The following is a 142,076-nucleotide window of genomic DNA, read 5'->3' as shown; positions in this document are numbered from 1 at the left end:
TATGGCATCATCAGTGTGTGTGTACACATCTGCATGCTTACTAACAAAGACTCCTTCTGCAATACATGCTTACACTCACAGATATCCACACACACATGCTACTCATGGACACAAAGTACTTCCCACACAGGATCACCCAAACACACACACACACTCTCTCTCTCTCTCTCTCTCTCTCTCTGTGGCTGTGTGTCCCTCAGTGTGCAGCTTGCTGACATGTGTGGAGCCTCCTGTGTGCGGGGCCAGGGCTGCATGCCACTGTCTCAGCTCAGTAATGGATGTCCCGTTTGTTGCGCACACACACACACACACACACACACACACACACAGACAGACAGACAGTGGCAGGGCTCAGAGCGGCCGTCCTGTCCACGCAAGGATGAGTTCCTCCTCTGTTTAGGGAAAAGGATGTGATCTCACTCGTTAAAAATCCAACCTATGTCGCTTGCCACTCATGACTTAATCCAGGCTTCTCCTTTGTGCAGAGCCTCCCCTTCCCCGCTTCTCCTCTTACTTTCTCTTACTTGCTTTCTCTGTCTCTTCCTATCTCTCCTCTCCTTGTCTAGCTGGATGCGTCATTTACAGTGTGCAAGATTACTGTTAGTACTGTAGGTAGATTCATCACTCTGTGTCCCCACAAGTGTAGAAAACCTACGCATGCAGCCCTAGGGGCAATAAACTAATCAAAAGACTGTGCGATGTACAGAACACATCATATGGGCAGATATTGTGATTGCGATATGTGATTTTAATTTTTTTTGTTGACCTTTATTCATCCACGTAATCACAGTGAGATACAGAGTTTCATTCTCAAGAAAGATCTGTTGCGTTTTCAGGTGTCGTCATTTTTACTTTTCAATCATCTTTGTTGGGTCTTGCACCAAACAATCATGTTCCCTCTCATCTTGAGACTTTGTTGTTTAGGGCGTTTCTGTAGCAACACAACACTTGTGGTGCAAACAATGCACAAAAAAACTTGTGACACATCTTACCTTTATCAAAAAATGGCAGCCGCTGCGATTTGGATATTGCACGTGGTTTGATTACATTGCAAAAAAAATGTGCAGCCCTACAAAAAAAACACATTTCAATGAAATGAATGTCAGACTAGCTAAATTTGAAACTGGCCACCAGTTTGAGTGTGTAATCCTGTCTTCACATGATCTCCAGCAGAATTTATTGGCGATGGTTACACTGCAGGGATTTTAAGCATAAATTGAAGTTATTAGAAATTAAGGTTTGTGAATAACAAGCCATTTAAGATGTAAGCTGCAACACAAAGGAAGTGTCTGGGTTTCTAGTGAAATAGTTTTCTTTCCACTTGAATCTCAGCTTTATTTGAATATTATGATGAGGTGACGGCGCTGAAGTAAGCACTGACTCAGCAGGCAGGGTTTAACAACCACACACAGACACACTACCTGTTTCTGTTGTGTTGGTCTGTCCTACCCTGGAGCCGATCATCAACACACAGTCAGGTAGCCCAAGTATTTCTACAAACAAGATCTAGAAGGAAGCATTTATTTGGTGTTTACGTGTCAATTCATCCACATACAGTATATATTCAAACACAATAAACAGCTCCCGCCAAATTTAACAACAGATTGTGCATCTGTTGCTGTTTTTGAGTCATTTGACTGTATGTGGGACTGTTGTTTCCAGTACATATGTTGATCCAGCTTCTCTTCAAAACCCACACTTATTAGTGGGCTTATGTATACGTACATCCAGTGAAACTCCACTCAGTATTGTCATGATTCTTTTCATTAGATCCATGAGAATGGCTGTAGTTAGGAGAACTGAACCAAATACAATGTGCTGAATCTGACAGGCACTGTTATACAGTTGTCTGTACAGAATGTACAGAACCAGACAACAGCTTGTTGAGGTTTTTGTTTCTTTTTTATGTCAGGACCAGCTGTGTGCCAGTATATTTGTCACCATTTTGTGTGTATGAGTCTGTCTGTGCGTGGTTTTTTTTAATGTTTTATTGGCACTGCACCATACTGGCGAGTGATCCCTATCTTCCTCCAGCAGGTCTGGCAGCTCATGCTCATAGTTTGTATATAAAGATCGACATATCCCCTGTGATATCACCCATAGGTGTCTAAGGAGTGGGTTTTGTAGCTCATTGTCGGCTGCTCTGCCGCGCCATCTTGGACTCTGCATCACCTAATCCAAAAATGGACAAAGAGGTGGGGCTAAGACTTTGGTGCATGCCAGTTAAATAACTATGGCAAGCATACACTCCTTTTACCATTGTTAGCACAGCTCAGTGTGTGGATGTCTTGCTTGGAGGCTAATCCCAGTACTAGGGACTGACTCACTTTGGAAATGTGCCTCAAGTGGTCATTAGAGGAACTGCAGTTTCTGGCATTTCCATTGTAGCTTCATTTTTCATTCCTAGAGGTTGCTGCTTGCTCTCACTGCATACACTGTCTTACTTGTCACGGTTTGCCAGGGCAGCTGTCTGCGTGGAGCAAGTGATTGTGGCACCTCATAACTCAAGCTACAGGGAGAGAATGAGAGAGAGGAACTTGATATACTTCATGCAAACAAAGCTTGCTGGTCTGAGCTGGCTGGGAGAGAATTTCTTATTCAAAACTTCTTAAACCACTTTGTTTCAATTTCAAACTTCAATCACTTTCCGGTTAATATGCAGTTTATTTTTCATTCATTTTCTACACCTGCTTAATACTTTGTGGTCGGAGCAGGCTAGGGCATGCACTGGATTTCAGACAACATATACAGTATGTCCATGTCTTTTGTCTTATTTGAAATTTTACACCAATCACTTCATGATATTAAAACATGGCCTCCTCTTCAATATTAGATGTTGATACAGAAGGTCTAGAAGTATATAGATCCCATAGAGGCTGTTGGGAATCATGGAAGCCTACGGGATGAAAGAAAGGCTCTGACAAGATGAGGTGCAAGATAAGATAGGATCCCGGACAGGTGTCATCAGGAGCAGTGAGCGATAGGGAAAAGACGAGACTGCTCAGGTCCTCAGAAGGAGCTTCTGAGACATGAAACTCACATATATTACCCAACTAATTTGCATTGCTGCAGGATATACTGGCAGTTCCAACTTTCTCAAGTAGAAAGCCTAAGGAAACAAACTGTCAGGAAGTTCACTGAGAGCCAAGTATCATTTATGAGTTTTAAAGTGACCAGAGAAACTGGACCAACCTGAAACTGAAACGCGGGTTGCACACATCCTACTGTTTCCAGTACCCTCTGGGTGATCGTATACAGTGCAGCATTTACATGATTATCACTGTTCTATCTGAAACGGGTAACTGAACATATATTTACTGCTGCACAAGAGTTTAGTCTTGTCAAAGTCTCGGATGACAGAAGTGCACTATTTGCTTTCAATATTTGTATAGTGTTTGCCATAGGTTCACTGGTTCCTATCCAGAGCATTTGGACCTGAGCAAACAGTTAAAGGAATCATGTCTATAAGTCTTCACATATTTTATTTTATTTTATTTTAGAGCATTTTGCAATAAAATAAATTGAGTCTAATTGATGCAAATATATATTTTTTTAAAGTATAAATAAATATAAATATCTGGCACATGGAAGTTTGCTGCTTTATCCCCCTCATGGCAAGTATAACACATGCATTTACGTAATCATACAGTAGAGAAACATAACTATCGTCTCTTAAAAATCTTAAAAATGCATCAATATTGTATTTTCTCCTACACTAATAGTGATTTTGTTGATTAAGTCCCTTTATCAATGTACAGATTCGTGGACCACAGATCATTACTTATGCCGACTGTAGTAGCAGTGGGACAGTAGCACTGTGAGGTTTGTTGTTGCGTACCTGTGTGGCATTTTACTGCGAACTCTGTGGGGACGTGGATTTCTGGTATCAGTTGTGCCGAGCACTGTTGACCACACAACGTGCCCTCATCGGCACACACACATTCAGCTGAGGAATGTCTCTCACAATCAACCTTATCAGGTGTTTTGTCTGTTTTGTCTGAGGGGCATCCGAAGAGGGCTTAGCGTTACTGCTGATAGGCTTTTTGGAATACACACCTCTCTCCTCTTCCCTCACACATCCCCCTCTCATCCTGCATCATTCCCTCCTTTCCGTCTAGCAGCCTCTCTTCCTTTCTCCCATATCCCTCATTTGTTCACATTTTTCTGAACTTCACCCATTAAAGCCCCCTCTCTCTCTCCCTCCCCCTTTCTTCAAGTTAATTGGAGGAGTAATACCCAAAGTGCCTCACTGGTCTTTTCATGCAGCGCCTGTCAAGAGTTCAGGTAGAGCTTTAAAACGTTTTCTCGATACTTTGATTGGCACAAGGTCTTTTTTCTTTCAGAAACACTCCATAGCTGAGCCCTCCTCCACGCAGGAAAGATGTCGTTACCTTGTTCCCAGGCCTACCTCCTGCAGCACCCGTACCCCTGACCCGTAACATCCAATTGATTTATCCCTGATTGTTAGGAGGCCTCTGGAGCTGCCTCTCGATTGGCTCCATATGAGAACAGTGCCAAGAGGTCATCTATAACAATCATTTTCAGTGGCTCATTATTCCCAGGCCAAACAACCAAAAGACCCAATTTCCTACGGCACTGTTCATAAAAGTGACAGATGGCCAAAACCTGGAAAAGCTTTCCTATAATCGTTAGCCTGCCGAAGTGCTACATACAATGCTCTTTAGTATACAGCAGTTTGGACTGTTCTCTCTCTCTCTCTCTCTCTCACCCACTCCTTCCACCTTCTCTATCCTGTTCATTTTTTCCAAGGTGAAGAATGTGAAGGAGGAGAACGCAGAGTGTTTAATAGCTTTAGGCCATATTCCACCCAGTTCAGCTTTCCTCCTCTTCATATGGCCCACAATGTGAATCCAGCATACAAATATTTGCCAGGTAGTTTGTGTCTCTCTGAAGACTCGCTTTACCTAAGCTTGGGACAGCACTTAAAGTCACATGGACAGACAAAGGCCAAGACAAGGTCTCCTTTCATCCCACAGACCTGCCACTCTCTGGTATTCAGGGTCATCTAGTCACTTGAGTAAGTCTGCACCCCTCCATTGCTGCCTGTGAGGGTCTTTTCTTGCTGGGGAAGTGCCTGTGTGATAAATGTGTGGCTTGGAACAACAGCTGAGAGTAAGACTTGGCTCAGTCTTCCCACTGCCTGTTTCAGACACAAGTGTGGTTTCCTCATATCTTGGCTCTTTGTCATGAATGACCTCTTTCATTTTTCCCCACCTCCAATAATAACCAAACTCCTCTACTCAGCATTTAAGAAAAAAAAATCCTTCCATTTTTCTCTGAGGACTTTTTTTTTCTCATATTTGTTTCCACTCCTGTCTTTTTGGCAGAGTGAAATGCTAGGTCATTGCAGTAACTGTATCCACTGCCTGGTGGCTTGCAGGATTGTGTGCGGTGGTGGGTGGGCAGATGGCTGGTTTAAAGGATGTTCAAAACATACATTCTCTTGCCAGAGAGGTTTTTCATTCACCGAAAAACATTGTCTCACTCCCACTCTCTTTTTTTGGCTTGTGCGTGTGGGTTTGTTTTTCCTCTTCCACTGGGACGGCGTGGCCACTGGGCTCAGAAATGTCACAAAACTGTGATATGATACATGTTACAAAATCACCTCCCACATAAGCCGAGTCTGCCAATGGCTTGTGCAATTTCCAGATCTTTTATGTTAAATAAATCATCCACCCAAATCCAGTCTGCTCACTTGAGTCACTTGCAGATTTTACCTTCAGCCAGTTCATTCATCGTGGTGTCACTTCAACCACTGATTCATCTTATAAAAATAGGGGGCCTAACCCCCATCTCCCTCAACCATCTTTCATCCTGGTTTTGTGGCCCTCCCATATGTGCCTCTAATCTCTCCCTTGTGTCTCTGAAATGTCAGTGTGGAGGAGCGAGCATGTACTTGCTCGCTATGGATTTCTCATGGAATGCGCCATTTTCGGTCCTCCCTACGCACGTTGCCTGTTTTGATAGTTGGTGATTATGGAGTATTTATTTTCCTGTTGGGTGTGGGAACCCAACCTGTTGGTACACTACCATTGTGAGGTGGGTTGCAGTTTTCTTCTGACGCCGTGACTCACATGTTGGCACACGCAAATACAAACACGCATTGTCAATTAGATTGGATAAGATTAGATCCCATCAGAGATGTAAAATAACATTCATGTCCAAGATAACAGTCACCTCGTGGTGTTTTGTTGACAAGGGTGGGATAAAAGAAAGTGAAGTGAACCATCAGAAAAAAACATTAAATCACAAAACCTGTTTGTGTTTCTGAGGAGGGATGAGCATCAAAGCAGATGCAGGATACAGTACTCAGACTGTGGAGCATTGCCCAGAAACTTACAAGGACTTTTTTTTCATCATGGTTTTGTGTTTTGTTTATTGTCTTCAGGATGCTAACATGTCATGCTAACATCAGATTTTTATATGCATGCTCTATTTGCATGCAAGAGTGCACATATATACGTTGATGCATGTGTGTACGTGAGGGAGTCGGGGTGTGCATGCCTTTTCCTGTTTGTTTGTGTTCAAGAGAAGAGAGCCCCAGCAAGTCACAGAGGTTAAGCCCCAGCTATCTGACTCATTGGTGAACGGTGGAGGTCTGGGATCGGGGCTTAGTGGAGGAGGGGTCGAAACGACGAAGAGAGTGAATGATAGAGGGAGGGAGAGAGGGAGGCCCCTGCAAGACAATTCCCCTGACGTTGGGTCATTCACAGACACAGGAAATGCTTGACCTCACACCCTGAGAAATGTCCACAGCGGCTCACTTGTGTTAAAGGTGTAATTGGGCATAATTAGGAGCTGGCAGAGAGAGAAATGGAGACGGGCTTGCGTGCCCCACATGCCTTCCTTCCCCATGCCTGCCTCTGTCTGGCAGCCTGCGACACACCGGAGCCAAGCTCTCACTGCACAGATTTACAGCAAATACCATCTCTAAACAAGCAAGGGAAACTTCACAACAACAAGGATCCTTTCAGCTCAGCTGCTTATTTTCAGGTTATAGCAGGAAAGGTCTCAACTCGCAGACTTTCTGAAACCTTTGCTCTGTGTCGTTGTGTAATGAAGACACGTCTTAATTTGCGCACCGTGCTCTTGAACAGGAAATGAAATTGTCCATGAGATGGCTTTGACACAGACATGTGAAACACATTTGAGATAAAGGAGTCTAAATCATCACAGCAGATATTAGCTCTGCATTCTGACCCTTCACCTCCACATCAGCTTCAATTCCTCTTTTGTCCCCGGTCTGCAGTTCTCTGCACATCATCCTCCTGGGCCCCATTTCATCTTGTTGATGTTTTTCTTGTTCGTGTTTTTCTTCTGCTTCCTCTTACCTTTACTTTCAATCACATGTTTAATCTTATTCTCCTGCGTTGAACGTGGATATAAAACACCGATGTCTCACATGAAGCCGGCGGCTTTGTCTCAGAGCTGAGAAGGAATGCACTTTCTTTTCGGGCCGTTCATTCATAAGAAATAAACCATCGACCCGCATGCAGGAGTCTTAGTGAGAGTAAGGGCTGTCAGCCAGTGATGTGATGGGGGGCAGGGAGGGTCGGGGATGGATTGGTCAGTGGGTGGGATAAAGCTCAGGAATGGGCGCATAATGTATGGAGCATGGTGCAGATCTCTCGGCAGAAACATGAGACTAATGAAACAAGTTCCAACTGATCAACGTCAATTTGGCTCTTTAAGGGCCCGTTCTCTGCAGAGCAGGAGTTGTCTTTGTCTTGTCAAAGGTAAAACAACAGGGGGAGTGAAAAAAAGAAAAGGAAAAAACAAGGCAATGCTTAAAAAAAATGGAAAGAGAAGAACTGATGATTTAAGAGTGCCATTGAAATAGTGGCAAAAGGAAATCCAAGAGGAATAGAGTGGAGGAAAGTAACCGTGGTGCAGGAATCAGGCGGTGGGGGGGTGGGAGAGCAGGGAGGGGGTTAGCAGAGAAGTCGGAGCAGTCAGTGATCACTCAGGAGGTCTGGAACTCTGACCTCTGACCCCATAGTGGAGCGGATGCCACCATGGTGAAAATGTGAGAGGTGAAGTATGTGAGCCCCCGTGCCTCGGCGGAAACCATTCCCCCCCATGATGAATGGGATGTTAGCATTGACACAAATTGGCCCATAATAATGACACAAGGCCACTAAGCACACAAGACGCAGAGAGTGACAGAGTGGGAACTACAGACTGGAAGACCAGTCAGACAGATAGGGAAGCAGGAGAGGAAGAAGAAGAAGCGAAAGATGGAGAAGAGATGAAAAAAAAAGTCTTACAGGAAAGAATTACCTTACCCAGTGGGACAGACAGAGAGGGGGGAGAGGTAGATTTATGACTGTGGGTGTCTTTGGTGTTTTCTCTCCACTCTCCTGAACGGTGGGATTGCAGAAAGGCCTGGAGTTCAGAGGGCCCCTGACACACACAAACACACACACACACATACACAGAAGCAGACCATGAGGCTGATGGAGACATACGCTCAGAGTCTGAGCGATAGTTAGCTTTATTTACCTGTTGCAAGCATCCTTTCTTTTTAAATTCTCCTCTTCTTTGTGATCTGAATCAGACAAAGTGTTTATATCCCTTCCAGCCACCTCGTCTCAGTTATACGTCCTGCTAAAAATAGCTGCTGACGTCCCGGCCCGGGGCTGAATCAGAAGAAAAACTGAGGAATCCCTTTTTATAGCTTTGGCATGACACTGCATGTTGATGCATGTTTCTTTTTTTCTGACCTCCTCCCCAAAAACAAGGCATCCCTCTGTCTTTTCGGAAACACATGTATTAGATTAGGCATGTTGGGAGGCAAGGGTCACACTCCTGTCAGTAATTGAAATGCGATTATGTATGAGCTAACATGATTACAGGGGTGAGGGCGATGGAAGGAGGCGGTGGGGGGTTGAGGGGGGTGATTGAAAGGTGAATGCCAGCCTGTGATGTGCGGCTGCTCCTTTATTCCACAGTAGACATTCCAGAGGTAATGGAACATGAATTAGCCCGCCGCCCTCATGCCACTGGAGAAAGACCAAACGCCGGGTTTTCCCAGTGACCCAACCTGTGACCAGAGGCTCTCACTGATGAAGTGAAGCATGCATGGCTCACTGTGCTGCTGTTGCACTGCTGTTGCTGGTCTCGTCTCTGTGATTACAGGTTGGATCCAAGCGGACATGTTGTCAACTCGATATTCATTTCAGAATAAAACACAAAGCATGGCAAGAGTGTGAATTATGAGCATCATATGTTGTTCTTTTTATATTTGGTTGCACATATCATAAATTCTGAAACGTTTTTTGTAACATGTGAGCGTTTTCTGACGTGATACCATGACGGTTACGGATTAGGGTAACACTTTATAATAAGTACACACTATTAAAGGGATAGTAACATTTTTTTAAAGTGGGGTTGTATGATCTACAAATAGCCCCTAAGTACTTTAATTGCAGTAGAAGACTCTCTGCATTCCTCCCGTTAGCAACGCCAGCCCATAGCCCTGCCCAGAGATGAATAAATACTGATTTTTTCATTTAGAACACATGAATACTCATTAGTATGTAGTTTATGAACACAGTTAGTGCTTATCAATGATGAGTAAAACATTTTAACTGTGTTTATAAACTACATACTAATGAGTATTCATGTGTTATAAATGAAGAATTCGGTATTTATTAATGCTTAACTAATGCTTAATAGTGTGTACTTATTGTAAAGTGTTACTCGGATTAGTTTATCCTCCTTTGTTTGTGACTGGTATAGTAATATTCCTACAGCAGCTAGAGGTCCCTTCAACATAAACAGATGGCATTTAATGAAACATGATGAAACAAGATTTAGTTACCCTTTGATCTGTCTGGGTCAGATCTAGTTGTCCCGAGGTCACTGAGTGTTTTTTCAGGTCTTTTGACCGTAAATGCTGAAATCTGGTTAGAAGGACTGAGCAAATTCAGCCATTTTGGAAATCCTTTTCCCGGGGGTTATAAGTTAAGAAGCCTGGAGGTGGTGGGGGTGACTGGGTGATGACACAGCTTGCAATACAATTAGGGTAAAGGAAGGTCAATTCAATATCCCTCTCTGAGATTCATCATTGGCTGAAAGGAAAAACTCTGAACCATGAGACCACAGGACAAACACAAAACTGCTGAGAAGCATATTGTTTGGTTGTGGTGTAAAAGTCGTCCAGAGCAACTTCTTAACTGTGATTAGTTAATCCTTCATTTGTTATCTGCTGTCTTATCGATACACACTTAAATTCCGTTCGCACAGGACGCGACTCTGTCTTCTGCAGAAGGCATGAAGGCAGTGGCGTGGAAAGCACCATAAAAAGAGAACGCAGAGCCAATTAAAGAGTAGAAGGAAAAAAAAGACCACATTTTTAGATTTAAACTGCAGATTTCAAAACATACAAAAAACACACACAAGCTGGCTTTGCAACAGCTCATCATGCCAAATGTATGAAATACATTCAACATGTTTCTTAGCCCTTAAAGACACACACACATGCACTCACAATGTGTTTTGATGGCAAGTGTGTAAACAATTCTGTGTTTGTTTACAATGAAAACAACTGCTGCATAGCATTAACTGCAGTCAGAGAGAGAAAGGGAAGGAAAAAGGAAAAAACACGTTAAGCATGAAGTAGTCAGCGGCCTATTAGACCAATAAGGGCTGATTACTGCTAAAAGCATGGCTGTGTTTGTCCTCGGTGAAGGGAGGAGAAGGAGATTTGGGGATATCCCAGCGCTCATAGAGATGAAAGAGAAGAAGGACTTCACCTTACTGACGCAGGGTCAAAGGAAGATTTGAATTTTGAAAGATGTTATGACTGATTATGACCGAATACAAACAACGCAACAACTTTTTTGCTTGTTTGTTTACTTTCGGTTTTAGAGGTGAATGATGTTTGAAGTTTAAAGATTTGCTGAGTCTCTTTAACTCACCTCATCAGTCTATTAATTAATAATAAACACTGATTCTGATTGGTGAAGCTGCTCTTCAGTGATGTCTGTGCCTGCGGGCTAGAAGGCTGGTGTGACTATATAGGTGGCAGGTTGTGTGAACGTTGAGCTATTTTTGCCACAGTGCATGTGCGCCCTTTGCATATGGATGTTTATGGTTATGCACAACAAGCATCAGCAGTCAAAGAGCAATTTGATGATGCCTTACAGTTGTGCAGCAGCACAGGAGTTGCACCTGATTAAAGTGATGGCACACGCCCCATCACCACGCTCAGGTTACACTGCTCTAGATGTGGCTCAGAGTGCATCTTTGCTCATATCCGGTGCTGTCAGAATCAGTTCAGTCGTAGCTGGTTTCTCTAATTGGGTATGAACAAATGTCACACTTTCAAACCCAGACAGAAAGAAAGAGAGAGAGAGAGAGAGAGAGAGAGAGAGAGAGAGAGAGAGAGAGCATGTCTGCAGAGGCTCTGCAGGGCAGATATTTTGATAAGAATATACTCATCAAAAGCTGGCACAAACAAACAGGTGCAATGAACAAACACAGGAACTGATAGTTTCTTGAATTACCCTGTGACGAATTTGCCTCCTCCAGCTGTCGTCGGTGTTTTGATTAGTCAATATTAGTGTTTCAACTAAATTCTCGAATCTTGTTCATTGGAGATAATGCGTCATTTCAGCAGAAACCCCTCAATGACAGATACAAAGAACAAAAATCCCCAGTATTTTCAATAGATGTATCACTATTTGAATCATGCTTATTAATTGGTTTTGAATATTTTAAATAGCTCAAATTTTATAGGTATTGGTTTAGGTAAGATATAAGTATTCATCTTAAGTATGATGAGTATGTGTGTGCATATATATATATTGTTTTGTATGTATTTATTAATGTGAATCTATATGTTGATTATCAAGGACCAAAAGAAAACTGAAAGAAATCTTAATTAATGCTGTTTTTGTGGCCTATTTGTCTTGTGTTTTCTTTAAGATCAACCCCAGGAATTGTTAAATCTCTGGAGCTTTACTGGCACTGATGCAGAGTAAAGATACAGTAAATGTTGAATTTGAGTCGGTGTTACTCACAGCATCGTTCCCCTTTTTAGAAGTGGGGATTTCCGCTCCAAATCAACACAGACCCGACTTTTGTTTTGTTATCAAAACAGAGAAAAGAAAACCAAATAAACATTAATTTCTTTTCTTTCTTTTTTTTTTTACTGCGCACAGATTGTCAATCGGCCTCCTGTCTAATAGATTGTTGTGGTATTTTACAGCCATATCAGGAAGCACGAGTTTAGCTTTATTTGGATAGAGTCTATATATAAAAACAGTGGCAGAAAGCTAGAAGGCAGGGTTGTTTGGCTCCTGTGCCAACACAAACTTTATCCCTTGATTGTTGTGTCTGAGACAGAGGCAACAGTCACATCAACCGCCCACTGCTACTGTTCATATGACTTTATTTAGACCTGTGATTGTCTTTATTTCACAAACAAACCCAGTGTTACAGAGCAGAATTTAATTTAATCTGATTATTTTTCATTATATTTTTGAAAGAATTGTTTGGTTTCTCAATATATTCATGGAGTCAGATTTTTTTAGAAGATAGAAATATGTGATTTTAATTAAATATCGATTTACAAATTATTAGAAAAATAATCTATTTAAATTTTAAAAGGAGAAATTTGTGTTTAATTAAAACATAGAAAAATTAACTTAAATTCTCAACATAACGTCAAGAAATAATAGTTAATAGTAAATTCTATATTTTTTTAATCAATAGAAGTTTTTTATGTCAAAGATATCTATGTATTGTGTTTAAAAGATAGCTACTGAAGTTTCCATGCTAACCAGCGAGCCCTGGGCCGTCGGGCCGTACCACTTTGTGCCTCTGGAGGCGACAGTGAGTCTTTAGCGTCCAGTCTGTCAGTCCAACACCAGAGGATGGAGAAGTGGGATGTTTGCAAAAATCTTACATATAGCTGCATTAATAAAGTAAGGTGAATATAATCTATATTTATATTGATCCCTGACAGCCTGAAGCCCGACTGTGTTCTACTGACTTACTGTTTCTTTATTGTCTACATTTATTAATAGTAAAGAACGTTCAATAAAACATGAGTAGAGTAGGTTAGTGTCAACCATAACAGGAATGTGTTCACTGGAATGATTTGCCGATAACTGGGGTTGGATTTTAGCCAACAATAGAAAATTAATAATTTTTGTTAATAATTTGAAGGATAAAAATGAGCAATATTTATGAATATCAGTAGCCTAAATAAAGTAGAAAGTAAGAGTCACTCTCTACACAACAAGGTTCAGGTTTGTGAAGTGAAACTTATTCAAAGCCTCTTTTTATTGTAGATGATCCACCATCACATTTTAGCCCTACATGCTTTTACCAGAGCATCAAAGCATGACTCTCTGGCCAAGGCAAGTAGGTCAACAAGCATCTAAATAAACTCTTTGAAATGCTTTCCCATCTCAGATCTTATTTGTTTGCAGAGCGTTGATGTGGCTTTAAGCTTTTTTCTTTTGGATAAAAGCTGATTGCAATTTGCGCAAATTCTCAAGTGACTTCAGTTTGAGCCTCCTTGAATTTGTTTTATCCTCTCACCTCAAAAGAGTGCATCAAAGTTGCTTCGTGAACATGATGTGTCTGAAATCCACATTCAACATGACACTAGCGTTGTCACCTCACTTTTCCACAATATTTTGTCAACATCATACAGCTCCACATGCAGCTGCTCCTCCTAGATTTCCCCAGAAGAGCCTCTCGGTGCGAAATCTGCCTTCACCCCAGTGAGTGGTACCCCACCTACCAGTTGTCCAGCGCTATCATAGGATGTACATTAGATAGAGATACTCTGACCCCTACCACTGACTGTAGACTGGAGATTACTGGAGGTGGGCCTCTTTCCTGCTACCATTTATCTTTCTTTCACCTCCCTACACCCCCCCCCCTCCTCCACTCCCCTCCCTCCTTCTCCCTCTGTAATGTCTCAGCTGTTCCCTGCAGGCAAGGCTCTCTGACTGAGTGCCTGCTCTGTTATGGGTTCATTGGGCTGGTATGCAGCAGGAATCTTTGGATCAAGGTAATTTCACACTGTTCAACTTTTTCCCAGGCTGTTAAGCTTCCCTTTACCTTTGTGCCACTCAGAGAGCGAGATAGGGAGCGACACATGTAGCCATTAAACACACACAGTGGCTCAGGGGCTGACGCCACCAGCGGAGCCGAGGGAAAGACTTGAAAGATACGGCCTATAAATTACAGTCCAACACCTCAGTTTCCCAAAAGGATCAGATTATTGCAGCCTGATCCAGAGTGGTGGGGAGGATGGTGCACATTCATGTGTGGTGCTGTAATAAAGCTACACGCCTGCCAGGGGAGCCACTGTGGTGGGCCCCCCCTCATTTGTCTCTATCACTGATCACTGAGAAGATCACATACTCTGTGGGTGTCTGTGTTTGGCTTGTTGCGCATTCTGTTTTCTTTGCTTTTCTATTTTAGCGCGTATCATTTTTTGGATGTGCATTCCTGATCAGGTGTTTGTGTTTGGTGCCGCTGCACGTGCATCCTCCCCTCCCTCTGACACATATGTGTGATTCCTCACCCCAAAGCAGAGCACTTTATGTTATTATTAGTGACATGGAGATATGTGAGCACCTGATGCAGCAGGGAAACCCTCTATGACTGTAGCAGTAATCTTGCTCTCATCTCTGCTCTATAGCTGATACATCCCACTGTACCATCTGTTACCATCTGCAGGATACAGAAACAAGGGCAACAGTATCACCACTTGCTACATGTGTGAGAGTCTGTATATGTTCAGGTGTTCGATATGTTTGGTTTGTAAGGTTTATTTTTGGTGGCTCGGGTTATTTTGGGAGCTGTATGGTTAACTTTTTTATGTTTGCATATCTCTCTGTTATTCTTTTGTTCATTATTGGGAGCAGCAGCATGTGAATCATTGATTTGGATTCATATTTAAGGCTCGACTTGTTGGTTTGTTCTATGGAAACAGGCAACGACTCTGTATGCTGTGTGTTGTGCAGCTATGTTTCTCATATGCTCTGCTATCCCTCTGCATGGCTGTAACGACTGTGTATAATAAGTTGTGTGTGATGAGATTAGTTCATTTCTCCGATTAGAGTCTCTATTCCAATGCCAGTGAGCTTCATTGATAAGCTGTGAGATCTATTTGACCTCAAGTCCCTTGTGTTTTTGTCTGAGCTTGTTGTGATCCCTCGTGGACATCCTCAGGATGTTGATCCTCCCCGAGCACCGACAGACGCAATTTTCAAACAAGGTTTCTTCAGGGAAAAATTGTAGTTATTGTCTCGACTCCCTCGTGCAGTCCTTGTGTTCTGCACCAAGGACTCGGCTGGATTAACATTGTCTTTGTTCTTGGTGTATGTGGTGAAAGTAGGGAGTGCAATAGGCTGGAACTGTGGTGTGGTATCAGCAAGCAGCTGTTGCATGAGTGACAAAGTCAAGGGCTAGTGATATGAACATGGGAAAATCCTGGAGGAGCTGGAGGGGAAGAGACAGCAGCAGCAGCTGAGCCAGTCTGCAGAGCTGTGAGTGGACCGAGGCAGCCTTCACTGTTGCTTTTATGTGAAGGGGGGGGAGAAAAGTGAGAAACAGAAAAGAAAGCAGTTTATTCTCTATCAGGGCAGGGAAATATTGACCTTATTTAGCAGAGCCCACCTCTCTATCGAGCTCATTTGGCCCCAGATTTGATGACCGCGTGAAAGGTTGTTGGAGTTCAAAAGACAGGGTCAAGCATGTGAGAGAGGGTCGGGATGGAAGCAGGGATGCAGGAATGGGGCGGTGGGGGTAGCAGAAAGGTAAATGAATACCAGACGGTGTGTTTCTTGTGTTAACCGAAGGTTTGGCCAGAGCTACCAGACCCCTATTGTTGGAGTGGCACACCTTCCACGACACACACTCAGCGGAGAAGCTCATCTGCCTCTCAACAAGCTGTCACACAGCCTCGGTGATGGATGGAGACGCGGTCCAAGGCTGCTTTTAGTTATTAATGATGCTTTCACTCTGCGTGCCCGGCTCTCCTGAAAGGACGATTGTGTGAAAAGTTCGACATTGTCTTCGTCGGGAGCACGGGCTGAAAAATGTTACTATAGCCAGAGGTTTGGACCTTTTTGTTGTGGCAACCGAGAGCGAAGCGCAGAAATGATTCAAATCTATTTTCCCATAGGCACTTGCAACACAGCAACGACACCTAGATACACAATCATGTTATTTAAGGTAATTTGCTGTTACTTTGTCTCAGAGCTTTAGAAAAGGGAGGAAAAAGATGAAGGCAGCCACATGGGATGAGAGTATCACTTATTCAAATCCTCAGATGAGGGAGGTTTAAGCAGGAGGAGGGAGAAGAAAGAATTTCCCTCAACAACTGTTGTCAGAAAACCTTTCAGCAAGCCGCTGACATCTCTCACATCTCATCCACCGGCTGCTGCAGCCGCATTTATTTATCTATTTACGGTCAGTGCAGTGTTGTCTCTGTCCACAGACAACATATGATGGGATGCAGCAGGAAGCCGACAGTGTTTACCTGATAATCTGTGAGTTATAACCAGACAAGACACAAGGAGCCATTCCCTATGGAACGGAAGTAACAACAGACAAGAAATATAAAAACACAGCTGATATTCGACCATTACTTCTTCTTTTTCTATTAATTAAAGGAGGAGACCATGTCGAGAAATGCTGCTGTGTGTTTCTATCTGTTTGAAATGCTTCTTCTCTGCCTCAGAAGCTGCAGGTGTAACTTTAACTTGATGTCTGCTGAACAACACACTGAATCAAAGCTGGGGTCTTCATTGTCTTTTGTCTGGAGTGAACTCAGCGGGTGCATCTTCATGGAAGTTAGTAAACTGCACAAACGCATCCTGAAACTGCTGTTCTGTCAGTGCAATGTTGTGAATGACGGTGTTTTGTTGGTTAGATGAATGCGTTTTGATCTCACACACACATTTACAATAGAGTTCTTGTTGTTGGCTGACAGCAGTTGAATTGCACCACCACCACCACATCTCAGCAGATGCAGTTTGACCAGAGGCTCTGACAGGTATCTCACCGGCAGGTCCATGTCTGCTTTTCAACAGAGAGGGGCTTTCACCTCTCCCACCGCATCACGCAATCAACATCTTGTCCCGAGGACGTCAAAAAAACAACAATTAAGACTTTGTTCTTCGCGTTTTTCTTTTTGTTGCTCCCCCCCTTGTTTCTTTCTTTTCTCAGTTAATGAGATAAGGGCATGTCTCAAAGAATTTGGGAGGACATGTTTGCATAAAGAATTTCTAAGGGAGTCTGAGGGAAGTCTGCAGGGCAAGAGCTCAATGCCAAAGCTGCATCGTTGTAACATCAGTCATGGAGGGGAGAAATCCCACAGGTGGTTAGCGGAGATGTCAGGGACGAGTTTCACCAAACCATTGGAAACACTCACATTGAAAAATGGCAGGTAGAAATGAAAGGTTCCTGCTTGGTGATTTGGGGAGTGATTGCTGCTCAGATAATGATGTTCAGGTGGGAGATTGTGTATCTGACAACTGGGTTTCTTGTGTTTTTTTTCCCCAGTTTAACACACAGAAGTTGCACAAAAAAAGTGAGTCTGTGCTGAGATGTTTGTCTGAGCTGCTTGGTGCTCGCAGCTATCCTGCAGGTAATTGGGTTAAGCCTCGTCCACGATGCCTGGTCATGTAGATTTTTAGATTAAATCATTTCAAATTTTAGGTTCGGAAAAGTGTAGCTCTCGGGTATGGATCAGGGAGATGCAGCAGCAGCGACTGAAGGATCACAGTTCTGTTCATAAGACTGAATGCTACACTTTTACCAATGAGCTGTTTGTGAGGTGTCAGGCTGTTCGGTTGGAGCCGAGGTTTTTCCTGTGATGTTTTGCATGAAGTCTGCTGTTTGGTTTTTGTTTTCTTTTTCTTTTTTCGTCATTTCTTTTTCCCATGGATGAGTAAGTTTTCTCTGTGTTGTTGTTTGTCTGTCTCACACATCTGCAGTTATTCAACCACAGCAAAAAAAATACAGCAAAAATGGGGAAACGCGAGCGTGATAAACAAATGATGCATATGTAGGAGAGATGTTTTGATGTGAATTAAATAGTTGATTCATCAAGTGGCACATCGCAGAGGGTCTCACGCGATCAAACTGGAAGCGTGGCCAACATCTGAAAATGATTTTTCTCATTGGTGAATTTAGATTTTTGTTACTTTTGGGCTTTGTTATAAAGCCATGATTAGAGAGAGTGTGTGTGTGTGTGTGTGTGTGTCTGTGTGTATGCTCCTGCAGATGAATGTTGCTCCCTTCTTGTGTCTTTTCTGCTGTTTTGGTCTGGCAGGAAGTGAGTGGAGAGGGTTAGTGAGCGGGCACAGGGAGGAAGGAGGCAGCTGGATGCTTGTTTCACCTGCTGCTCCACTGTTACTTCCTTGTGAAACTTCTTTTCCTTCTTCCAATGAAAACAGCTCTGATCTGATTGCACACACAAAGACATATTTTTGAAGTGAATCCTTCACTGATTAATGCATCGAATCTGCTTTTCCTCCAACGATTTCCACCTTCCTGAGCTCTGCTCCACGCCTGCTCTTATTTTTAATTCAACAGTAATTCATGTTATATGTCAATAGAACCTAAATAGAAAATATATCCAACAGGTTTGTCATCCAGAAAATTAAGAAACTTGCACATTTGAATTTTAAGAGTTAAATGTTTCATTTTATTCGTGTTATTTTCTTTAAAATAATTAAATTTGTGAATTAATTTCACTAGATCAGTCACTTCTGCAGCCATTCAACAATAATCTGTAATAGTTGGACTGTTAATAATGTCATCAAAAATCTTGCAAAAATTATTCTTAATGTCAGTTATGATAAAAATGAAGATAATATATATAAATGCTTTAAACACAGGTTTACAAACAATATAAAAAACTAAACAGACTGGTGAAATTTCTGCTAAATCCACCAAAGTTTCTTTGTTCTATCAAATATCTTGTATTATTTCTGTTTCTTTGAACATCTAAAAGAAACATTTTTGATGAATGAGGACACATTTATAATAACACACAAGTAACCTTTTAATTTAATGCTGTTTTGTTTCATTTAATTTGTCTGTGAAAAGGAGGTGAACTCTCCTCCTGGCAGCTGCTGACCTGCTGCTGCAGGTGTGTGTGTTGTCTTTTTAGATTGTGTTTGAGGTATTTTCTCTTCACATAGCTGTGGAGATCTTATCAATTTAAACTAGTTTAGCTACAGTATGGAAAAGCTTTGTTTAAAAAAAAAAAAGAAGAAAAAAATCCACATTGTTCTGCTTCATTTTAGTTTCACTTTTAGGTTGATGAATGTGAAGCTACAAGGATAAAAATGTGAAAATCTACTTTCCATGACAACTGCTCTTTCAATCCAAACATTTTAAGATTGAACATTTATAAAATTGTCATTTAAAATATATATTTTTATGGATTAATTTTAGTAATGAAATGGTGAATGGGGGATCTACAAGATGTCTGGCAAATTCTTAGAAAAATACACCTCACAGGTTTGATGTGAGAGTCTGAGCTGTTCAACTAGTTTAACTCCAGAGTGTCAAACTCCCTCTGACCTCGAGCTCCTGTCATTTCTGGACTGTTTCTGCCTCATCAGGGGGTCTGACGAATTCCCCTCCGACACTTCTCAGTCTCATGTGGGACATAGTTTTTTTTTTCTTTTTTTTTAATCCCATGTCGGTGTCGGTAAAAGCAGAGAGAGGCTGTCCCCATCAGCAGGGTGTGTCCCGCCCCTCTCTGCTGCTTCTAACGGTGATTTAAACTGTTAAAGGTGCGGTGGGGATGATGATGAGTCACTGCTGCTCGGTCCTCGCTGCAAAAAGTGACCACCCCTCTCACACTATGTAACACATTCGGCTCTTTTTTATTTTTTTATTCTTAAAAAAAAAAAAAGCGGAAAAAATCCGCTTTTTCTACTAAATATGTTTAAAATTTGTGTTTCCTATACCACTGCTTCTAGTTCGGGATTTTAAGTTTTTTCTGGAATAATCTGCCTCTAAAATAATGTGTAATAAAGGCAAAGACCTCCACTCCCTCTAAGAAAACAGCAGCATTTGAGAAGCTGCAAACATGTGCACTTGCCCCATGTCCTCTGCCTTATTTCCTCAACTTCTACTATCAAAAAAAATCACATTTTAAGAAGTTGAAACTGTATAAAATCATAAGTAGTTCGGATATTTCTTGCAGTGTGCAGAGCCGGAATTTCAGTAAAACCTTTCAAAACTTCGGCACTGACCGCTCCCCTCTCACTACTCCACCTTTGACTGTGCTGGGCTGCGACTTGTAAAAGGTTTCTAACCCGTGGGGTGTGTTCCGTTTTTATTCTGATATGGTAATTGAATGCTTCCGGGGACAAATTCGCCGCTGCTGCTGCTGCTGCTGCTTCAGCCTCTGATCACAGAGGAGCCGCTGGCGTCACTGTTCCGCTGCAGAAGAAAAAAAAAAAAAAAAAAGAAGCTCCTAACAAGTGCGTTAATGCAGCAGTGAGTCCTGGAAACTTGTTTTATTAAGATGTGTAAACATGTGCTGCCATCTGTGGATAGTCCCTGCCCAAGATCACACTTGATTAAATAAATAAAATAAAGTAAAATAAAACACTTACAAACTCATGTTGACTTTCCACCTGTCGCTCCTTCTTATGCTTAAAGACAGTTTATATCTCCATGAGGGGATATTTGCAGTGTAAGCTGATGATGTTGCAGCACAGAGCTCTTTCTTAAGTTTTTGTTTTTTGTTTTTTTGTTTTTTTTTTTACTTTAAATGCTTCCTGACAGGAGCTCCTGCTGAAAGCTCTGTGCCTCGCTGTTGCTCCTCTGGGATGCGTAATTGCGCATCTTGGAGCAGGAGGCACCTGATGCTGGTGACTGTGGAGGCTTCACAGCACCTGTCTCTCTCTCCTCTGCTTGAGCCACATGTGAGTCTGTCTGACTGCATCCATCCAACTCTGTCAGGTGTTTCAGCATTTTAAAGAGAAACAACAAAACTGTAGATAACTTCAGTTTCATTTTTTTTGTTTCTGAATTTGATCATTTAAAGGGAAAAGACCATTAAGACACGTTTCGCTGCCTTAATTGGATGAACCAATCTATTGAGTTTTCAGCTGAGTTGACTGCTTTGTGTAGAAATGAAGTTTCCAGCGGACAGAAGTTGCAATTAAGATTGAATCATTTCTGCTGTTGTTTTTCCTTTCATGAATGCACAGTTTGATGTATTTGCTGGTAAAGACTAATCTTGAATCTTCTGGGGGGTTGATCTCATTTCAACTCACTGACACTTGTTTCTAAATAAAGTGACTAGGCAGCAGTGAGGAGCGCGGCGGGGAAACGTCGCTCCAAGACGCAAAAAAAGTTTCTCTAAAGTTTTGAGTCGCAGCTTGATGAAAGTTCAGTCCGACGTGTCGTGATGCCACTCAGGACTCTGATGTGAGAGTCAGGTCGGCTGGTTGAGCTGCAGCGACAGCCATTAGGAAGAGAGAGACTGTAAGTGACCAGAGAGAGAGAGAGAGAGGAAGGTATAGAAGAAGTCTGCCCAGTAACAATAGCACGAGCGCTGGGGAACTATTGGCTATGCGAATAGAGACACAGGGAGGAGGAAACAACTTTAAAGAGACATTTCCCCCACTTTTCTCACAAGCATTGCTATATAGCAAATAAGCTTCGGGGTGGAAATTAACAGCTCTAAAGCTGTGAGGACTTTACAGTCCCCAGTCCTTCCCCTGATGCACTCGAGTCCTGTTTCATTCAAAGTTGAGTCTTTGAAGTTGACTAAGAATAGGGGAGGGATTAGCATATTTACCCATGCAGATTCTCTTTGTGACTGTATGTGAAGCTAAATCATTTGGCAGTCATTTTTTAATTATCTGCTCATTGACTTACACTCTCAGCTCCGTTTCCACCTGCTTGTTTTTCCATGTAAATTATTACAGAAGTCTAATTAAAATAAGTGGTGGTTTCTAGCAGGAATGGGTGAATTGGTTGATATTAGTTGGTCTGAACAAAGCCAAGGATTCATCTGTGTGTTATCTTTAAGACAAGATTATGCATATTAAAAAAAAAAAAAAAAAAAAAAATTTCAACACTGCTTCGAATTTCCTAGAAAGCTATCTCTTAAACCACAAGTAGATTGTGGCTGCAAAAAAAAAAAAATGTTCGTAAGATCATGTGTGTCCGTGTGTGTGCGCGTGTGGGAGGGAGTGAGGGAGGGTGGGTGGGTGGTTCTGTCATGTGCGCGTGTCCGTGCGCGGGCACAAGCCTCTGTGAGTTAACAGTGTTTATGGCCACATACAGTATCTACATGCGTCATCCTCAGCGCAGGTTCACCGAGTCCATTTGAAAAAACTGACAGACAAGTTGGTTGAAGCACAAATCAATACGAATTAGAGGCTTTCTTCACTTCTGTCCTTCTCCCTGATCCAAATTAATATTCAGATGACTCTCACAAGGGGGCACTTCATGCTGCACTTTGGAAAGTAAAGTTGACTTGTTGAAGTCTTTTAATCATGCATGAGCTAATGATGTCTAATAATGCAGCAAAGATGCAAGATTGAAGATGTTAAGTGGCAATGACACTTTATCATCATCTTGAGGCAATAAGGAACCAACATAAAGAAGAATATCCACATCTACAAAAACACAGAGAAGCGGTTTTATTCACCTGACAACAACTTGCTCTCCTTTCACTCCTATAGTTTGATCAATCTTAACAAAAAAGCAACAACATCCTTCATAAAATAAGTTTATTCGGACTTAAGGCACCCATTAAATGTGTAAAAAAAAAAAAAAATGCGACTTATAATGAATCTATTCTGCACTTTCCCCTCCATGTGTTGTGAATCTACTTTAGAGAAAGTGTCAGCTTGTTAAAATCGTTAAATGCAGTTTACAGAAAGTTGTGTAGCATTGCCAGAGTAGAAGAAAGAGCGACAGCAGTGCAGCATGTTGCGTCTGGTCTATACAGAATAGGCTAATGAAGTGAATTGCGTCAGTGGCGTGTAGGGCAGGCTGATCTGGCCAGGCGGATGAAAGTAGAGGCGCACTGTGGGGAGAGAGGAAAAAGTTCTCAACAAGGAGAGGCAGGACTACTCTTACGGAGCCCCTGCAGTCTCACTTTTTATGCCTCTAACAGACTTTCGCTGCCATCCTTTTGCCTTTTTTCTCCGCAACACTGCTTTGACGGTTCCGAGAGAGGAATCCTACTTTTTGACTTAAGTGAAAGCACCAGCACCATGGAGCTGCTCTGCCTCGAAATGGACACCATCATACGAGCTCGTCCTGATCCGAACCTCTTGTGCGATGACAGAGTCCTGCAGAGCTTGTTGACTATAGAGGAGAGATTTCTACCCCAGTATTCCTATTTCAAAGGCGTCCAGAAAGATATTCAGCCGTTTATGAGGAGGATGGTCGCGACTTGGATGTTGGAGGTATATCGAAACACCGAGTGCTGCTGAGTCTTTATTATTTCCGTGCTCGACTTTAAAGCCTCCTGATTTGTTTCATTGCTGCTTTGTTGAGCTCTGTTTGCAATTTACGGACAGTAGATCAGACCGCCGGCTCTCATTTCCCACTGCTTATCCCTCATATTAACCTAATGTGTCGTTTTCTCTAATTTTCTTCCCATTTTTAAAGTCCGCTCGTGAAGACTGCGTTTGTTGAAACTGCGAGCTTTGATACGTGTGACACCGGAGAATTCCTTCCCTATGCCTCGCATGGTGCCTGTACAAAGCTGCCTGTTGATTCTTTAATGTTATTATTTTAGATAGCCTGAATATTTCCATGCACACGTATGCACTCCCCAATGCAATGCTGCCCTGTGCTGTTCTATCGCCATGTTGGTTTTTTACAGGAGCGCCTGTGCTTTAAAGAGGACTTTACAGTGTCATAAACGCAATAACAGCGGTTAAAGCCCATCGGCATTGACAGAGGAGGCTCTCTGGTGTCCGTGTAATATAGAAATGATGACAAAAAGTGTTGCGAATATTTGAGGTATCTATTTTAAATGTCGGAAGGGGCGAGGGCCTTATCTGTCCCTTCTGTCTTCCCCCCGTCGTCCTGCCTCACTCTGGAATTATGTTCGATTTTCGTCCCTCAGTTCAATATTTCTGATCAACATCCACATGTAAACAAACCTGAGGCTTTCAGCTTTATTTTCATGTCAATATTGTCAGGCTCCGATCCACTGGAGATTTTTAATTAATTTTTGAAATAAACATATCGGGTCGGCGGTGACGCACATCAGACCAACCTCTTGCTACTTGGCTTTTATTTTGACATTTTATTCATATTTATCGCGTATGGATTTGGATCCGAATTGTCGGGTATGATGTGGAAGGCCCCCCGGAACATTATGAGGCGAAAAAAATCGGTCTAGCTAATTTATTTATATTTTTAATCATTTTATGAAAATATGACGAATGAAAAAAAGTGTTTCCGTGTGCAGCGCTGTCGGGGTGTTTTTTGGCTCGGCTGATTGTGACTTGAATTCATTTCTTAGTCAATGAACTCCAGGAATGTGACTCTATTGACAGTATGTGTCCGAGACTTATTTCAATCTTTGTAAAATACTCTATTTCGAATTAATTTATGATGTCGCAACCGATTAGGGCTGGGCGCAAACTCTTGGCCGGGCCCCAACTATGTGTGTCATTGAATTTATATGTGCTCTTTATGTCATTAGACTTTTGTTTCGTTATCTCATAAAAGTTTTATATACATTTCAAGTGCTGGAAAACAAGTCAGGTCACTGCAGACTGGGTTACTGGTTCCAAATGCTGAACATTGCTGCATTGTCTGCTGTCTCTTTATTCAGGTTTGTGAGGAGCAGAAGTGCGAGGAAGAAGTTTTTCCCTTGGCCATGAACTACTTAGACAGATTTTTAGCCGTGGTACCCACCAAAAAGTGTAACCTGCAGCTGCTGGGAGCAGTCTGCATGTTTCTTGCATCCAAGCTGAAAGAGACGCGTCCATTAACTGCAGAGAAGCTTTGCATCTATACAGATAACTCCATCAGACCACAAGAGCTGCTGGTAAGCAACATTTGCTTCAACACATTTTTGCAAAATTCACAGTGATACCTCTGGTGCTGTCATCACCAGCTGGTTAAAGACAAACACAGTTTCATGACACATTTCTGGGCTTTTTTTTTCTACATCATGTCAACTTCTGGTTTATTTATTGCATTGGTTTACAAACATGTTCATTTTAGACCATTGAGCTCCAACCATCACACACTAAAACATCAGAGCTGCTCTCATTTCACTGAATCTGTTGTCCAGGCTCCACTTTGGACTGTGCCGTCATCAAAGGTCCATGAAAAGCCAAAAGCTCTACAGTGAATTGTTCCACAAGGGCTCACTTTACTGTACAAGACCCTCTGGGCTTTACAGTATTTATTCACCAGTCTGTGTAATGGTCTCCATCGCCATCTAGTGGCAGATATTTGCACAGAGCAACGGGGTCAGCTTGAACTCCAGCCAAAGTTCTGACTCTGTTCCTGTCAGCTAGAGAGGGAGAGACACAGAGAAATTCAAGTTTGCCTTTTACAGTTCAGCTTTCATCCAAAAATAACCATGGATGCACACATTTCTGATATTATGTCATGCTGCTCTATTTCTGTTTCTCTCACACTTGTTAATGCTCCAATGTAGCACATGGTAGAAATGTTACGTCTGTCTACTCTGCATGTATGTGTACGTGTTTATATGTATGTACATATCTATATCTGCTGATGGCGGGTGGATTCTGTGTCTTATAGAGCAACAAAAATGTCAGTCCTCTGTGTCCTATTTATTTGATAAGGCCACTTTGGCCTGATAACACCAGCTGCTTTCACCAGCGCAAACCAATTAATTAACTCAGTTTCGCATCAGATAAGTATTTCCCCACTGCTCTGTGGTGCTACATAAACATTCCTTAGTAAACAACAGCCAATCCCACCCATGTTGTGAAAGAGGCCACATATTATGATTCAGACGTGGCTGATGTTTGTAGGCCTGCCTCGCTGCCTGACTGGCGGCTCTACCCGCTGGGTGATTGCTGCACTTTATCCAGGTTCCTGACGAGCTGCTGTTGGTTTTGTTGGCTTCTGATAATTTTCTGGAATGTATTTCAGCTTGAGGATGTTGTGTCAGATTTGATTTCCCCCCTCTCTCTCCTTCTTCTCTCTCTCTTTTCTGCAAAGGTTTCAAGTTGTGAGCGTGTTATAGACGTAGGTTTGGCTATGAAACACAATGAGGATTTTAAAGCAAAAAAAAAAAAGACAAAGTACTGTAGCACCGTCAGTGTGAGGTGGAGTCATGTAAAACAGTAAACTGAGTCCGTCCTACCTTTATGTTCAGTTAGTTTGAAGACAAAAGCCCTCAGCACTTGAACTGAGGCCTCCTCTCAGTGTTTCTGTATAAGGCAGTATTTTGGCTGACATGCAGATACAGGAAACAGAGATCAGCTGCTCGGGCATGTGATCGTTTTTTTGTCCTCATCTTTGGTAACAATTTCTTGTAAAAAGAACCGCAATGTTACAAAGAAGGTGTGACCAGAGGAAGGCAGCATAGCAGAAGGAAGTGGGTGCCTGCCTGCCACTATGTTAGCATACAGCCTGTGTTGCAAGGCCCTTGCTGCAGGCTTGAATCTTTGCTTTGCTGGTACTGATGGCAGCCATGTTGCGTCCTACAGTCAGACACTATCAACAAACCCCTGCAGGGGCATTATGATTTACATATGATCAAATAATTGAATCTCTGAGATACCGGTTATACCGCCTCCAACAGTGTTGTATCTTTGATGAAGATGTCTTCCACCTTCGATGCAAAAAAAGGGCTTTTATTTTGATATTTACTCTCATGTGCGTAATTGTGGATATTAGGAACAAAATACTTGAATCAGGCCTTTGGTTTTCATCCACATACCTGACATCAAGCAGATCAGACAACATTCCAAGGCTGAAAAAGAAAAAAGGTCACTTTGATTAGAAAATTGTGAGCTGGAAGCGGGGTCAGTGGCAGCCATGTTGCATTGTCTCATGACTGGGTCCATGTGGTCTGTCTGTGTCTCTCTCTCTCTCTCTCTGGCTCTTTCTCGCTCTTTCTCTGAAGGGGAAAATGAAGAGCATCCATAGTCCTAGTCACAAGGCTGCAAGTCCGGAACCAAACCACAAAATTTTTTCCCAAATTAGTCACCAACTCTTCCGTTAATCACCTCCTCTAGGAAGTGAAAGTAACAATACACTCTAAGAGAAGAGAACACCACACCTAGTGATCCACCCACATTTCACAGACTCATCTAGGCTTGCATGTGTCATCACATTTTCCCAAGACATCCACCTTAAAATGATTTGTGAAGATGAGAGCGGCTCATTCTAGCAAATCTGATCTCACAGTGTTTGATTTAAAGCTTTTTCACCTCAAGTGGTCGTGTTTCTTCTGAGTCATAAATATGCAGGACATGATTTAGAGTAAGGTCTTTTACCTATATTTGGCACTCGACATTGTTTATGTAAAAGCTTAACGTGGACTTTAGAGGCTGAATTTATTCTTACGCGCTGAACGGCGCTAACAGAACTGGCAGCAATAAAGAAAATAATCACATTTTTGACATAACATACAATGAAGGGTTTTGATAAGTTAAATGAAAGATGGATTGAGATAAGAGATGAAATACTGTTTAACTTTTGTAAGATAACACAGAGTTATTGCTGATCCTGCTCAGCAAGAACAGCCTTCCTATCCATTTTCACTACACACACACACACACACACAGTAGAACCTCTGGTGGGCCTCTTTAGGAAAGTCCCCAGATGCCAGACAGACAGACGGGGAGGGAGACAGTGTTGTGAGGTCACCTGGGTTGGTGGCGCTGCTGGTGTTTCTCTGTCCCAGGCTCAGCCAAGCAGAGACTAATGTAATAACAATAATGCTTAACCTCCACACACTCGCCACTGTACGGGGCCAGGGGCCCACAGAGTCACATTCACACACTTTGGGGCTGCAACTGGCTGAACAACTGTGGTGAAGTAAGCTGAGAGCAAAGTGCTACAGTGTATTTGTGTCACTGAAACCTGCTCAGGCTTTCTCATTTTCGGTCATCTCTCTCTCTCTCTCTCTCTCTCTCTCTCTGCTCTCCGTCCCCGCTCTCTTTCTTTCTCTCTCTCTCTCTCTCTCTCTCTCCAGGAATGGGAACTGGTGGTGTTGGGGAAGTTGAAGTGGAACTTGGCAGCAGTGACGCCGAACGACTTCATTGAGCACATTGTGAGGAGGCTGCCGCTGCCCGAGGATAAGCTGGCACTTATACGCAAACATGTCCAGACCTTCATCGCCCTCTGTGCCACAGGTAGGACACAATGGAAGCCGACATCGCACACACACACATTACATGTCCTGTATTATGAACCCATATTTGTCCCAACAAATCCTGGTGTTTGATTGGAAGAACAAATCCAAAAGATGAGCGTACAGAGCGCAACGTCACATCGATATCTTCATCTTCTGTTTTTTCTTTTTTCTTTTTTTTTCTCATTGGTGTTGCAAGTGACACTGATCATGGATAAGCTGCCAAGTCAAGGCAAGCGATAATGGCTTGCATCAACATACTTTCTCATGTTGCAAAATATCTTTATCTGCACATTCTTCTTTCAGCACTGTATCAAAGCGCTCGCTCAATAACATGCGGCAACAGCTCTGTGCAGAGGTGTGCTGTGGGCCAGTCACGGCCCGCAGTAACCTCTGGGAGACGCATAACATCCAGTGGGAAAATATTTTTGCCTAAGAAAAGCATGTGTCACGGAAGACACTTCAGAATGAGAGTCTTATAGGTTTGATGTCCCATCACCTGTCTTCTCCCAGGGCTGGTATGCGACCGCGTTTTAGAGACGTATCGGTGGCTTCCAGAGCATCCAGTGACACTTCAAAGCCGGGTTTTCCTGGTTGAGGGGCATTCCCATGTCGCACAGGGTCGAGAAGAGGAATGGACAGGGGTGGAGGCAGGCAGGCCATTGTCTCTCTGCTCTTGAGGTTGAATTGTTCCCTCAAGATCAAACATCCAGTGAGTTGTGTGGGAGGGACGGGGAGCCCTTAACATGATCTGAAGAGACGGCCGGGGTCGAGGCGGAGGAGAAGCAGGAAAAGAGCTGGGGAGTCAGTCAAACGCCAGAGGAGTGTATTGTTTTTGTGCTGCCAATGCGAAAGGCATGTAATGTTTTCATATCTGTTTCTCCTGATGCCCCCCCCCCCTCCAACCCCCCCCACCTGCTCCGCCCTACAGCTGGAGGACATGATAGCTTTCCCATGTTGAGATTCTCTGTAGGGAGAGGGCAGGTTTCTCCTGTTTGCGTCACCTCCAACACCTCGTTCAGAGCTGCAATACAAGTCGGGGGGGAGGGAGAGGGAGAGGGAGGGTGATAGGAAACTAGCACCTCAAGCAGCCTTTAACACCCTTAAGTATTTACCTTAACATAAATGAGGGAAAATTACACACTTCACCCACTGTAAGGTTTTTTTGGGTTATATCTTATGTCTCTTACTCATGGCGCCCGTCACCACCTCCATCACCAGCAGCAGCAGCTTCCTTCTCTGCAGGGCTCAAACTGAAACAGCTCCTTGTGCTTGCATCATTCAGAGGAGAGAGTGTGTGTGTGTGTGTGTGTGTGTGTGTGTGTGTGTGTGTGAGTGACAGGTATTTACAACATAAAGTGATTGAATCCCTTGCGCTGATTTTGCAATCGATTTGAAAAGTTTGCAGCAGAAGTCGATGCTTGCAGAATTTTTCGAAGAATCGCCTCTTTCCTCTTTTTCTTTGTCTCACTTTTCTTCTATCTCTCTCACTATCTCTCACTCTCTTCCTGCGTCTCTCACCCCACATTTTGTGCCAGCGGATTAATGTGTGGAATGACAGCGTGTCAGTGATCGGATCTATTCCCAAAGCAACATTGTGAAAGCCTGCACTTTGTCCTTAATTGCTTCAATGAGGCAGTGGAAATAAATTTACGAGCCTCCTGGAGTCGTCCTCCTCACATTGTGCCTTAGAATAGGGAATTTCTGGAGATAGCTCTGGATTAGCAACAGGCCATTTATCTGTGTATGCTCTCCACAGACTTGTATCCAGGCAAACAGAGAGCGAGGGCAAGACAGAGAAAGAGAGAGCGTGAGTGAGTCAACAATTTGGTGCATCTGAAGATCTCTGGGAATTCGAAACCTCATTTGTGGAACGTTCCCAGCCGTAAATCTTCGGGTTATCTGGTGAGAATCCTCCTTGAGACATCCTCCGAGAGAAGCGGAGAAGGTAAAGACACAGCAGAAGGAGGGAGGAGGTCTCTCAGGAGGATTTACATTTGCAAGACAGTTGACGACGGGTCACCTGTGGCCTTCCTATTTCATACAGTCCATTCAGCCCCGGCAGCCACCACTACTCCCACTGCCGCTGCCCCTATACTGAAAAAGAAAACATGCATAAAACCATGGCTCTCTGTTTTCAAGGGAACAAGAGAGAGAAGAGGAGAAGTGGAGAATAAGGCCTCTCATTCCTAATGGCTCCTCTCTTTTGATGAAACAGTTCCGTTCGAGCCACTCGGTGGGATTTTGTCAGGTGGCGCAGGCTGGCTCTGTATTAATTAATAACATTGGCTGGTCCATTCACGACTATGCAAATGGCTCAGGGGCTCAGCTAGAGGCTGAGAGAAAGGAGACAAAAGGCTTGGCCCTTACATTTCATATGCAGAGCCATGCGAGGGTCAGCGCTGCGGGGCCACTTGATAGGAAACACCAGCGCTTCCCTCAGGCAGGCCGCCGGATAATAGCCCAGAAACAAGCTCATTAAGGGAGATTATGAACCTCCATTCCTACACACAGACACCAAGCACTCCGAGCTTCCTCTTCTATTATTATTCAATTGAGGTAAAGTGGGAGAATGGACGGGGTGCATGGGGCAGACAGATGCACCCCAACCTGTCTGCTGCAGTTATTGAGCTCCGTCTTCTTGCCATATTGCCAGGGATTATGCTCTACTTTACTTTTTTTTTTCTTCCTTAAACCAACTCCAATAGCCCTCGCTGTAATGGTATGCATGGAATGGTGACAATAGTCATAGAAGTTGATCAAAAGAAAATTCTGGATGGGGGCCAGCAGTGCTGTCTAAGAGAGCGTCAATTGTCCCGGGAGACACAATGATGATTTTGCTACAAGTTGGGATGTAAGTAACAAGTGAGTGAAGTAACCGAGCGTTTGTTCTTTTTCTCCGTGAACAGTGTTTGATTCAGTTTTTCTGGAATGTGGAAGTGTCTTTGGATTGTGTGAGGTTAGTTTCTCTTGAGACAAACTAATGATTCACTAGCTAACAACCACGAGGGGAGTCAAGCTTCGCCGCTCGGCCTCGCTCTCCCCCTTGTAACAGATTTGCCATGGAATAAGCTATTAGTTCTTCTTATGTAGTTGAGCTTTCGTTTCAGATGTTATTCACCACTTCTAAACTTTGACACAGTTGTGCCTGGACTCCGTGTACAGTCTGTTCCACTGTTAAACAGCTTCTAAAGCCCAAAGAAAGTTGGATCACATGCTTTGATTTCACAAATAATGAAGAAATGCAGAGTTTCTGTGAGGCTGTCCAACTTTAGATTTTGTCTTCTCAGTTTTTTTTGTTGTTTTTTTTCCCTGCATCCCACACAGCTTTCCGAGTCATATTCTACAACAAATTCAGGAGTCAAACATGCCCATGTCCACGCACCATTGACCACTCACATATTCTGAGGTGACTCATAGTACATCTCAATGGTCCAGAGGCAGGAATGCTCCGTGTAGCTTCCTCTCCAAGTGGCTGCTGCACGGAGAATCCCCTCCAGGCTCGGGCTCGGCATTTCTAGAGATGAATGATTCATCTCAGATGTGGTCAATGAAAAGGTCTTTACTGGTGTTTGTTTACATAAAACCCCCTTCATGTTTGATGAGTCAGAACCTCAACAAATTAGCCACTCGGTCCAACAAATTATCATCCCTCTCCACACACGCTCCACTGATGTGAGGAATCACGTCCGGTCTGGCTGCAGCGTCAACACAGATGAAGCAGCGAGAAGCTTCCTGACAGTATGCGCCCAAAAATGTGACACGCAGAGTGAATCATCGAGTGGCATGTCCTGAGTTCTCCCCCTCCCTTTTCACCTCACTGGTGTAATCAGCACCACACTATAAATACTGCGGCCAGCTGAGTCACACCAGAAACACAAAGAGAGAAGGTTTATCTTTGGATGCTGCAATTATCCTACCAAAAAGGTCTAGGAATCAAAGCCTCTTTAAACTGCTGTGTTTACCTTGGAGGTCACGTTAACCACAAAGACCAATATTTGTTATTTGAAGTAAATGTTAGTGTCAGTTGGGTTGACGTGAACGCTTTTTGTCATGACACCAGAGTGTCTCCTTGTCTCTGTCCTTCTCCGTGAACTCTTTGTAATTACTTCTGCGAGCTCCCAGTTGTCCAAATTATCTCCAAAGTTAGACAGACGGGAAGAGGAGGAGCCATGTTTGACCTCTGACACACGCTTTTTGCTCTTCCGCTGAACTCTCCCGCCCTCGACCTGCACCACATCTGTACGCTCCTCATCGCTGACATTACCAGCGCCTCAAGGCTGCAGCTGGGACAGTGGAGGATGATGGTGCAAGACTCAGAGAGCTGTCACAGGATGCTACAATTAAGGAGGAATGCTGCTCTCTGGCAAATGAGTCGGAGTCACAGTTTGAGCAGGGTGCATGACTCAGACTCTCCTAAGTTTTGTTTTGTATCGGTCTCCGGAGTGACAGTCTTGGAGCAGGAACTGATGGAATATGACAGATGGCGGAATCAGGTTAATGTTTTTTAATCGGTGATTTCTCCCTTCGTTACATGTGGACAAACTCCTCAAACCCGGTCGTCGGGAGGTAGTCGTTGTTGTTGTTTGTGCGACTGGAGGAGCTGCACTCGGTGGACCGTCTGAGCCGGCCGCTACCGCTCGCCACAGACTTGTTTTGACTACCAGGCTGAGTTGCGTTAATGGTGAAACATACTGTCATGCCAATCCCAAAATGATGTTTGTTTTTGGCCTTAAGCAGTCAACAGGCCCCGGGTCCTCGTAACGCTGCTCCCTTAATAAACAAGGTCAATAAGAGCTACATGTATAGAATACAAGACCCTGATTTATAGCGCTGGAAAGAGAGGAGAGGGTGAAAAGGAGAGCCTTTTTTTTTTTCTTCTTCTTCTTTTGGCTGTTGTTCAACTTTCCAACTTTAATTAATTTACAAGTTTAATGTGCATACTGTGCATTGCAGCCACCCAGGAGGAGTGGGCCATGTAGGGCAGCAGACTGTGTGACCAGAGGCCTGAGGATGAAGTTTCAGGGGGTAGGAGGAACACGGAGGAATGGAGACGAGGGGGCACAGGGAGGAGAAAGGGCCATTGAAGGGGGTGAGAGGCGTGCAGGCCAGGCCAGCCAGCCGCTGCTCACAGGGAGCTTTCCATCGCAGGCGTCCCCACTCAGCTACATACACTGTTTATCCTCAACATGAATATCAATGAGGGCCTCCTAAAATACAGCCATTCTTCCCCCCACATGCAGCAGCCACCAGGCCGGAGTGTCAGCCCGCATCGGCTGCACGCGCGCGTCCTTGTTCTGCTACAGACCTGTCTTGTCTTGAGTGCGAAAAATCAGCTTGCTGCCCACTGCCCGCCACTCAGCTCTCCCACAAACCTACATCTGTGCTGTGCGTGTGTGTATGTGTGTGTGTGTGTGTCTCTGCATCTTAAAGCATGCAGGAATTGGAGCATTGTTTCTTGCCTGTGTCTCTGAGGTGTCTGCCTCCTCGCCTGTCAGTCTACACTCACTGCACACGTACAGTAAATCCACGTATGCCTTTGTCCTCGTACCCCTCTATAGAAAGTTGTGCTCTTACAGCAGTGATGTAATGCTGAGGGGCTTTGTGTGCTCTTTCCTCTTGGCTCGAGGTAGCCTTTAATAAATCGCCCCTTGGCAGAGGCCCAGCAGCCAACACAGGGGTGTATAATAAGTTCATTTATTTGTCAACACTGAGCCCACAAGATGAGAAAGCGCCTGGCTGTGCATGTTAAAAAGGCAGTGAGGGGCTGCCTTTACAGCTATCAAAGGGCCTACCTCTTTGATTCCAGATAAAAAAAAAAAAAAGAAGGAAGAAAAATCTCCTTCAGAGCCATCGCACGCAGTTTGCTTTGCAATTGAATATGGCAATATGTTAATGTGCAGGCTGTTTCTATGCCCCCACTGCCTGCTCCTCCAGCCCATAGGTGGCCCAGGAACAGAGGCATACTTGTGGGGGCGGGTGGGGGGGAGGAGGAGGAGGAGGATGGGAGGCAGGAGGCGAGGGTCGCTGGAGGGCGACTCTTTTCTTCTTCCAAAAACCTCACAAGAGTCTGGACACAGACTTGAGAGTGATGTGCAGCAGAGTTGTCTACACCCTCTCCTCTCCCACCACGCCCACCACCACCTTCCCCTCTTCTCTCCTTGTCGCCTTGTCGCCATACCGTCCATCCCTCCTTCTTCATCCCACTCCACCCCGCTGACCCCCCTCTTGCCCCCTTCCTCCCCTCCCCTCGTCCAGCCGCGGCCTTTGTCCGGCCCGTCTCGCTGAATTGGTATCAGCAGAGAGGGGATGGATGCTGTGTCTCTCAATTGGGTGAAATGAGGTGATGACTCTGGACAATGGAGTCACACTCTTCTGCCTTCCCTCTCGCAGGTCTGCCACTCTATTAATATGCTAAAAGATAGGAGGGCCGCCAATGCAAACCACTGCCTGTTGTAGCAACAAAGACTGGGGCATGTGTGCCATTCACTGCCCCCATCTAAGCAGGCCATGTGTTGTCCAGAAAGAAAGGTAGAAGTTGAGCAAGATATAAAGAGAGAATAGAGAAAGGAGTGTGTGTGTGTGTTGTGTGTGTTTATGTGCGCGTGTGTGTGTGTGTGAAGAGAAAAACTCTCTCCCTGTCTGTCTGTCCCTCTTGCTCTCACTCTCCCCCTGTATGCCAGTTGCCTTGCCTTTTCGGGCTTCTGGCCCGTTCACAAGCTGTCTCATTTGCATTATGAATGACAGTGAGGGGAGCTAACAAGGTTATTGGTCTTTGAGACGCACGCCTGTGACCACACGTGGAAAAAGGACCTACAGCAGTGAGCATTGGCAGAGGCACTGAGCCTCTTTATTCCTCCCTTTCCAAGCGCTATGGGGCTTTTTTCAGTGAGCACACGATTTACTCAGGAGATGGAAGAAAAGGGGCCGGGCTGGGGAAAGGGGGACCGGGGTGGGGAGCTGGTGAGGGTGGTTGCTTTTCAGCTCCTTTACAAGCCAAGTGAACCCTCATTATCCAGGCCCCTGGTCATTAGTGAGCGCTGCGTTCAGACCTGGTACAATAGACGGATTATTTATTAGCTGACTGCTAGATTACCAAATCATATTGTCTCTGGGAGGGATGTGTCTGTACTCTTTTTGTGGAGTGTATGAATCGAAAAGAGTAATTTAGAAACCCGCACCAGGTGAACAACAACAATAAATACAGCTTTGTGTCATTTTCACTAACTCATATCACTGAAAAACACATTTAACTCAACTAGGATCTCTTCCTCCGACAGATTTCAGATTCGCCATGTACCCTCCCTCCATGATCGCCACAGGAAGTGTGGGGGCAGCGATCTGCGGCCTCCAGCTGGATTCAGCTGACCAGTCACAGTGGGGCGACAGTCTGACAGACCTGCTGGCCAAAATTACAAACACAGAAGTGGTGAGTTTTTATTTCATGCTCTCTTCTTTGCAGCCTGGTGAGGTCTGACATAGACTGAAACACAGAATCCCAGTGTGGTCTTGTAAGAGCTTGATACGGCTGTCTGGAAAGTCTGCGGGGATGTTTCTGAGTAATACTTAAACAAGGAGGAGGAGTGAATGTTTGTGTTTCTACAGGCGATATTTAAGTGTTCAGTGGTATTTATCTGCGTTCGTGTATTACTGTAACTCTGTGGTTCAAAGCTGAATTAGCTTCTGCTGCTGTGAAGATTTTCATCTCCTCTATCCGTTTATATCTGCAGTTAAATGCCACAAGTAACTCATCTAGTTACCGCGCGCTGTTGTGCAATCTATTACTTTTAACAAGCAAATTCTGCTGAAGAATGACTGCTTCTTCGAGGGAAACTATCCCTGTTATTTATGTCAAAAGTCAAGAAACCCCTCATGTTTGTTGGGATTGCGTGTTTGCAACAGACAGTAGCTTAGATGTTGAAATGTCACACTCAGATTTGGCTTCTTCACTGGGATCTGGCTTCCCGCAAAACCCATTTTTGAGGGTTTTTTTCTGCCAATATTGGTCGGGAGAAAGAAAGATGAAAAGAAACCATCAACACGCTACAACTGCTTCTGTGATCTCCGCCGTCGTCGAACACTTGACGGGGCTTTAAAAGCATTTGGCGGGTTTTGTTTCTTCCCCATCGGTCCAGTCCGGTTTCCCCCCTCGTATAAAGAATCCTCCAAATCGAGCCAGGTTGAGAGCATGTACAGTATGCTCTGTCACTGACAGGAATGCTGGCCAGGCCGTTGTGTGGCTGTCTGGGTACAGTGAATGTTGCGGCGCTGGGCGAGTCGAGTCCAAACACAGGCAGGGCCTCTACTGACTCGACCGATGCCTGGCTTTCATCACGCAGATGGGAGAGGGCTTCAGCTCGCTAAAGTTCACTGCAAGGGTGAATAGGTGGGCAGAACCGCAAAGGGTTAGGAGAGCGGGACTGTGAGATGATAAGTGATTAAGTTGTTCTTTATTAGCCTCTGTGGGGAGATTAGTCTTCTGCCTTTGACCCATCCTGACTGGTGAGACGTGGAGGGAAGCCACAGAGCTGCGCACTGGGACCAGCTCCGGTTCTGAGGCCACTGCCTTGGCACGAGAACTCCTAATACCAAACATGATGAAGAAGGCTTTTGGTTAGTAATAGCCAACCTAATATAAACACGAACATTTGAGCTCTTGTGTGCACACTGCACAGGGAGCATATCAAAGGCCGTGACACTGATCCCAAACCTCAGCCCCGGTATGTTAAATTCTGTCCCAAAAGGAGGTGGAAGAAAGTTGTTAAAGTGTGAAAAGGACACTGAGGGGGTGTTGTGCCTCCCTCGCAACAATCAGCCCTCTCTCATCTCCTCCTATGGTCCATAATGCATCACTGCTGGAAAGCATGGCTCCCTCTGGTGCGAGCTGTGTGAAGTCTCGCTCAGCAGCTGAGGAAAAACAAATAGCTGGCCTCAGCAGTACAGGGCCTCAGTGTGTTTAGGCTGCACGGTCTTAGACTTGAGGGAATTAAGTCGCTCTGTGTCTCTATGATCAACTCCTCACATTCCTGGATTCAGACAAGCCATGGCTCGCAGTAAACACAGGAGGCAAAGCAGAGGGCACCCCTCCTAGTTCAACATATATGAAGAGCTTTAAAGAGCTTTGAGTCTCCTAAAGTGACTTTCATCAGACCTTTGCACCACTTGTGAGATTACCGAAAACACATGACAAATGCTCGGAAGAAGCTGTCAGCATTACTACGTGTCTTCGGTGCTATTTACACATTTTGTCACTGTTTGAGAATTTCGTCTTTCACACACTAAAAAGAGGAAACAGTCATCGTTGACCGTGTCATTTTAACACTTGCCCTACCTTCTTTTCCCCAAAGCTCAACCACTTTATACGTCAATGCAGCATCCAAGGGCCACCTCAACCTCATTCTTGATGACAGTCGTCAGGGTGGTGGTATGAACCTGAGTCTAAATGTGTACACACATTATACTGCGCTTGGCTTTGGCCGGCAGTGCAGAGGGTCGACGAGATGGTAGAGTAGCGCCTCGTAGCGAGCCGGCCAAAGAGCCAGGCAAAATATGAAGGCAAAGCAAGTTTCGCCAACCTCTGCAGCTGCTGCTGCCAAAAGCATCATGGCCAACGCCACCCCCCTGGCACCCTGCTGGCATCTGTGGTATCCAGAAGCTGTGGTTTTCCAGTGGAAATGTGATAGGGCCAAGTCACCATCTTGGGCTGCTGGAAAAATGTGAGTAGCCTCACATACACCTGGTGTGGCCAAAGGGGGGGGGGGGGGGGGGCTTCTTGTTTGGGACAGCAGAGGAGGCTGAGAGCCTGAGAACCCAGACATGAAGAGCAGAGAGGAGACATGGAGTTTGTGTGTTGAGTTTGAAGCCACAGATCAAACTGAATTCTCCTACACAGGTAAACATTAGTGTTAGCGAGAGGCTGGACACAACATTTACTCTCCTGGTTAGGACACGAAGGCCAAGTGTTTAGAGACGCCCTTTAGACTTGAATGATTAAAACTGGAAATAGAGGTTAGAGAAGTTTAAGACCATCACTTCCTAGATTTTATCGTTTTGACACTCATTTTCTCTCATTCATCTTTTTTTTCTCAGTCAGGGTCACTAAGACACCGGAAGCACATTTTCCCGTTTCTCCCTTTCTTCCTGTTTTCATTCCTCTTTTTTAATCACTGTGGTTTCCACTCTGGCCTAACTATCACTGAGGCGGTTTCATATAAGTTGCACAAGGCCTGGATGTCATATCTAAATGTGATTTTTTTTTTTTTAAGAGCCAAAATGGTTGCAGCAAAGATGCATTTATTATGAAAGATAACTTCTATGAACAGAGTCTGTGGCGTCACCACATGTGGTGTTTCAGCACGCAGGCTAAAAGAGAGAGAAAGGTCACATTTTCTGTGACTTGTGAAAATTCAAGTCATGTGGTGACTCTTTATTTCCAGTGTCAGCCCCGGGATTTTGTGTTTAAAGACTCTCTGAAATCTGTAGTGTGTGTTGTGTTGTGTGCGTATGTGTGTGTGTGTGGTGTTGTGTGTTTGTTTCAGCTGTCTGACCACCAAGTCCTCCCAGAGTAGCTCACACTGTCTTGTGTGGTACAGTCAGCAGTTAAAACACATTCCATGGCTTCACACATTTCTTCCTTTTGGTTTTGTCTGTCTGCACGACTTCCCCCCCTATCACCAGTGTGACAAAGGCCGCCCAGGGATACTGTGCATGCCTAGATTTGTCAGAGGGACACTTTGTTACAGTGTGATGTTTGTCTGAGACGGGACAGAGGGAGGACCGCGGGACGATGGTGGTCGCGCAGGCGGCAAAATCAGATGCTTCGGCACAGCTACCGCTACCTCCCATGGCCGACTTATGCTGAATGCAAGTACCTAGAGTTTCTCTGAAAACAGTATTGGTGTTTCCAGTAGTCACACATTGAAGTCATTAAAGTTTCTCGAATAAAGCCCATGGGTCTTGGCATGGGATCCGAACTGCCGCTCTAAAGAGCAGCAGAGACGGGGGGAGAATATCTTTTAAGAAGTGAAGGCGTGCATTCTTGCGGTAAGACACAGGCAGTTTCTTTACATGTTACTGCGCTTTACTTAATTTTCTCACAGGAATTGGGGATTTTATGACCAATGGGGCACATGTTGTTGGTGGGAAGGAGGAGACTGGTCGGGTTTCCTCCACGTCAGAGCCGTTGCCGGGGGACACGTCCTCCCCGAGGCTCCTGGGCGGCACACATCAGTCCAACCTCCTCAACATCAAATCAGCCTTCATGGATTGTGACCAAAGAAACTCCTTATGAACTAATCATATCAAGATATCAGCAATAACAAGATCCCACAGAGCCTGAGTGACTGTGTCAGTGGTCGTGTAACTTCATAGATTTTTAGTTGTCTTTTAAAGACGGCCTACTTGTAAAGAGATCCTCCATAACGGTGTCCATGTGTACGGGGTTTGAACAAGTTACCAGTTTAGAAGAGTTTGCCTGCTTTGACAACACAATGCCTGACTCACCCTGTGACGTGTCATGCTGTTTGACCTTTGACACCGTGACCTTTTGCGAGTGAAGTCTCAAGTGTCATTTGACCGAGGTCCAACGGCACCAGAGGCCATAACACAGACTCAAACTGTGGCCCATCAGGTCTAAATTAGCTGTGCATTTCTGAAGAATGATTCCCAAAGCTCCGCAAGCGCTGGTACACTTTCACCCCTCGTCCCTGCGGCCATGAGGCGCTCTCAGTCATGTTATACACGTGTTTGTGCTTGTGTGTGTGTGTGTGTGTGTGTGTGTGTGTGTGTGTAGCACTGAGGGCTCCAGTTGTGTTACAGTGTTTGACCAGCAGAGGGCAGTGTTGGCTCTCTCTACGCTCTGACAGCAGCAGTCACATCAGTCTGTCTTCAGTCAGTCACTGTCAGCTCTGACTTTAATGACCGTCGCCGTTGTTCCTCACCCTGCCACCGTCTGACCTTTCTCTTTAGGCTCCCGCTAACAACCCATTCAGCACTCCTAACCCACCCAGCCGCCCTCCCCTCCCCTCCCCTCCCCTCCCGCACCTCTCCCCCTCCCCGGCGAGTTGCTCTCTGTTCCTGTGCTGCCCTGTCCCCTCTGTCAACCCTCCATCAGGGAAGGATATGAGGGCTCAGCACTGCTGAGAGGCTCCTCTCCCAGGTGGATTCTCAGATTGCTGCCGCGGCCTTTGATGGTGAAAGGCGAGCCGGCCGGGTCTCAGATGGATCCCCTGCAGGCAGGCAGGCACACAGACTGGCTCTCGTTAAAAAAGCACCACCTTTGTGTTCCCACAGGAGGTGGATGTAATTAACATAGCTTTAGTACTACCTGTGTTTTCAGCCGCTGTTGTCAAGGCTACTTCTGTTTGGTTTTTGTGTGTGTGTGTGTGAGTTTGGGAATGGCAGGGTTGATGGGATAGCTGGGTGGTGGGGGGCGACGGAGGCAGTGGTCTGCATGCACAGATGTGAGCGTGTGTGTGTGTGTGTGTGTGTGTGCATATCCATATGTGTGTGCTTGCACATGTGCTCTATAGGGCTGGTGTTCGGTGCACAACCCTGGTCGGACTGATGTAATGCTTGGGTCTGGTCCGTGTCTGGGCTCAGCCTTGGCAGAAGCTGGAGCTGCTAAAAAGACTCTTTGGTCATTTAAAACCGCTTGCCTGCACTGCCCAGGGGCCCCTCTGCTGCCACACTAGGGGCCCCTGCTTCTCAAGCATTGACTACAGTTTTCAGATTTCTCTTGTGAACTGTCGATGATAGTTATAGAAATCGATATCCACTCAGAGCAGCATCAGTAAACACTGAGCAAACAAGTAACGGTTGACAAAACAAATGAAACTATGTGCTTAGATTCTTATTCTGCCAAATAACTGAAATCAATTTATATGATTTATAAATTATATTTTTCCCTATGTCTAACACCAAAATACACTGAAATCCTGCTTTGCTGTCCCTCTCTCTCTTGTGGATCCATTATCACAGCTTGTTCTCCGTCTCTTTGCTGTGTTGCAGGACGTCCTCAAAGAGTGTCAGGAGCAGATCGAGCGCGTGTTGGTGAGCAGTCTGCGTGAGGGCCGGCAGCAGCAGCAGCAGCAGCAGCAGACACAGAGAGGCCCCAGCGGTAAAGGTCTGGACGAGCTGGATCAATCCTCCACCCCAACAGACGTCCGTGATGTCAACTTGTGAACCACCAGAGGGCGACGTCGCACCGGATTTACAAAAAACAACAAAAAAAAAAGCATAATGAAAAAAACCTCAATTTTCTTAAAAGCAGAAAAAAAGAACAAAAGAACAAAAAATGTTAAAAACACAAGCCCTTTAAAAGAAAAAGAACAATGCTTGCTAGTTTTTTTGTAGATTTTCTGTTCTTCGAGTCAAAAACTGCCCACAAAATAGATTTTCTATGATGTTTTAGTCTAAAAGCAACAAATTTGATTCAAGATGAAGCTCTGTGGTGCCTTGGATATTCAGAAGGGAAGCCAATCATATTTGCATTCTGCCTTTGATTGTATAGTATGATCTTTAAGTTATATTTTAACCATAGCTTGATAATGAGGCTGTAATGGTAAAAGTTGTGGAAACCATTCAGAAATTGCATACATGGGATCACAGTGGGGCTTACGTTTTTTTTTCTCTGTTTTGGTTTATATGAGTATTATAACTATTACATTTGTGGCTAGTGTGAGAGAGGACACGTGTTCGAGCCTCTCGACCAGCAGAAGGTCCACATGTGTGTGGAGGACGAGGCAGACAGAGGAAGCCGTGAGAACATTATGCTAAAAACGTTGGTGGGTCCCAATTCCAGGGAAGAGACGAGATTGTAATAAATATTAGTAGTATTAGTAATTATTATTATTATTAATATTATTATTGGACATATTTTGGAACCGAGTCGTAGAAATCAATAAGCTCCTTTTTTCAGGCTGCTTGTGTGTGTCAGTTTGTAGGTGCAGTGTGCAACCATGTGTGTGTGTTTGTACGTGAGTTTGCAGGCCTGTGCGTGTGCGTGTGTGTGTACACGTCGGTGTGTGTGGTGTGAATGCTACATGTGATCCTGTATCTATATTAGCAGTGTGCATCCTACGGCGTGAGGCACTTAAGCAAAGTCGAGTCGTAGACTTCCAGTTCTATCTTAAAAGACTATGGAGCAAGCTGAGGCTACACGTACTTTGTCCATCAGTATAACAGGGCATCTATGCTATATCACTGCCTTCATGCATTAACAGTGTATCATGGTTCATTGTTGGCCAACAATAAACTCATGTGCATGGACTATAAGAGAGACTATAAAACAGAAAACGATTTCGTGAAGGAGGATATGGGCGAAGGGACCTTGACTTAGAGCCCCTTATCTTTCTGATATTTCCTGAGGTGTCTCGCCTCAGGCTCAGAGGTCACACGAGGTGTTTGTTTATTACTGCCATTCTGTCAATGAAATATTACAGTCAATGAAATATCACAGTCAATGAAATATTACAGAGACTTCAATCTTTTCACTTTGTTACAATATGGTGTTTCCTTAGTTGTGAAAGGCTGCTTTGAGTCTTGAGTCATGACCTCTTTCATGTGCAGCATGTACGGCACATGTGAAAAATAAGGGGAGAGGACGAGTAACGCTTTTTTTTTAAAAGTGTGGAGGACATTCGACCTCTCTGTGTTGAATAGCAGGGAGGGAAAAAGGGCACGGAGAGAGTGGAGAGAATTAGAAAGACAGGGACAGTTTGCAACTAAGACGTCACTGTGGAGCTGTGGAGGGGCACACGAGTGCACGGCACAGGACGGCAGAGCAGGAAGGGTGGTGACGGTGCACCAGCATGCTGCTGTGTGGATGATGGACAAAAACACAAGACACCCAAAGGCCTCAGCAGACAACTTTTTAAAAAATGTGCATATTTGGGTGGCGCCAACATTGATTTCTCTTTAATTGACGTCCACAGCGACACAGCTACGTCAACAGATATGCTCTAGGTTTCCTTTTACACAGAAAATAAGTGAGGAACTAAGGCTGTACACTGCCAGATTGTGAGTATGAACTTTTCTTGGGGGGGAGGGGGGGTGGGGGTTGTCAGAGGAGAACAGGATGATAAAATACTGTCAATGCATCTAGAGTCCCACGTAGGATTGATTTCAATGGCAAAGCACTTTGAGAACATGCTCCCCAGGAGATACGTAAAATGAAATGTGTTGGGTGGTGATTGGAGGTGAATGGATGTTTTCTTTTTTTTTTTCTTTTTTTTTCTTGTTAGCCTTTTCTTTGGTTTACTTTGTAGGGCTGGTTTCCCAATCGTCAGACATACCCTTTTGTCAAGCAAGAGTCAGAGTAACATGGCTGTCCACGTGTTACGACCAGAGGACATTCCTATCAAACAAAAAAAAAAAAGAAAAAACATTCCTACCCAAGTCGAGTGAAAGTCGATGGGGGAGTCTGACCGTTGCAGAGAATTTGAACAAATACAAAATGCCAGCATGAATTGGAAAATGCCTTCACACATGAGTTCACTGATCCATGGGTTCTGTTTGATTTTTCTTTTACTTTTTTGTCAAGAAATGAAATATTTGTTTTTACTTGAATTTTTCTTTTTTATTTATCTGCATCACAGCCACAGATCGTCACACAGGGCCGCAATGAGCTACAGGGCAGGGTGGTTGTAACATCCAATATTTGCACATGTTCTTCTGAGGGCAAAGAGGTTTGCATTTTTTAAGATGGAGCACGGCCTTTGCTCTAAACCACCTTAACTGATGTGTGTTGCAGTGGTTGGTCAGTTTTGTTTTGTTTTTTTAATGGTGCTGGCCTTTGTAGTTCAGGCTGATTTGTCTGTCCATGAACACATCAGTCCCCTTGTGAGCTTTGCTGCTTCAAATCATTGGCAAGGGGGGGTTCATCAGCCAGACAAGAGACAGATTTTATTTTTTGTTTCGTTTTAATGAGACACACGGCTTTGCCACAGCAATGTGTCTTTGACTTAATGCTTGAGTTTTTTTTTTTTCTGTTTGTTTTTTTTGTTTTGTTTTGTTTTTTTTCATGACAGTATGTGACGTTGCTGAGTGTATGTTTGTCAGACTGAAGAAAAATGTGGGGGTCTAATGTTTTAGTGATGTTTTTCAGTAAAACTGGGCAATCTGATGATATATTTGCCAAAACATCCCTGGTTGAATATTTGATATGTCCCCTTCATTTTGCCTCTGTTTGCCTGATGTAAGCTCTCTCCCAAACGCAATGGTTGTGATTTTTCTTTCCTGCAATTTATTATTGCATGTTATATATTGAGACCACCTTTACAATTTGTGTTTGATATATGTTATGGGGTGACCAGACCCACAAAAGGGGTTTTCTAAGATTTAGAGATACTGTATTCCAAAGTGAAGAGAGGACAGGAGGAGGAGGTGTGAAGACATCAAGAAAAAAGTGTCAATATTTTTATTGAGTTATTGTTGTCTTTTTGCGCTGCTAAAAGCTATGAATTTGTTTCATTTATACAAAAAAATAACATTACCTAGTTGTGATGTGTCACTTGAGTGTGCTGCTATTTTATAAACATTTGTATTATAATATAATTATTTTACTGCTTAAGAGATACATTCAGAAAAAAACGAAGTAGATGGTAATAGAAGAACATGAAATGAGTACTCGACTGGAAATGTTCTTTGTACAGTTTGACAGTTTGCTTAGATAGCATGTGTCCTTTTTCCCCCTTTTCTTTTTTTTTATCTATTTTGCTCTCCTTCTTCAGTCACATTCTGCATCAGTGGTATTTCCTATACCTCAGGATTACTGGACAAAAATCAAACACACAAATCCATCACCTATACCTCTGCAGTTTAGGGAGCCTGGAAACGGCGGAGAAAGAAAAAAGACAGTGGGGGTGGAAAAAGAAAAAGGCAACGACATTTTTGTGGATGAATCCCACTGTTTTAGTGGGGGAAATAATTTGCTCAGTACGATGGGAAACAGGAAATATGCAAGGCTTCCACTTGGACTAAACCTATATTGGAGGGGGGGCACGACAACAGTGCAACATTTTCTCGAGGGTTTTTTTTTCAATACCGTAAAATAGTTCAAGCATGTTCATTTGTGTTCATGTTGGTGCTACATCTGATTTGTTGTGTGCACGAGAGGGAAGAAAAACATCATTCCTATGATGGCCAAAGTACAGTTCTTGCTTTATACAACCACAATCACTCTGAATGTCAGTAAATATGGATTCCGTATGTGAGAAAGAGATGTTTTTTGGTCTGAAATACTGTGTGTGTGCACCATTGTAACTGCCACAAAAATAATGGGTTGAGCTACACCTGTCAGGTCCAACCATAAATATCCTTATATCTGGAAGTTTCAATGGTGCAGATTTCCCTTTGAGTTGCCTCCCCTCCACTATAACTCATATCATGTACCTCAAATGTCTGTTGCACAACCTCTGTTCAATAAACTTCTGCTTTAAAGGGTGTGACACCACATCAGCTCACTATTTCCCACGCCTGTGTTCCTTTCCGACGTGTGCTTTCAATTGTTGTGTGGTCAATAGGTTAGTACGTGTTTGTTTGTGTGTGTGTGGGTGTGTGTATGCATGTACGTGGGTGTGTGTGAGAGAGAGAGTCGGCAATGAATCTGACAAAGTTCAGCTTAATCACTGGTGATGACAGACAAAAGACAATATGTGGTTTTCTGACCAGAATCCAAGGAAGAGTAGTTATAAACATGAGAAATAATTTAATTGATTGATATTTTAGGTCACTTTAATAAATCTGAAATGAAAAGCAATGGATTTATAGTGATCACAATAAAGACTCAACTACTGACATCTCTCTTAAATCTGCTGTGTGATTGGGAACTTACTATAAACGAAACAAATCGACTTCCTGCCTATTTAAAGCGAAAACAAAAACAACCTCACCGTCGTTTATCAGTTGCAATCATGGTTTTGGTGTTATTGATGATGACACACATTATGGTGTGCATGATGGCGAAATAGTCACGAGTTGAGTTTGGAGGACACTGACTGAAATGTTTCAGATAAAATAAAAAGCGTCAACCTCTGCCATCTAGTGGCTACACCGTAAAAGTGCGAGGTCAATTATTTTGATCAATGATTAAAACAGAAAATGAGTTCAGTTCAATGCAGCAGAATACAATTCCCGGAGGATTTTAATGTCTCTTGTTTGTTTAAAGTATTTTATTTAGGTGCTGACTCAGCTTTATTATCATTATTGTGCAACATAAAACATTTTTTTAATGAAATATGCTATAACCTACTTTAAAAGTCATTCTGTAGGTAAATAGTGGTTAATCGAGGTGATAGATGATTTGAATTTAATCCATTAATTGATCACAGGTGTGTTGGGTGTTTTCAGCCAATCAGAGGAGAGGGTGAAGTCTCCTCTTGTCTTTATTTCCGTGGGTGCTTAACGTTCAGCCTGATTTTCAGAGGAATAATGAACTTTACGATAGCCTACCTTTTAGCCTACAACCGTGGGCCGCTTGACTTGACGTCTGTACGTGGTCTCGGTGTCCTCGCGAGGCGTCAGTCCGTGACCGTGCGTGGGTCTCGGGCCAGTTTTCCTTTGAGAGTACCGGTCGGTCGATGCGGTGTCGCTCCGTCGTGAACTCCCAGAGCATGAAGGTGCTGCGGTTTGGTCTGACTCTTGTTCGACAGTAAGTTCATCAACACTGACACACACTGGTTTTAATGGTAAATGATCATTTTACACCTGGTGTTTCCCACTGAGCCCCGCGTGGCGCTGCTGCTGCTGCTGCTCGCTCCCATTGACCATGTTTGGACCAGACTAAGTTTGGGTAAAGCAATAAAACATTGATTTATTAACACATGGGGATAGTTGGTGTATATGTGCATATGGAAAGTTGATAGCAAGCCCATTAAGCTGCTGCTTTAGACCAGACCCAGCATGACTGAAGTGTGTCGACTGTGGTGAGTGCAGGTGGCAGCTCTGCCAGTTTACTTCAGAGGCAACCCGTACTTTAAAGAGCAGCCCAGCCTCCTGTCTGTGGACCCTGCAGTGCCCCATAATGACCACCAGAGGGAGGAATAAGCCAATGAAATTGTATTTATATAATTAGTAAGCTTGTGATGGTCATTGTTGGCACCATAATTAACTTTTTTTTCTTTTACAAACTGATCCACATCAGTTCAAAGGTAAATTCTACAACTAAAATGACAGTTTATAAGATGTCACAGGCACTGGATTGAGGCAGTCGACAGAAAAATCTATCATCATAATTAAGCATCTGCAATAGTTTTGATTAGTTGTCAAGAAAAAATGCTTCTCTTCATAAATGTACATACTTTTAAACAAAAGTCTTTGTGCTCTGGACAGACAAAAACAAGCAAGTAGAGCATATTGCTGTGGACTGTAGGAAAGTGTGACGTTTTATTGGCTAAAGGAGCAACCAGTTAATAAAAAATGATTATTGTTAGACATGTAGGCTATAGGGTTATATGAGTTGTCAGGTATAAGATCAGAAACATGACCCCTCAGACCAACATTAACCGTGACCATAGTCTCCAATAGGTCTGAACTAATGCCCCGCTTAAAATTCACCAAGCAGTGTGTATACATCCTTGCACATATTATTATAATAAAAATAATAAGCATGATATCATGTATGTCTGATAGCTGAACCATTGACTCTTTGAGCTACTTTAATGACATAAGCTCTTGTGTTTTGACATTGATACATACTATATTTCTTCTAGTGGGGAGACGCAGTACAACAAACAAGGACTCCTGCAAGGTGGGTTATGAATTCATAATGTCTGTACTAACAGACTATGTCAATAACTGCATGACTTCTTCTTTCTTTCTTTAGTTTTCTCTGCACCTTTAGCTTCATCTTCCCCTCTTCTCCCTCCTCCCAGGCCAGGCTATAGATTCAGCTCTGTCTGAGACGGGGCTGCAGCAGGCCCAGGCTGCAGGCCGCTACCTGAAAGATGTCGTCTTCAGCAACGCGTTTTCCAGTGACATGATGCGAGCTCGGCAGGTAACGTGTGGTAGTTTGGCAAAAATAGCTAACTTTGAGATAGAAAATGAATCAACACTGTGTAGGATATATTATTCTCTGTATTACTGCACATAATGAGAAAATGCTACAGAGTTTTTTATTTATTAAACCACTATCTTCACATCAAATATCTCACACCTGAGAAATACAGAACCTTTTTCTAAGTTTGTGGTGATTGTGTTTTTTTGTTTTTTCTTCCAGACTGCTGAGGAAATAATGAAACTCAACAGCAGTTGTTCTGGTCTGCAAATGTCCTGTGACCCTTTACTGAAAGAGATAGTGAGTGGCACCTCCTCTGTGTGATGATGGTATAACTTCATAGCTAAATATTTTCTCATTAAAACATTTTCTAAATTTATTTTTTCCTGATGAATAAATAACCTGAAGTTAATCTGTTGTTTTTCAGAGTTTTGGAGCAGCAGAGGGAGGACGGCTGCAGGATGTGAAGGACATGGCCAAGGCAGCCGGCCAGTCATTTCCAGGCTTCACGCCACCAGGGGGGGAAACTCAGGAGCAGGTGAGAAGCTCAGAGAGGAAGGAGTGGTTGTTACTGATGAATACTGATTTTTACTAACCCTTTTCATGAAATATTACGGGATACTATAAGTCTATTACATAGGCTGCGATGATTCTCACTATAAATTCAGACCACACTACAAAACACTGAGCTCTCTACATAGTGGACCACAGTAGGCTGTAAAGGGAGCAGTGAGTGGTTTCAGTCCTGGGCACCGATGCAGTGTTCACGCAGCACCACTAGGTGGCAGGAAACACCCATGTCCTCAGTGAAGCGCTCTGTCAGTGAGGATGTAACATGCCATGTCATGGCCTCTTTGCATCTACATGATTGTGTTTCTTATGCATCAGCCAGAACACTTGGTCTGGGTGTTGGGGGTCAAAGTACATGCCCTTCCACCGTCAAACAACTGCAGAGTGTTCGTCACTGCCCCGATTAAAAAGTCACAGCTTAGCTTTGTGTTATTTGTGTTAGAGGCTGAGTGGGAGGACTGGTGGGGGTGGGGGAGGGGGATCTATTTCAAAGATAAGTCGTCAGGCTTCATCTATTGGATCTTGGCTTGGACGTTAACTCTGTTCCAACCCTGTACGTGACCAGCACATGATGATGATGATGATGATGGTGGTGGTGGTGGTGATGATGATGCACATATACAAAGATAGATTTGACGTAAGCGCAGCGCGCCCCAATCAGTGCCAGCGAGAGACCTCCCTCCCCAACAAGTTACAGGTTGTTGTGTCAGGGTGAAACTGGAGTTGGTGTGTGTGGTTTTGATGGTAATACTTCTGACGTTGTTTTGAATACAAAACCCTTGAACTTGCCTGCTTCACTGCTGCATGTCACGTTTCTTCAACGCACATTATTTCAAAGTTGGCGTGAAAAGAAAACAAAGAGCAGTTTTATAACAGACTGTTGCTCCGTTCAGGTGAGGAAACGGGTCAAAGAGTTTATGGAGAAAATGCTTCAGCGAATTGGGGACGAACACTGGGATCGCAGCGGGGACGATGAAGCCTCCGCCTCGTCTTCCCCACCTGATGCGTCTCCTGTGGAGGGGAAGCCGGACGACGGGGTCAGAGGGGTCCCGGTCCACGCTCTGGTCGTCACCCACGGCGCCTACATGTGTGTGGCCGTGCGCTACTTTGTGGAGGAGCTGCACTGCTCTTTGCCTCAGGGCTCAGACAAAGCTCACATGTTCTCCCTCAGTCCCAACACGGGACTGTGTCGGTTCATACTCACTCTGAGACGAGAGGACGACAGGTTCAGGTTGTCAGAGATGAGCTGTGTGTTCGTCCACAGGGGCGACCACAACAGACAGTAGGAGCAGAGAGGGTGAGCTGACAGGAAGGAAAAACAACTACTGAGACTTAACACTGAAAGTTTACTGCGTAGATTTTTATTTATTTATTCTTTTCATTCGCACTTCACAATATGGTTCATTAAAATTCAGTCCTAGTTCAGTATAAACATATTTTGAAACCCAAATTATTAAAGAAAGCAACTATTTTTTTACTTTACCAGTGGCAGTTCTTTAACCAGATATTGTGTTACAAAACAAAAAGATACATCCAGTTTAAAATGACCTTCATGTAAGGCATATACTATATATATGTAATGCATTTTCATCCTTGTACTGTATACAAAGCCTTAAAAATATATACATATATGTAGTATAATCAGGGTTTTAGTGCAGTTTCAGTTATTTAGGTGTGTTCTGGTGTGAAATTATTAAACAAAATATGGTAATAACTTTATATAAATATTGTTTTTTAAAACAATAAAGGAAATCAAATTCCAGTTTAAAATATACTTGATATGAAGTACATAATAAACGTGTTGTCATCCTTCTATACAGTGGCCTTCAAAATATCTGTATTTTAGAGCCGTTTCACGGTCTGAGCACCTTCATCTAACCTCAGAGAGTTTGTGTCATCATCACTTTGTTACTGTTGGGTTGTTCATTACTGTACATGTGGGCAGTTTTGTGCTCTAATGAGTCTGAGTTTCTAAATTTATCCTGCGGGAGTTGATAGATTTTGACGGAGGAACACAGAGCGCCACTGCAGCCGTGTTGACTTTGGTGGAAATCAGTGACTTCTTCATTGTTGTGAAGTAACACTTTGCTCAACAAGGACAAACACATGTGTTGTACTTTAGCGTCCAACTGTTTCTTCATTTATTTTGTCTCTGTGCTCTTACTGTAAAACAAAGTTATTTATAGAGCAGTCTCACGCTGAAACTCTGCTGCTGTTGTCAGTGGATGATTGTGAATGAAAACACGACATAATGTAGGAAAACTGTGAGACTTGAGCAAACTTTCTTGAATAAGAAGGTGGCTTTTGCATGTTTCTGTGTCATAGTCTAATTTCTTGCAACAGAAAGACATAAAACCCCTAAAAACACACACACACTTAGTCTGCATTGATTTCCATTTGGGAAAGTTTCTTCATTTACATTAGTGCACTTTGTTGTTGCTACGTATACACACTCCCTAATATAGACGTTATTGTCCAGGCGTAATATTTACCACTTACATAGCAATAGGTTGTGTGTGTGTATGTAATTTTTAGTGATATTTCCTTGGAAAGTAATTGGATGTTGGGCAAAAAAGTTTCGGGCTGTTCTCATTTTTGTCGTCTGGAACATTTTAAAGGTTGAAGTAAATCTTGATTGCCAATTATAATAGTGATGAACTTTATTTATATGGCACTTTTCTTAAGAGTTACAAAAGTAGTAAAAACTAGGTAAGAGAAAAGAAGAACTCAAATGAGCATCGGCAAAGGACCAGGACCAGGACCCCCTTGCAAAAGAGATTATTCCTGGTTAAATAAAGGTTAAAAAAAAGGCATATAAAAACCTCTCAGACCATCTTTCAGCAATAGAAGATGGTAGAAACAACATAAAAAACACTAAATAACAATAAAATAAAACACCTCAGACATTACCAAAGGCTAAGATGGAGAAAATGTGTTTAAAATGGTCAAAGTGTCTGATTTGGGATGATAACAAACAGAAATGACTCCAGACTTTAACGTCAGAGGAGAGGAAGAGACATAAGACCCAGATTCATTCCCACTTCACTTCCACCAGTAGCCAATGTAATGATTTGCTAGACAGGAAATGACTGTTATTGGTGATACATAAGTGATTGTGTAAACAAGGACGACAGGAGGAGCTGATGCTGAGCGGAGGGACAGTGAGTCTGTGTCGGAGGTCAGATATCAGATATCAGAGCAGGTTTCAAATGCGTCTTTATTGGACTCGAATACAAAAAGAGAAATAGACGGAGAATCCACGTAAAAGTTACCATTTATTTTTCCACATCAGAAACAACACAACATGAAATATATATAAATAATAACACAGTAGACTAGGCAGCAATTCATTTTCACACATTTCAATAAATAAATATCTTCTTGTTGCTGTGACTATTGGTGTCCGGCACCTGACATAATTTGATTTTGTTTCTGAATGCCTGCAAAGGTTTTGTTTTCAGTAACATCATGATGCACTGGTTCATTCCTGTTGTTGTTTTTTTTCTTGAACAGATATATGTATTAAATATTCATAATTACTCACAGATTACACATTTTTACATATGCAAAACAAACATTTCCACATCTGTCCCCGTCCGTAAGGTTTAAAATTTAACTGACAGAAGAGGTTCAAGGACTGCAGGACGCCACAGGACCAAACTTGCCTCATGATTCTGCTCGTATGTTGCCAAACTTATCCTTCATCTGCTGTTCAAACAGAGGATCTGCACAAGCCGCCGCTGTGATGTAACAAGGTTTATTATGAGCACATTACGTACGTACGGTCATCGTTCCACTGAAACTAAATCTGAAAAATAGGATTCAAATTTTGTTTATAAAACTATCTCTCTTTTCTCAGAAGCTGTAAAATATTTGTTCCCTTCACGTGACCTCATGCTGACCTCTAATGTCAGCCCGACTCTGTGGCCTGCACTGATACTGCAGCCCACAGGTGCATGACAAGGTATCTACATGTACCTACTCGAATCATGCAGTCAAACATTAAGTGAGCTTTCAAAACAAACGAAAAGACTTGCACCCCCTCTTCACTTTTTTCATCGAATTAACCCGAGATCAGAATCTTTAGTCTTGTTGTGCCCGGTCTGCAATGTTGGTCTTGACAGGACTGACCTGCCCGTTGGACTGTAAGACCCTCAGGGGGTCGTCGCAGGAGGTGATGGTCTCTTTGGACACGGCGCCGGCCTGGTCCTGCTCAGGCTGCCCCCGAGCCGTGTCCTTGTGATCATTGGCAGAATGTGAAGGATGTGAGTGTGATCTCAGTGGATCGGAGGGGTTCACCTCGTCGCTCCTCCTCTGTCTCTTCACCAGGGGGCTCAGGAGCCTCTGCAGCAGAGCGGAGGACGGTCCGGGCGGCTCCCAGTGAACGGCCCGCAGCTCAGCTCCCTCCAGTCTGAGCAGCCGGCCCCCAGCAGCAGAGAAAAGTGTGTCGTGGTGGTTTTCCAGATCTAACCAAACGTGCCAGAAGAGGCAGTCTTCTTTGTCCTTATGCCTCTGTTCAGTGGAGGGAAAAAAAGCAGACAAAATAATCAAACACACTTTTCCGGCGTGCAGTCATTTCCTAATTTCATTCAAACTAAAGTAGAAATACTCACAGAGACGTAGAGCTCTCCATTTGAGTCCATACAGAGGAAACGTTTTCTTCTCAAATCAAATATTGACACAACGTTCCTTTTATCTCTTCTTACCGGCAACACAACTGGAAGAAAACAGGTTCAAGCAGAGAAGATTTTAATATCAATACATATATTTTAAGTGAAGATTCAGCATGAGCATGTCTATCTTTTAGAAATCGTGTTTGTTTGTATAGATGACATGCAGAATAAGCTTTGGACACATCAATTGCAACATGTATTTGTCAATGAACATTTTGTCTCCATTAGTTTCATCTTGTGAAACTCAATCAGTGTTACAGTAAATAGTTTTTCTTTACCATCTGTAATGAAACTGTTTGTATAGAGGCAAACTTACCTAGAGAGTCTCTGTGAGCGCCTCTCTGCACTGATCCACTCAGCTCCAAGTAGAGACGACCTGGACCAGCAGGTGTATCTGCACCGTGTGCTCCCCTGTCCGCGCTGCTCTGCTGCTGCTGTGGTTGTCGCTCTGGGTGGTGAAGCCGCGGCCTACACTCCACCAGTACACACACATGTACGGCCGTCAGGAGGAGAGAGAAGAAGGCTGGTTGCATGATCAGTGGGGATACCGTGCGGTCTTCTTGACTCTCTCGGTGTGAGTGCTCAGGATGGTGTGAGGGCAGCTAATGGAGGAGGAGAAAGTCCAACAGGTCTATTTAAACAGAGGGTCGATAAACCGGCTAACTCATTTACCAAAATGACTCAAAGCTGGCCTGTTTTTCCATGGCAAATTCCTGTGGAAGTTCTTGTGAGCTCTAACAGGCATAATACTATCTCATCAGTATGGTACCATAGTTTTATTCTGAATGAATGAATAGGATTAGCAGTTTTTTTCCGCTGTTTGTTTGTCAAACCCTAAAAAAAATCTAAATATGTTCTGCCAGCAGCTGAAGAAAAGGAGAGATGATGAAGAGATGGCAGAAAACTTCAAGAGATGATGGAGATTCAAGAAAAAGAAGTGAGGTAAGAAAACCAGATTTCTGAGATGTTTTTTTTAAAATTCATTTAGTTGTTCTCAGGCCCAGATCAGTCATGTGCATCTTTTACATTTTAAGTGTGAATCACTGGTGCGTAATGAGGATTTTGACTCTGTTGTGTCACAGGGTGTTGACTGACATCCAAGGTGAATGACTTGTAGTTTGCTTATTAATTAACTGTACACACTTCCGCAGCCTCTCACTTCCACTCCCACGGGTGTCACCGGAAAACTTAGTCACCTTACAGACAGGACAATTCCCTGAGACCTCAACATTTATAGATCAAAGATTTTTACACCACGGGTACAAACAATTGTTAAATCATGTATTTCATAAGAAGTAAGAGGCTGTCGTTTTTATGTCTAAATTGTAAACTCTGATATATATTCTGAGGAACTGTGAAAAAGTAAAACACTACACAGCTTAAGTCCAGAAAATATTAATATTTATCGGCCTAATTAATGACCTAATGAGGACACCAAATAGTAACTGAAGAATAGGTTACTACTTTATTTTACAAGTTTTCAAATGCTGTTGTGAAACTATCCTGGAAAGAAAAATGTGATTCAGTTTTATTAAATAATCACTGAAGCTTAGTTGGTTGTGTTGAGGTGAAGAAGCAAGAATGTCAATTAAAAAAAACAGCTTCAAGCAAATACTAATTAATCCTGTATTTACTAGAAATGTTATTCTTCAAACATTGTCATTAAGTTTAATACTTTCATTTAAAACTATTATAACCTGGAGTGTCGAATAGCTCACTGGGTGGAGCAGACACCCCCCATATACAGAGGCTACAGTCCTCACTGCAGCGGCCCAGCGGCCCCTCTAAAAAAACAAAAAAAAACGTTCTAAACTATTTTAAGTTATGCAACTTTAGCATTAAAACTTATCACCTGGAGTTGCACCAGTTAAACACTGTGTCTGTTCATGTTACATAAGATCTGTGCAGGAATTAGATTCAGTTTTAGTTTATTTTCAGCTTTGTCAAGTGTTGTCTGTGTGTGTTGTCAGGCTTCACCAGGAGAGGGCGCCACGCACCAGCTAATGGTGACGCTGAGCTGGTGAGTTTTTCTGATGTTCTGACACCAAACCTGTGTCATTCAGGGTCAAGAGGAATGAAGTAAGTGCAGATATTCAATCACAGCAGGTTTTTACAAAACGTCTTTTATTATCATCTCAGGAATACAGTTGACTGCTGTGCACAGCACATACGTACAAAAATAAAAGGAAAACCATTTGTAATATAGTATTTTACTTACTCGTCATCATATTTTTCAGAAACAAATGATTGGAGAAGTCTGTTGTTTCAAACTAATTTACAATCATTTCAATAATCGGAACTAAGGCAGAAGGTGAGGTATATGTTAAAAAAGAGGAGGGGGACTTGGAGGAAGCACTCTCCCCTCAGTGCAGGAATAGAAAACTGAGAGAGAAACACAAAGGCTGCCGGCACACAGGGACACACACACACAAGTCTGATCCCTGATCCTCCCACAGACCTCCTCCCGCTCCCTGTGAACCAACACATTTTAAAACCAGCTGAACAGGTATGAGAAGCACAATGGCAAAATCCAGACACTGGATCCTTAATCAAAGGGGAGGGGGGACACATACCTAGTCCGCTCACAACTCTATATGCATAATGGGGAATTCAGGAAGTATAAGGGTTAATGTTGAAACATAATGTTTTTCTTAACCATTAACTACCTTCTCTCAGTTACTGCTATATCATACAACCTTTTCTGCCTCAAAATAACTTCATGCAAAAGTTGTAGAACGTATTTTTGTTTTTCAATTTTCTGTTCTCAAGCTCTGACGCCTGACGTCGCACCGAGCTGAGTCGCTTTAGGTGTAAACAACATCAAGTTCATTTCCCACAGTATCAGCTTATCACACGTCTCCTCCAGCCCGAGGAGCCGCTGTAACGTCACAGTTCCCGTTATTAACCAGCACTCAGACTCTGCCCGTTGTGCTGACAGCGTCCTCTGAAACATATCGTCATAGATCAAAAATAAACAGACAGTGTTGACACAACGTTGTCATCAAAAACAAGTGCTTTTGATCTTGCATGTTCGCTTGTTTTGATGAAAGCATAGCGAGGGAAATCAGCAACTTCCCCCCTCTGCTCAGTAAATTGCACTCCATTAAAAAAAAGGAAAAAAAACGAAAGATAAAAGAAAAATTGCACCTTTTTGTATATTTTGACACATTTGCCAAAATACGTCTCCAGCCAACTCCTCACTGCCATGAGATCAGCCCCGAGAAAAAGCTACAAATGATCATTTTTTGATCATTGTGATGTCACAGATTAGCTGATTAGTCAAAATGAAAGATAAGATGCTCAAGGCAAAATAGAAAAAAAATGTAAAAAAAAATCCCTCAAACACAGTTATCAATTAAAAAACAATATGAGTCATGACATCGTGGTAGTGTGGAGTTGCTCTCTTGGATCACAGTATTCAGTCTGACAGTGTCCCTCTCCTGGAAGCATTAGATTCATTTATTACGTGGCCTTTTGCTACATTCACCACCACCACCACCTCACTCGCTGCTCTCTCTTTCTCTCTGACACTCGTCCCTTTAGTTGCCTCTGTGTTACTTTTCTCATCGCTCTCTCTCTCTCTCATCTTCATCCTCTCCTGTGAGGAGAGCACAGTACATCAGCTTGCACAGTCAGACAATGCCCTGTTATTCCTGACTCAAGGTAAATTGATCTGATACCATCTCTACAGTCGCTTTGGCAGAAACAGAATATGACAGGAGCATGCTCAGTCACACACACACACACACACACACACACACAGACACGCACACACACATATACAGTACATACGCACTCATTTCTGACCAGATACTGGACATTCGTCTCTGCTACGTGACAGGAGCTGGAGCTTAAAGGGCATGTAAACCGTTGCTCACAGACATTTTGTCAGTGCGTTACAGTAATGTTAGAGAGGGCATGAGGTAAAATATGATAATAAGATATATCTGTAAGAGCTTCACTACCGTCTGTAATTCATATTCCACCAAGCCTGGCCTGGACTGGACTGGTATAGTTTGCTACTTACAGAGTATTGCAGGTCAAGTACCAAAATTCAAAAGTTGAGATCAAGTTGCACCTCATTTCAACATTTAAAAGACTCTGACAAGTTGTCCTGATCGAGGAACGGCCTCACAGGTGCAGAGCTCCATGAACTGATCAGGTTAAAGTCATTGAAATGGACAGGAAAACACACAGAGGACATCCTCCAACCTTGGGCCCCACGTTCACTGTCCAAACTGACATCAACAGACGAGGGGCCCAGCCAGCCAGCGGTGCTTCTTGCTCAGGTGTTTCAACCCGACGATGTTCCACCACATCCATGCCAAGTTACACAAACAACCAGAGCCACATGCAGAAGAGCCATCGTGGTCTCCACAGTGTAAAACTACAGTATCTGACAGAGAAGCGCGAGCAGTTGTTGAATTCAAGTAGGGTTTGCTGCACAGTGCACACACGAAGCCTGAACGAGCGAGCGTCTCTATAAAACCCTTTGGTTCACTGGTTTTTGCAACACTTCTGCGAGTATTTCCAGAAGCCAAACTGTGACTCAATGATTAATGTGAATTAATCAAGAAGCAAAATCCACATCATCTCCTCAAGCAGTGTCCACAAATCCCAGATCTCTAAAACAAACTGGATCGTTCACACTAATTCAATTTAACGCTGTCATCGACCATCATGTTCACAGACTAATCAATGACATCCACCGCAAACTACCTTCATTTCTGCATAAGCACATTGTCTTAAGTGCCAAATATTAAATCATCAAAACCAGTGTGAAAGTCAAAAAGCTCCTGTCATCACTTCTGCGATAAAGCCAACATTTTCAAAAACAAATGAAATAAATAAGTGTCAACTATCAACAATAAGAACAACAACAATAACATATCTACAGATCAGAAGCACCAACTCAATTTAAACAGGAGGGGGAAAAAAACACAACACAACACAAAGCGGCAGACAGGACTGCAGGACATTTTGCTTCATAGTGTCAGGTCTATGATATTCAGCTACAGAGACGCCCCCCCTTTCACCACCCACAATCAAAATTAAGCAGCTCTCAAACTGAGCAATTCCACATACATACTAAAAATAAAAGCATGCTCACACACATTCGACACACACACTTACACACACACTCACACACTCACTCCGGCCTCGTGATCCAGCTACAAAATTTGTGAAAGTAAAACCTGGGATTGTCAAAGCTCCCTTGGACATGATGGGGTGGGGGTGGGGGTGGGGGGTTGAGTGCTGACTCTAAATCTAGCTTTCCATATTAACAAGAGGCTCCACTGGGTGCTGTGCAGCATAGAGTCTCAATTACTTAATTGATCTAATTATGGAAGGAAAATAAAGTGGAGAAACCTCTGGCCCTCTAGGAATTGGGCTGGTGGTGTCTGAGGGAGTGATGACTTGCGTTTCATTCCTATTTCTGACTCGAGCACCACGTTTCTCGCATGCAAGGGGTAAGGGGGCCGCAAGTCGGAATTTCAAGGCACCGCCACCTCATGACAAAGCAAGAAAAACCCACCGCCATATTTGCAAGTGCTCTAGTTGCCCTGACAGACAGACAGACACAATCAAACATAACCAATGGTAAATGTCCAAGTTCTTGTTGGATGACGACAAAAAAATCTGTAGAAATTTCATGCGCACATTTCTCTTTTTCGTCTTCTTCTCCTTCTCCTCAGGATATGGTGCTTTGAGGTAATAATGTATCCGTCTCGTTTCCAAAAAGGGATGAACCATCATCCACTGACAGGGCAAAAGGACTCAGCCAATTCCAGCAAGCACCCATAAAAACTGAGGGGACAAGTGACGCTTCTCCATCCCCGTCATATCACAAAATGATGAAAATCATAAAAGCAGCAAAGAATGGCATTTCCATAATTTTCTAATACAAAGTAAGCTACCCAAATATACATATAAAGTTTGAATAAATACTATCAGATATAGTTGTATTTCTTTCTTTTACAGTCCATGTCGTCTTTTGTGTTTGTACGTACGTATACGGTATTTATGTTACCTGGGAAATAATCCACATGTGCAAATAAGTTTGTTATTGCCAGTTTTTGCTCGTCATATTCGGGGTAGGAAGTGCGTTACAGTCATGGCAGTGGTGGCCTTGTTGCCCCTCTTCACACGGCCATGCTTGCTGAGTGCTATGTAGGAGCCTCTGTACACCAGAGACTCGTAGGCGTTGTAGTTGTTTGCGAGCAAGCTCTCCTTGAACTTGCACTCGTCATGGAAGACTGTCTGCAGAGGACAAAGACAGACAGACAGACAGTGCAGTTTAATAAACGGCTTCAGAAGATGACAGTTTGTGGTTTGAAGCTTTGATGACCAAACATTAAAAAGCTCTTTAAACAGTTTCTGAGCCATGCACAAAAATATACAGATAAATATAGATTAGACGCAGCAGTGGGAGCAACAAATGGACATTTTGACAGCGTAGAGTCCTTTGTTCGGTCTCCCAGCAGCACTTTCTGCTCTGTTAAAATACATCAACAGTCTGCCTTGATAAGACAAATAATCTATTACATTAGCTGACATTTAGAAAAACAAGGATTTTTATGGAGTGATGTTCTATTCACAGAAAAAAAAACATTATCAGAAAAGTATAGAAATCCGCTTATTTGCTTTCAAAGACTGAACAAGTCTATAAGCGAAATATGAAGCTACAGCAGGTGGACAGTTGGCTCAGTTTACTTTAAAGACAGGAAGTAGAAGGAAACAGTAGCCCGGCTGTGGCCAAAGGTTCAAAATCTGGTTCCCAGCACCTCCCAAATCTCACTAATTCACACCTTATATCATGTCTGATTAATTAACAGTCCATGTTAAACTACAACCTCAGTTTTTTCACTTCTGTTTTTAATAAGTCTAAACACACATAACTTGTGAGTTTGTGGCTCTGGAGAAGCTGGTATCTTTGAACCTGTCATCGTGCTAAGCTACGCGAACTGTTTCTTGGCTCCAGCTTCATATTTAGCAGACAGATATAAAACTTCTCATCTAACTCATACCTGCACGAAAGAACATAAATACACCTCCCAAATGTCAAACTGTTCCTTTAAACGAACCATTTAAAACTAAAATATTTTATTATTCAATGAAGCTCTAAATGAAACTACGTCTATGTTTAGACTTGAGTTACAACACTAACACTGGTAACTATTTCCCTCATAAAAAACCTTGATGTAAGAATAAGCTCTATATATCTGCCACTGTAAAGATTGACTGGCCTGCTATGCTGAGCTGTCAGTGCATGACTCATACAGTGCACAGCGGCAGATTCTGTCCGTCAGGGAGCATGTGGCCTAATTCAATCTCTTATCAGACCATCGGGCCGTTCACGAGCTGACGCTTCGTCACTCACAGCCAGATAACCCGGCGCTCATTCTGTCTGTCAAACGTGTCGGTCACAGCCAGCAAACCAGCAGCTGATTGTCAGCGAGGCCCCACTACACACAACCGTCCCTCTTCCCACCACCACCACCACCACCAGTGGGAACATCTATGTGTTCATGTCTTTCATTACTCTGGAATAAAGCTGATAACAGCCTCTAAAAGTTATTATCCCCACTCCCTCTATAAATCAAACAGTCACCTCTGTGATGAGGACGAGAAATCCAAGTTTCAACAACAAAAATGTACAATTGAGAGTGTGTGTCTTACAAGATATAAATATGTAAAGAAAAAAAAAAGTGGGTAGGCCTACACCTAGATTACCTAATTTGATGACGCTCATCTATGAAAAAAGGTGAGTTTCCTATATGTGTGTACCCATATTCAAAGTGTTTCCATGTATTAAGTGAGGCTGAGAGGTGAATTTAGGTTTTTCCTCTTTCCTATTTAATTTATTGTCACATAATTCCACACTTAAACATTTAGCTTAGTGCTTAAAACTAGGCCTACCTACAGTGATGGAGTAAATAATAAAACCAAGGCCTCTGGAAGCTTCAGTTCACATGTCAATAAACATCGTTGATAAAATACACTGAATTTCTAGTTGAATTTTTAATGAAATTGGAAGCATTTTAACAATTTTGGGTAACTGTATTTCATTTTGTCTTTAACAATGGTGGGGAATACTAGATCAACACATTTAAGTCTAATCTTTAGCGGTTGTTGTTAAATCCTTTATCTGAGATCCACATTAGTTGGCTATAAAGACAGTATCTTATTAGGTTAGATACAGAAAGCTTTTCCAGCTTGAGATCTACAGACTCACAACTACACTGATCAAACACTAACAAACTCACTTAGCTGCACCATTCACAAAGAGTATGAAGCATCCAGGAGATGCTGCAGGTTCATGTGAGCACATGTAAATCCTTGAGGAATTATGTACCTACTGTCTTGCTAAAAGTCACAATAATCACCTGTACACCTCAAGTTTCTGGTGGTTACACTGTGAGAGGCTCCTGCTGCTGGTGTGTGTGTTTGTGTGCGTGTGTGTGCAGATGTGCACTGACTGCACTGCACTGCGAAATAAGCGCTTTGCCATCAAAATCGATTCCCAACTCTGCTGACGGCTTTCTGTGCGTCAGGGGGGTTTTCCCTGCTCCTCACACACACACACATGACCGCACCACAGGCGTGTGGACTGATCCCTGCATCTGTTAACCTCATCATTATTTACCCATCGGCCACCAGGCCCGAGCGCACTTGCTTTAAATAGCTAGAGCTTTATAAATTCCAGATGAAATTAAAATATATGGATTTCGCAACACACATAAAAGCAGACAGAGCAGGAGACTGACTTCAAAGTATGACAAGCTAATCAAACATGACAAAAAATAATTATTATAATAATAAAAGGCTGGTCAAGCTGCAGCAGCGTGCTATTCCTCCAGGATCCCGCGTTAACTAACATTGCTGGACAATAAATGAAATACTGTGCATACCTACCGTTCCGTATAACCTCCCACGGCTGTTCATTGCGACAAACATCTCACTCCTCATCCCATACAGGCTCACCACTCCTCTCTCCACCGTGGAGATCTCTATTAGACCTGATCGGGACAAAGAAGAGGCCCATCACATGACAAGTCAACATAACGATAAAATAGCAGCCGGTGATCGTGGCTGATTCACTGTTATATCATGCTGACTGGATCATTGTGCTCTCTCTCTGTCTCTCTCTCCCTCTCTGCGTCTGTATGGGTGTAACCTTGCAGATTGCTGCGCAGCATGCCGGAGCCTTTGTTCTGCATCTTTCAGCCCCATCTCTCTCCCATTTGCATCCCAGGCGCGTGTAGTCAATTAAGCGCATTCTGTGTTATTGCGATAATTGCAGTAATTGGCATTGACGTGCACGGCCACCGGTTTTCCGGACCGCCCTCACAGGGCTGCGTAAAAATAAGTTGTGTCTAAAAGCGTCCATACATTCATGTCATGGTTGAGCTTAGAGGGGGAGAAGGGGGGAGGACAGTGGGGGTGGTGGTGGTGGTGGTGGTGTTCAGTACTGATGGATACTTGTTTTAATAGATTTGTATTTGCCGTGGAGGAAATCCAATGCTCCCAATGAGCATTGATGACATATGATCATGCAAATGAATAGAGGGGATAGACTACAACCTGCTCATCACAGATCCATGCTTATTGACTCTGCCTCTCTTTCATGTCTATTGCATTACATTGGTGGAGGTAAAACTCACTGTACTGGTTTTCATTATGTACACCGTTTATCCTGCCGTCGGGGAGGATCTGAAGGTGAAACCCGATGCCCACGTTGCAGTAGAGCCTCCGCACTCTTTTGATGCCCAGCAGATAGTCACTCTCCCAGTTCAGCTCCGGTTTCTCCCCGGAGATCCCCAGCACAGAGCGGGAGAAGAGGGTCTCCCATCGTTTCTCCAGTAAAGTTGCATTCGTCCTGCTGCTCGGTAAAGGGTACGCTGACACGATCCCCAGCAGAAAGCCCAGGAGAACCAAGGCGGTCAGCGTCCAGTGCGGCGTGCCGGCCTCGCAGGACATACTGACGAGGAACCTTTGCGCAACGGCCATCCGGTTTACCTTCGGACCACGTGGTCGAAATTAATGACCCTAAAAATACCGCTCTTCTTGTTTTGCTTCCTTCGGCATGCTGGCTGAGGGATATTTTGGGAGCGCAGATCAGGGCTTTGGGCATGAAACGCAAGCCCCGGTGCAGAGGAGGAGAGGAGACGGGAGAGTGCGCGGCAGAGCTGGAGGTGATGGTGATGATGATGGTGATGTTGGTGGTGGTGATTACCATGTTTTGCAGCTCCTCCGCGCCTCTCTCTCTCTCTCACACACACACACACACACACACACACACACACTCTCTTTCTTTCTTTCTCTCTCTCTTCCCCACTCTCTGTCTCCCTCTTGGTTGGAGTTCAGAATAAAATCCTCAACCCACTCACCAAAAACCCCTGTTTCAACCTTGCCAGGGATATCGCATCCCTGGATGACATCATGCTGACTTCACCGCTGGGATAATACAAGGGTAGAGAGAGGGGTGCTGACAGCAGGAAAAAATACCAAGTCTGTGGAGAGTTGAGGGGAATGGCCCACTGTCACTGCTGGCTGGGCTCGGAGGGGGAGAGAGAGAGCTTATTGGTGGCGTTCAGCGGCCGTGGGACGCGATGGGGCTCTCGGGCTGCTCCCAAATTGGGTCGGTGGTCATATGTCTGTCAGGCCGCTTCCTTATTTAGAAGGAAGGTGTAAAAACAGGCCCACTTGTCACCGGAGACAAGTGGGCCGCCGCCGCCGTTCTTCTGCTGCGCCGTTCAAGAACTTTCCCCCGGAAATCTGTGGTTTTCTTTCTGGCCCTTAGAAAGAAAACCACAGATCACCTGAGCAGCAGCAGCAGCAGCAGCAGCAGCAGCAGCGACGTCCAAGGCCTCAGAGCCGCAAAGATCAGGGTTCAAGACCTCGGTGTCGGTCGACGACTTCCGCCCTGCTGACGTGTCCTTGAGCAAGACACAGAGTCCCCCCACCCTCCCCCCATTTCTGAACTCGAGCTACTTCTTGCACGACTGGGTGACTGACGGAGGCCCCGGAGTGGCATTTAAAGAAAGAAGAAAAAAAAAAAAAAAGTATCATATTTTTATAGGTGCACTGTAACTCGTGCATTTCCTATGGTGGATTCGTGAGAACTGCGCGGAACAAACTGGAGAGGCCCGTCATGAAATGGCACACATTGTCGGCATGCCATTCCCTGCAACATGAAAGCCTATCGTCTTTTCCATGTAATAGATAATGCCACCAGCAGCATGCCCCATGCGTCAGTGGAGCCACTTGCCCCCCCTCGGCAGTCTCTCCTGCACACACGTCAGTTCCTCGACTTCTCCAGAGGATGGCGCCATTTCCAAGTTATTATTCCTCAGACAGACACTCACTCTGCCACTGCTGAAGAGTCTGACAACCAACATGGACATTTAAAGTTCAACAACACTTAGTTAGATACGGATGAAAGTAACAATTATTGACACACAATACATTGATCCTTATTATTTAATATTCAGTTTGAAAGTTAAGACACTGTATTAAGTAATGACCACTTCTGGAAATTGTTAAAGGCGTTTTACAGAATTACTCAGGGACCACGTCTCATTGACAATGCAGTTCTTTTATTTTGTATAAAATCTATTTGGTAACTGCATATTTATACACAATCTAATGGATGTATAATGAGAATCAAATACAACTTTTTGTTATGGCTGAATGCATTTATGACAGTGACACAAGTGAGTGAAACCTTGTGGCAAAAGCACATGATTAAAAACAAAAAAAAACAACAACCTGATTAATCACATTAAAACATGACGGCTTCTGACCATTGGCACCTTTTGTGTCTGAACTCAAAACAGGACATTTGGTTTTAGAGCAACAGGGACTGAAAAAGACAACCCCATCTATCCAGTGAGTTTTTATCTGCTGACATATAGAAACAAGTGGTTATACAGTATAAAGACCCAGATAAAGCAGTATTGACAAAAAAGACGAGGTTTCTTGTTTGCACCGACTGCACCATAGAAAAACAAATCTGAGCCGTGTGATAGGAATAAAAACGTCCAGCTATACGAATGAAGACCACAGGTGGAAACTTAACGTATTCTCATCTGCAGCTGATTTGACACAAACTGACAGCAGACATCAGCAACAGGCTCCGGGGATATTACCAAAGGCTACAGGATAAAATGGGTAATGTTAAATTAAATTATAGCTTTTGAGGATGCTTCTATACCACATCTATACAAATAATTTATCTCTTTCACAGAAACAGCCTTCACCCTCGCACCTATGAAAGATGCCAAAGAGGCCAATAGTTTAATACGTGCTATTTTGTAATAAAAGCATAATAAATAAATACATATGTACAAAAAAATGTCTGAAAAATGTACAGGCACTTGTAAAAACAACCATTTTCTGACACTTCAGGTGCTGCTTGGCAATATTTTCCTGTGCATTTATGGGAGAAAAGGATTTATTTATTTATTTTAAGCATTTGACTCAGCAGTAGTGTCAACATGACAAACAAATCCTCATGCGTTTCTTCCTACTTCTCCCGTGCTGAGCGCACCTCAGGCAAAAAGATACTTCAGGACTATTTGTAACCGCTGATCCTAATTCATCATCACCCCCCTCTCCCTGCGTAGGATCAAACAACCCGGACACAAAACACTCAAATGAAGCCGCTCACCAGTGGCGACACATCCGTGGTGTTTACATCCATGGGCCAATTTAAAAAGCCCAACTGCAGGCCACTGTACACCGGAGCATACAGCATCTAATGGGCAAAAGCCGATAGAGGTTATTCCAAACAATGTAACAATGTAAAAAAAAAAAAAAACTGCACACGCACCAGTTTACATCGCTTTTCATTGGCCTCACACTTAAATATCCCCTTACTATCTGTCTTCCATGATATACACACATATCCACACTCACACAGACGAACACACACACACACACACACACACACACACACACACACACACACACACACACACACACACACACACACACACACACACACACACACACACACACACACACACACACACACACACACACACACACACACACCACACACACACACACACACCTCAGTTAATCTTATCTTGGCCTCAGCCCATCAATATACAGTGCCTACCTCGTCATTTTCAGTAACCAAATATTTTGCATTTACTGCATGAATTCTTTTTTGTTTTGTTTTTGGTCTTTTCGGGAATGGGTGCTGCAAATTTGGGGCTTGGATCAGACATCATCACCCCCCCCGTACATGTTGACTGTTACACAACGTTACACAACACGCCCATCTGGATGCCCTTTAGATTGTCATTTGAGAATACAGTAAATCATGAGTGTTGAGGCAGCAGGGAAAGCGTTTGAACAGTGGCATGAGGACAGGAGGAGACACTAAAACAAGGTACTAACCTGAGACAACTGTCCTGATCAGTAGCATTGTTAGACAGGATGAGCAGTCCCACTACTACAGAAGACCACTCTTGATTATCTAGACAGAGGACGTTTGATGCAGTTTTCCAGTTCCAGTAAACAAATTCATTCTTAATCCACCACAGTCGATATAACGTCACCTCAACAGGTTGCATAACTAAATTCCCATAGGGATATACAGTAAATTTGTATACAAAATATTTTCAGTAAAACTGTTCATAAAGTAATAGATTACACTAGGAGAGGGGGGGGGCTATTCCACCAATTTTACACACAACAGTCAGTTTACTTGTCACGGAGAGCGCTTCTTAGCCAGTAGGCTTGTTGTATGTCATTTTCTGAGCTGAGAAAATAACCCCTATGATGTCATCATGATGTCAGCAGGGTTATCGCATTCGCAACGTCAAATATTTGACATAAAACAAACTGGGGGAACGAAGCTTCAACGATGATGTGAATGTGTAACTAACATGTGGAGGATTATTATATTATATTATATTATAAATTGAATGATGGGAAATGTATGTAGGATCCAGTGTTTTGGGAGCTTGACCTGGTGTAGACTAAAAAGACTAAAAGATGAGCATCTTTGACCACTGGAGTACCCTTTAAGTGCGGTTTTCACCCTTTTTCAACACACGGCCTGACTCATTAAGAAGATGACCAGTCTCCAGACTTTGTTTACTGATGCTGCAGACGAGTCCACACAAGCCAACGATGTGTTTGATCTGTAGTTTTTTGAGCACTAAACAGACTGTAGATTTAATTAAAAACTGTGGACAGAGCCATAAAAAAAAAAACATTTAAAAAAAAAGGTTAGTAGCTGTGTATCTAAAGTTGATGAGCTCTACAGTAAATCTGTTTGGTGGTACCTGAGGAAAAAGGACAATGGACAAAAAAATATATACCGCGGCAAAATGTTTTTAGAGAGACTTCTACGGAATTCAATAGCATTCAGTACAGAGTGCCACATCTGTCCTGTGCACACACCTGGGTGTTAACTCTTCAGGTGGCAGGTAACAATACGTAACAATACCCATAACCTCTCTGCCACAGACTGACAAACACACACACACACACTTCCTCGATGCAGAGCTTTGACAAAAGCGAGCACAAGGTCGTAGAGCAAGGCATTCTGGGAACAGTTAGTGCACTGCTGAGTTCAACCCATGAAACCTGAATGATTGATTGATTGATTGACTGATTAGTTACGATTCCATCGCTCCCACATCTTTTCCGACTAAAATCTCAGACTTGGAGGTCCTTTGGTCAAAGACAATGTGACTGGCCAGGTAGATGGCGACAGCACCGAAGATGGCAGAGCAGGCGATGTAGGCAGTGACAGTCTGTGCGAACTGAACAATCATGCCCATGAAGAGGGTGGGGAAAACCTGAGAGAGGAGGAAGGTGCTGTCTAAGATGGCAAAGTCCAAACCCACGCCACGTTTCTCATACCCCAGCTCTGCCTCCTGTTCAGTGCCACTGCTGCTGTGAGATGAGCCGTTCTGGTTGTGTGGGTTGGGGTAGTACTCATAACTGTCCTGGCTGAGGAAGGCATGCCCATAGGCATCCCCGCTTTTGTGGTTTAGTCCACCCTCCTCTTCCACTGGAGTCAGAAACACGGAGTCTCGCTTGGGTGTAATCCCATTTTTATGTATGCTTTTGGTTTTCCTTTTTGGCATATAGAGCTGAAATGAAACACAGAAAGAAACAAGTTATCAATGAAACAGTTTCTCAACACTTTAAATTGTTGTACCATTTAAGAAGTTACTAGGTCTGTATTTACCTCTTTCTCCTTGTGATAATGGCAGGTGAGTGTGTAAGGCAGAGTCTGCAGCGTGGCATACGCGTAGCCAGTGAGAGCCGCCATTACAGTGACCAAGACCACACTCTTGGACAGGCAGATGACCAGAGCAGAGAGCGTGAAGCTCACCATACTGCTCATGTAGACCCATCGTGAGCCAAAGTGGTGGACCAGATGACTCATGACCAGGGAGAAGAAGGTTGAGGTAGCACACTGCAGGAACAGGCCCAGACTGCCCATACGGATGCCTGAAAGAAGAATGACATTTGTTTTACAGCCACTGTTACACACAAAACAAATCGTTCTATGGTTACAGAGAAGCCTGCATGGCATGGTCAACTACAGGTATCTTTGGTGAGCTACACATCCTGCTAAATTTCATTTATACTGTCTCCTGCATGTCATCAAAAGGCTTCAAATGACCAAATTGACACATTAACACTGATATTTGTGACATATTGTAAATCTAGTCATTCATCATGTCTTGTACTTGATTAAAAAAAACTTTAAACCTAACTCTACAACACGAGTTTCTGAGCTAAAAAGAAATGAAACGATATGAAACAGTCGCTGCCACAAGAAGTAAAAACAACATTCTTATGGCAGCTGTGCAAGTAAGTAAGTTTTTGAGTTTTAGTACTAATCCCTGGATGTGTGGAGTGTTACTTATGTCAGCGAGCTATCAGCCTGATCTCTGCGCTTGCTCTCGTGAACGTTGTGGGTCAGAAGTTCAGCAGCAGAGCACACAATCACTTGTGTGAAAGGACTACATGGATCATATTACTCCTGTAAACCAAAGCTGCTGTGCCCACTTTACAGACACTACAGAAGCTAATGAGGACTGAAATTCAAGCCCACAGAGATATGGGAGTGAGCCAGTCTATTACTGAATTTGTGCACAGGAGACCTGCTGCGGGGTGGTAAAAAGTCGCTGTTTGTAGACTATGAACTTGACAGATAAATACTTTGAATTGCAATCCCTCCCCATAGGAATGCTGATCAGAAAAAAGATAACATTTTGCTGTTTAAAATTGGAGTTAAGAATGAAACAGTGAAGCTATGAAACTTGAGACAAAGCTGATTACCTTCTGCAGAGGAACATCTGCAGCCTGAATGATGTGGTTTAATAACATCCGCTGTGTTGCAAATTAAACAAACGCAACTCAGACAGACCTCAAAATTGTGTGTTTTGGCCGTCTACCTGGCTTGAATGAACATGTTCTTTGTGTGCCGATTCCTTGACATTAATTCTTTGTGAGTGTGACATTCCTCATGGTCCAGCAGGCAAAGGGAGCAGAGACAGAGGGAAAAAGCAAAAAGCAAACAAAGTAGGGAGAAAGAAAGAGGGAGGGAGAGAAGAATGTGGATGGATAGATGGATGAAAATGTGAAAGAAAGTGGGTGAAAGGAAAGATTAAGAGCAACAATGAGGAGTGAGAAAACAGGTGGATGATAGAAGGATTGATAAAATTAGAAGGGAAGCTGGAGGTACTTAGTAAAGTAAAGGAAAAGGGTAAAAGCCAAAAGTCAAGAGGGAAAAAGGATGTAAGATAAGAAGTCTGGCTGAACAGGAAACAAAGGGAGACTTAAAACACTTGACTCACACATGGCCTGCTGTATTAAATCTGCAACTACTCAACATGGGGGCAAGATGATGTGCCTCACATCTGTCTTCTTCAGCTTCACTTACTGTTCTTTCTCAGGCCCGTCTAATAAAAATACACCAGGAAAAGATGTTTTCCTCTCCTGCTTGGCCCCTTTTACACCACTGACACAACACATTAGTTAAGGTCTATCTTCCTTTAGACTGTCCATTTAGTCTAAAGGTTATATATAGGCAAAATGTGACAACCCAGCATTTTCTTGGGATAAACCCATACAACTGTTTATCAGGATTAGAGACAACTCTGATTTACCGAGCAGGAAAGGATAACAACCTTGTGTATTTGTTTACCACATCAAGTGCCGGGTTAGACGGTAAATCCTTAAATACCTTAGATTGGTTTGACATTGGCTTAAGCATAATTGCCCAAAGGATTTGTTAGCTCTCTTCCGAGGCATTACTGCACAAAATGTTCATCACCTCATTTTAAAGTGTTGAATCAGAGTCTGTGTTAATGGCTGGTGGTTCTTGGTGTGTATGTGTCCTATAAAACCTGACAAGGGGCCAATATGAGAGCAGCAGGAAGGCATGTACTGTAGGCATGCAGGAACACAGGCTCTGTCTCCGTCGTCCACCTGTGCCCAAGGAATGCAAGTGCATCCTGCCCAGCTGTGACGAGGCCAGGATGGACCTGAAGCCAGCTATGTGGACAGGTGGTGGAGGTGAAGACGTGTTGATAAAACGTTGGACATGACTCACACTAGCTCAATGGAGGTTTGCTTCATGACATCCTACAAGTTAATAAAGATGTTCTTGCTGATTTTAATAGACAGAACTGGAGGAAATTTTAATATAAAGTTCGGTGGAGAGACTAAAGGAATAGTTCACCAAAAAATGAAATTCAGTCATTACTCACTCACCCTCATGCTGATGAATATTCAGGAGTAGTTTTTTATTCCTCAAAGTTCATCTGGAGACCTGGGAGGCCGGTTCGTAGTCCAGCGAAATCCTTATATGAGAGTCAATAGCGCCCGACACAAAAACCATAAAACTACACAAAAACCATTTAATATTCCTCCATACTGCTCGTCCGCTGCGATCCAAGTGTCCTGAAGGGATATAGTCCAGAGTTTATTTGAAATGACGTCATTTAGGACATTTTTACAGCCTAAACAGTCCTGTATTGAATTTGCCTGGGGCGTGTGAAAGTCAGAGCACAATACAGGACTGTTTAGTCTGTAAAAATGTCCAAAATGACGTTGTTTCAAGTAAACTCTGGACTACATCCCTTCAGGACACTTGGATTGCAGCGGACGAGCAGTATGGAGGAATATTACAAGGTTTTTGTGTAGTTTTATGGACTTTTTGTGTTGGGTCCTATTACTCTCATATAAAGTTTTCATTGGACTACGAAACCCCCTCCTGGGTCTCCAGATGCACTTTGAGGAATAAAAAACTACTCCTGAATATTCATCAGCATGAGAGTGAGTCAATAATGACTGAATTTCATTTTTTGGTGAACTATTCCTTTCCTCCTGAAGGCACCAACACACAATATCTACCACAAAGAGCTGCCTGCACATTTAAAAAGATATTAGCTGAAGATGAGAAATAAGACAACATAGCAGAAATCTTCAATTCAGTGTATATAGAGGGGGAGTCTGACCGTCATCGTATCTCTGCCTGGACGCACTTCCCGGTAACGCACTGGGCACGCCCTCGTACAGGCCTTCCCCCACAAAGTCTGTGTAGAAAAGCATGAAGGACATGACAGCCATCCAGCTGCAGAGCTGAGCCACACACAGCTGTCTCATCACTCGCGGGACGTGGCAGTAGCTCCTGTAGATGGCCGGCGTCATGGACCAACATGTCCTCAACAAGCACAGCAGGGGACCGGACTTCAGCAGCCTCAGCTTGCACTTCAGGAAGTAGCAGCACGAGCGAGGCATGCCGCACCTGCCGGCCTCCATCGAAGCAGCCCCGGACTCCAGCAGCGATCCGGACCCCGCCAAGCTACTGCCGGCGAACGAAGGCTCCTCGGACACCTTCATGGTGATGAGCACGCTGGAGATAAAGATGAGGATGAGGAGGGAGAAGAGGCACTCGGCCTGGCCTCCAAGGTAAACAGAGAGTATGCCTCGACTCCAGTCCAGCGCGGGTAGCAGATAACCCACGCATCCTCCCAAGCTGACCATGAAGGAGAACATGGCGAAGGCTTGGCTGCAGTCTTCCTCGCTCCGGTACAGGTCAGACAAAAGAGCCTCCAGTGGCGTGAAGCACACTTGTCCACAAAAGTCAAGCAGTCCCACACCGAGGATAAGAAAGCCCACCTACCAAAAAAAAAGCAGAACCATAACAGTAAGTTATTTTGTTGTGTGCTCTGTAGCTAGAATTCAACAAAAACCCACAATCAACACAAAAACAAGCGGGCTACCTGCAGGGTCCGCCCACCCCAGGTGAGACGGGCAGCCAGGACGTCAGCGTGGGGAATGATGAAAAGTGCCAGAAGAACTCCTGAAGACAGCAGCCAGATGAAAGGCCGCCTTCTGCCATAACTGCTGTTGCATGTGTCACTAGCTGAGCCAATCAGAGGGATAAACAGGAGGCCGAGCACTGGACCGATACCTGTGAACGGAAGCAGGGAAACACACAGAGAAAGTAAATTTAAAAAAACTACAGAATCTGTACAGAAGAAAGACCGAAGACACTAAAGTAACAAGTGTGAAAATATAAGTTCATAAACAGAAACAGCAGGGGGGAAAAAAATCTTCAGTTACACCATTTGCACAAAACCTTAAATCTCTCATTATTTTTTCAAATAAACGTACGTATGGGACGATTTTTACACCAAAAACCCACATGCCTAGCGTCTGACATCTCTGCTGAGCTTCAGTGGCTTCCAGCAGCTTCCATGATGAGTATTTGTCACTTTGCCTTTCACCAGTCCCGTCTTGTTGCTGTCCTACCAGGGGGTGTAGTACTGTATGTGCCCCTCTGAATCATTACTGGCTGCTGGGGATGATTCCTACAGATGGCCTGCTGCCTCAAGGCAACCCATCATCACCTCAACCCCCCCTCCACCCTCCCCACATGGCAAGGTCTGGCTAATTGGAGCACACCATGGCACAATGGCTGTTCTGAAATGACCAGATCTTGAGGCTAGAGTTTGACATTTAAAAAAAGCACCCTGTTGTGTTTCCATTACCGATAAGCACCCTTGTTTTCATTCAGCATTTCTCATTAAAATGTCCTCGGCGAAAGGCTGCATTGTGAATTCATGCCTGTACCTCATGCTTATGCCCATGGACGTAAAATACAAATAATGTGAGGATCGACCTGCTCATCAACACACTGCTGTAACTAGGGGTCAAAACATTTGCAGTGAAGAAGCAAGGCTGGAGGTACTTAGCCAGGATCCATTTGTGCTCTGTCTACAGTCTGAAACCCACAGGGAGACAACAATTAAGCCTAAACTGTGGCACAAAAGAGAAAACAGACAGAAAATCCGGCCAGGTATACTGGGAGACAGCCAGACCCAGACAGGGAGTCGGGCAGGATATCTGAGAAAGCCAGACATGTCAGACAGACAGTCATCCCCTCCACCACATTTCTTCCCTCTGCAGCTGTGGGGGCCCATCATTACAATCCTCACCGTCTACAGCTGTAAGACTGACTGTCTCACACCAACACCCTCCTCAATCAGTACTCCTTATTGTATCTCACACACACAGCAAAGCATGCTCTCCAGCTCTTATTGACAGAAACATATACATAAATAAGTCTGCTGCCAAACCTAAACCTCACATGATCCTACCCCCAATATAAAGCGTGTCACATTCCACAATGTGTTTGGTTATTTAAATGTAAAGCTAAATATATTTTTAGGGAAAAAAAAACATGTAGTAATGGACACCTTGGTGCTAAAAAGCACTAAATATCTTCTCCAGTAACAGAGAGGAAACCAGAGAAAGAAAGTAACAACTGGAGGATGAAGTAACCAACAAATGGCCGTTAGATAAAGTAGAAAGCAGCCGTCTGAGAACCTGACACTGCTGCTCGGGGAAATTAGCTTTAAGCCTCCCAAGACACAATATCTATCTTCATTCAAATAACACTCAGGCACTCCATTATAATACAGCGAGATGAGAATTAGGTTGAGTGCCATTTCCAGATTGGCTTACAGTGCAGGGCAGGCTGTTTGGGAGGAACTCTACAATGAAATCATTTATCTTCATATCACCAGCAGCTGTTAGAGACACACAAGAGCAGAAGTGTATATTGTTTAATCCTTATACTTGAATAGTCACTTCTTGTCATCCACACAGAGCTTTTTCCGTTTGGTAGGATTGTATCTGTTCAGTCACAAGACAATGTCTCAAAGAGGCGCCTTTAGTGAAGACCATGTGAATGCCATTTGGTCTGACAGGATGCAACTATTCACATCACTTACAAGTAAACTCAGTTACAGTGTTCAAATATATACCATATGGGTGAGGCTAATTGCACGTATGTACACATGCCACTCATTTGTGAGCCAAGCGTTGTCAAAATAGAAACATGTCTGTCTTCATGTTTCATTAAGACTTTAAAATAGCTTTGCTAAGTTCTGATGAAAAATGTTTCTTTGACAGGTCGAGGGCAAGTAAAGCCACAAATAAAAATCAACATGAGAGACTCCAGATTGTTGTTTATCTGCAATGAGTTAAAAAAGTCTTTTCATGTAAGATCTGTATGTTAAAAGTAAGTGGATCACTATATCTATCTCACACAAATGTAGTATTAGGGCAAAGTGAAGTTTCACTGTTGCCCCACCTGTATCTGTAACCAACAGGTGTTTCACTAAAACTACACTTCTAAAAGACAGTTGAAAATTGTTTTAACTTCAAACCTTAACCCTTTTCCCGTCAAAGGACACAACAGAAGATGTAAAACAAAGATTTAAACACATGTTGCGTAACAAATCTCCTTTAAACTGCTGTTTTGCAGTTGACTCACTGTTTAGACTCCAGCTGAATTGTCTACACCTTAAAATAGTTTCAGACAGATATAATAATGTTTGGTATTTAACAGCTGATTGTTTCTCTGAGCTTTTCAGCGGCTCTAATGAGCAACACTCCCTGATGTCAGAGGAACACAGACATCTTTTTTCTTTTTTCAAAAAGAATTATTGTTTTTCCCAGATCTTCAATACCTCTGAAGTGCCGCTGTAATGAAAACCACGTTTGAATTTCTATATTTGTTTGTCCTTTTCCTGTTATAGCCTATATTTTTCTGCAAGTTTCAGACAGACACTTGTTTCAGAGTGGGTATTATGTGAAACATACAATACAACAAAACACCATACAAAAGAAGGAAGAGGATTTCATGAAGACCAGTAGAAAGATATGTAAAGCACAATGTAAAGCAACCAGCAAGGAGGATACATTTAATTGATTATAGTTACTTTGGGTGATCTAGACAGCTTTAAGTTCAGGTATGAATGCACATTCAGTGATGGGAATAACGGCGTTTCGGACGGCACTACTTCTTTCAGTAACGAGTAATCAAAAACGTTACTGTTTCTCCCATTACAACGCCATGTGCCGTTATCAGCATTATTTGACTCAAGAAGTACCATCAGATAATAATACACCTGTTTAGAGAGGAACTAGTATGTAAGTCTGGTGGCTTTTCCTCTGTGTTGCTAACCCTCTGCCTGGTCATGTGCATTTGTTTACAAAGCGGGTTAAAATCAGTACATGGCGCGGTGGATGACGTAACTGTCATAAACAAAAGATTGCGGGTTACGGAGCGCGTTTGTGTCGCGGTGCCGCAGGGACGAGAGCTGGGACACCGGGGCGGCGGGCCAAGCACGACACTGATGTCGCAAGGTTGGTTTTCAGCCATGAGACGTCAGGTGGAAGGCAGAGAGCCTCCGTTCTCACTCGTAACAAGTCACAAGTCATGTAGTTAACTATCACAATTAGTCCGAAGCTTTTTAATTAAGGTAAAAAATGTAGCATAGCCACGGGAATAATCCTGCTTAGCTAGTTCCTCTTTAAGTGTACGTTATATACGGTACCTACACATTATTTTCAGTTCATCAACTGGTCGGAAAAAAGACGTTTATCACCCCACCTCTTTCACACGCCACTGATCCAAACAGCTGATATAGGTGGAGTGATAAAGCATGACGCGGAGCCTGTCTGTGTGTGAGTACTGATCAAGTTGGTTAATTACAGATAAACGGGGTTAGGGAGAGAAGTCTTAGTAGACATATTTGAGCATTTAAAAAAAAAAAAGCAACGCAATAGTTACTTTTCCTGGTAATTAATTACTTTTATCATGTAGTAACTCAGTTTCTAACTCAGTTACTTTTTGTGGAAAGTAACTTTAACTAATTACTTTTAAAAAGTAACGTGCCCAACACTGCATACCGAAGATTAATTTAGTCTGGGCCTCAAGACCACATCGAAGGGCCACTTATTCAACCGATGTCCTCCGCCACAGTCTGATCATTCCCACCACTGTTTCATACTTTACCTAAGAAATGTATCACTTCAAATGGCTTTACAACATCAGACGGCAGCACACTGATTTGCAAAAGTCACTATCTTTCTCTCTCTCTTTAATGCATTGACAAACGTCTACAGAGCTGATCTCTAAAGGACACAAGTGAGACACATATGGAGACACGCTGTAATGCCAGGTGTGAACTGATGAGCTTAGAGCTGACAACTTGTGATTGGATCAGCACAGACGCAGGTTAATACAGTCTGAACAAGGTCCAAGTGTCAGTGTGGAAGATCGCGGCTTCACCTCCACCTTCACACCCCCCCCCCACCCTCCCTCCCTCCCTCCCTTCTTGGCAGTTTGCTCTCCTGCTGCCTTTCAATTAGCGGCCGATTACCACCTCAACAAAACAACAGGTGATTTGGCCACTGATTAGTGTAACGACCTCAATTATGTCTTTATGACCTGAAAAAGAAAGAAGACTGGAGCCCTGAGGCATAGTGTAACCCTCCACCCCCCACAACCACAAAAACATGGCTACCTGTGGACAAACTCCCATCATTTATATATAAGAAAATTTGCACACACACACAAAAAAACATGTACTCTTCAGAGGGCCCAGTCTGCTCTGGTTCATACTATTTTTGGTGAATTTAATAGCAAAAAAAAAAAAGAAATTATTTCCCATTTGTATTATGGCTGCAGTGTAGCCGCAGCAAACAAAGCATTCAGCAGAAGTAAAATTAAATATAATTTCTTTTCTGCCCTCGAAAACACACAATGCAAGGTGAATATGTGGCACTCAAGGACTCTAAAAATGTATAATTTGAAACACTCAGACGAGAAACAATATCTCAAGTGGTCTGTAAACAAGGCATAGAGGAGATAGTTGAATCCTAACAGTTCCACAGTCTATCCTTGGGTGTGCAAATATGTGTGTGCATACAGGGTTTATACAGGAATCTTTAAGTTAATTTTAATACCTTTTTAAGACTTTTTCAAGACCTTCTCAATATTTTTCAATACGTCACCGCCGCTTCAAGCTGTAACCATTTATATCAGTGACACTTTTAACTTAACATCAACAACAGGATAATAAATAAAAGGCTAAGTTTATCAAAAACAACATTGCTCCACTCTCAAAAAACAAAAACAACAATCTTCTTTTCTTTTTTATGTACCGGTCCATCTTTGTTTTTTAATAAAATGAATAAATTCACACACTTTTACAATGTTTTTTAGGACTCAAACTCTTGGACAGCTGATTCAAAAAAAATACTTTCGGAATTTAAGACTTTATAAAGTTGTGAAAAGACTTTTTAATACTTTTTAAGGGTCTTAATTTTCCCAAAATTGATTTATCACTTTTTAATACTTTTCAAGACCCCGCGGATACCCTGGTATATGTGAACAAGACCACCTTTGCCTGTCAAGTTTAATGAATACCCTGTCAGAAAGGGACAGAGGGAGGGAGGAATGATGACAGAGCATGCATTTGTGTGAAAGAGAATGAGATAGAAGCACAAACATGTCCACTTGCACACACACACACACACACACAGACACTCACGCTATGAGGAAGCAAAGAGGTCTGGTAATCTGATCCCCCTATTTCGGTCTTCACCCTCCCACCCACCCAAGCCAGCCAGCCAGCCAGCCAGCCAGCCTCTCTTACCTAGCACCATGGTCATGTAGCGCTCCTCCACTCCAGCCTCCAGCAGCAGTGGGGGAACGTATGTGATCCCAGCTGCCACACAGATCTCCAGGCCACAGGTCAGGGAGTTCAGCAGGACGAGACGCCACTGAGACCTCCATCCAGGCATATTTACAGGGGCTGGCTCGCCTTTCCTCCCTTCTGGGATGGCCACTACTACTGGGGGCAGGGGAGGGGGGAGCGTGGGGAGGCAGATGGCGCCCCGGTGGGACGAGAGGGCTGTCGGGGAGGGACAGCGGCGAAGACACGTGGATGTCTCAGATGACCTGGAAGATTCATCCTCTTCTCAGCATTCCTGATCTGAAGGGGAGAGCAAAGGAGGAGGAGAAGAGCAGTGAGAAATGGAAATGAGGAGATTTTGCAACTTGAAAAGGTAAAGAAAAGGAAAAAAAAAAAAAAAAAAAGAAACACCTAAACATGACACACAGCTGCAAACAGCCTCTACATGGCTGTATATCTTATATAGTCTATAATTTGTTGCTGTTCCAGACAAGGCATGCCTCATTAGACAGGTCATTCCCAGGTTACTACACCTGGCTGTCAGAGGCCATGTTGTGCATTGGGGGGGGGGGGGGGGGGGGGGGGGATATCATATCAACGTGACAGCTTTCTCACAACAGAATCCACAATCTTTGCGTCTTCCGGTGTATTCTCCAGAAACACAAAAAAAAAAATGGCAGTGACAGTCGCAGCATAGATATGAAACTGATGTATTTTGAGATTTCTTCACCAGTAGCTTCAGGACAGCAGGAATAACAACAGGCAGACAGAGGAGAGATGAGTCAGCTGGAGCGACGTGGCAAACACACCAAACCATTTGCCAAGAGAATTCTTTCTCCCTCTGCTGTTCTGCTCAGATTTTTTTCTTTTTTTTTTTAACATTTCAAAATATGCATGCTGGAGGTTTTCGAAGAAATCAAAATCAAACTTTCAAAAGGAATCTAATTTCCCATCTCTCTTTCCCTTCTTTTTCTCCCTTTCACTGAGGATAATAACTCTAGTATTAGAGGGAGGATCTAAAATTCCAGCCTTCCCTTGCCCGACCCTGTCATTATCTGTATTATTAAGGTCTGATTGCAGCTATAGAAGGACGTGCGAGTCCTCCCTCTAGAAATTTTCAGCACGTTACTACAATTGTTGAACCGACTGCACGTGACATAGTCTTTAGCACCTGAAAGGAAATCACAGTGTAGAGAGAGAGAGATGATAAGGCAGGAAGCAGGAAGCATGTTTTACCAGGCTAGGTTTGAATACGTTAATGTCGTGCCAGATAAAGGGGGGAAAAAAAGTCATTCACTGGGTCGAGCTGCATCCATGTGCACATGACTGTAAGTTTTGTGTGTCAAGACACTCACACAACAACAACAATTACAACCTTGAACACACTGTCCTACATGGACACATGAGTCAACCACACCTTGAAAGACAACTCTTCCATCGACAATACATGACATTCTCCATTACTGGCCTTGCTGTAAAGATGCTGTGTGTTCATTTTGCTCTATTCACTCTAGTTGTGCGTTTTCAGGCTCTCCAGAGTGAATGCAACTGATTTTCATCAGAAGAAATTGACCAAAAAAAAGGGAAAAACACAAGATGAGTCACAGTTTATCTATGCCAGTCCTCTGCAGCTTCTGTCTCAAGGGTCAAATATTTGACATGACTTTAATTTAGACGACAATAACCATATCAGATGAACTGGCTGAAAGAGATTTAAGCTGTGAAGAAACAATAGAGGAGGCAGATTGATGGAGCAACATGTCTTCAGTTAACTAATCAGTCCGTCTCCAGGAAGTGTGCGTTCATTTACAGATCTGTCTGCTTCTAATGACCACAAACCCCCCTCCTCAAAGAAAGATTATTATTGTCGTCATCCTTTACCGAATCAAGCGTGTGTTCTTTTAAAGCAGAGGGAAAGAGCAGGAACAGTCAGAACAGCCGCAGACACATAAACAACAAGGTGCTATATTTGCATTTTGTGTGACATCTCTCTGCCAATGCTGCCCATCTGTTCTCTCCCAGCAAACAAAAATGGATGTCATCATCTCCAACACGACTTTGCTAATCACAGAAATGTACTCAGCTCAGTGAGTGATCTGATCAGATTCACATTGTAGTCCAAGGAAAGCAAGGACCAAAAACAGAAACTGTAAAAAAAAAGGGCAAAACGGGTACTACTTATTATTATTATCATCATCATCTAACTTTTCATGCAGGACTTGTAGCTTTTGTGCTTTGTAAAAAAAATAAGAAACTGCATGGATAATGAAAACTCACACAATTAAATTTTATAATTAGTTAAAAAACACAGAAAGAAAAAATAAACAGTGCTTGACTGTGCAAGTCAGTACCAGAATGTCCAAATAAAACGCTCTTATGCCTTTTTCACATCATTATAATTTAAGATGTTAACTGAATGCGGGCAATGATGCCATCAGAGTTCCTCCAGCATTCATACACTCCCCAGTCAGTCATTACAAGCCCCTTTCAAATACAGACTCTTTGAGAATGTGAAGGACAAAGCAACAGTGTTAGCAGTGCTGGACCTAGCAGGGGCCTGGGTCACTCAGAGAGAGGACCATTTCACACCCGTCAGATCTCATTCCCACCCAGCCTGGGCACACTGAAAGACACCCATCAGGGGACCAGCCTTTGCCCCTACGGCCTGTCTGGCCACTACAACCCCCCCCCCCCCCCCCTGCCCTCGTGTTCTGCGTGTATATGTACCTTCTCCCTCCCTCTCCCTCTCCCTCGCCTCTGCATTTCTTCCTCATCCTCCCTCAGCCCCCGAGGTCAGCTTCATCTCTGACCTGCATTCTAAGAGGACTCTTTTGATATATCTGCCCACGACTGGTTATGCCTCTATGGGTCTACTGAATTTCAGTATGAATGCTTTCTATTGCTGCCCCAGCTGACTCCCTCGCAGACTTTCTCACTGGAAATGGAGGGGGGGGGGGGGGGGGGGGGTTGGGGGGGGGCCCAGAGTGGTAAGAAATAGAATAGAGAAATCTGATTTGTCTACCCGAGCAGTCGTGGCTTGTCTGTCTGGACAGCTGCCCGAATTGCAGAGTCAGATTCCAGGGTTTTGTAAATTGAATGGTTGCTTAAAGTCTTGACCCAAAGTGGCGGTGGCAAGGCAGAGAGCGAGGACGCTGGCGAGGGGAGAGAGAGGATGGAAGGGCTGTCTGAAAGTCGGTGGCAGCAGGGATCAAGGGAAACAGAGAGAGAGAGTTACAGATTATCAGTCAATTTATCCACCCAGTGAGGTAAAAAATCCAATGTCTGCTTCGAGTATGATACTCTTTAGCCGGCGCAACGTTCGTGGCAATTTCACGGAAGCAGAACGGCGCTCTCGAGCTCACGAAAACACACTCGGCCAACCCCACACACACACACACACCCATTCAACCGCTTTGCTTAATGACACCTCTGACTCTGCAATGTATTCCAGTCATGCCCTTCATCGTCTTCCCAAAGCCCCTGGAGACACAAACGCACGCACACACACGGTTAAGACAAACAACTCTCCTTGTCACCTTACGTGTTTAAACATTACAATCCGAGCCAAGCTGGTAAAGGCTGGAAAGGAGGGAGTGAGGGGGGGGGCAGAGGCAGAGGATGGTGGTGGGGGGGGTCTGCTTTTGTCAGCTCTCCCACTGCTCCATTACCAACCCCTATTCAGCTGCCCCCCCCCAACCCCAAAAAAATGCTGCTAATGACTGAGCGGTATTCTCACAATACAAAACAGGCTTTGTATACATTGTGCCAGGGAGTAATGCGATATAGTGAGGTATCAAGTCCATTTCCAAGTCTTTTATTAACACGGTTCATATAGATGCTAGGATACACACATATGTGCGTGTGTGTGTGGTTGGTCGGAAAGGGGCGTGGGGTCTCCCAACAGACAGCAGCAGGGTTTGGAAGAGAAGAAGGGAAGGAATTGCTCTGAGATGACATCAGAGCCACAAGCACAGTGGAGGCTGTGGCTGCAGAAACCTCAGCAGGAGGGTCTGACTGTGTGTCTGGCTCGGGCTGAATGGCTGCAGCGCTGTGGCCTTCCTCCCCTTTGAGTTCCTTCGCATTGAAGGACCCGGCCGTCCGCATGGAGCGACAACAGGAGCGGCCTTTATGCCGACTGCTTTCCTGGCTCGCTTCCTGCAAAACCTTTTCTCTAAAGGCTGTCCTCGCCTGTTCACAGAAAAACACAAACAAGATGAGATGGAGCGACTCCTAACGAACAGCGTCGTGGTTGCGATGTCTCTGTAATATCGCCGCCACCTCTGCGTTTTTCCGTCGGTGCCAACCTGGGACTCACCACGGGAGTCCTGGGAAGAGATGCATTAGTGAATGGTGTCACAAGAGAGGTTCCTCCCAGACAACGTCCTCTCAACGTGTCCTCCAGGTTTTCTGGGTTTTAAAGTATGACTCGGGTTGACGCAAATTTCACCACTCGTCTGAAATCTCTCTTAGCTGTGGGCTAGCAGCTCGCCACGGCTGCGCTGCGCTGGATGTATGTTCAGAAGAGTGTCTGTTGTGTTCAGCTCAACCTCTCTGACTAATCTTTTTTTTTTTTTTTTTTTTTGTGAAACACGCTCACACAGCGGGATACACGCGAATTTTCCACTCAAGATGAAACATTTTCAACTCACGCCAACACGTCTTTGCTTCAATTTGTGCCACCCCAGGTGAATTTGGGTCACATCTTTACAAATTCTCTCTCTGCACTGTCTCAAACACACAGTTTCAATTAAAATGACACATTAACTCCTTTCAGTTCTTACACTTAAACGTCCACAAACATGCCCGGTGCTTTAATTGATAATTCAACCCCATTAACCCCCATAAAGCACTTCACATGCAAATAATTACTATTTAACTACTATCAGTCATTCCTCCTGTGTTCATCCCTACCAGATGTTTTACACTGTTACGTGGCCTGTCCTCCAGATGAGCACACCATCAGACCTCTGGCACCATTTTTCCCCAAACACACCATTTCCCTCTGTCACTGACAACCGGATAAAACGTGGAACTTCTTTAAACTACCTCAATAAAAAAAGTTTAATGTTTGGATTTGTGTTCTGTCAACTGCTTACTTGAAAGGCAGCCCTGACCGTGCTGACCCTACCCCCCAGCCTGTAATCTTAAGCCCACTTCCGTCACTGTGACCCCTGACCCAGCCTTTCACCGCAAATCATGTGACCGACCTAACATTTCAAAGACAGCGGCAGCAGCAGGACTGGTCTGCTCCTAATATTCTCCTCCTGTACCGCGCTGCCTTGTTAAGTGAATAGTCAACCTGTTGCCCGTTATTTTAGAGCAGTGCCTCCGAGTAGATACGATGGAGGGACACACTACATCTTACATTGGAGCAGGAAAGACGACCTTGTCTTATTTCTGGAGGGTCTAATGGCTTTGCAGTGCCAAAATGTGAAGTGCTCTTTTTATCTCCGCACCTAATTAGGACGGTGACTCAGAATAAGTCCCTTAAGTTTAAAAGACCAAAAGGATGACGAGAAACGAATAGTTCATGGCTTCTGAGAAAGAAAAAAAGAAGGAAGAAAAAAAAAAGCACTGCAACCGATGTCTTCAAACGTGAAATCTATTATCAAAGCATTCACGGTCATTATTCATTTATTCACAGGAAAAGGAATACGGTACCTCAGCACTTTTTAACAGCGCCTCAACACCAGTGGACTCCAGACCTCCAGTAAGTTTACAAAGTATTAATGCTCATCTGCGGAGCGGAGGACAGCCAAGAAGTCACATGGATGGATTAACACAAATGCAACTTGGGCTGGGTTTGCACTAGTGTTTGCATTAAGGTGTGTGTGTGTTATATATAGGGTGAACTAAGGGAAGACTGCCCCTCTGTCCACAATGAAGCCAGCTAACAGCCCTGGGAGGTGACTGTTATCATTCTAGCTCATGCAAACAGTACAACAATGGAGTGCAGCAGAGTTCAGCCATGTAGCCTCTTGTGAGTCAATGTGGCTGATAACGCGCCTCTCCAGACTCTGGCTTTCCAGTCACTGAAAACCCTATTGTGTCAAGGTGAAAGGGGTTGGTGAGAGGGAATGCAAACGCTAATGAGTTTTCATTCAACCATGATCAGGTGTGTTTACATTTCGTTAATAGCACAGTTAGAAAATTCTAATTAGGTTTAATCACCAGTCAGTTAACTGCTGTGAGAGGGCATTTCTTATACATTTAGACTTTCCTTTTCTCTCACACTTGTTGTTTCATATTAATTTATCTTAACACTCCAATTTGTTTCTTTTCTTAATCAAACAGACATCATCAGTTACTGTCAGCACATGTTATGAATGGCTTTATCTTATTTGAAAATAAGTCACATTACAGCCAACATTTAATGTGGCCTGGCTGCAGTAGGCTGTTAAAACAGCCTGTATCCTTATTATCAATTGAGCTCTGACAAGTGTCCAGTACAAATAAAACATTTGTACTCAGATGAAGGTCTAACTAGTACATCTTAGTCAAGACCATGGCTTTAATTAGACTTTTTAAAAAACATAACTGACCTTTCAATACCATTAGCCCACACCATTCTGGCAGATTTACTTCATATGCTATTACAAACTCTGAATGGCAGCATCCAAATTTCCCAAATGCCAATACATGACTAAAACTAAAAGTGTGTGTTTTTGCCATTAAAACAAAATGTATCTTATCTTGTATATGAACTGTTTGCACCTCTGGCCTTAAACACACACGCACACACAAGAGTAAACATAAAGTGTGATAACAGCAAAACAGCCACAATGAGCTCCTAATAGTGGTGTTGTTGAATAAAGTGATACTTACCAGCCAAATGAGCCAAACTCAAAATCCATCTACAGCCGGGCATTGCTGAAAAATTGAGCATCAAATCTATTTTAAAAGGATCCCCGCAGTTTACCCAATCAACACTCCACTTCACTGACTTGCAGAGCATATCTGCACCGACTCTTTTGACCACCTGCTTCAACTCAATGCTCAGGAGTCTGACTCTTTTTTTATCCTGCTTCTCTCTGTGTCCCCTGTTCCCTCCTCTCTTATTTAGCTCACCTCCTTTGCATCCCTCCCATTATTCTCCGTCCCTCCCTCCCACTCCTCTGTGCCTCAGCCTGTAAGGTGGGAACTGGGGAAAATCCCAAAGCACTTGAGGAATCCTGTCGCTTTCTGTCTGTATGTATCTCTCTTCACAGAAAGGACTTTTTTTTCCCCCCTTTAAAGATTTTGGTTGAGAGGCAAATGTGCTGAACACAGACACACACACACTCACCTATGTGCTATAATGTGCTATAGTAGGATCACAAGAGGCAGCACGGTAACAAAGAAAGAATTGATATCATCTAACAACCCCACACGGAGGCCACTCCCCCGCCCCTTCTGTCTCACTATCTATAACCACTCCCTAAAAGTTCTGTATTATACCCCCTGACCTAGTATCATGTTTAGCTGCCTATCAGGGCTGGGGCAACACTCCCACCCTCTCTTATTACTTTGTTTCCTCTCACCCAGTCTTAGTTAAGCTCCTGCTCCTGCATGACCGCTTGTCTGTGGACTGCTTTAACCCTTCTTCTGGTTCACTAGCTCCAGCAGCAATAAGCCTATTTGAGTAGACACATACATGCATGCACGCACAGAATATACCCCACAAATGCTCTCACACACACAGACTATCACTCCACCCCCAGCTGGCTGCCATGTCTGTACCCCATGCCTGCAGGCCAAGACCAACCCTCTATAGAAAAGCTTTTAATTTGATAACAGTGAGAGGAAGAAAGAAAGTGGAGCGCAGGGAGATCTAAAAACGGGGAGGGTGATTACTGGAGGGTGGGTGGGAGTGATGGGGGTGTTGAGTAATGTCATTAGACTACGGCTGGCTTTAAGGAATCTCCATTTGTGGAGCCCAGAGGCAGATCAATATGAAGACAGAGTGCAGAGAACGGCTGCTGGCAGCACTTCCCCTCTACAACAGGAGCGGCTTGCCTGGAATTAAGAGAATTCTGAAAATCCCATTTTGGAGAAAGGCCGGGGCCTCACTCGCTTCAGCTTGGACGTCTGTGTCCACTGTCCAGACGCATCGAAAATGTTTCCCCCTCATGAATCTTTTGTTTGGATAAAATTGGAGCAAATACACACAGAACAAAGCAATGTCCTTCCTTTAAAATAGCATCACCCACCCCGAGCACAAATATGCACACCCTCATAGTAGCCTAATGATTAACTTGGAATGGAAAACTCCAAAAAGCTTTTCTTTGTGTGTCAGTCCAGAGGAACTGTATGGATAAGAAAGAAGAAAAAAAAAGGAGGTTTACGCTGAAAATACTGAAGCTCCAGCCAAAACACCCCAAAACCTCAAGTACCAGACCAGACAGACGGTTTCCCAACCAGCTGACAACTCCTTACAACACATGGCCCTGTTACTACATACACTGATACTGCTACACACTTTGTGTATCTTCAACCGCTTGCCATGCGCCGATTATGTTTCTATTGTTAACATGTTGTGTGTGTGTGTGTGTGTGCTTGACTACAGCTTTGGCTAAGATGTATATGAGCACTCTGGTCAGGCCAAGAAGGCTTTAATTCTGGGTCTCCACAAACATCTGCAGCGCTGGCCAAACCCAACATGCCCATAATAAGCTACAACACAGTGCTCTCTCTGCTTTGATAAACTGAGGAAACCACAACAGTGTGTCAGAAATAGAGCTCATGGGCTGCTACTCTTGGCATAGCAGCAGGGACCCAATAACGCCTAAATGTCACCCACATTATACATAGCACGAAGGACGCGATGGGAAGGTTCAATCACTCATTGTGTGCTTCCACAGCAAATTAACCTTTAAGTAACTACGTGACACTGATGCTTAAGCAGAGCTCCTACACATTCCTATTTGCTTTTAGCATCTAATACCTTCAGGATTAGCGCTACCCAAACAACGATCTAAGAGCAGCAGACCGTTAGCATTCTCCAGGAGTTATCTATACAACACCGTAACATAGTTGGTCCATGACTTTTCTGTATAGTCTCCCGAGGCTTAAAAATCTCATCAGTGTCTTACTCACACGGGGCCATCTGTTGCGTACCGCCACAGAACTATCACAGCTGCTACAGTATCATAAATAATGAAAATTCAATTATGAAATGTTCAGTGAGTGATGGCGTTACATCCCCTCCAGGATCAATCATACTTTGCACACGTCTGCTTTACACATGTTTGTCTCAGGACCAGAGAGACAGAAGTGAACTTGAGAAAGCAACAAGTTCATTTAAGTTTGTAAGTTTTTTTTTTGTTTTTTTTCCTTTGAACCAGAATTACCAGATGTGACACTTTTTGAACTCCTGAATAAATAAATAATAATAATAATAATAAATTTGGTGAGGAATCCAGATTATTCATCCAATCAATGTAGCATGCTAATGCAGGACTATTTTGGTAAAAATAAAAATAAAATGGTTTGGTCCCACTGACTCACATCTTTGGATTTGATAGATCTTATAGGTGTGTGTGTTAAAACAAAATGGAGCCAAGAAAAGCTTAGAGCGGAAAAAGACTCACTCAACCACTTCATGTCATTCAGCCTCCTTACCACTTCTATTACTGTTCAGCTATTGCTTCAACAATGTTCTTAAGCAGTCAGTTTTCCAATGACTCAAATACATTTTTTCAAAATGTTCAACTTTTTTATACTAACCTTTAACAGTTTAACCATTTTTCAACCATTTCATGTAAATCAACCTCCTTCGTACAAGTTCTACTTTAAGTCTTTAACTATTATTTCAGCTCTGTTAGCATGGCTTCAGTAATTTTGTCAAGATCCTAGTGTGTACTTTAACGTTTCCAACTATTCAACTGTTAAACTCATGCATGCAGGATTTTCAACAGTTTCTTCAGCCCTTTTAAATTTGGCTTAAAGCAGTAGGCTATATGTTAAATCAATAAATCAGTCAGCTTAAAAGTTCCACTTTTCTATAGCTTCATCTGTTTCAACATTGCTTCAGCAATGGCATTTAGCCTTAAGCATTTACATGCATTTTCTTTAGGAAATGCATTTTCAAGTTACCATGTGATTTTTCCCTTCGGAAATATCTCCAGAGGCAAATCACTGGAAACAGACCATAAACATGAATTGTATTTGATCACTGAGCACATTAATAACAAAACCCTGCATGAAAAATCACATAGATACTAATTTTGCCTCACTTTGTCTTTAATATAGATCCAGAAGTTAGATTAAAAGCTGCACACCAGGAACCGCAACTGAGTGCTGCTTTCAAGGTCCCTGAAAAAAAAAATGACAGCATTACTTGCTATTGCTTGCTGTCTTCCTGAAAAGGAGACTCTCAGCAGGACATTAGTTCAGCTGCTGGGAAATGAGGTGTCCTTACAGGAACATGGCTGAGCGCTTGTTGAACAAGCAGAAAAACCGGCAGGGATGCCGTTAGACATCCACCAGGGATCATAATCTATTACTTAGATCAATAATATTGGATGAAGGTAAAATTGCAATGTTATAGTTTACAGAAATGAGGATATAGTTTCCACCAAATAGCCTACAGCTTTTCAGTTTAGGCCACGAACAAAAAGCAATTGTTAATAGTTTTCGTTATAGGTTAATATGTATATTGTACTGCGTAGTCCTTATTATACAAACAGAAATGTTATTACTGAAAAAAAACACTGTTAAATCCCACTGGGGAGAAGACATTAGTGAGGGTGTTAGGTTTTGTACAGAAAAAAAGCAAAGAAATTGCAAAAAATGATAAAAAGTGGTACAAGAATGGGCCAGGATAAAAGGATTAAGATATTCCATGAACCAAGCATATCGTTTGTTGTTCTTTCACTCCATGGCTACAGTTGAGCACGTAGTCATTGTGGCCACATGAATTCAGCAAGCAGGAGTGACCTTGCAGTGTGTGTGCAATGTAAAAATACTTGGAAGAAAATTGTAGTGCAGAGTTGCCGGGTGACTCCGAGAAAGCCGAGGTCTGAGAGACATTACCAATGGAGGAAATAAGGCTGAGGAGGTCGTTCCAGCTGTTTTTCAAGAAACTGGAAACACCACGGTCATGAACCTTCCAGCTGCATGGATACAGTTAGTGCACAGAGGGCTGACAGACAGAAGGACAGTTGGACATCAACAGGTCCATCTCCCTTTTACAGCTGTTGTCAGAGCTGGAGTGGCCCCAGGGCACAATGATTAACGCCTCAGTCAAATGCTACACAAACCAGATGGTAGAGATAGAAGAGGAGGGCAAAGTCCTCTCTCTCTCTTTTTCTAACTAGTAGCATACACAGGAAAGCATGAACCCACACACATGCAGCAGCATGATTCTCCACATATGCTCAACGCTGTGTGTTCATCTTTAATAAACAGCCAACCCACAGTCAAGTGCTCTACGAAGGCCGCCCTTCGAAAAACATAAAAACAGCTGTATAAAAACACAATTATACAAAAGGAAGGGTTTTACAGCATAACTATCTTTGTGTGCCCAACCCATAAATGCAGACTAACAGGCGGAAGGCTACTCGGGGCCTTCTGGGAAAATAAGAAATGTCAGTCATCAGCACTATAAACCGAAAAGCTTCACAACAAAAGAAACATGTAATCAAGACAAATCTTTCCTTCCTTCATTTTAATCATGTCCTCTGAACGTTGGACAGGACGCTCCAACTCAAACTACCCAAACAAGTTCACAAACAGGACACCGGCGCTGACTGTCAAATAAGGGAAGGGGGGGCAACGCTTCCACTACTTGTCATTGTGTGATGTGTTTTCCTGCACAGGCGGGCACCTTTACGCACTTATGTGAGTCATAAGGACCGTCATGGGACCGATCCATCACGGCCGATTCCCCAAGTCTGTTGTATGAAACATTTCCAACAAAACATCGGTCCGGCAGAAACAGGCATCAAAGCACTCATACACATATTGACTCAAATCGTAAGCCCGATCCTTTCACAAGGCAGCGAGCATCTCACATATCAAAGGTCTCCCTCAAACGCTCAATAGCATCCCTTTCAGCTTGCTACATGAAAGAGAACACACTGGTGTCTTATATGCTGTTTTCCCATTCACAGAGCCAAACTTCAAAGAGGGCTAAATCAAGTTGGAAACCTCTCACTGTCCCCTTGGCTTGGTGTTTCTTGGTATTTTAAGACAGAAATTATCAGGAGGTGGCAGGGTCATTCATAATTCGGCACACTCAATGCCTTACCAGATTTGCCCTTTCTAGATCTGCCACTTTACACACTCTCTGGGGCGTCTCTGACTTGCAAAAAGAGTCAAAGCCAGAGTGTGAATATGTATTGCGAACATCTGGCCAAGTCCTTATCACCATGGGAAAATGTCTGAGGACAAGCCTGTGTTATCCCTGCTCCAGGGTCTGTACTTGTCTGGACTTCCAACTGTGGTTTAGCAGTTTGACGATGTGAAACTGTCAAAGCAGTGCTTCTCATTAATGGGGAATTACAGAAAAACGAGAGGCTTCTTTGCCGTCTGTCCTCCGCCTTCCGTGAGAGCTGGACCTGAGGCTGTTTTGCCTTCAATGCCACGCAGTCCCCTCCACACTTGAACCATGTGGGCAGAACTAAGTAAATCCAGTAAATTGAATTAGGCAAGAAGAGGGGGTGTGAGAGTGAAACAACACAAATAGACTCAGACTTGTGGGTCTGTTTTTCCACTCTCGCCGAAAAGAGGTGAGTTTAGCCGTGTTACTTTCGAGCAACTTGGCTATTGACTCTTGGGTAGCCTTAGTAGAGTAAGGAAATGCGCTGGCACTCTGGTATTAACCTGGCACTTTTATAAACCACAATGCAACTTGGCTGCCAACAGTGTGGTCAGGGTTTTGTCTGTTATGCTAGTAGCAGCTAATCAAGCCTCCAGCTGCTAGAGTCACATCTTCCTATCACCATCATTTTTAAAACTTTCAGTCTTCAGAATCAACCAACGTTACGCTGACTCAAGTCGCGTCACTTGAGGTAATTCTTTAGACTTCAGACAGCTTCCTCTGGAGCCAAAAAATGTTTTATATAACGTTTTGTTCAGTAGTACTCCCACACCTGGAGACTGATGTGTAAAAATCTGAGTTCTCCTTTAAAGGGCACAGTAGCAACTAAAGGCCAATTCATACTTTCCGTGTCCACATGTCCACAAGGGTCTTCTTTGGTCTGCCTGATGTAAATGTCATCATCCACCCATGTCTGTCAGGGTCTATGCGGACCCCTTTGTGGACGTCCACGTGCAACCCATAATTTGTGACTGCATGGACTGTACTCAAAGCAAACTGCAACGACTGTGCATGCTCCAGATAACGAAATGCATTCCTGTTTAGAGGGGAGGTCATGCGAGGAGATTCCGGCATTACCCACATTTACGTGATACTTGTTGGCAACAATACAGAGACGGCCAAATAGCATTGACCTCTCATTAAGTGGTCGCACATTATTTCTCTATTTGCCTTACTCTTGTTCTCCTTCCCCGATTTTTATAGCAGTCAGCAAACAATGTTATGGCACATTACCTCCACCAACTGGCATGGAGAGTGGATCGGGAAATGTGCGTGTGTGGAACGCCAGACCCACATGGGCCCCAACTGTACTATGAATGTAACTGTATGTGCGTCCGCCAGCCGCAGAGAAGTCTGCAGCTGTCGATGGACGCAGAAAGTATGTCCGTGTCTTAATAGTTTATCAGACTGAGTAAAGTCAGACGAGGACACGCCAGATTCTTGGTGAGGTTGAGTGAACTCAAAGTGATGCGAGGGTTGAAAAGAGGCGTAAAAGCTTCAGAGGGAACCCACACTCTTAAGGTGTGTGAATAAGACAGAAAAAAAATGTATGAGTGGTCACAGTCACCAGGTTACAAAAGGAGATAAGTTGAAAAAGTTGAAGCAAAATGTTTCACCAGCTGTCTTCAGTGAAAAAAACTGTGAAAGCTAGAAAGTCTTGGATACTGATTCAGTAGCAATGACCTGAGTGGTGCCCAACTCTGGTTATGCACAAAAAAAGATGCTGAGTATCCTATCATTTACTCTCTTTCACAATGGCAGTGGAAAGAAAAACATCAGTGGACAGATGGCTACTCTTGCTTGCCATACTAACTGAAAGCCACTTACATTTTCCCATCATTTACTAAATGACTCTGTTTTTAGAAACTGCTGTGCAGTTTCATATTTCACCCATTGTGTTATGGTGTATCTGAATGAGTTTGAATGACAGAAATACAGAGCAGCAAATTAGGATTAAAGAGGAAAGCAGTTAGCCACTAGCGAGCTGAACCAGAGCCAAAGCACCCACACACTTGGCATGGATGCGATTTCATGCCAGACTGAAGCGAAGATAAGGAATCAAACCAGATATTAAAAGAACATGGATAACCTAGACGTCTGGATTTAATATGTCTTCGCCCTCTCGCACCAATTAAAGTTAACCATGATCCCAGAAGTGGTCCCAAGAGGACTCTGAAGCTGACAGAAGCTTAGCCATGCACATCATACTATCTGACGCCTTGAGTTTGAGTCCAACTATCATGAGCGAGGTGTTAACGTGTTGCTCGATATTTCAAAGACGATAAAATCTCACGAATGCTGCATTAAAGTCAAAGTCAATTACAATCAGTCGCCTCTAAACATGAAGTTGTTGGTAATATAACATGAAAGGAAACTGGCTGCTACAATTCCCAGAAACAACTGTGAGAATGCAGCCATAATGTCAAAAACAATAAAGAAGCTGAATGATAACAATGTCACAGAGGTGACATTCCTTGGTGGTAGGGTAGCTGTCTATTCTTCTAGCTTTGGCCCATTAGGGGAGCCTATAAGCGGTCTTTCTCTTTGGCCCAGCTGGCGGCAGAGCACTATTACAGGGAAGCAGTTTGGACTTTGACCCCGCAGCCTGCAGAGAGCTTGGAGAAAGGTTTTCGCTCCTCTGCTTCTCATCAATGAGAGAACCAGGAAACAAGACTGGTTGCTTAATATTCAGTCCTTTCCCCTGCTGTTAGTGAGTTACAGTGGTCCAATAATGTGCACTCTGGTACTTGGAAGATTTTCTAGAAATAGGTGTTGTGTTGTGATGCTTCCGTTTGGTGGGTGTTGTCCTCAGGAGAAAAAAAAAACATACAGAGGAGGGGAAAAAATACCATTACCACCAACACTTTTTCCAGATTAACTTTCTTTTGCCATTACCATTTCTCTCCCCCTCCTCCTGTTACAACAAATGAGCTCACTGTTTTTACAATGATTAGTGCTTGAGGGACACATTCACTTCAGCAGAAAATGTACAGGGCCCAAGTGGTTTAAATGTTTGCCTAAAGATAACAACAAATGACACCACGCAGATCTGAGAAATGAACTCCTGCTAAATCGGGGCTCACGCAGAGACAAAAGAAATAGTGGCAGCCGGCGTGGAATCTATCCATTTAAAGCCCAAACAGCTCAAATTACATGAAACCCCAAGGCATGTGGTGCAACTTCAGCACAGACAAGATTTCATCTTATTTCCAGCAGACCGGAAGTGTAGAAAGTAAATATTACTTTTTATAATGCATAAAATTGAGGCACAGCAATAAATAGCATAAATCTCAAGTGATGCATGCAACAAGAAAATACAGAGAAGAGACGATTCAGGACTTGAAAGCACCACAACTTGACTAATCTTACTAAACTGGGACATGAAAGTTAAAACCTGAAAGCAATGTAAAGAAACGGGATTGTGACGAGAGCCATAACAAAAAAAAAAGTGCTTTCCCACTGTGGGTGGGTGTCTGCTGCACTTTTCCAACATGAGAGACAACCATTGTACAGATCACATACCTGTAATTGCTCATGGCTACACATGACACCAGAGCACACAATGCTTTGAAGAGGACACAGAGCTAAAGAGAAAGAAAACCCCTCAAAAAACCCTTTTTCCAAGCACAAACCCATCATCCCTCCCCATTAAGAAGAGGTAGCCGAAAATCACACCCACCACATAATCCACCACCTGTCTTCAAAAAACATATGCAGAAGCCGGGAGTAATTCATTGAGAATCCAGGTACAAATGGAAAACACAGAGAGCACTCCGAGCTGGAGATAAACAGCCCACGACTGATTAAAACTGCAAAGCCTTCAGTCTGCCTAAGTAGCTTGGTGTCCTCGACGGTGGGTGATTATCCTGCGCTTGGCTTGGGGGTATATTAGACTGTGAGAAAGCAGTTAGAGAACAGCCAGCTGGTCTAGCCACACAGCATCCTGGGTGAAGAAGCATTTCTATCGCTGTGGAGCAGATGAGCTCTGCAGAGAGCAGCGCAAAACCCCCTCCTGGGGCAACACACAGAAAGTGGCGAGAGCTAGAAATGTGGCTGCCCTGAGATCAGCCTGGGTATAGGTTGATCACATGGTGGGGAACTAGTTTTACTCTTAACTTACAGAGGACACAATACGATTTAAGAAAGTGGAGACCATCTTGTAACGGGATCACATCAGCAACTTGTTGACATTCCTCCTCCTGAATACCCCGTCATTATTACATAATAACACCAGTACTGTATATTTTTCTAGTCTTATCACAATCTTAATGCCATCATGCTGGCATAAACACCTGCAGAAGCACTAAAAACTACCTCTGTGGCAGTTTCTGCTTCAGTCAGTGTCTCCAGGACCAGTTTTTGCCATGATGACACACACACGCACGCACACACACTGTGAGTCACATAGTGAAAAACAATACCAGCCCTACCCTGTCGCAGCTCTTAAATATGAAGCTTTGGGTTTGTGATGAGTGAACTAAATACTGAGTGTGTAGAAAAGAGCTCCTGGGGGCCAATAGGGCTGAAGAGAAGAGTCTATTTTCCTGGGTAGAATGAATAACACACTTGACTGGTCCACAGAGAGGGAAAGAGGTCTTTGTGTAATGGCAGAGTCACGGTCATGGTGACAATTAAAGTCCCTCTGTCATGGGTTAGAGCTGTTTAACCTTTTGATCCTCTTCCTTCTTAATGTGGTTTGGAGCCTTTAAGGTTGTAGTACTACAAGCCAAAAAGAAAAACATGAACTTTTTTTTTTTTAATCTCTAGACTGCAGCTTACTGAAGAAGTTTGCAAAGTGGAAAATACAGTTTACATTCCCCGACACTTCATTCACTGGATAGAGGAATTAAAATTAAAGTGTTTTTAAAAACATGAGAATAATTTAAGCAAACGTAAAACGTAATCTTTAATCCAAACGTCCAATAAGGAATAATATAAAAGTAATGTCAAGTCTAACTATTCCAACATGTTTTTTTGTATTTCAAGGACATTTTTATTTGTATAAGGTCTGATTCAGTGTTTAAAAAATGTCTTAGTCACTACACCAATACCATGAGAAGTTGGTAAATAGGAGTACATTTTCAGTGATTATTTTAACAGGCTTCAGATTGTGACTTATCTGAGAAACAAGGAAGTTTAAGTTCCTGTCAAGAAGATTAGGCTACTTTGACTCATTCTATATCTGAGCAACTACTAGTGCTGAAAGGCTCTTGGGCAAGACTTCTAGTCTGTGGTTATATTTACAAACTGAGAAATCTTGCTCATAGCTACGTTTTATGTTTAAACCAAGTCTTACATGAATAAACCACTATGAATCAGCCTATCAGATCTGATTTGATCTGATCTGATTTCAGCAGACTATACTAAAATATACAAGATAGTCTTATACAACCAGCGGATGAAAACACCGCACCGCACGCAAGTGGCATCCCCAGCCCCGGAGCAACTTTTTTGTGAGCAACTTTCCAAACGGTGTGTGTTGTGTATCATCCCAAAGCGCCTCCTCCTCCTCCTCCTCCTTCTCCTCCTCCCCCCATTTATCCATGTGTCAAAACAGCAGGGGGCTCGCTGTTTACCGCGAGCGGGACCAAACACACAACTTCACGTTAAATCAATCGGTCTGTGAAAGCCTGTGAAGTTTTACTGCCACCATGGCACTTGGCACCGCATCAATGGACGGAGCGCCGTGGAGCCGTGGAGCCGTGGAGCTGCAGTCAACGACGACGCAGAGTGGAAAAAACTTCCAGAAAGCACCATGCTGCTGCTGCTGGGGCTGCTGGGGCTGCTGCTGCTGCTGCTGGACCCTGGCTGGCTGCTAACCACCACCACCACCACCACCACACACCTTGGAGTTGGAGTTGGAGGCTCAAACGCAACACAAATCACACACAGCTCCGCTACAACAACAACAAAACGGTCTCTTGCGTAGTATGAATTAAGACGCACACACACATATAAAAGCAGCGGTGTAGGCTACTGCGCCGATGAAAACCCCCGTTGTCTGCGGTTTCGACACGGTCAGCCAACATACAATGAATAAGTTTTAACCGACACAGCAGCGACTTTTTTTTGGGGGGGGGGCTATAGCCTCCTACGATTGAAGCAACACAAGTTAAAATTGCAGCCACATATACAAACCAGCCAAATAAGTGCGTAGTCGGTGTAATAAAGCTGTCATTCAGATAAGATAATAAAAGAAAAAAAAGCTATCGTAAGTGTAAAATTTCACCTTAAGTTATGTGCAGCTCCGGGGAAATCCATGCAGCGATTTGCTCGCTCCCAGCCAACGTACCGCTGTTGCTCAACTTGTGAAGAGCCAACTACCCAGCTGTGACAACTGCTGTTAAGCCAGACGCAATGACACCGACAACATCCGGTTTGGGTTTTCAGAATAAACGTACCTTTAAAAAGCTGGGGTCGCATTTAGTCCCATTTTGATGAAGAAGAACAAATAGATATTTCCACACTTAGCATAATAAAGACAAAAAAAAAACCATTTTAAGAATTCAAGAGGAGATTTTGTTAAACTTAACTATGAAACTAACTTAAACTTTGTCCTACGCTCTTTTCAAATTTTTTGAGTCACATGCAATCTTTTATTTTGTTAAGTTCCAGCGGCAGTATATGACGTGAGAAGACTATAAACAAACAAACATCATGTACATAAATATTTTTAGGCAGTAATAGCCCGTCATAGCCTTATCATTTATCTTCCAGTTGAATTATTTATTTATTTTTGCTATTTTGTTGCATAATCTTGAAAGAGTTCATCACTTTTCCCCCACCGGAAAAAGTTTTTTGTTTGTTTAATTTGTTGTCTCATTTAAAGGGGAACTATGCAAGTCCAGTCTCTTTTCCTCTGTGCTGCTAACCCTCCTCTTGGCCATGTGCATTTCTTTTCAACGAAGCCGGAGTGAAAGCAATCCATGGAGCGGTCGGTGGATAACGTTATGTATCATATACAATGTTTATATTTGTGTAGTCTTATCTGTCATAAACAAGAGAAAAATCCTGCATAGTTCCTCTTTAAATACCACGAGTGCATGAAACAGAAACAGCTTCTGTCCATTTTTCTTCATACAATAGTCACCACAAGTTTCGAGCCTCTAATAGCTGTTGCATGAATATGAAATTTATAGCTCCAGTTTTCCTGGTGGTGAGACACATGTAATAATCCTACCTTGGATAGTTGCATTTTATAAACTCTTTATTATTCCTGTATGTTTACAGGTTAGCCTTCTTATTATATTGTGCAATGAGATTACATCACATATTATTACCTTACAGGATAAGACAAGTTATCTAATTTACTATTGTATGAGTATTTTTCTTTTCACAACTGACAGCTGGTCGGCCAGGAATCAAACTGTGGATGTGGTTATGTGGTATGCACCTAAAACACATAAACACGTCCCAGCCAAGTCATGTTTGATGGTTATCTTTTTCCCTTAGTATTCCTTTGATTCCTAGGAAGAGCCAGATTGCTTGCCAGGCCAGGCTGGCAGGCCATTACTCAAACTTTCCCAGGTAATTCCCAGGCAAGATAAATTAAGTGAGAAAATCAATTATTACTGAATAATTCTGGTCTCTAAGGGTAAAAGTATGCAGAGACAACTTTCCTCCTCACAGACATTGACATCTGTCTATGTTTGTGGTGTGAGAAAGATGGAGAGATGAAACACTTGCAGAATATTTTAAATATTTAATAGTGTATACACTATACTACATACTGCATCTGCCTTAAACAGACACCCAGCAGACCCATGTAAGTCAATTGTATATGCGATCTAACATTTCTTTTAACTTAAAATAAATAATAGATTTTCCTCAAGGACTGGTTTGAAACAATGTTATCTTTAAAACAGATTAATTTATAGACCAATACACGGTGTAGATAACTGTTCCCTGGTTGTGTTTCTGTGTCTGACTAAGTGCACATCTCCATCCAACTAGGATTTCTGTCCTCGTAACTCAGCGTCCTGTTGCGGCAATAAAACTTGTAGACCACAGTTTTGAAGATGTTAATATATTCCTCTGGTCTTTTCCAACCACATGCACAGCACTGAGAGAGAGAGGTGAACTATCACACTGAACTATCACAGCATGCTGTACTCAACCCAAGGAAACCCAACACTGTAGGCCACTGAGACCAATCCTAAGAATGCCAAACACTCAGCAATACATATTTTTACAATTTTGTGGGTTCTCAGCATGGCGGCGTGATATTAACAGTTGCAGGTTTCAACATGAAGCTATTAAGAAATGTCATAACTCTCTCAGGGCCGCTGGCCATCTTGTTTATCTTAAAAGAAAAGAAGGCAACTTGCCTTGATTGCTACACTTTCAACTCTTTAAATCTGCCTGACGCGACCACTCATCGTGGCAGTGGTAAGCTATCTGACAAGCTGAATTGATTTCAGTCACTCTGAAATGGCTTATAGACCACCATTAGATGTGCAGGAATGTAATTCCAATGAATGACATGGATTATTAACTTCAGAGAGCTTATGTTCCTGTGGGAAACCCATCAGCAGTAAATAAAACGCTGAACCAAAAGCTAGCAAATGACACCAGAAGTGCTTCACTGTTGGCAAAGAGAAAAACCTAATCATCCAAACTGTGAGACTATGTCATGATCTTGTGATGGCTTTCATGAGGAATTTTGATCAAAAAAGTGCGGTGGGTGGTGTGTAACTTTTTTTTTAATAAACATAAAAATGTAAACACATACGGTGAATATACAGAATACACATTTTAGTAGATTCAAGTGTTAAGCACATTCACCAACCATTTACCAGTGAAGACATGACTGCAGATTAAAATGGTTTAAAATGAACTTCAACAGGCAGCAGAGACCCTCATTAAAACTTTACCTGGGATAATAAGCATGTTAAGTGTCTGTGTTGTTGTCTTTTTCACATCTTGGTCTTTAGGAACAGTGCCATCTGCTGTTAACAGAGGTGTGTGTATGTGTGTGGGGGTGGGGTGGGGTGGGGTGGGGGGGCACACACATGCACGCACTCATGGAGAATGATCCATGCTACAATTCACTGCAATGCAGTATAAAAACACCTGCACATAGCCCATTTAAGCAGCAATGCCATTTGTCTTCAGGACTAGTTGAAGCCAAGTACATGTCACTTCTGTCTGGAAGACCCAGCTCTCAAATATGAAGCCTATTACCCGTGGGAATAGACTCCTAATGCTCATATGACTGCTGAACCGTGTGGTCATCCATCCTGGCTAATTCATGAACATTCAACAAATGAAATATGATGTCCACAGGGACTTCATACATGAAAGTTAAAAATGAGATCTGTAATGTTTTCCATCTGTATGGTAATGTATGAGGATAATACCTCAAATGTCACATTTAGCAAGGTTGACAACTCAGCAATTCAAAAAACTGCCACTCCCCATCCCAACTTCATCGCTTCAGTATAGTAAACAATACCTGTTTTCACATTTGCGTCATCTGCTTGGTCGGGAAATGTCGTCACTATGTACCTATGACTTCACCAACGCAATGCTAGCTGCTCTGTCATGCCGTAGCCCAAACATGAGGGCAAGTTTCAGATTGCAGCTTTAAAGGGAAACTGAAATACTTGCAGCACCGGCGGCTGAGGTCATGATGTCATCAACCTCGCCAGAACTGCACCCCAGAAGCTTGAAATAATAATTGCAGCAGCTGCTTTTTGTGTGAGAGCCACTGATTCTGGCCCTCTTTCAGTAAGAAGTATCAGTAAATGTGCGTGGCTTTGAAAGGTGCAAAAAATAACAAGGCTCATTAATTGGATAAAAACGGCCCTTCGCATTTAGAATCCATTTTGCACCTCTACTATTCAGTGCTATAATGTACTCATAACATTTTCTCTGTAATTTCATCCCTCTGTAATTAATGTAATTTCAAGATGGGAATGGGGTTGAAGTGTCGCTTCACAAAATCTTCTCCAGTGAATGCTGTTAATGTGAAACCTGCCTCTCTCAGCCTGAATGCCACGTGGATCCATTGTGTTGCACCTCCGTTATCCATCAGTGCTTTGAGGTGAGAGTTAGAGTGGAGGAGACGCGGAAGATCTGAGGCAGCATGTTGCTTAGCTGGTAGAACATCTCCTCTGAGATACTCTGTCAACATAAGGAGACACATAAAGAGACAGGCAGGATTAGCACAGCAACAAGGCACTGAGATTTCTGCAGCAGCAGTAAAAAAAAAAAAAAAAAAAAAGAACAATTTAAACCATTTCTTCTCATGTGTCCATGAACACATAAACATATCTGGACTGTTTGTGTGCAGCCAGGTGTTAGCAGCCCCTGCAGTGCCCTTCAGCTCAACATCACAGGGTCTTTTTCTCCTGAGGGAGCAGCAGTCAAGATGCTGAAATGATGTCAGCTCCGGCAGCTGTGACTTTGACGTGGAGCATACCGTGTCAGTGTAAGCAACGACATCCGTTATAAAAAAAAAAAAGAATGTTAAGAATGTTAAGTATTAATCTTAAGCAGAAACAAAGTCGCTCACACATCATTCAACCACCACACACAATCCCATAGTATATATTTAGCCCCCCGTGTCTGTTTGAGGTGTAGAAAACAATGTTGTTTCAGTAGGTGCTATTTTGAATGGTCTTTGAGCGTGTAGCTGACAGGGGGCCAATACAGTCGGAGTCCTTTGATGCGGCTGGTTTTATCATCTTTAACTGTCAACATGAGATCATGATATAGGGCGTGCTGCCTTCCTGACAAACTACAGAAGCTATACGTATACAACACCCAGCCCAGCCTAAAATAAAATTATACTCATGCTTCATCCAGCATTGAAGTCACAATTACTTGAATATATGACAAAAAAAACAACTTATTTCATAGTCTGAATTTTTCTTCTCTTTCTTTATATAAACTTGTGTACGTTATAAAGACACACCAAGTAAATTCAAGATCACACCTCAGTGTTGGAAAGCCATGTTTATCCCGTTGCTTATCACATATTTTTATGGATGAGTCTCTGAGCTTTCTTTTACCACTAGATAAACTAAAAGCAGTAGTCAACAGTGCGTAAAGCTCTATAATCTATGATTTATTACATGCTTTTCAAACCAGGCTTTCTTCTCTGCCTGCAAAGGTATGCACCGTAAGACCAGGTGTGCCTTTTGTGATGTTGTGTACATGTGAGGCCTTTAGATGTACAGTTTCTACTGAGGCTCTGTCTGCTGGCAGGCAGTTACTCAAAGGGTGACTGTGCATCCCTTCAGCTATAAGATGTGAAAATCATAAATATAGGCAACACATTCTGTTCTCACCTTTGGCACTAGAAACTGAACTGTGCGTGATATACCACCATCCCAAGAGGCCATCTCCATCATGAAACCTGCAAATGAAACACATTCAAATGTTATGCTTGTGTTATTTTGTGTACTCACTTTCCCTCAACTTGATTCATCTACTTTTTGTCTAATTTTAGATAGTGGTTTTTAAAGGGATAGTTCAACATTTTTGGCAAATTGGCCCATTACCATAATCCCTATAGTTTTAGGAGTAGATTCATCACCTTTAATTGTTGGTGTAAGATGTTTTTAGAACGGCGGAGCAGAGCCGCGAGCTGGTCAGAGCTACGCTACGGAGGCTAATGGGATTTCTTGGTTTCCCTCATCAAACTCATAAATTTACACAATCCAACAACTCCAAAACACTCTGGTAGACATGTTGTGACCTGCACATTCACCACGCTATGAGATAATAACAGAACGTTACGAGACAGAGTTGCTTTCGAGGTAAATTCATGCAAAACCGCTGATGCGAGTTCTGTCGGGGGCAGTTTTTCGGCAAGCAGTCTGTGCATTTGTCTCGTAAACAACTCAACGAGAGCGCTTTGGAGTTGTTGGATTGTGTATTTGATGAGTTTGATGAGAGAAACCAAGAAATCCCATGAGCCTCCGTAGCGTAGCTCTGAGCAGCTCGCGGCTCTGCTCCACTGTTCTAAAAATAGCTTGCACCGACAATTAAAGGTAACGAACCTACTGCTATGACTATAGGGATTATGGCAATGGGTCAATTTGCCAAAATGTTGAACTATCCCTTTAACATTTTCCAGACTGACACAAACTGTCTGACTGTCATAAACACTTGCAGCACATTTAGTCAATGAGATGTGATTATGCACCAGGGGCTTGGCACAATGAAGCACATTACACTTTTGGTATGCACTGGTTGCTTTGTAACCTTAAAATCAATCTTGTTGATTTGTGGCTGTGATCTGATTGGTCCGTTTGCAACCCAACTGTGATTGGTTTATTTGTAGCCATATTGTGGTTAATTTGTAGCAATCTGTATCAAGCAATCAGAGGGGAGCTCACCAACTATGTCAAATATTGCAACCAGTGTGACCATGACCTTTCTAACCACCAACATCTTAGTCGTTATGTTCTGGGGTCCAGTTAAATGTTTATTATACATCTGTAGAGAACCCCCTCAAAGATCCCCCACCACGATATCAGGTTCACAGGGAAAAATCAGTGTTTTGTTGGGTCATGGTGACCTGGACGTTGGACCAAAACCAAAACCGAATCAGTTCAAGCCAAGAAGGTTTTTGTGCCAAATTTGAGGAAATTCCCTGACAGAGTTACAGAGATATGCTCTGAGGAACGGGAGGAACGGATGATAACAAAACACACTATCTCTAGCTCTGGATGCCACAGACACAGACGCACAAAAACATTCTCCTGCTCTTTGACTTTGAGGAAATGTTCAAAAGACTTGTGCATGTTGTCATTTTACATCAAAGTAGTAATGTTGGAGCCAAAAAATTTTTTTTTAAGTATATTTTTTGGGCTTTTTATTGCCTTTAATCGATAGCACAGTCAAGAAAGAGACAGGAAATGGGGGGGCAGAGAGGGGGAACGACTGCAGGAAAGGGTGCAGTGAGGACTGTAGCCTCAACATGGGGCGGCAGCTCTACCAAGTGAGCTAAATGCCGCCCCGCCAAAATATATTTTGCTTTTGTTTCCTTTTGTATGGGCTTATTAATTAATAATCATTTTATTCATCATTACTGAAGCACACCTGGTATTGTTTTATTTTTTATTTTTGCAATAACTGCTTTTTGGCTCTTTTTTTTAAGTTTTTGTTGCAATAAACACTTTCAAACTGCATATGGACTTTTGGATTTTTGGGGGGACGTGTCACGAAGACGAGCACTAACTTTCTCAGCGGCTTATGTTTTGAAAGATAGCCGCAACAAGTATAAAATAAAAATATAAAGGTATACTGTTACCTTTGACACATTTGAACACCAGCTCAGCTCGCTTCAGACACCAGGGTATGGTCATTTCCTGCAAAGAGTTGAAAAGAGAAGCGAGAACACTGTTTAAAATGATGTGCAGTGAAACCACACATAACACTGTAACACACTCACCTGTTGGTGCAACAACTAATTCAGGAAACGGCAAGAAGATAAAATTTCATTTAAAAAGGACAAGAGGTCAACATACCTTTTACAGAAATAGGGTAGTTGTTCGTATTATCTCTTGGTTTTATGTATCTATCCACCTTTTTAATTAACATGCCTCTAAAGGTTCAATAATTTGCTTATTAGGATTTTTTGACATTCCCAGTCATGTTGGTGCTGAGTCATACAGTTACAGTTAAAAATGTGACACATTAAAGAAATTACCTACTCACATGCTTTCGTATGAAGAGTGTCACATTGCACAGTCTTACGCAGGTATGTAAATGAGATACTGCATCTATTAAACATTAACGGACACCCATGCAAAGTTTCTAGTCAGGTGATCTTGTCAACAATCAGATCTGACAAAGGTTTAATAGATAGTTTTGTATGTTGTTTTTCCATATTCAAACTGTATTTGGCTTCAGGCTGGCGGAAGTGACCGTAGCATGTACTCATCTCTGCCAATCAACCTTTGTTCATAGTGGGGAGTGTTATTTAGGTCTAGCCTCTACCACACACACACGTACACCTACTAGGGAATATGTTGTTCCCATACAAAGTCAACAAACTGGATTTAAGAGCTGGAGGCAGTGGTGTCACCTTCTTCAACTTGGTTTATGTCACAACCTGGGTCAGAATTCACACGCACTATAACCAATAGTGCTGCCAAGATAATTGGTCTACACACACCCAGACTCCGTCACACACACAACGCACAAATACTGAAGAACAAGACATCATCCACTAAATCATCTCTTCACCCTTCAAATGGCTTTCTATTTTCTCTATTTATATTATTTTATGATTTGATACATAACATATGGATGTACATATTTGATATTTTTTTTGTAAATTTTATTTTCTCTGTGTTATATTGCTTTTTATGCCCTCATAGTATATGTACATCTGTGCCGCTAGGACACTTGAATTTCCCTTGAGCTCAATAAAGTATGTCTAAAAGGGCCTGTCCCAATATGCACACTCGATCACGCTTACACGCTTGGGCACTTTGCGTGCGCATTCATGGGCTTGGTGTAAGTGCGCAAGTGTGTCCCATTTCTCCAACAACCAAAAGTGCAGCGCGATTGGTTATGCACTTTACCCAAACTTACGGTAAGACGAAGTCTGCCATCACCGCGAGCTACAAGCCACGTTTAGGAAACGCCATTGAATAAATTTCAATAAAATGAATTTGACTTTCTATCTCATAATTATGACTTTTTAATCCCATAGACTATATTTTATATACTTTTTATCTCATATTTTTCAATTTCAGTTTTGTTGTCTTTAGGCTTCATTTACTTTTACATCTGATCATTTTTGACTTGTTATCATATATTAATTTTCTCTATTGATTATAACTTATGTGAATATTTTTCATCACACTCTGTTTATTCCTGTGTGTTTACCAGTTTTTTTCTTTTTCTTTTTTTATTACAGAGTTAGGCTTACACATTATGATTTGAATGTTGCACATAGAGACACTTTTGGAGTGGATGAGACTGTGATCCAGCAGCACTGTTCATTAAAACTGTTGCTGTGCTGTGTGTGTGTGTGTCGGAGTTGTGTTAGTGTGCACAATGGCACTCAGATGACAGGATTCACTTGTCAAGTATGTCCCTATTGCTCTTAAATATCCCCGCGCGCTTGGCCACTTAATACATTCTTGCACACTATATGCAGATACTATAGGCTACTATACAGTACTATACACTGAGAGAACGGGTGCAAAAGTGCAGTTGCTGTCTCAGTGGTGTGTTTTGTATGTTTTATACTACATTATTGTAAAGAAAACACTGTATTGTTGCTGTGCTACTGTGTGTGTGTAAAGTGTATGTTAATGTGTGTATATACTGTATGTCTTCTGTTGAGAGTGTGGCACAGTGATGTGGAAAAGAAGACGTCTACCTAACGAACTAGGTCCATGACAACCGTGTCACCCACTAACTGGTTTAACGCTGAGTTAAACCGCGTTGGATTGAGCAATGGGACTTTGATGCAATCACAACAGGATGATATATTCCAGAGTATTTCATTAGGACTGGAGTAATTGAGGCAAGAAAAGGCAATTCAGCAACCAGAAAAATGAACACAGCAGTTGTCAAACTGTGTAAGAGTCACTGTCTGCAAACTGCACCACCTCAAAATTGGTTTAAAAATGGGCTTTTCAATTTTGTCTTTGCAAAATGTTTTAATGTGCATCACAGTGTCGCTGAGTAATCCTTGCGTGATCCTTTTAACTCAAACTCTAAATGGTCTAAGAGGGAAAAAACACCTAAAAATAAGAATAGAAGGCACAGCCCTGTTTTGTTTTGATTGCAGTTTGTAGTTCATGTAGACAAACTATGCCAGTTGTTTTAAAGCCAAAACACGAGAATAGGCTTGTACAAACAGGAAAACATCTTTACTAAAAAGGAAAACAAGGCAGAAAAGAAGAGGACACATGGAAAGTTTTGATGTGAAACCAGAAGCTAACAATTAAAGCGCCTCTGGTTCCCCAGGCTTCAAAAGTTAGAGGACTTTGGTTATGTAAACAAAGACTCTTGATTAGACATGAGAAGAAAAATGGCACAGGGCATGTTGTGGCACGAGTGAACTCCAGTCCAGACAGCAACTTGTTGAGAATTCCCTTTCCATTGTAAGGAATTCTCCGTTAATTATCATGATTTAATTTTCAGGAGCTGATATTCACGTTGAAAGATAATCTGATTTTCATTCTTTTTAAACAGGAAAAAGAAATCCACCTTATACTGACTGGATATCCACCTAAACACCCCTCACCCCCCTCTGTGAGTAGACGACAGCTTCATACACTCCGAGGTACAGAGTAAACAGAGCACATTCATGACCCTCGACTCTGTCCTTCTTGTTTCAAGCCTGGGAAGTGTTATAAGTTGAAGGCTGGATTCACAGTCGGGGCCTGACACGCAGCAGCTGACAATGCAGCGCATGAACAAGTAGAGGCAGAAAGAAAAGAGAAAGAGATGAACTTCTCACTGTGCCACCTAACAGAACCACACAAACCTGTGGGGCCAGTAGGTTTTCACACTATGCAGGCTCATCATAGAAATGAAATACCAACACAAACAGAAGAATATAATTATAGGGTTAGTAATTCTTCTCCCCTGCTGAGGAAGTCGTAAACAACGCTAAATCCAGATATGGGGTGATGTGTCTGTAGCTGAATCTGGTTTCTGTTTTCATAAGAGCATGTAGTATTGTTAAATGCAGAAGAAAAGTTCACCCCAAAATTAAAATTCATAATTTCTCATCTATTTTTACAACATATTTTTTTTGACATTTTCACCTTTACCTACATAGCTGATAGAACTGACCTCATGAAACCCCTCACCAACACCACCCATTATGCGTTTAAAGATTATTTTGAAACAATTATCGCTTTGTTAATCATAAAAAATGTAAAGCTACAACAGTAGATGTTACAAAAGAAATTTAAGCTTAGTTTAGTCAAGTCTGCATTCGTACGACTAACACTTGTAGTGGTGTTAAGTCGGAAGTTATAACTATTTATCTATTACTTTTAGCCAATCATTTTAACTGTTATCAATACCCAAAGCACCCAATTTCTACAACATTTAAAGAAAATAACTAAACATTGAGCAACCACAGGACATCCCCAACATTTTTCTGTCATCTCCTCCTCGCCAATGGTTAAGATCCACTAAGACTCTCAGGATCACTAAACACACAAACCTTTGGCTGTCATGGTTACACTGCAACCCTTTACAAATATGTTAAAGCCAAGTTGTTGGTAGCCAAATTAATGCTCTGCCCTACTCAAACATTTACCTTTTGTAAAGCTAGTTTTTCTATGTTTACTCCATGATAATGTGCCATTTGGAGAAGTCACTTGAACATTTTATTCAGTTTTTGTATTCGCATATCACACCATCATTTATACATAGATGCATTCACAGCACTCGCACTTAACTCTCACCTCTGACATGTCGTGGACCAGCAGTAGAGGGACAGTAACCGTGGTGACGTCATGCGTACAGCACACCTTCAGGATGTTTCTCAAGCCCATAATGGCAGGATCCCGTGCCGTGATGTTCCCTGAGCGGACGTTGTCGTCCACACACAGGTGGAAGACGACGTGGACCTCCGACAGGTTCGAATGCCGTGAGATGTAGAACTCACCTTGAAGAAAAGAAGAAGCAGGAAAATTAAAAGATGGCCAAAAAAAATGACAGAAATAGTGTGTAGGTATACTGTGGGATCAATATGTATTGATAAACGTTACCTGGTAAGATGTTGGAGGGATTTCTTTCAATATTTTTGCTCTTGTCATCGCCTCCATTCCTTTGTATCTCTGTAAGTAAATGACATTTAAATGAAAACAATCATAGCTGACCTTTCCTGGAAAGCCTTGACAGACTGTCTCTATATCCAGCTCTTCTCTACAAACCACTGTGCTGTTCTGCGATAAGGATCTGGACACAGTTTTCAGTCGGCGTGTGAGCACTGATGATGTAGTGTCTCCCATTTCCTCGCTGTATAATGTTAAACTAAACATTTTACTGTTCGTTCGGTGTCTCTAGAGTTAAAGTTTCACTTGTTTATCTTGCTAAACAGCAAATCATGTAAATTAGGGATCGACTTCAAAGTGAGCAGAATCCGTAAAAAAAGAAAAAAACAACCACTTGTATCACGTGCCGCTGTATTACAGTTGAACAAGGCCATGAATAACAACATTAGTGAAGCATTTTATACTGCATAGCTGGCTAAAAAAAGTTCCTCCTGGCCGCCTGGAATAATCACTTTAATTCAGCGGTGTCTGCCCAGGTCACCTGCTACACTTTTAATTTTCTGGTGAAATCAGGACATCCAGGATGAGAGCGCTGTGACCTTCAGCTTCACAAAGCTTTTCCTTCACTTTTTCCTCATCCTCCTCAACGCTCGATGCCTCGTGTGTGTTATAGCTGTGGTAGCAAATGAGAGAGAAAGTAAAGTGCACACAGCTCCAAGTCTCACCAGGCTGGTCTTTCTGCTTGCTGCTCCGCTGGGCTCTGGCATAGAGCACCACCTGCTGCACCTCCTCCAGCTGCTCCTCCAGACAGGGAAAGTGGAAGTCTGTGCACTCCTTTGCCACCGTTGCAAAGTCTACAAGTCAGCACAAAAGAGGCCAAGAGCTAAATTATGCATGAAAAAAAAAAAGCCTCACTTCTGTTCTGGAACCAAATGACTACCCAGAGCTAATCATTGTGCACACCCATGCTTTAAAACAAGCAATGCATACTTAAGGGAGAATGGGGTGCCTAGTCTTTAAACAAAAGATTTCAAGAGGCGTGAATAAAAAGTCTTATTCTCCAAGTGACTAGAGTGAGTCCTGAGTTGAACCGAAGTTTTTAAAAATGTTGGGAAAATGGCAAAATAAAACAATGAACTGCAGAAATCACAATGAAATTCATAGAGATGATGAACAACACTATCCTTTTCAATATGAGGTGAAAAAGCATTTATAAAGTCCAATGACCTCTCTTGATGCCACTGTAGGAGTTGACCCTGTTGTCGACCAGCAGCACCAGCCCACACAGCGAGGAGGAGTACAGCGAGAGCGCCGTCTGCAGTCGCCGCAGCTTTGCTCCACCGCTGCCGTGGTGCCGGTGTTTACAGAAATCCAGCACATCTGCCCGGACCAGCCGCAGGTTGTGCATCGTCTTCAGTTGTGCTCCTGGACAAAAACAAAAAAGAAAAAAGGAAGCATTTACACACAGAAGACAGACACAAACAAACATCACATTTGTATTGCATAAAATAAAATACCATCCAGTGATGTGTTGCTGCTGCAGCCGCCACAAGGCTAGTGAAGAAGAGACTGTTTGCATTCAGTACCTAGGTGTATGGTGAAGCTCTCCTCCAGCTGAGGTTGCTCCTCAAACATCCTGGCCCCAGAATCTGCAAGCTCTGACATCTGGTTGGGCTGCATCTTTATCTCCTCACTGGAAATCATTCATGCAAACAACTCAATCAGTAAAGAAAGGACATTACAAAGACATTATGGAACAAATAAATCACCTTTTACTGTCATTTTAGCTGCAGTGTTTATGGTTTCATCTTACTTAATTAAAAAAAGAGGAATAATGATTATGCTTCTTCTTTCACTTCATTTATAAAACAAGAATGAGAAACGCAGTCTGAATTCTCTTTACGGGTTTCCCTCACCTTTAATGACAGTGTTCAGAGTGCTAATATAGAAGTATTAAGTTCAACCTACACTTAACAAAATAATGATATTCATAATTAAGAAAAAATGATGCAGGGTCAGCACACTGTCAGAAAAGCTCTTAGTGTGCAGGTATTGGAAGTTTCATTGTTTTGATGGAATAGCCAATATATGCAGAGGGAGAGTGTAAGACCTGAATTTAAACCAGAGCTAAACTGTTCGACATCACTCTTAAGCCCTATTAGATTTCTTTCCACTTCTTTTCCCAAGTTGGCGGTCATAACTGATACTGTGCAGCTAAGCATCAGTCATATTAAGACGAGTGTTTGACCTCTTGTAATCACTTCAATTAATATGTAAATGCAGCCTGTGCTCCAGAAAGCCAGCAGAGATGGCGTGTTTTGGATTAGAGCTGCTGGAGGAGTGCAGCTGTTGAGATCCTGTCAGTGCAGGGTCAGTCTGACCTCTAGCAAGCATCAAGAGGGAAAAGAGACTTTCCCACTTGTACTGATCACAATAAGGATTTTGCAGTGTTTTGTCTATTCATTTTGTTATTTTTCTGAGCCAGCAAACACTTTTTTTTATTCATTGTACTCCCCAGGCATTGTCTCTCAAACACTTTATTGTATCAGTGCAAGTTTTATTATCAACCTACTTGTGTGGTTAATGACTGCAAAAATAAATTTAAGACCGACTTAAATGTCAAAGCCAAGACAAGCCAGAGCCTCTGTGCCAAGGCTCAGTGTCAGTGGATAAACAAGTGCCGCTGTCCTCGCTGCATTTCGATGATCCCACTCAGAGCCGCTGCGTCTGCAGATTTCATCCAACCGTGTCGGTACTACATCTTTCTTTTTTTTACTACCTAAAAAGAGTAAGCACCTACTGTAAGCACCTGACTCAACATGATAAATTATCTTAAAGCAACCATTTTTACTTTGTGCACAGATTTGAAAGACTAAGTGGGATTGTTGGGGGTTGACACAAACACATAGCGACAAACTCACTTAATTTGGCTGCTGTTGGTGGATTTCTGCAGGTCCTGGTGCAGTTTGATGACCCACTCCTGGTACTCGTGCTTTTGAATGCCAGTTACTTGCTTTAGCTCACTTGCCCACTTGTTTTCCAGCACCTGATTAAAGAAGACAATGTCGGTGTCAGAATGAATCTACTGAACCCTCTGAAACACCAAATGATAACTGTGACACCAAGAAACACACTGCAACAAACAACAGTGCGCTTTGATTTCCTATTTACCTGCTGTGCATCAAAGTGCTGAGATGCCACTGCATTCACATCATGATCACTCAAAGTGTTCCCCAGCTCGTGCATCACTTTGTCCATTTCAGCTGCTTGTCTGTCAGATGGAGGTAAAAAAAAAAAAAAAAAGGTGTGAAGGCAGAGACATTACTCAACAACATTTTATTAAAATACAAAATTGCACTGTTTGGTTCAATTGAAATTCAGATTAATTTGTCTATTTGTGTGAAAGGTCTGAAATGATGTGAATTGACTCGACTGAAAAAGCAAACCAAGCAAACTCTGGTGCAGTATAATGCTTGTCCCTGATATATCAGAAAGCAAACAGACTAAAACAGTGCTGGATCAGCTTGAGTCCTATCCTATCCATTCAATTAAACAAAAAAAAAAAAGTTAATTTCTCATTACTATCATTATATATGGGCCACTTTTAGTCTCGACTCATAACAATTATTTATGAGTTACTGCTGCATAAGCTCTTTCTGACCCTGACTGTAAGCGCCATTTATTATTGTTTTGCTATTTGCGCTGATTTATACTGATGAGGAATAAGTTTTGAGTATGCTTTGAATTTTGAGCCACCTGTGTGACGGTTTGGGTCTCTACACTGACCCAGAGAAATTCCACTAAATTTGTGTTACCAGTCAATTCATATCACTAATATGGGCTGCAAGAGAATAAATGTGAATGTACATGAGGTTGCAGGCCATAATAATAACAACACCCACCTCTCCTGCAGTTTCTTAATCTCCATGTCTCTCTCACTGATGAGCTCAGAAATGCTAACAAAGTAGTTGTGCTCCAGGTTGAGTAGAGTATCCGAGGCAGGGGAGTGGATGAGCTCATGGTAAACATCAGCAAAGTCCTCATCCCAACTGGGCTCCTCAGGCCGAGCATGTTCCAGCGTGGTCTGAAACAGAGACAGAGGTAAGACAATAACATACTTGTATATATTCATCTGTTTACCTATTTATTCTCTTCTGCACATCTGTATTGTTTACTGTTATGATTTTGATCTTTGCCATAAATTGCAGGGTTGCTGCATTGCATGAGACATTATCAGGGTGATGAGCGGCTGCACGCACTGCGAGTTAAAAACGACCAGCTCAGAGGTGACAAATGTTCACTATGTTAAGAGGAAGACAAATGAGGAAGCCGATCTGCAATGTAAACAGATTTTAAAGGGTTTTGCAATAAACCAGGGCAGATGATGATCCATAATTAGAAAAGCAACAGAACAGTATTCAGAATCTGAAACTCCTCTATTTATACAGGCTCAGGAATCTTCAGGCCACAAACATGATGGACACTGGACGGCGTCCATGTGTATTTCTGTGTGACAGCAGTAAAACGCTGAGAGGTAGCCGGTGCTACATGTCGTAAATGTCCGAGTGCAGTGGGCCAGAGGCGGCCACTGTCTTTTTTTATTTATCGGTGCCTGAGTAAGTGACAGCAGAGGGTCAGTGTGGCTTTGTGTAAAACCAAAATGTCTCTTTTTTCTTAAAAAAGAAAGAAAGATGAGATAGTCACAAACTCCACCATTGCACAGACCATGCTTAATCAGAAAACCACAAGGGCCACTGAAAGTCTCACTAGGCTGTTTGTTTTTGCATTGATCCGTAATATAAAAGTGATGACTCCAATTTCAGATATGTGAAACCGCCGCCACATTTTGGATCTTCAGGCAAAAATCCATCAAAGTGCAACCAAGTGTAACGAGTAAGAAATACATTAAACATCGGACCTAAACGCATGTAATGGAAGTCTATTTCTCTACTACTTATGAATTATCAACTGTTTAAGCTACTTTAATGACCCATGACTATCCCTAAAGGTAGCAGGAGCGTTCAAGGACACTTTCAAAACACTTTGCTGTGCTACTCAGAAACATGGAGTAGTAGATATATGATCGGGGTCTGCTGGACAACCAGTGTCTGAAATTAACTTTCTGGAACACCTGCCAAAAATAAAGCATGCCTTCCACATTATTAACAGAAATATTTTCCTACATAGTTTTAGGTATTTATATGCATCCAAACTAACTTTGAAAAAATAAATATTTGTATTACTCACTCAGTTATACTCAGTGTTGATATCTTATTATTGAAATTATATACACTTCAGTCCACAACCGCCACAACTTTGTGTAATGTGAGAGTGACAGAATGCAAATAAGTGATATAAATCAAAACACAGATGTTTTAGCTTAAAACAACAGGAACTGTGGCCAACTCAGATGAATCCAAAGACATAATGACTGTAAATCTGTTATGTGGTCTGTTAGAAACACCTTTTAGGGCATAGGATACTGAAAAGTGTGATCACCTCCACATATGACCTGGCCCATGCATTGGTGAGCTGGTTCACATCTACATCTCCTGCGGTGAGTCTCTGCAGGGCGAGCTCCGCCTCTCTGTCATAATCCAGGATGGTTTCGCTCTCGATGAAGTTGGAAAGGGATGTTTTTAACTCTGTAAGAAGAAATGCAAGCACAGCAAAAGCCAGTCATTTAAAAAATTGTTTTCATTTCTGTGCCAGCCAAGTAGTGCTCCACAAAATCAATGGGTTGGATATGATCCAGTCGGTTAGATTGCAAACTAACAGCACGCTTGCAGGCAATACTGTCTCTTTTCTAGGAAGACGTATGGAGAGAAATTATATCAGTTCAATCAAATTTTCCATGTCCAACTGCACAGATATGGATTACACATTTTAAGTGGCAGATACATATCTATTCTTAAAAAAAGAAACAGCATGAAAAGCTTTGCAACAAAAACGTTGAATATTATTGTTGTGTCAATTTTTGTATTAACTGCAGAGTTTTACTTCTTATTATGTCTAGGGTACGAAGGGTATGAAGTGCATGACAAACTTCCCAGATCAAATGATGGCTAATGCTAGTGTTAAAGCCATGATTACAGTGACAGACTGTAACTGTGAGCAGTGTAAAACCACAAACATGTTATGTTCTGTAACTGTTCCTTGGATACATATTATTTCACCAGGAGTGGCCATCTCACCAGTTTCTATGTAGCAGGGTATTTTGTGCAGCAGCATCAGGCGTCCATGAAGGTCACTGATGTTCTCTTGGACGGGAAACCTCAGTGGCACTTTCAGGACACAGTTGTGTTTTCCTGCCCTGAACTCAAACACAAACTCCTTCTCTGCAGCACTGCTCGTTTTTCCTTTGCTCTTCTTCATGACCAAGGCTGTGGGGGAGAAAAAAATAGAAAATAGAAGTCAACAATAAAACAAATCAAATTTAAAGTGTCTGTGTAGGGGGAAAAAAAGCTCCATTCTTGTCTAATTCACTATTATTGAATAAAGAACCAAATGAGGGGTGAGGCCTTTCATTAGCGTGGACATGGCCTGCACTGTCATCTCCTGAAACCATTGAAATTACCTGTTATTAACCTGTTGTCTACACAATACAGAGCACAACCAACACAGTGAGAGCAGTGGTTACTCACTTACATATTGTTACAGTATATTTGCCAGCAGACAAGTATTTTAGCATTTCCTAAAATCAATATATTTATTATTAGCTGTATGTAATCACTGCTCTGTGACAGGGACATCTACGTAGAGTTAGCTCAACGTTAGCTAGCAGTAAAGCTAATGTTTGAGCTACAGGGAGAAAAAATAATGAGAGAAGCACTTTGCCGTAGACATACCCACCTGTTTATGGGGTTTTAAAGTGTTTGGAGAACGTATAACTCTTTCCAGATGGATAATTTACCTGAGTATGAATGAGCAGACGTTCATCTATTTCCTGTTGTCAGTCCAACGCTGTTGTTTTTGGTCCAGTCAGCTGACCGCTCCGGTGAAGCTGTGTGATTGTAACAGCACTTTCGTGTCATTCGTGGTTATGGATATTTTTATTTTCTCCGTTATATATATATTTTTTTTAAACCATGCCATGTTATATTTATGAAAACCCTTTATACGTATCTTTTTTTTATTGTTATTATTTATTTATTCGTTTTGAGAATTATTCTGTTTTGTGTATAAAGCAGATTCAGAAAGCTGCGAATCTGCTGACGCATAATTTACTATAGCGTTTTCCTTGGGCGATACCTCCCCCTGCTGGCCACAGCATAGACACATGTTTGATGGCTGGTTTGTCTCAATAATATTCATGTGGAAAAAATGGACTGTAAATATGTGATGCCACACCTTCCACCCATAGACTAGACAAATGTTTGAGTAATTAATTTCCTTGAACTTCTTGAGCTATTCTATCCATTGAAAAATCTGTACTGGGCCTGTTAGGACCACAGGAGTGACATAAAGCGTTTTATTTAGTAAAAATTGCTTTCAAAATAAATCAGCTATGTTCATAATACATCAGCCTACTATCAACTATACATTTGTGATAATTTTACAGTGTAGGATACTGTGACCCCGTCGCCCCGAGTGAGGGAAGTCAGATGAATGGTGTGATGGTTAGGCTGTTTGTGACAGATACACAAAGATAAAAGTGCAGCAATGTGCTGCCAATGTTGGAGTGGCTTGTTCAGAGTCGCACTGTAAGCTACCCGGTGCGAATGTCTGTCGAATATCCAATTTAAAACTAACTTCACTACAGACATTCACTCAGCCCTATGTGATTCGGCTTTAGTTTCGTTTCACGCTCCTGAGCTAAGGTTTTGTTTACCATTGCTCACACGTTGCTCCAGCCTAAGTTTCGTTTCTCGGTGATATAAAAATCAGCTGTGCGTGCTGACAGGGCACCGTGGTAAACATGTTCACCTGGGGAGAGGACTGCCGCCGCGGCTTCTGGATCAAAGACCCGGACTCAGGTGGTGTCGACGCCGGTGCAGCAGCAGCAGCAGCAGCAGCAGCAGCAGCAGCAGCAGCAGCAGCAGCAGCAGCAGAGGATGAAGTTCACTTCTTAAACCTGAACTATCACATCAGAGACCTGTCGGCGGGTCACAATGTGCTGGCTTTCCTCAAAACGAATGGAAACGCCTTCATCATCCGCACAAACGAGAGCAGAGATGGAAGAAGAGTCCGAGGAAAACAGAGTGAGAATCAGTCTTGTTATTTGTGCTGTTTCTGCCTATAAAACAAGTAGGCTAGTTTAGACATGCAACTATAGAAACACTGTATTACATCATAGTGACATAGAGTCAGCTGCTGCAGCCTCCATCACCTGCTGTGTCTCTGTGGTTTGTTTGTTTGTCTGCCTGCAGAGTTTGTCAAGTGTAAAGAGAAGATTGAAGCTGTGAGCTGTGGAGATGACCTGGTCACACTGTTGTCTGACAGAGGAACAGTTTTCAGTGTGGATACAACTCGTGCTCCCTTCACTCCAAGGTAAATACACAACCTGCAGCAATAAAGTGGGTAAAAAATGTCAGGGATTTGTTATTATGATAATTTGCCTTATAGTAGCCTATTTATAATCTTTACACGTTTTCATCCAAGCGAACATTATTTTCCTGTTCTCTCAGGCCACTTGAAGTTTTCTGCAACATACCAGTTTCTCAAGTTGCTTGTGGGAGTCAGCATTTTGTTGCCTTAACCAAAGGTACGGTAAATGTGCAGTGTGAAAAACAGCTGCTCTCACTCACCTCCGTACAGACTAGTCTTGGTTTTTAAATGTGCTAAATAATTTCTGATACCAATATAAAGAAGAATGTAATAAAGATGTATTAAAAGTATGTATGTAGAGGTAAAATGACAGAATGTGTTTCATGTGTCCTGCATGTAATTTGACTTTTAGAAACAATCATTTGGAACTTATATAGTTCTTTTCTTATCATCGGTACAACACTTTTATTTATTTTTTTATTTATTTCAGGCATGTTAATTGAATCAGACTTCATCACACACAATTTCAGTTACACAATACAAGCACATGACCGAAAGGGAAAACGGGAGAAGCATAAAGCTTTACACTATGAGTCGCGTTCACACACAGTCATGCAGTGCTTGTATCTACATGTATCACGTATTGTGTCCAAGCATTCATCCACATATGATACATCAGAGGCAAGTTTGGGTTTCTGTATCTTGCCCAAGGACACAGAACCACAGACCTTCTGGTTAGTGGACAACCAGCTGTACCACCTGAGCCAAAGACAGGACGTTCATTACTAGGCTACACCATGAGTAGCCAATGAGGCCTGTTTTTATTCAATTACTTTTTTTCCGATCCATAACGTAAGTCTCAGGCCAGTGTTGAGATAATATATGCCCTGAAAGTGTTAGAGAAAACAGATTAAACACTGCATTGGAGCTCAAAAATGGGTGTTGATTTCCTCCACAGATGGTCAGGTGTACTCTTGGGGTCAGGGCTCCAGGGGCCAGCTGGGCCTGGGGAAGACCAAGACCAGCGACAACTCACCCCAACACCTCCACTGTCTGTCAGCGACCCCCCTGGTTCAGATCGCTGCAGGGGGAGAGCAGAGCTTCGCCCTCTCCGTCTCTGGGGGTGTGATCGGCTGGGGCAGGAACGACTGTGGGCAGCTCGGCCTGGGAGACACAAGAGGTGCTGTACAGTTCCACTTGAGACACTAAGCCATATTACAGTAACATAACACAAAGATATAATGCAATGTGGTGTAATGTGTTGTCTCTTTAACAGACAAATAACGGTAAATTGTACATGCAATAACTCCATAGAAACGTATCTATAATACAGCCCTCTTCCTATGACATGTAAACATGAATGTTCATTTCCTTTCTACAGACAGAAACACACCAACTCCTATTAACTGCCTGAATAAGAAGAAAACTGTTCACATTTCCTGCGGAAAGGACCACACTGCTATTTTGACAAAGGTAAGTTTTAAAATGGCAAGTAATGAAATATATATTCACCTACACTGCACACATGATAAAGAAAATCATTCTTATTTACTCACCAAATTACACCCTATAGGAATAGGTTTTAGGGGGGGGGAATATGAAGACCCCTAAAGTGAAAGTATTTGTTTTGAACAATATGGCACCCAACTTTTTCACCAATCTTGGATATCAAAATGTCTTGATGCTAATTTACTTTACTTTACTTAGCATGTAGCTGCTGGGATTTAAAACTGTTGTTGTCTGGTTGTTCCCTCAGGATGGCGCAGTGTTTACATTTGGCTCCGGTCAATATGGACAGCTGGGGCACAACTCATTCAGGAACGAACTCCGTCCTCGTCTTGTTGCAGAGCTCTTGGGGGCAAAGGTCACCAAGATTGCATGTGGACGGTACTGTACTCCTATCATGTTTATAGTTCAGTAATTCTTCAACAGTGACGCCCCAGAAATGACCTGAATAAAGTCTGCAAAAGTTGAAGCTTGAAGCCTGCTGTGTTGAAAAATGTAAAAGAAAAGAAGTAGATCTGTGTCTATAATTTGTACATCACATTCTTTACTCAGAAATCACACATTAGTGTTGACGGACTCCAAGAAGGTCTACTCCTTTGGGTGCAGAGAGCAAGGGCAGCTGGGACATGGAGACGAGAGTCATCCGTCTGTGCCACTACCTGTTCAACTGCCAAAGGGTAAACTACATTTCTGGCATCAGTGTAATTAACCACTGAAGATGCAATTAAATGTCTGTATGAACAAGTTCACACATTTCCTCATTATTTATCATTTCAGGCGGGAGTGATGGTCCCAAAATTAGAAACATTTTCGCAGGAGAGAACTGTTCATTTGCAACATGCGCATCTGATGAGGTACCATCACAAATAGCCTACATACATTTCAAATCATTATTGTAGGATAATAAAGTGAATGTACATCAACTCAGAGAGTTTCTGTTACAGAAAGTTCACGAGGAGTCAAACACTGACAGTGTCAGGAACAAAACTCAACATTGTCTTGATGAAATGATTGATAACTGGACATGTGATTCAAAGCAATGGAAGAAGATAAAACAGTAAGTGTGTAGCATCTCATCATGTATCAGTTAGTTGACGAGCCTAGTGTTATGAGTGAGTGTAATTATTCATTTAGATCCAAAGCTTTTCAGGCTGTTTTCTCGGTGCAGTGGATTTAAAATCTAAACTCTTCACAGGGAAATCCAAAGGACCTTTTCCTCTGCGTCCTGTGTGAACAAAAGCTTCCTCGAGCAAAGGTGAAAACACAACACACGCTACTTTCATCAGAGAAATATTTCTTCTAGCCTGCAGTGTAGATAATTGTTGTACTTTGTATTTTCTCCACCACTATTTCAGAGAAAACTAAAATGATTGTGATGAGTTTTGGTTTAGAAATTCATGGTTACCCCATGATCATTTAGAATTACTCATGTGATCCTCTGACCTCTTGTTGGTGTCATTTACAAGTCAAAAATTCTGTATCCAATACAAAAACTGACTGACAGCCTCAGCTGTACTTTTGTTTAGTCCTAATTAGCATACTGTATGTTAACATGCTAATAACGCAGTCACTCCACCAACAAGATGATTATGGTAAACATTATACTTGCCAATAAATATGTAAAAGCAGTGTTCTTACAATCGTCAAACGAGTATGCAAGTAGCACCCTGGAATAAGCTTATTTTCTGCATGAATGTGAGGTCAGTGTTTTTCTTCTTTCTCTTCTCAGCAAAGACAAACATTTCCAGACGTCAACAAAGTATCCAGGCCTGAACTTGTCACTTGCACGACGTGCTTTCAAGAAACTGGTCAAAAAGGATGAGGTTTTTGCAGAGGTGAGTATCTTAGTGGATAATCCATGTAGTATAATGTATAAATATCCATGCTGCTGTTTTAAAATGGCTTGCTGTGATTAACTCATGCCACCAGTGACCTTTTTGCAATCTTTTACAAACTGATAGGTGGAAGCTGCGATCCTGGACTTGCTTCCATCCGCGAATAAGAGACCGGTGGGAGTGGAGGGGTTGAGGATCTTCCTTCTCCTCAATGAGCTTCTGTACACGATCCAGAAACACAAACGGCAAAACAGCACCAAGTTTGCAGAGACGGTAGCTGCTGCAGTACTAAGCTTGTCTCCTGAAAGTTTACAGATCATAGGTACATACACATATATCATCACCATTATGATGCAGAGGACTGAAGTTATCATCATTTTTATAACATTCATAATTCATTTTGGACAGTATTTTCTGTCTACTGCATTAAGGTTGTCTACCTTAAGCATTAGAAACTCAGGATGTGGATGTATACATCTTTACTGTTCCTTCTCTTCACACCATGCAAAGCTGTATTAAATTACTGCTAATGCACATGGACTATTTAAAAGCATTAAGCATGTGAAATCTGGGGAGGTCTTTATAATGTAGGTCAAGAAACACAATGACAATGTGAACCTTGATCAGTTCACAAAAATGTTTCCACCAACAAGACAACAGCAACTTTGACAGCAGATCAGTTTTAAAGATTCCAAAGAGTAATGGGGGGAAGAAGGAGCAGTGACAGTCAGATGTTTTCAGATTTCCATGTTGTCTTCCTCAGGGAACTGGTTGTCTTCACTGTCGACCTCCACCATGGGTAGATATGTGAAGGTGTGGAAGCAGGCCATCTCAGCCCTCCTGTCCTTGAAGCCCGTTCCTCGCAACTCTGGAGTCAGAAATCTGCTACACGTTCTCCAGTACTTGTACAATGTTAGTATCGGTTTTCTGTCACACACATATTTTTTTTCCTTTTATTCAATTTTTTCACCTAAAATAAACTTGTTTTAAAGGTCAACAGCAGGACTCCAGAATCCCAAAGGATACCAGAAGGGGATTTTTGTTTGTCAATTGACAATGGCTTTCTTTACGAGGAGGTGCTGCTTTGGCGTTCACGATCCAAACAAAAGGTAAAAACAACACATGATTAATTATTTTGTGAGCTTAAGGCATTTGCTTGTGCACCATTGTTTGAATCCACTGATTTAAAGTTGCCAGGTTCTTACCTGCATCTGTTTCTCAATTCATGTAAAAAAAAAAAAAAAAAGAGAAAAAAAGGTATACAAACCATATATGCTAAGCATTAACCAGAGGACATGTGTAGTTTTTCCGCTTACAGAGTGTACATGATGAGCCACTTCTCCTTTGTAACTTTCCAATTGTGATGGATCTGCAATCAAAGAAGAAGGTGTTTGATATGAATGTATTAGGCACAATGGTGAGTAAAGCCTTGAGAATTAGCTTTTACACACAATGCTGTTTGGTTGTGTTTTTTACTGTGACAGTATGACAAAATACAAATAAAACATAACATAAAAACTGATAATTAAATGAAATCTTGATCTCTCCAGAATGAAGCACAAGTGCAAAACATCATTGAATTGTTCAATGAGGTTGGGTTTTGTATCCCATGTCCAGAAGAAGTGGTCTTTGTACTGGAACTGAGACGAGCATCAGTTTTGGAGGACACCTTCGAACAACTGGCTCTTGCTCATCGCAGGGACTACCAGAGACCACTTGCAGTAAATATGTAGTTTTAATCTGACAATCACAGCATGACCAAAGTCAAACTAAAATTTTTATAATAATTTATTTACTGTTAATTTATTATGGATAGGACATGGGTAAAAGATAATTTGTGCCTTTTTGTGGTCTAGGTCTACTTTGACGAGAACTTTGTGATTGATAATCTCTACAAAAAAGACTTTTTTCACGAAGTCTTTCATGAGATGATGTCAGCCGAATCTGGGATGTTCATGTTCAATGACAACCAGACTCTGGCGTGGTTCCCCTCCAAAGTAAGACTTCACAGTGAAAAAAGAACATTTCAGTAAATCATGAATCTTATATTCAAGCACTTTTCTCTACCATCAAAACCAGGTGACACAGGAGCAGCAGAGGTACTTCATGTTTGGGGTCTTATGTGGATTAGCTTTGTACAACCAATGCATCATATTCTTGCCCTTCCCAATGGCTCTGTTCAAGAAGCTGCTCGGTGTGAAGCCTTCGCTTGAGGACATGATGGAGTTCAGTCCAGGTGTTGGAAAGTAAGAGAAAGCTCATGTCAATGTGAATTGCTCAAATTTGAAGGTTTAGGTGTCAGATTTCCCAGAGCATACTGTAAATAGTGCCTAATCTTATTAATATTATTCCTTTTACTGTGTTTAAAGGAGTCTGCAGTACATCCTGGATGATGACGTAGACTGCCTTGATATGTGTTTTGTGGTAGGTGGTCTAAAACTGTAACTCCTTTTTCCTCCTCCTGTTATTATTCCCCATGGCAGTGACATAACTATCTTTTTTTCTTAAAAGATCGACTGGGATGGGCAAGAAGTTGACCTTGATCCTGAAAATCCTGAGAAGCCAGTGACAAATGAAAATAAGTAAGAACGATGAAAGCATTTATCACCCTTCCCAAACAGTTGTGACGTTTTGGATGTTGTAGTTTTAACTAACTAACTTCCAGAAAATGGGAATTCAGAAATAATTTAAAGGACACAATACACTATAATTGCATTTGCACTTAATATGAAGCATTAGTGTTGTGAACGTCACAAAGTCTGGGGTGTCACATATAAGTAAACCTTGTTTTTCACAGTTTTTCTGCCACTGCTATAGAGAGCCATAAAAAAACGAATAGAGTCGCTCTTGGTTTCATTTCACTCTGTCTTGATTAACATAGCTCTATAGTCAAAACTTAATCAGTCTTATCTTTGTAGAACATTGCAAATTATCTCAGACTTAATATCTTAAAAGCAATCCCTTAGGGCAGCCACTCTGCAGATAACTGTAACCTAGTAGGAGTGTCAGGAAGATATAATTATGTATCATCTGCAAAGAAATAAGATATTTTATATCTCCCAACTATATGATTAGGGAAAGCATGTAAGAAAAAAGAACAGGGCCCCAAACTGATCCTTGAGGTGCATCACACATTTGTAAACCAGTTAATAAAGCTCCCAAGTTTCACAGAAAAATGTCAGAGGTTTAATTTCAACAACTCTTGCATTAACTTGAGCAAAACCAGCAGTTGATGCTGTGAAAGATGTGTGTGCACCCAGTCGATTGGTTCAGACTTTTTTTTTTAAATCTGCTGAACAGGGCGGACTTTGTGGATGCCTATGTGAATCATGCCTTCAACACATCAGTGGAGGATGTGTTTCAAGAGTTCAGACGAGGCTTCTTCCAAGTGTGTGAGCGAGACCTGGTGAGGCTGTTCAGGCCAAAGGAGCTGCATGAAGTGCTCGTGGGCAAAGACTTCAATGACTGGGAAAAGCTGAAAAAGGTACAATTCAATAAAATGTGTTCTGCAAAGTTTGTTTTATAGTCCAACTGTGACTGATTTATTGCATCCTAGTATTTCATGACAACAAATAACGGATGCCATTTTAACTTCCTGTTTTTACTATTATTAGAACACACTTTATGAGGGAGTGTACCATGCTGATCACCCCACCATACAGATGTTTTGGGAGGTTTTTGATGAACTAAGTGAAGATCAGAAGAAAGCTTTCCTTTGTAAGTATACATAACATATAAGAACATACTGCTATCTGACATAAACTGAAATTATATTGTAAGTGCAGACATTAGACATTAGTGCTGTTTATGCACTAAATCAAGTGAAATCAACTTATAATTGGAATCTATTTAAGTCAATTATGTTTTAACACTCAGACAAACAATTGAATGATTTACAAAGCTTTTTTTCCCATTTACCAGCAACATTGGTTGGTTAGACACAATAATAGAACTCTTCTAGCACGAGCAATGATTTATTGATAGATATCACGTGACGTCACACAGCGTTCGCAGCCGGTCACAGCGCCATCTTGGGTACCGACTTCCAAAGGCAGTCTATGGGCTGTGACATCAAATCTCACAAAAATAGTGGATAAACCTTTTTTTATTACATGGCACTATTGAATGTCGTATTCCGATAATTTATTGATATTTCTGATATTTATTTACATCTTGATTTTGCATTTAACAGTCTGTTATTCCTGTTTAACAGATCATTGCTAAGTAGCTAAAATACACAGTTGCTAGGGACGCCGCTCTGATCAGCGCAGCACAGAAAAGAGAAACTATGCAGGATATTTACTTTGTTTCATTTTTACCGTCATTAAACAGCTTGGGAGACATGTAGCCTACGCCACGGGAGGCTGCCTCACTCTACTGAGTGTGAGCAGCACGTACGTTCACGTTGCTTTCGTGAATTGTAAACAAACAGACGCCCCCTCGGTTTTAGCGTCCAGCAGTTTAGCGGCTAATTCAACTACAGTGATGGATAACTGTACCGGAGAGCCTCAACAACTTCATGAGCTTCATATGAGGAATAAACAGCAGCTTTTACCTGACGGGAGACCGACGCCTGAGCTACGGTAGCTAACAGCTAGCAGCTTTTACCTACTTTCTCTCTCTCCCTCCCTCCCTCCCTCCCTTTCTTACACACGCACACGCGCGCACACACACACACACACACGGCCCAGGTTGTCTGTCATAATCTGTTGTTAAACCTTGTAATAAACAGCTTGTTGAGTACAGTTAACACTATTGTTGCCTCAGTTTGAGTGTGGATTAATAGTTAACGGTTTGTTTAATGTGAGTGGTGGTCATCGCGTCCTGATGAGTTGGGTTTTAATAACAGCTGAGCTGATAACGTAGCTGTGTAGATGGTGTGGATTGTGAGATGACCAAATAATCGCGCCTGTGCTCTAATAGCCGCCGGGGTCCGACCTCATTGGCATAATAAACGCCGGTTCAATTAAACGCCCGGGCGATTAAGTGTTTACCATAGTCTTGCACAGAAAACAAAAGTTTTTTTTTAACAGCGCTTCACCGGCTCTCACCTCTTCTGTCAGTCAGCCCCTCCTCTCGCTCTCTCTCTCTCTCGCATGCAGGCGCACACACACACACAGACACACAAACACAGGCGCGCTAGACTGAGGAAATATAGGGATATGGATAAATGCGCTAATGTACAGTGTTGAAATTACCGCGATCGACCCCCCTTCCGTTATCATTCATAACACTGCTCTGATCAGCTCCCTGTGTCGTGGTTACACAGACAAACTGTCTTTTTATTTATTGTCTGATGCGTCGGGGAAAAAAGTAGTTTTGTTCCAGTGTTCCTATGGTGACCTCCTTGTTCTTTGCATGATGGTTTGGTGCTGCTCATTGCAAAAATAAATTGTAGCCTGTTGCAAATACGCGCCTGGTTCTTATAAACGCCTGGGGTCCAAGTCGATTTAGCATATTAAACGCCCGGGCTAATAAATGGTCATCTACGGTATTTGTGCAAACCATTGTGCAAAACCTGTTTGTTGTGCCTTTTTGCGTGATAAGATGATTTGCCGAATTCTTCTTCCATTCCTGCAGCCTTTTGTCTCAATGTTAACGATGGCAAAATGTCCAGATATTTTATTACTTTATGAAAATGTCTGTGAGTTAAAAAAGAAAAAAGAAGTGGGCTACGCATTTTTGATTTGATTTGGCTTTTCGTGTATTTAGTTAAACACATATAAGTAACAGGAGAGAGACAGTGAGCGAGAGAGAGAGAGAGAGAGAGAGAGAGAGACGAGGAGAGAGAGAGAGAGAGGTCCGCTGGGTGAGCTAGATTAAGTTTTAACGGGAGAGAGAGCGGCGCACCGCGCTGTCAAAGATCGTCTCAGCAGAAAGGTGCTGGAGGTGTGTGCTTTCAAGGCAAGGCCATCAAAATGAGAAATATCCATATCCAAACTACATCAGGCAGCAGTCATTTCTGGTCAGAGGATGTGGCTGCACTGAGCTGATTAGAGGTTAACTCAGTGTTCGGTACCCAGCATGGCGGCGGCCAGGTGGAACACACCGTGACGTCACCTACTGATAAGTATCAATACTTTATGCTTTAGATGAAAGATGTCATGAAAATAAACCAATCCAAAATAAAGGATCTCACATTTGAGCTCTTTTCCTTCCACTAGGGTTCCTGACAGGTTTTGAAAGGGTGCCTATTCTGGGCCTGGAAAACATCAAGATGAAGATCAGAGTTAAACATCTTCGAGAAGTCGAGGAGGTCCCAGTCGACCAGTACTACCCGGAGTCACACACGTGTTTCTCTGAACTGGAGCTGCCTTTATACTCAACCAAGGAGATTATGCAAAGCAGGCTGACAGAGGCTCTGTGCAACAACAGGAGAATCTGAAACTGATGCAGGGACTGTGTCTTAACATTGAAGCAACCAGCACTTTGTAAGAAAGCTGACCAACAAATAACACTGTATTATGAATCAAAATTCATTCCTCATGGTGAAAATGGGAATCTTATTTAATCTTTCTAGTGTGTTGTGTTACATCTTTAAGAAATAAAATGTGTAAATTTTTGTTTATACAAAATAATTGTATACAGAAAAGTACAATCATCTGCATTTGCATCTGTACAGATCATATTTGACACTAAAACTGTAATTAACAAAAATAGTAAAAAAAAAAAAAAAAAAAGTCAAGTTGGAACAATAAAAAATATATACATTCTTCAGTGCATTGTATTTGTACAATCCATCCATTAGCTATAAAGCCCCTCTGTAGAGGCTCACATTAGGTCAGTTACAGAATCTGAGACAATAAATATATATGCCGGTAGCTTCATTACATCACTTTTTACCAGCCTCATGTTGGTTGGTGTTACTGTGGCTGGTGTGCGTGTGTGACAGATTATGTCACATTGACAGTGTCACAACAGTCACAAAACAGATCAGATCGGAGGTCAAGAACCAAAAATTGATGTTATCCAACTCATGATACTGACTAGTACTTATGTAATATGAAGCCTTGGATAAGGGGCAAAATGTCTTCAAAGACAAAAGCTAAGTCCAGTTGACCTGATTCAATTGCCTAGAGAATAATGTATAATGTATTCTCAGTACATAACAATGTATCACTACTGAAAACCTTACCTTAAATGTATAAACAATGAGTTCTGCACATAGACTGTATATAAAAGTACACAAAGATATATTGATGACTATTGAGTCTCATTTAATAATGTATAAAGACTATTGAGTAGGCTACTTTTACGATAATATATAAACAATAAATACTTTTGGTACTTAAATTGAGTACAACAATATTGTAGTGTGCCTATTGAGTAGTACTACTGACTACTGATAGAATAATGTAAACTGACTACTGTACTCATGTAATCATGTACTGTATGATGACAACTGAGTAGCTACTCATTTAGTAATGTATAATGTTGAATAGTCGTATAATGATGCATAAAAGCTATCGACATTAATGCATTAATGATAATGTGAATGACTACTATAGGCTACTCAGCTGCTGAGTACTCGTGTATTTTTGTTTTCAACCTGAACTCTTTTTATTTTCCTCTTCAGTATCATTTCCAAACACCGTCACATAAAAACAAGCGCTGCAGTTTCACTTTCGTTTTTCTTTTCACTTCAGAGCTCATGAAATTCCCGAGTCACCGGGGCGTGTTATTTTCGTTTCATCAACTTTGTTAAGTTTTGTTTTCCCTAAGTCACAACAACGAGTCAGCAAAATGAGCCAATCGGGTTCAGTGTGAGTTATAAAAGCTGAATCATAAAAAGCCACAGCTGGTTTCACCGGAGCCACTCGAGCGAGATGTTTTCGTGGGGAGAAGACCGTCAGCGGCTGTCTGAGCTGCTGACAGGAGGATCCAACACTGCGACACAACATGGAGTTAACTCGTTAGAGCTCAGTTATCACATCAGAGACCTGTCAACAGGTCACAGTCTGCTCTCTGCTGTCAAATCTAATGGAGAAGCCTTCATCATCCGCACTCAGAGAGGAGAGGAGCAGAGTGAGCTTCACGGTTAGTGTCCTCTTCATGTAAAACTTGATCTGGTGAAAGAAAGTTCTCCTGCTTTTCTTCCTCCATCGATTGATCTGTATTCACCTGCTGTGTTTCTGTGGTTTGTTCTCACAGAGTCTGTGAAGTGTAATAAAGAGAAGATTGAGGCTGTGAGCTGTGGAGAAAACTCGGTCACACTGTTGTCTGACAAAGGCACAGTTTTCTGTGTGGACACAACTCGCTCTCCTTTCACTCCAAGGTAGGAACAAATAAAGCAGCATTGTGGTTAAAGTTACTGCAAAAGTATTTACTCCTTATTATATTATCACATAATATTCAATTCGTATTGATTTTAGCAACAAAATAATAATTAAGTAATTGCAAGTAGATATTGTAAAACTATTGTACAGTGAGCTTGGTTAAAAACATGTATGAACATCATGTGAAAATATATGTGGGCACAGCAGCCTGAAATATCTAACTTTTCAAGTGAATAACAAAGTTATTTTTCACCATTAGACAGACAGTAAGAACTATTAATTGTATGGTATTATAGTTACAATAGCACAATAGTATAGTAAAGTACTATTGTAATACTTTAGTATTACATATTATAATAGGCTGGTAGCCTTATAATGTGTTTAGCTTCCTTGTCACAGAGGTAGATATTGAGTTTGACATGTTTTTGTAATTGTAACAAAGTTAGTATTCAGATGCTGTCATTTCATAATTTGAGTTGTTTTGTCTTTTATAGTTGCTTTCATTGCAACCAACTCCTATAGTTTCTGAGCTCTGGTTGTTTCTGTTGTTTCAGGACTCCTGCAGTTTTGTGCAACATACCAGTTTGTCAGGTTGCCTGTGGGAGTCAGCATTCAGTCGCCCTGACCAGAGGTACAGTATCATCTACATATACCAGCAACTATGAATCGAATGATGATAATGATGAATGTTATTAAAAACATTGCAAAGTGCTTTTTACAACAGGTGAACATATATCGTGTTAGGATGTGAGAAATGTGACGGTGATGTCATGCCCCCACAGATGGTCAGGTGTACACTTGGGGTCAGGGCTCCAGGGGCCAGCTGGGCCTGGGAAAGACCCAGAGCAGCGACAACTCACCCCAACACCTCCGCTGTCTGTCAGCGACCCCCCTGGTTCAGATCGCTGCAGGGGGGGAGCAGAGCTTCGCCCTCTCCGTCTCTGGAGGTGTGTTCGGCTGGGGCAGGAACGACTGTGGGCAGCTCGGCCTGGGAGACACAACAGGTATAAAAACACTTATTCTATATACTAGTGTATATGTAATAAAAAATGCCTCTTAACATGTCAGTCTGACTTTTGATGTCTCTCCTATAGACAGAAACACACCAACTCCTGTTCATTACTTGAATATGAAGAAAATTATTCACATTTCCTGTGGATCAGAGCACACTGCTGTTCTGACAAAGGTGAGTCTGACGCTCTTATGTCGTAACCTGCTGCGCTTTATTGCAGGAAAAGACAACACTGGGCACTGTATACTGCAACATTCATTCTGTCCTTTATAATATGCTATATATCATTACTAAGTTGCCATGTTATTACCATATGAACAATATTTACTTAGATGCCACAGATAAATGCTAGCATGATGTGCTTCAACAGCAAATGTTTGGTTGTTTCCTCAGGATGGCGCAGTGTTTACATTTGGCTCCGGTCAATACGGACAACTCGGGCACAACTCCCTCAGGAATGAGCTACGGCCTCGGCTTGTTGCAGAGCTCCTGGGGGCAAAGGTCACAAAGATTGCATGTGGACGGTACAGTACAGCTCTAAACTTAGATTATATGGGATAAATAATCACACACCGAGCCAAGTTCAGTTTATTACTGGGGCAGTTTCAGCACGATTCTTATATAAACATCTGTGACTGGTTTTACTTACAAATACCAGAATGTCATAGGAAGGTACAAGAAAGGTGTGAGTCTATCTCCTCCTGTTTGAAACCCAACATTTGAATATAAGTTTCACACTTAAGTTTCACAGCTTTTTGCATTTCTATGTGAATGACACCTTCCTTCTTTCAGTCATGCACCGTCCATCATCCATAGAGAGATTATCACACTAGTTACATTCTGGTGATTTAAAGGCTTGGAAGCTGCTAAATGTTTAAAAAATAAAACTTTGCTGACATTAAAAATACTAATCTGAAGTACAAAATACTTATTATACTTAATATGTATCATTTTTTCCCCTCAATCAGGCATCACACATTAGTGTTGACAGTCTCCAGGAGGATCTACTCCTTTGGGCACGGTGAGCAAGGGCAGCTGGGAAGTGGAGAGAACAGCCATCCATCTGTGCCACTCCCTGTTCAACTGCCACAGGGTAAATACACAAATAAAATGACTGAAATGAATGAGTCACAGCAAGTCAAATTTATTTACAGTGCACTGTATGTAAAATTAACCAACAATTAAACAACTGAAAGAAATGTCAATAGTAAAACGACTGTAACGCAAAATATTACTGTACAGTTTTCTAATATTATTTGTTAAGGGTGGGTGTGGGAGCACAAAATAAAATACTAATAACTTACTTACTTACTTAATATACTACAGTGTGAGTAGGTTCTCTCCTCTAGAAATCACTTTAATTTTGTTGTTATTATTATTATCATAGACAACGGCATTGGTCCCAGCATTAGAAACATCTACGCAGGAGGAAACCGTTCTTTTGCAACGTGCATGTCTAAAGAGGTGCGGACACATACACATACACATACACATACACATACACACAGTACACACCTTAGTTACGGTATGTCTTTACCCCACTTCTCCAAACCAAACATGAACTCTTTCTTGTTTTTCCCTCAGGACATGAAACGCGGGGTAAACCCTGATGCTGTGAACAACGTACCACAGCACTCGCTCGATGGCATGATTGGCAGATGGACGTCTAAATCTGGTTCAAAATCACAAGGGAAAAACAAAGAGTGGGTACAATGGATCACAAGTTATTTTTCTGTCAATATGTATTTCTTTTATCCAGTGTTTGATCACTGTTATTTAGCACCAAAGCTGTTCATACTCTATCCTGAGTGTTATTGACGAATCATCTGAAACCTTCACAGGAAAATCCGCAAGATGTTTTCCTCTGCATCCTGTCTGAATCAAAGTTTCCTGGACCAAAGGTAAATGCTGAATTTTTTTAGCATACAGTAGCCATCACTTATTTCTTCCTGGTTATACCTAGAAACGCATTAACATCTGCTTCTGTTCTTCTTAGCAAAGATAAACATTTCCAGACCTCATCAAAGTACTCCGGCTTGAACTTGGATCTTGCTGAACAAAATTTTGAGAAGCTGGTGAGGAAGGACTCTCTTTGGTCAGAGGTACGAAACTGAAACGTGATTGTGTTTTTGTTATCTCATCACACAAAGCTGACACAACATCACTCAGTCGGCGCTACTTTCTCCACAGGTTGAGGCTGCTCTTCTGCAGCTGCTTTCCACTCTTGATGGGAATCTGGTGGGAGTGGAGGGGCTGAGGATCTTCCTGCTTCTCACTGCGCTGCTGCATGTGGTCCAGAAACGCGAAAGGAAACCAGCTACAAAACTGGCTGAGGGTGTTGCTGCTGCCTTGCAAAGACTGTCTGCTGAAAGCCTCCAGGTTACAGGTACAGTGGAAAATAACACTTTGAAATGTTTGAGAAGCTTGTAATGGAGTGATCCACCAACCATTAGTACAGTTTGTGTCATAGGAAGAAACAAAATCTGTGTTTTTGCTACTTTTCTAAAGCTGAATTGTGTTTGGGAATGAGGAGGAGATGATTCCCTTTTTTTAAAAAGCCCCCTCTATTCTATAACACTGTTGTGAAACCCAAAAGAAAACAAAAGTTAACACTTGCCCAGTGTCCGATCTGACTGACTGTTTCAGAATATACTGTAATCAGTCAGTTTTACATTTAAATAAAATGCATTATTGAAGTAATCATATTGGACCTAAAAAGAATGAATAAATGAATTGTATTACTTGAATGGTGCTGCCACCCTCTGATGTGTTCAGGAACAGTCAGAGATCGAATCGAATGGTTTAAGTCAGAGACAAAAGTTAATTGTGAGATGAATATGATAGACACAAGCATTAGTAAATAAGTAATGAAAATTAAAATATATGATCATAATTTGAAATTACTTTTGCAAGACCTACAGTATGTTATTTCATTGTAATTATTAGTAACAATTGCTGAAGATTTTTTTATGCACAATCATATGCAATATAATCTTATCAATTAAAAATGTTTTAATTGGCATTAATGTTTTCAAATGTCCATTTTGTCGTCCTCAGTGGGCTGGTTGTCCTCACTGCCGAGACACGCCGTGGTTAAATATGTGATGGTGTGGAAGGAGGCCCTGGCAGCCCTCATGTCCCGCAAACCTTTTCCTTGCAACTCTGGAGTCAGAAATATGCTACTAGTCCTGCAACACATATACAATGTTAGTATCATTGGTCTTAGACTTCTTGTAAATTTCAAACCATACCAAACACACACTTTTTACATTTTTTTCCCTCTTTTTTTCAACCTTTAAAGGCCAACAGCAGGATTGCAAGACATAAAAAAATCGAGGAAAAAATGTATTGTTTGGAAATTAACCGGGAGATTCTTCAACAAGACGTGCTGCTGTGGCGTTCACTGTCCAAAAATCAGGTAGGAAGGGAGAAATTCTAACAGCACCTAACTGGTGAAGTCATTCACTCACATCAAATTCTCAGTTTTAATAAAAACTGAGCACTGATTTTCTGTTTTTGCAGATGTTGAATGCTGAGCCATTGATCCTTTGTAACTACCCATTTGTAATGGACCTGAAGTCAAAGATAACAGCTTTTGACATCAATGCTGGAATCACACAGGTAACTTGTGCCTTAAACTTTTATCATATCGTACACTTTGTCATCTGAGAGACTGCTTGACCTGACCTGACAACTTCCAGTAAATGCATTAGCTTTTTCATTTTTCATTTATTCTAACAATGGCTCAAATTAAAATGGTAACATGTACAATGTGGGAAAGTTTTAAAAATCATATTTTGAATTATTATAGGGTGAACACCAGGCCATGTTACCTGGTCCTTTGGGAATGCTTTACCAGCAAGCACCTTACTTCGAACTACACCTGAAGCGAGCCTCTCTGATGGACGGCACCTTCACACAACTGGCAGCTGCTCGTCCCTCTGACCTCAAGAAGCCACTCGTGGTAAATACTTTATTGAAAAGACTTCACAGATATTTCTGTGGTTACTGTTACCTAAGCTTCGAACTAAAAGGAAAAATTTATATGAGAATTTCCATTTCTCAGGTCTATTTTGATGGGGACCCAAAGCTCACAGACCTCTACAAAAGAGACTTCTTCCACCACTTTTTTCGTGACTTGGTGTTGGCTAAATCTGGGATGTTCATGTTCAATGACTCCGAATCTCTGGCATGGTTTACATCCAAAGTACCGGTAAGTCTTTTACTCCTTTTACTCCTCACAGGAGGATTCAATTGGAAGTTGGAACCACAGAGGATTGTCTGTATTTAATTCAGACTATTTCCACTGATTCTTGGTATCTGTTTTTATTATAACAGGCAACAGTAGAAGACAGTACAAACTTCCGCCTGTTGGGGCTCCTGTGTGGACTGGCCTTGTACAACCAGTGTGTCATACACCTGCCCTTCCCACTGGTCCTGTTCAAGAAGCTGCTTGGTATCGAGCCAACACTGGAGGACATGATGGAGTTCAGCCCGTGTGTTGCAAAGTAAGACATTTTAAAGTTTAATACAAAATTTATAGTTTGACATTGTATCATCTGGAACATCACAGTATGTCATAAATGCTGTGCAGTAGGACAATTCATATGTCTGCTAATGTATCTTAATTTATCACATTTTTTCTTTTTTCAGGAGTCTGCAGTATGCGTTGGACTATGATGGTGATGTAGAAGAAGACCTGTACATGTCTTTTTTGGTTAGTGTTTACTTTAAACGATCTCCAATGATCTGTCTCATAAATCTATTACAATAGTTTTGCAGCAACAGTATTAAACTCTCTTCTTTAATGACTGGTCTACAGATCAGCTGGGATGGGAAGGATGTTGACCTTGATCCCCAAAATCCTGGAAGACCAGTGACGAGTCAAAACAAGTAAGACTCCATGTTTACTCTTCAAGGAGTTAATGTTGCTTATAACAATTAAACAATTAACATTTTTTTATCAAAAGGTATTAAGAAAAAGGTGGCAAAGTTTCTTTATACATTGAAAATGTGTAATATGTAAAGAAGTAATATACTATGTCACCTGTCATTGATATAGTTTTGTCATGAAGGTTACTTATGGGGTTCCTTAGGGCCCAGTCTTTGGCTCAGTGTTGATTACTCATATATAAATAACATATTGGAAATTGTTTGTTAAATAAACCAACATTCATTTTATTTAAAATTATGAATTTATAATCCTAATCATTTCAATCAATTGCTGTGTAAGTGTTTGTTTACATTTCCACTTAGAGATAAAACATGATGTGTATTGTTTTGTAAGCTGCACTTTCACCCTACACCCTTCTGAGAGTAATTATCTTTGTATATGAATTTGTATACATTTTTGTGTGGCTTTCATGTTACTTAACGCTGATGTTTTCCTGTTTTTCTGCTAAACAGGAAGGAGTTTGTGGATGCCTTTGTGTCCTATGCCTTCAACACGTCAGTGGAGAGTGTGTTTCAAGAGTTTGCAAGAGGCTTCTTCCTGGTGTGCGACCGGGATTTCATGAAGCTGTTTCGGCCGGAGGAGCTGCAGGAAGCCCTGGTGGGCAAAGACATCTACGACTGGGCGAAACTCAAACAGGTACCGACACAAAAAAGATGTTCTAATCAGCGGATTTACAGCCTTGTGTGTTTGATCTGACTCAGTGTCTTTTTTAACTTCATTCAGAGCGCAGTTTATGAATGGCCATACCAGCGTGGCGACCACATCATAAAGATGTTTTGGGAGGTTTTTGATGAACTATCTGAAGAACAGAAGAAAGACTTCCTTTGTAAGTACACTGCCAACTCTTAAAAGATCCATTAAGATGCATATAAACTTAATAAAAGTATAGTGATTGATGTTTGGCAGCTACAACACTTGGTGGTGCTTTTTGCATAGGGAAAGTTGTGGCTTGAGACAGGGTGCTATCTATCTATCTATCTATCTATCTATCTATCTATCTATCTATCTATAACATTTAATACTGGAGTTCTCCTTTAGCCATCACCATGTAAATAAAGCTACTGATCCATTAAGATGTTGACAACAAATTGAAGACTCCTTCCCTTCACTGTGTTCCTCAGTCTTCGTGACTGGATGTAGGCAGGCTCCTATTTTTGGCATGGAGGAGGTCCGCATGAGGGTTCGGTGGTGCAACCAAATCTGGTGCGGCTCTCCTGACCAGTACTTCCCCGAGTCCCTGACGTGCCACTACATTCTGGAGCTGCCCTGCTATTCAACGAAGGACATCATGCGAGACAGACTGACTGAGGCCCTGATACCAGAGAAAGGATTCTTGATGTGATGGTGGATCAACAGAGCATGCACTGTATCTGCGCTGGGAGAAGCTGGACTTCATATTTTCCTGTTGGATCAGCTTTCTGCACCTTCTCAGGATAAAAACAAACCAGACTTTTTAAAAGTGCACTTTATAAAAATTTGGACCAAAGCCACTTTGACATGAAAATGTATTTTCCTGTAATTTAACTGATCATTGAAGTTATTTATGCTTATATTAGCTGTATATACTCACATTTTGTTAAGACAAAGTTAAAGCAGTACTAAAGAACTTTCAGTTTTGGTTGAGTTTGGCGGCGCCTGTGGACCAAAGTGGTAGTGTTTTGCCTGAAGGAAGACTCCATTTCCCATGAACACTAGCGTGAAGCCCTGTAAATATCCTGCATTAAAATTAACAGAAGACATCAAAACTAAGTTTCTGTTTCCAGTGGATCATTTCAAAGTGAAAACACAAACATAATCCATTGCTAAAGTGCCGTTTTTCCTGTTCCCTCCTTGTTGTGACTCGCAAAAGTGAAAGTGAAACTTAAGTGAGAGCAGGGTTCCTACCATGCTCCTCAAAGTTGCTTAGTGCCAGAGAAAGAGATACAGACCCCCTCAGGCCATGACAGAGGTGTTATTCAACTTGTTGTAAGTCGATGTATTATCACAAAAGTTATGAAAATATTTTATGAAGGTTGAAAAGTTCCTTAGTGTTGGTTTAATATAAAAAATTTGTTTATTTTATTGTGTACACCTTAATGAATCTAATCTGCAATACAGTCTTCCTGTAATCAATCTTATCTCTGTGAGGTATGTGGAGTTTGTGATTCTGCTGATTTGTATTAAATGACAAAAGGTTTTTATTTTATTTATTATGTCTCATGAGGGAAAAGTTGAAAATTAAATTTATCCTCAAGGAATGTCCAACTTTGTAATTTATTTTTCACGATTTGGTTTCCTTGTTTACCGTGGTTCGGTTGTATGTTCTACTTTTTTTCTACTTGCACGACATAACCATTGTATTGAGTCACAAAAGGCACCTTCTAACAAAACATTTGTGTAGCAAATTTTTCTATTGGAAAATGATGTAGAAATACAAAATTATGTATGTTATGTATTAGTTTTGTGGAAACCCTCAAATTGTGTCATAACAGTGGAATGTGGTGTGGCATTATGGTGAAGAAAAAATAAATCAACAAATTTACTACACACTTTTTTGTTTGTGTATCATTTTATAGTGTGACCAAGAAGATAATATTACAATTGCTTTAGGTCATTCTTTACACTACCACCAGATAGCGCCAAATACTAACACATCTTGAGTTGGCAATACCAGGTTATTGTGGTTAACATCATCATGCACTTTTTCTCATTTTCTTTTGACCCAAGCATGATTCCTCATGGGGCTGTTAAGAGTCTAAGACTTTATTTTAGGATCAGGTTTACAAAGAGGGATGCAAAACCTTAGATTCTGTCTGTGCTGTATGTTAGTAGATAAGTGTGCAAAGTGCAGGTAGATACTATGTTGAAAGAAACAAAGAAGCACATGCAGAAACACATGCACCACTAGATGGCCCCAGTAGCTGGTTGACTGGTAAGATGAAACAAAGAGCTGCTGGGATGAGGTCAGCTACTGATTACTAATGCAGGCCAGTGTAGACTTACAGAATAACAATGCTTGGAATGTAAAACCTACAAAAAGACACTGAATTAAGTCAATATTAAGAAGGAGGATGTCAGTTTGATGTTATGTTGCACCATTAATGGAGATGGAAAAGGAGCAAATGCACACAAATGAACTCTATTTTATAATTTACATGATAAGATCATTAGTAAATACCATCTGACATATTGTACAGTATGTCCCTTTGGCGATTGCGCAAGAATGCTATTTGAATTTCGTCCTCAGGGTAATACCGTTTCTAAAAGCAAACGAAAGGTCTATAAAAGGAGACTACTTCTTTTTCTTTTGTTTAGGTTGTAATTTTCCTTCATCTGAGTCTTTTGTTTGAAAGGGTAAAGTTATTACAATCGAAGAGTGTTAAACTAATGCTGCAGAGATGGCTGTAGTTGTACTGCATCTGTACTTACACAGGAGCAATCACCATACATGAAAAGTCTGAAAACTGAGAAAGGGCCCCTGGAGGGAAGCTGCTACAAGCTGGAAATACAAGGTTTACCTGCTCTCAGTGAAGTGGGAGGGTCACTTTTGTCTGACACATTGTGAAGAATCAGCACAAATATGTATGTCATACCCCGGCCTGAGCACATTATGAATCTATGACCTCATCACAATTTCTGCCCTCGGGTAGAGGGAGGTCTCCGAGGAAAGCCTAACCCTAAATACTGACATTTTACATTAGACAAATATAAGTCCTTTCATGCAGGTTATCAATAAATCAACCGTCAAAATGGGCAAACACTTTGCAGGATGCTATATAAAGAGTTGTGAATCTGTGATTTAACAGAGTAACATGTTACACTAGAAAATTTCCTCTCGGGAAATTTTGAATGGGCCACGGGAGCTACTGCGGGTTGTGCCATCTCTGTCAACATGGGAATCAAACCCACGATCTTAAGGTCAAGACAGAGCTGATCAGACAGACACATGATCATCTTTCTATAAGCACTGATATGGAGGAGCTGTAACCACATTAGGTTAACTGTGTGTGTAGGTGTGTGTGTGTGTGTGTGTGTGTGTGTGTGTGACTGTAATCACATGAAGCTGGCTCTAGAGTCTGTGTGTGTGTGTGTGACTGACTTGTCACATAGTTAGTTAGTAGCTGCATCCTGTGTCAGTCTGATTTAGCTGTGTCTGTGTTTATAAACATTTAAACGAGCGCCAGGTGGATTGTTTATGAAGTTAACGAGCTCTGGCCTGAGGATCAAAGAGGTTACCACGGCGATAGGGGCCCCCGCAGGCTGAGACAGACAGAAACGTGGAGAAAAACAGCCATTTTCTGCCTCTAAACCGGCCTCACAATTAGGCTTAGCATGACAAAACGGTAACTCCTATCAGAACAAAACACAGATCAACGTTGCTCTAAATTTCGGTACGATTTGGTGTTTCTACAGTAAATATTTTGGCGACGCTGGCAGTTTTAAAACATCAGGCCGTTCTGCTCCTCTCAGAAAATATTTGTATTGGACTCAATGAGGAGCAGAGACAGACGTGGCCGCACTCAGAGGCTGATTCTGTCAATTCTGTAAGTCTCTCTGATATTTTGAGCACATGACATGAGAGATAACAAGTTTGTCTTACAAATTCTGAAAAAATTATGTCTGTAGAGTGTAAATTGTGGCCGTGGTGGCAATTTATCCAGAAAAAATACAGAATGTTTCTTCACTCTCTCCCACTCTAACCGATGATGTCACGCACTCTGACACGAACATTCCATGCAATACACACCCATTATAAACTCATAATTTCTCCAAAAATGATCATGGTCATTGATCAGGGATTGATCAAAAACTATATGACCTATCAAAACGTGGAGTAATACGACAATACACAAGACTTGTGTCTACTGTTTAAAGTTTAAATGGAGTCTCTAGGTGAAAGTATGCCTGAGCAGTAGACGTTTGTTAAACTCCAATGATTGGTCTTTTTCGGTCTTTTTTTTCCGCCCGTCCCATTGACTTACATGCAAAATTTTTGCGCAGTTTTTCGCGACTACGTCGCGAAAAATTCGTAAACTAGTAGCGCATCGAAAATCGGCCGGAAGTGGAAAAATAATAATAATAATAATAAGAAAAAATCCACACAATAACAGTAGTGCCCGGGCTTCGCCCGGGCACTGGTCCCTGCAGCTATTTCATAGCTGTTGGGACCAGTGCCCGGTGCGATTGCCCGTGGCCCTAATAATAGTGAGTCAACATGCCAGGGGCCCACCAGCTCAATAAACCCAAATACTTTCTCTTTAGATTTGTTATACCTTGTTTTTCGTCATGTATAAGTGGCCCTTTACTGTGCATCACTGTTGTAACAGTCATGTTATAACATTCATTTGTAATAACACTTGGCAAGGCAAGGCAATTTTATTTGTATAGCCCGTTTGTTTGTCAGTTTGTCTCAAAGGGCTTTACATGGCATCATAACAACATCCTCTGCCCTTAGACCCTCACATCGATTGAGGAAAAACTCCATAGAAAACCCTTTTAACAGGGAAAAATCGGAGAAACCTCAGGGTGAGCAACAGAGGAGGGATCCCTCACCCAGGACGGGCAGACGTGCAATAGATGTTGTTACAGACAAGAAAACAGTTTGATCATGTTTGTGTGAAGTCGCACAATATTGTGCCTGTACACATATTCAGTCTCTGTTCTCTGCTTTCATAACATCTTGTAGTGAAAAAAACAAAAAAATTATGTTATAAACAAATACCAGTCTTCCCTGCACAAAAAACGTCCAATAATCACATCTCAGTGCTTCATTTTTCACAAACAGTACCTTGAAACAACAAAGGTGTTGGTGGTGTAATTAATTACAATCTGGTGCTCTTCCCCCTTTTGTTCATTTGCATCTCATTAGGTTATTTCTTCATGTTGTCAGCATCCTCCTCCTTCCCTCTCCGTGTGAATCTTATCCAGCTGATCGGGGCCGACGTAAGTGTAGAAGCAGGACATGATGGAGAAGATGATGCAGACGCCCAACAATAGGCCGGCGAACAGCAGGAACTCTTTCCACTACGACCACAAAGAGAGTTTGCATAGGATAGGAAAAAGATGAGTTTACAAAGGTGAGAGTTGTAATACAAAATAACACTGAAAAGAAACAAAGAAAGGGAGCTTTTTTATCACAACAAGGTCAACATCTAATATCTGGCTATTGTCAAATTATGGTTTTATAATCACAATGTCATCAGATAAAATCACCAAATTTACAAATTAAAGAAAAAGACTGAGTTCAGCTACATTTACTTGTAGATGATCACTCAGAGGGAAAGTTGCAAGGTAGACAACATCTATTATTTTGTCTCTCACACAGCATTGACACATTAGATATAGGACTTTAAGCTAAGATACAACAGAGCACAGTTTTAAAAAAGTCTCATCCCTCCAGCCATCACAGTACTAAAACAGTAGGAGAGCCTGTATGCTTGTGTATCATACTACAGTAACAGCAGCACTTTGCATGAGTTAAAGACAGCAGATACAGTGTAAAATAGTCAGTGACTGTCCTAACATCCCCCCCTAGGTCGATGACATGTGACTGGATGTTGCAGGTGGATGTAGACTCACCTAAAGCCACGACCATCAGAGCTGCAGCAACACCGAAGGCCAGAGCGAAGCAGTCACCGCCGAAACACTGCACATCCCCTGCAGGTGCAAATTAGCAGTGTTGGCAGCACCAGCTTATGGTGAACAACAGACCTCAACAGGTTCATCAATATCAAGAGTTTGAACGCTCACCTCTCAGTATGGAAGTGATCACAGTGGACAGGAGACTCCCAGCATCGATTGACATGTAGAAAATGGAGAAGAATTTCTGTCTCTCACTGACCTGAAGGGAACAAACAAGATTTTTGGAAAATACTGTATTTTATTTTTAACATGTAAGTTCAAATGAAGATTTCATGATGGTTTAAATTACTATTATTATTATTATTATTATCTTAACTACGGTAGACGGCGGTGGAGAGGTCCTTGTCCCAGTGAAGGGAGGAGAGGAAGTAGAGTGTCACGACTGCTGTGAAAACACACACAGTAATTATCAGCTGTGAGCCACTGATCAGAGAGACTGATCACTCATCACATGACCTTGAAGATTGTGCATCATTGCATCAAAGCCAGTTATCCCATTAAGCATCATGGTTTCAAATGACTATTGGAGCCATTATTCAATACTTTATTGATTCACAAAGTTATGTGTTCAAGTGTGTCACATGAACTTGATGAATGAGAAGCTACAGAAAGTCTATGAAAAGACGCTGACACCTGTCAATGAGTTCATCTTTATAATCTATTTAACCTTATTTGAGGGCTGTCAATCGATTAAAATATTTGATTAACTACATGAGCGTCAATAGTTAATCACCATAAAATTG

At 42.3% G+C, this 142,076-nt stretch overlaps 8 protein-coding genes and 1 long non-coding RNA gene across 13 annotated transcripts; 5 read left to right on the top strand and 4 right to left on the bottom strand.

Moving 5' to 3' along the window:
• The first annotated feature begins 23,053 nt into the window (after window positions 1-23,053).
• Window positions 23,054-45,816, top strand: ccnd2a (cyclin D2, a). Its single transcript, XM_085779938.1, has 5 exons — window positions 23,054-23,453; window positions 24,839-25,054; window positions 28,193-28,352; window positions 35,632-35,780; window positions 41,360-45,816. Exons 1-5 carry the CDS (start codon window positions 23,259-23,261, stop codon window positions 41,531-41,533), a joined length of 894 nt encoding a protein of 297 aa, XP_085636064.1. The 5' UTR covers window positions 23,054-23,258; the 3' UTR covers window positions 41,534-45,816.
• Window positions 45,817-46,888: 1,072 nt separating this feature from the next.
• On the top strand, window positions 46,889-51,210 carry tigara (TP53 induced glycolysis regulatory phosphatase a). The gene is made up of 6 exons (XM_085779937.1): window positions 46,889-47,000; window positions 48,061-48,098; window positions 48,223-48,344; window positions 48,567-48,644; window positions 48,772-48,882; window positions 49,808-51,210. The coding sequence occupies exons 1-6, from the start codon at window positions 46,930-46,932 to the stop codon at window positions 50,198-50,200; spliced, it is 813 nt and encodes a 270-aa protein (XP_085636063.1). The 5' UTR covers window positions 46,889-46,929; the 3' UTR covers window positions 50,201-51,210.
• A 960-nt stretch (window positions 51,211-52,170) lies between these two features.
• On the bottom strand, window positions 52,171-54,202 carry LOC146986226 (fibroblast growth factor 23-like). Its single transcript, XM_085779935.1, has 3 exons — window positions 53,904-54,202; window positions 53,528-53,631; window positions 52,171-53,426 (listed from the first exon to the last, which is right to left on the bottom strand). Exons 1-3 carry the CDS (start codon window positions 54,118-54,120, stop codon window positions 52,998-53,000), a joined length of 750 nt encoding a protein of 249 aa, XP_085636061.1. The 5' UTR covers window positions 54,121-54,202; the 3' UTR covers window positions 52,171-52,997.
• An 83-nt stretch (window positions 54,203-54,285) lies between these two features.
• Window positions 54,286-59,507, top strand: LOC146986225 (uncharacterized). Its single transcript, XR_015036017.1, has 3 exons — window positions 54,286-54,529; window positions 55,558-55,666; window positions 59,284-59,507. It is a non-coding gene; the product is annotated as an uncharacterized LOC146986225 (long non-coding RNA).
• LOC146986224 (fibroblast growth factor 6-like) lies at window positions 55,695-64,339 on the bottom strand. The gene is made up of 3 exons (XM_085779936.1): window positions 63,253-64,339; window positions 62,504-62,607; window positions 55,695-59,848 (listed from the first exon to the last, which is right to left on the bottom strand). Exons 1-3 carry the CDS (start codon window positions 63,596-63,598, stop codon window positions 59,672-59,674), a joined length of 627 nt encoding a protein of 208 aa, XP_085636062.1. The 5' UTR covers window positions 63,599-64,339; the 3' UTR covers window positions 55,695-59,671.
• Window positions 64,340-65,167: 828 nt separating this feature from the next.
• LOC146986223 (solute carrier family 45 member 3) lies at window positions 65,168-97,287 on the bottom strand. 2 transcript variants are annotated; one of them, XM_085779932.1, is made up of 6 exons: window positions 97,161-97,287; window positions 78,592-78,930; window positions 72,859-73,049; window positions 72,091-72,754; window positions 68,805-69,070; window positions 65,168-68,706 (listed from the first exon to the last, which is right to left on the bottom strand). In XM_085779932.1, exons 2-6 carry the CDS (start codon window positions 78,737-78,739, stop codon window positions 68,227-68,229), a joined length of 1,749 nt encoding a protein of 582 aa, XP_085636058.1. In that variant the 5' UTR covers window positions 78,740-78,930; window positions 97,161-97,287; the 3' UTR covers window positions 65,168-68,226. The 2 variants fall into 2 exon arrangements, with proteins under 2 accessions (XP_085636058.1, XP_085636060.1); XM_085779934.1 differs by lacking the exon at window positions 97,161-97,287 and adding an exon at window positions 85,456-85,478.
• Window positions 97,288-99,909: 2,622 nt separating this feature from the next.
• ferry3 (FERRY endosomal RAB5 effector complex subunit 3) lies at window positions 99,910-115,670 on the bottom strand. 2 transcript variants are annotated; one of them, XM_085779930.1, is made up of 14 exons: window positions 115,556-115,670; window positions 114,837-115,025; window positions 114,142-114,287; window positions 112,545-112,726; window positions 111,814-111,913; window positions 111,564-111,688; window positions 110,229-110,335; window positions 109,870-110,067; window positions 109,368-109,496; window positions 108,637-108,705; window positions 108,331-108,533; window positions 104,196-104,253; window positions 102,226-102,293; window positions 99,910-101,056 (listed from the first exon to the last, which is right to left on the bottom strand). In XM_085779930.1, exons 2-14 carry the CDS (start codon window positions 115,015-115,017, stop codon window positions 100,964-100,966), a joined length of 1,659 nt encoding a protein of 552 aa, XP_085636056.1. In that variant the 5' UTR covers window positions 115,018-115,025; window positions 115,556-115,670; the 3' UTR covers window positions 99,910-100,963. The 2 variants fall into 2 exon arrangements, with proteins under 2 accessions (XP_085636056.1, XP_085636057.1); XM_085779931.1 differs by having other exon boundaries at window positions 115,495-115,606.
• An 823-nt stretch (window positions 115,671-116,493) lies between these two features.
• On the top strand, window positions 116,494-127,120 carry LOC146986221 (putative E3 ubiquitin-protein ligase HERC3). 2 transcript variants are annotated; one of them, XM_085779927.1, is made up of 24 exons: window positions 116,494-116,633; window positions 116,688-116,843; window positions 117,012-117,132; window positions 117,270-117,346; window positions 118,088-118,309; window positions 118,511-118,602; window positions 118,886-119,016; window positions 119,188-119,312; window positions 119,413-119,489; window positions 119,580-119,692; window positions 119,831-119,890; window positions 120,365-120,470; window positions 120,597-120,792; window positions 121,234-121,382; window positions 121,463-121,579; window positions 121,789-121,887; window positions 122,021-122,191; window positions 122,327-122,467; window positions 122,550-122,716; window positions 122,840-122,894; window positions 122,982-123,052; window positions 123,771-123,954; window positions 124,085-124,187; window positions 126,635-127,119. In XM_085779927.1, the coding sequence occupies exons 1-24, from the start codon at window positions 116,561-116,563 to the stop codon at window positions 126,853-126,855; spliced, it is 3,027 nt and encodes a 1,008-aa protein (XP_085636053.1). In that variant the 5' UTR covers window positions 116,494-116,560; the 3' UTR covers window positions 126,856-127,119. The 2 variants fall into 2 exon arrangements, with proteins under 2 accessions (XP_085636053.1, XP_085636052.1); XM_085779926.1 differs by having other exon boundaries at window positions 116,525-116,633; window positions 116,673-116,843; window positions 126,635-127,120.
• Window positions 127,121-128,158: 1,038 nt separating this feature from the next.
• On the top strand, window positions 128,159-136,303 carry LOC146986220 (putative E3 ubiquitin-protein ligase HERC3). 2 transcript variants are annotated; one of them, XM_085779929.1, is made up of 23 exons: window positions 128,159-128,507; window positions 128,622-128,745; window positions 129,301-129,377; window positions 129,529-129,750; window positions 129,841-129,932; window positions 130,152-130,282; window positions 130,727-130,851; window positions 131,146-131,222; window positions 131,343-131,461; window positions 131,600-131,659; window positions 131,755-131,860; window positions 131,949-132,144; window positions 132,816-132,964; window positions 133,060-133,176; window positions 133,281-133,379; window positions 133,570-133,722; window positions 133,825-133,965; window positions 134,097-134,266; window positions 134,412-134,475; window positions 134,581-134,651; window positions 135,165-135,348; window positions 135,436-135,538; window positions 135,834-136,303. In XM_085779929.1, exons 1-23 carry the CDS (start codon window positions 128,297-128,299, stop codon window positions 136,052-136,054), a joined length of 3,012 nt encoding a protein of 1,003 aa, XP_085636055.1. In that variant the 5' UTR covers window positions 128,159-128,296; the 3' UTR covers window positions 136,055-136,303. The 2 variants fall into 2 exon arrangements, with proteins under 2 accessions (XP_085636055.1, XP_085636054.1); XM_085779928.1 differs by having other exon boundaries at window positions 133,825-133,971.
• Window positions 136,304-142,076: the final 5,773 nt, after the last annotated feature.

This window comes from Trachurus japonicus, chromosome 6 (genome assembly GCF_045865225.1).
Source record: "Trachurus japonicus isolate A0001 chromosome 6, Traja_1.0".
Taxonomy (NCBI): Eukaryota; Metazoa; Chordata; class Actinopteri; order Carangiformes; family Carangidae; genus Trachurus; species Trachurus japonicus.
Note: the sequence above shows the minus strand (reverse complement) of the source record. Positions and strands in the feature narration are given on the sequence as shown.

Excerpts from the sequence above, each read along its gene's own strand:
- ccnd2a (XM_085779938.1), top strand. The coding sequence starts at position 23,259 with ATGGAGCTGCTCTGCCTCGAAATGGACACCATCATACGAGCTCGTCCT. Across the intron at positions 23,454-24,838 it reads TCGCGACTTGGATGTTGGAG|GTTTGTGAGGAGCAGAAGTG; the intron begins GTATATCGAAAC and ends CTCTTTATTCAG. Across the intron at positions 25,055-28,192 it reads TCAGACCACAAGAGCTGCTG|GAATGGGAACTGGTGGTGTT; the intron begins GTAAGCAACATT and ends CTCTCTCTCCAG.
- tigara (XM_085779937.1), top strand. The coding sequence starts at position 46,930 with ATGCGGTGTCGCTCCGTCGTGAACTCCCAGAGCATGAAGGTGCTGCGG. Across the intron at positions 47,001-48,060 it reads GGTCTGACTCTTGTTCGACA|TGGGGAGACGCAGTACAACA; the intron begins GTAAGTTCATCA and ends TATTTCTTCTAG. Across the intron at positions 48,645-48,771 it reads ACCCTTTACTGAAAGAGATA|AGTTTTGGAGCAGCAGAGGG; the intron begins GTGAGTGGCACC and ends GTTGTTTTTCAG.
- LOC146986226 (XM_085779935.1), bottom strand. The coding sequence starts at position 54,120 with ATGCAACCAGCCTTCTTCTCTCTCCTCCTGACGGCCGTACATGTGTGT. Across the intron at positions 53,632-53,903 it reads CGCTCACAGAGACTCTCTAG|TTGTGTTGCCGGTAAGAAGA; the intron begins GTAAGTTTGCCT and ends GTTTTCTTCCAG. Across the intron at positions 53,427-53,527 it reads ATGGAGAGCTCTACGTCTCT|AGGCATAAGGACAAAGAAGA; the intron begins GTGAGTATTTCT and ends TCCACTGAACAG.
- LOC146986224 (XM_085779936.1), bottom strand. The coding sequence starts at position 63,598 with ATGGCCGTTGCGCAAAGGTTCCTCGTCAGTATGTCCTGCGAGGCCGGC. Across the intron at positions 62,608-63,252 it reads ACATAATGAAAACCAGTACA|GTCTAATAGAGATCTCCACG; the intron begins GTGAGTTTTACC and ends TGTCCCGATCAG. Across the intron at positions 59,849-62,503 it reads GTGGGAGGTTATACGGAACG|ACAGTCTTCCATGACGAGTG; the intron begins GTAGGTATGCAC and ends TGTCCTCTGCAG.
- LOC146986223 (XM_085779932.1), bottom strand. The coding sequence starts at position 78,739 with ATGCCTGGATGGAGGTCTCAGTGGCGTCTCGTCCTGCTGAACTCCCTG. Across the intron at positions 73,050-78,591 it reads CTACATGACCATGGTGCTAG|GTATCGGTCCAGTGCTCGGC; the intron begins GTAAGAGAGGCT and ends TTCCGTTCACAG. Across the intron at positions 68,707-68,804 it reads ATTATCACAAGGAGAAAGAG|CTCTATATGCCAAAAAGGAA; the intron begins GTAAATACAGAC and ends GTTTCATTTCAG.
- ferry3 (XM_085779930.1), bottom strand. The coding sequence starts at position 115,017 with ATGAAGAAGAGCAAAGGAAAAACGAGCAGTGCTGCAGAGAAGGAGTTT. Across the intron at positions 109,497-109,869 it reads CTACAGTGGCATCAAGAGAG|ACTTTGCAACGGTGGCAAAG; the intron begins GTCATTGGACTT and ends GCTGACTTGTAG. Across the intron at positions 104,254-108,330 it reads TGGTCCACGACATGTCAGAG|GAAATGACCATACCCTGGTG; the intron begins GTGAGAGTTAAG and ends AACTCTTTGCAG.
- LOC146986221 (XM_085779926.1), top strand. The coding sequence starts at position 116,561 with ATGTTCACCTGGGGAGAGGACTGCCGCCGCGGCTTCTGGATCAAAGAC. Across the intron at positions 118,603-118,885 it reads ACACTGCTATTTTGACAAAG|GATGGCGCAGTGTTTACATT; the intron begins GTAAGTTTTAAA and ends TTGTTCCCTCAG. Across the intron at positions 122,468-122,549 it reads TGGCGTGGTTCCCCTCCAAA|GTGACACAGGAGCAGCAGAG; the intron begins GTAAGACTTCAC and ends CATCAAAACCAG.
- LOC146986220 (XM_085779928.1), top strand. The coding sequence starts at position 128,297 with ATGTTTTCGTGGGGAGAAGACCGTCAGCGGCTGTCTGAGCTGCTGACA. Across the intron at positions 131,223-131,342 it reads CAACGTGCATGTCTAAAGAG|GACATGAAACGCGGGGTAAA; the intron begins GTGCGGACACAT and ends TTTTTCCCTCAG. Across the intron at positions 134,476-134,580 it reads ACCTGTACATGTCTTTTTTG|ATCAGCTGGGATGGGAAGGA; the intron begins GTTAGTGTTTAC and ends ACTGGTCTACAG.